This window comes from Parasteatoda tepidariorum, chromosome 10 (genome assembly GCF_043381705.1).
Source record: "Parasteatoda tepidariorum isolate YZ-2023 chromosome 10, CAS_Ptep_4.0, whole genome shotgun sequence".
Taxonomy (NCBI): domain Eukaryota; kingdom Metazoa; phylum Arthropoda; class Arachnida; order Araneae; family Theridiidae; genus Parasteatoda; species Parasteatoda tepidariorum.
Genome location: NC_092213.1, coordinates 12,068,453 through 12,203,412, shown reverse-complemented (window position 1 = coordinate 12,203,412; position 134,960 = coordinate 12,068,453). Strand labels below are relative to the sequence as shown.

General features: G+C 29.5%; 2 protein-coding genes across 5 annotated transcripts; both read left to right on the top strand.

Annotated features, from left to right (window-relative positions):
* The first annotated feature begins 14,541 nt into the window (after positions 1 to 14,541).
* On the top strand, positions 14,542 to 98,192 carry LOC107453600 (transient receptor potential cation channel subfamily M member-like 2). Of its 4 annotated transcripts, XM_043044088.2 has the most exons (31): positions 46,257 to 46,483; positions 48,293 to 48,499; positions 51,166 to 51,345; positions 53,357 to 53,572; positions 53,755 to 53,947; positions 55,967 to 56,162; positions 58,036 to 58,192; positions 58,610 to 58,703; positions 61,441 to 61,568; positions 63,438 to 63,629; positions 64,967 to 65,292; positions 68,231 to 68,483; positions 70,975 to 71,068; positions 76,714 to 76,801; positions 76,901 to 77,090; positions 78,730 to 78,873; positions 79,732 to 79,962; positions 81,320 to 81,494; positions 81,579 to 81,638; positions 83,711 to 83,819; positions 83,902 to 84,091; positions 84,596 to 84,738; positions 85,951 to 86,093; positions 87,759 to 87,963; positions 89,494 to 89,655; positions 90,323 to 90,409; positions 92,638 to 92,716; positions 92,992 to 93,093; positions 94,988 to 95,167; positions 95,865 to 97,092; positions 97,358 to 98,192. In XM_043044088.2, exons 1-30 carry the CDS (start codon positions 46,394 to 46,396, stop codon positions 95,973 to 95,975), a joined length of 4,725 nt encoding a protein of 1,574 aa, XP_042900022.1. In that variant the 5' UTR covers positions 46,257 to 46,393; the 3' UTR covers positions 95,976 to 97,092; positions 97,358 to 98,192. The 4 variants fall into 4 exon arrangements, with proteins under 4 accessions (XP_042900024.1, XP_042900025.1, XP_042900022.1 ...); XM_043044090.2 differs by lacking the exons at positions 46,257 to 46,483; positions 97,358 to 98,192 and adding an exon at positions 14,542 to 14,702 and having other exon boundaries at positions 95,865 to 96,744; XM_043044091.2 differs by lacking the exons at positions 46,257 to 46,483; positions 97,358 to 98,192 and adding an exon at positions 18,239 to 18,385 and having other exon boundaries at positions 95,865 to 96,744.
* A 4,335-nt stretch (positions 98,193 to 102,527) lies between these two features.
* Positions 102,528 to 134,098, top strand: LOC107453598 (high affinity copper uptake protein 1). The gene is made up of 5 exons (XM_016070475.3): positions 102,528 to 102,724; positions 123,884 to 124,193; positions 125,909 to 125,975; positions 129,137 to 129,305; positions 132,686 to 134,098. Exons 2-5 carry the CDS (start codon positions 123,906 to 123,908, stop codon positions 132,885 to 132,887), a joined length of 726 nt encoding a protein of 241 aa, XP_015925961.2. The 5' UTR covers positions 102,528 to 102,724; positions 123,884 to 123,905; the 3' UTR covers positions 132,888 to 134,098.
* The last annotated feature ends 862 nt before the right edge of the window (positions 134,099 to 134,960 follow it).

The following is a 134,960-nucleotide window of genomic DNA, read 5'->3' as shown; positions in this document are numbered from 1 at the left end:
CACGGGTCCCTAACGTAAGTTATGTTTTCACCATATACTTAAATAGTATGCTAATATTTTTTGTGTAACAGGTATTTTGGATCTAGTGCTTAATAGTGTTAATTTTGAAAGTAACGTAATATTTTCAAAGATTTGGTACAAAATACTTGTTGCGATTTGATTGTATTGTCAAAAACTTGCCATCCTCCTTTTTTGTATAATAATATCTAGACAAGTGCGTTATTTTTCATCAGAAAATAGATATTTAGAGCCTAGATATTGCTTACTGGTTAAAGGCGCTGAGCTGTCATTTTATTTTATTTTATATAATCGCCTTTGAACAGCCGACCAATTTTTTTTCGATTTTTGACTATTAATGTTTAACTCCATATCCTTGTAATTTTAAACACAATCCAGAAGACAAGGGAACTCCTGGATCAAATACTGGGAGAAATTTGCCTCCGTGAAAGACTTTTTGATGGAACTAACCTGCATTTGCGTTACATGTAGAGGAAAACCACAAAACCCCCCACGATTCGCATAACTATATATCCCATAATCCGTTCTACCACTGAGGATAATTTACGTCAGTGCTGTGGTCTGTGCGAGCCGGAGGCGGAATTCGTATCGATCAGCCATCGCTGGGATTCGAACCCAGTTCACCTCATTGAAAGGCGAATGCTCTCTCCCCTGAGCCACCATGGCTCGCTGAGTTGTCATTGTGAAGAACTGGGGTTCGATCCTCAGTGTCGGTTGAACCCTACCTGATTTCAAATGGATGGATACTTTCCTGGAAGTAGAGGTGCGTGACATTAACCATAGTACAACAAATGTCATTTATTTCAAAACAGCCACCTCCTTGACCCCTTTACCGTTGATTTTTACCTTTTCGCCTACCTTGGATCACAGCGGGATGTTACAAAAATACTTTTTTTTAAAAATAAATACTCGAAATCTTCTTTAACACAGTTGTTGCCTGTAAAATTTTCAAATACTTTACTGTTGATGTACAAGTTTGTGCATCAACAACCACCTTGCTAGTGAGTCAAATCACCCAAAAGAGAGTTAAAAAATAATTAGTAAAAAATGAAGTTTATAATTTTAGTTCGAACAATAAAGTAAACAAATGGTAAATTATGTTTGAGAAATTCGAAAATTATTCATGTAAAAAGTGGATCAAATATCGCATGTTTCTCTTACATCCACTAATGAACTTGAACTAATTAAACTTTGAAGATTAATTATGAGAAAATACTATCAAGTGATGAAATGTTTTTATTTTATTCCAAAATTAGGTAGTACACTTGGTAACAAACATGATCGAAATTAGAAACAAGCTCAAGGACTTATTCCTTTATTACTTTTTTTTTTCTTCCCAATGGCAGGCTCTGAATTTGAATCTTTGCCTATACTATGTCAGAATTGTTGCTCATTTCGCGTTACCCAGTGGGCACCTGTGAACCAAAGTCACGGAGGCGAGCAACATTGCCCACGCCACACTGCCACAAACCCGTTTTATAGGGTGGGCCACATTCACACATCATACACACAACAGAGGACAGCACAAAGAGAGAGAGAGAAACATCCATGCACAGAGCAGGATTCGAACCCGCAGCCTATGGCTTCGCAGTCAGGCACGTTAACCGCTCGGCCACCTAGCCGGCTATTCATTTATTACTTATTCCTTTCTTTCAGCACTCACTGATAATTTTCAGGAAGAAAAAATTTTAATAGTAAGAGTATTTCTCTTTTGCTTTTTCTTTTTGGAAGGGAAAAAAATATCACTGTTAAATATTTATTTTTTTTAGCAAATTTTCATAAGTAAATGTATAAGTTTGAAACTGCTTACTCATCATAAATAATGCTAATCACTCTTAGTTTATTATTTACGCAATAAACAGGAGTAAATAAGAATAAGACACAAATGAGATTATTTTACTATTAGTACTTCTTATTTTTCAAGAATGAACTATCCTGTTAAATATGGAATTCTCAGAAATCGAAAGCAGCGGTTCCGAAATGGTGTCCCGCGGAACTCTAGGGTTCCGCGGTAGATTTAAAGGGGCTCAGAGAGTTAAGACTTATTTTTAATAAAAATTTCAAAACCTGTTACTAATTTAGATCCAATCAATAATCCATTATTTTCTTATTATTTCGATTTCCATGATGAAATTATATTTAAAGTAAAATCCCAAATCGATAGAAGAGAATTTTTTATAAAAAAATTTATTTAATTTTTCTAACAATTAGGAAAAATTTTGAAATGGACATGCATTCATAAAAAATTGCAACAGTAATTCACATTACGCTTTCATAATCAAAATAAAATAACGGAATTCTTTAATAAAGAAATATATTTCCTTTATAACCATTTTCAACAGTTCTTTTTTAACAGCAATATACGTGAAAGCAAATTTTTAGCTAGATTAGATACATGTCCAAGACTGTTGCCGGACTATCTATCTCTCATACAACCTTTTCTTTGCCGTTGACAATTTTTTTTCTCAATTTTGTACAGCAGCATATATTTCTCTATTATTTTCCTTTTTATTACATGAGTAATTGTTAATAATATTCTGACACCTGCAAATATTATTATATTCTAATCTCAGTTATGTTTAATTTCCTATCGATTTTATCATATGTTCAACCGAATGGTATCCCACTCATCACTTTATTATTTGATGCTTAGTAACCCCTCTCATCCCAATTCTACCCCGACTTCACACATTCCCCCATTATAAGTCTCAAAAATCCGTCGAATCAGTTAATGCTGCTTTTTGAGCTATGTTCTAATGTTCTAACATTGTTGCAGATATGTGATTAGATAAACATTGATTGAAGTTAAAGCAAAATAAGTATGTCAAATTAACCCTGCCGACATTTAAGCTATCGATTTTTATTTTATTTATTTATTTACTTTTCCCCATTGACAAAATGGGTGTTGTTTTGGGTTTGATGGCGTGCGCACCTTATTTGGACATCGTCACACTTTTGAACTGTGTTCAAGAGTAATAGTAAACAGTGCGCACGCGTCCTCATTGCATGCGTTGCTATGGCGACCGATGCTGTTTGATAATTTTTTTAAAATTCTTTTTTTTCACTTTTGATTCTGTTATGTTTATTATTTTTATATTCTTCTTCTTATTAGCTTATAATTACTGTTTTTACTGTGATTTTAACAGTTGTAGGCGTCAAAAAGTCAGGTTAACATAAGTAATAATAAAAAAGCAGCGCAAGATCAAATAAAATAAAACAGACGATAATTTTGGAACTTCTTTGGTTGATTTTTTTCCAGACTAAGTTTTTTCTTTTTATTTTCAACAGTAGGCATCTTTAATGCATTAATAATAATGCATACTAATAATTTAAAGTAATTCAATATTCTTTTATTATTAACTTAAAATTACTGTCTTGACTGTGTTTTTAATATAAATATGAATACTGACGAAGAAAAAGTATTTAGGCAGGATTTGAAAAGCAATCCGACGACAACAGACAAACATCCATTGAGACAGTTTTTGCAACCCCTAATTTGAAATATTGCGGCATTTATCCGGAAAAAAAGCATTTGACCAATGAGTGAGTAACCAGTGATCGTAATAAAGGAATCACAATTTTTTATTTATTATTTCATCCTGGTTTTGATTCCGTATGAATGCTTTTATGACTCGCTCGTTCCGAAGAGGTTAACTAGCAATGAATAAATCACCATTCCTTACTTATTTCAATCAAAGTTAAGGTGCGAAAATGAATAAACATGAAATTAATCCTTACCACAATTTCCCTTTTTCTTGATACATATGTCTCCTTGGTATAATCGTTTTTTTTTTTAAATGGTGAAATTTTATTTCATTTATGTTCAATTTCTCATCTTAATTATTTCATTCGTAGTTATTAATATTGTCAAGGATATATGTTTAAATCGAAAATCTTTTAAGCATTTTTAAATAATAAACTGAAAGAATTAAATAAAATAAACTTTGCCCTTTTTTTGGGTCTACGACTGCTAGCCCATATTTGGGCTAATGATGACTATCAATGCTCAACTCTATAGCCTTGTAGTTTTGAGCCCAAACGAGAAGACAAAGGAACTACTGGATCCAAGGGAACTCTTCCCCTGAAGACAAGGAAAGAACTAGCCGTCGTGGAGGACTGTTTGATAAACTTACCCGCATTCGTGTTACATGAAGAGGAAAACCACAAAAGCTTCCCACGGTCAAACCATGACAAAAAGATTACAACTCATGATTTATTCACCACTGAGGATATTTTTAAGTCAGTACTGTGATCGGTGTGAGGCAGGTGGGGAACTCACATCGACCATCCATCGTAAGGATTCGAACCTGGATCGCCTCATTCGAAGCCGAGTGCTCTATCTTCGAACCCAGTACTGTCATTGTTCCATCACAGTTGTTGTTATTTGAAATTATAAGACGGGGGAAACTAAATTTTCAAAGTTGGCAACAATATGAGTTACATTTGTGTTCTAAGTGTTTAGTTTTATGAATTATTTCAAGGCCTGGTTTCTTAGAACAGGACGCCGTCAGCTGGAAATCAGNATTCGTCTCCATTATTTACATATTCTAGTTCTAGTATTAGAGTAGAAACAATGCATGTGATTAAAATTATATGGAAATATACTATCTCTATTGTTTAGGAACAGTTTCCTTAAAGTAAAAACTTTAGTGCAATTCAGTCAAGACTTATATATTTGTCTCAGGTACATTCTGAGTCAAAAGTCGGTAAATTATGACATCTATTGAGAAAAAGTCAGTGGGAAAAAAAGTCATTCCTTTCATTGTTTCCATTTCTATCGCATCATCAGTCACGGGTAGTTTTTGAGGTGATAGGTTCCTGACACACCTGGAAGAAAATGTTGTCAAAGCATCTGGCCGTGAAAACGGTATAAATTATTATCGAATTTTTTAGTCACGCGAATGCTTTTGAAGTGGCGACTTTAGGATCAACCTTGGCGCGTTTACCGCGAAATGTTAGATTTTTTGAATCATTTATGAAGGAAAAAAATGTTTAATAACATGCGAAAACGTAGCATTCTCTCTTACAGTCCGGTCCCTAACGTAAGTTATGTTTTCACCATATACTTAAATAGTATGCTAATATTTTTTGTGTAACAGGTATTTTGGATCTAGTGCTTAATCGTGTTAATTTTGAAAGTAACGTAATATTTTCAAAGATTTGGTACAAAATACTTGTTGCGATTTACTTGTATTGTAAAAACTTGTTTTCCTCCTTTTTAGCATAATAATATCAGTTTAGGTGTATTATTTTTCATCAGAAAATAAATATTTAGTGTCTAGATTGTTTAATGGTTAAAGGCCCTGAGCTGTCATTTTATTTTATTTTATAAATTCGCCTTTGAACAGCCGACCAATTTTTTTTGGATTTTTGACTATCAATGTTTAACTCCCTATCCTTGCAATTTTAAACCCAATCCAGAAGACAAGGGAACTCCCGGATCAAGTATTGGGAGAAATTTGCCTCCGTGATGGAACTAACCCACATTTGCGTTACATGTAGAGGAAAACCACAAAACCCCCACGGTGAGCCTGACTATATCCCATGATCCGTTCTACCACTGAGGATAATTTACGTCAGTGTTGTGGTCTGTGCGAGCCGGAGACGGAATTCGTATCGACCAGCCATCGCTGGGGTTCGAACCCAGTTCACCTCATTGAAAGGCGAATGCTCTCTCCCCTGGGCCACCATGGCTCGCTGAGCTGTCATTGTGAAGAACTGGGGTTTGATCCTCAGTGTCGGTTGAATCCTACCTGATTTCAAATGGATGGATACTTGCCTGGAAGTAGAGGTGCGTGACACTAACCATAGTATAACAAATGTTATTTATTTCAAAACAGTCACCTCCTTGACCCCTTTACCGTTGATTTTAACCTTTTTGTCCACCCTGGATCACAGCGGGATGTTAAAAAAATACTTTTTTTAAAAATAAATACTCGAAATTTTCTTTAACACAGTTGTTGTCTGTAAAATTTTCAAATATTTTACTGTTGATGTATGTACAAGTTTGTACATCAACAATCACCTTGCTAGTGAGTCAAATCACCCAAAAGTGAGTGAAAAAATAATTTGTAAAAAATGAAGTTTATAATTTTAGTTGGAACAACAAAGTAAACAAATGGTAAACATTTAGATAATCAAATATTTTTAACTTAGAAATTTTATTATGTTTGAGAAATTCGAAAATTATTCATGTAAAAAAGTGGATCAAATATCGCATGTTTCTCTTACATCCACTAATGAACTTGAGCTAATTAAACTTTGAAGATTAATTATGAGAAAATACTATCAAGTGATGAAATGTTTTTATTTTATTCCAAAATTAGGTAGTACACTTGGTAACAAACATGATCGAAATTAGAAACAAGCTCAAGGACTTATTCCTTTATTACTTATTCCTTTCTTTCAGCACTGTTAATTTTCAGAAAGAAAAAATGTTGATAGTAAGAGTATTTCTTTTTTGCTTTTGGAAGGGAAAAAAATATCACTGTTAAATATTTATTTTTTTTAGCGAATTTTCATAAGTAAGTAAGTTTGAACCTGCTTGCATATAAATAATGGTAATCAGTTTCTTAATTTATTATTTACGCATTAAACAGGAGTAAATAAGAATATGACGGAAATGAGATTATTTTACTATTAGTACTTCTTATTTTCCAAGGATGAATAATCCTGTTAAATATGGAATCTTCACAGTGGCTGATCAAGCGGGGGGGGGGGGGNCCCCCCCCCCCCAAATTGAAAATAATAATACTAATTTTTTTAATAGTTTACAAAAGAAATAAAATATTTTAAAAATTTTAAGGGGGAATATACATCTAGGCAGGTCGGAAAAATCGATTTTTTTTTCCCATCTAATTATGTTCTTCACTGATACAAGAATCATAATCCAAAAGATTAAAACGAAATTCGTCATAGTTTCATTGTAAACATTAATAATGTTAAAGCGCACCGAGAGTTTCAACAGGTTGACAGATTTGCCAAAGTTTCTAAAAAACGCATTACATTTATTATTTAAAGATTTTGAACACTTGAATTATTTATGTATTGTTCAATTGTTCATTATGAAAAAAATAAATGAGAAGACTAGCATTAAAAACCCCAGTTTTCTTTTTTTTCCAAATAAAATATTAAATAAAAAAAATTTATAAAAAAATTAATATGCNCCCCCCGCCCAGGAATCTTCAGGAATCGCCATTTCTGGATCCGCCCCTGAATCTTCAGATATCGAAAGCAACAGTTCCGAAATGGTGTCCCGCGGAACTCTAGGGTTCCGTGGAAGATTTAAAGGGGCTCAGAGAGTTATGACTTTTTCGTAAAAAAAAATTTCGAAACCTGTAACTAATTTAAATCCAATCAATAATCCATTATTTACTTATTATTTCGATTTCCATGATGAAATTATATTTAAAGTAAAATCCCAAATCGGTAGAAATAATTTTTTTTTTAAAAATATATTTAATTTTTTTAACAATTAGGAAAAATTTTGAAATGGACATGCATTCATAAAAAATTGCAACAGTATTTCACATTACACTTTTATAATCAAAATAAATGAACGGAATTCTTTAATAAAGAAATATATTTCCTTTATAACCATTTTCAACAGTTCTTTTTTTACAGCAATATAAAAGCAAATGTTTAGCTAGATTAGATACATGTCCAAGACTGTTGCCGGACTATCTATCTCTTATACAACCTTTTCTTTGCCGTTGACAATTTTTTTCTCAATTTTGTACAGCTGCATATATTTCTCTATTATTTTCCTTTTTATTACATGAGTAATTGCTAATAATATTCTGACATCTGTAAATATTATTATATTCTAATCCAGTTTAATCTCAGTTATGTTTAATTTCCTATCGATTTTATCATATGTTCAACCGAATCCCACTCATCACTTTGTTATTTGATGCTTAGTAACCCCTCTCATCCCAATTCTACCCGGAAATCACCCATTCAAAACTGAATCACCACTCAAAAATCTGACGAATCAGTTAATGCCGCTTCGCGGCAGCGCAATGAGATTTGAGCTATGTTCTAATGTTCTAACATTGTTTAGATATGTGATTAGATAAACATTGATTAAAGTTAAAGCAAAATAAGCAGCTGCTGGATCCAAGGGAACTCTTCCCCTGAAGACAAGGAAAGAACTAGCCGTCGTGGAGGACTGTTTGATAAACTTACCCGCATTCGTGTTACATGAAGAGGAAAACCACAAAAGCTTCCCACGATTAAACCATGAGAAGAAGATTACAACTCATGATTTATTCACCACTAAGGATATTTTTAAGTGAGCACTGTGGTCTGTGTGAGGCAGGTGGGGAACTCACATCGATCATCCATCGTACGGATTCGAACCTGGATCACCTCATTCAAAGCCGAGTGCTCTATCTTCGAATTCCAACCCAGTACGGCCTTTGCTCCATCAAAGTTGTCGTTATTTGAAATTATAAGACGGAGGAAACTAAATTTTCAAGGTTGGCAACAATATGAGTTATATTTGTGTTCTAAATGTTTAGTTTTATGAATTATTTCAAGAAGCACAAATTTTCAATGGGATACCTGCGAGTGACGTAGTGTGGGTACCTCTATCCTGATTGGTTGTTAAAACGTGGCATTAGTTTACGCTCACAACTGTTCTTTCTATTCTATTTCGAGTAAGCTGAGCCAGATAAGTATCAATTCTAATAAGAGACCCATTATTTATTTTTTCTCAAAGATTCTTTTGCGAGGATTCAAACTTCACTATGTATTTCTTACTTAACACAAAGACAGGCACGAAACCATGGAAAAAATAAACAAACTAAATATGCATCGAAGTTGCCAGGTACACCAAACAAAAATATATCACACTTACAGTAAAATAAATAAATATAAGTAAAAAACATAGACGTGAAAGAATCATATTTCAACGAATTCGATGTGCGATATGGCACTGTATTTAATTCATTTCACGTTAATTAACAATCTAACTTATGTGGAGAAACTTAGCTCAACTTTAACACGCCATTTTGCTTACAAACGAATAGCTGGAGCTGACTTCACATGTCCCATGTGCAGGTATCCGTGATCTTATTCTTGAAGTGCAAATACTCAATTGAAAAAGTAAAAACCTTTTAGAATATTCTAGTATATTTCTCTCAGTTCATTATTAAAAGCAAATGTGAAAAAATTTTTTATTTTAAATATATATATCTGTAGTAATGTAATGCATGAAGCTAATGAATTTAGAAAATAGAATAATAAGAAATAAGTAAAGCTGCTCCCACTTTTTTACACTTTTTGATGCCCTGTAATCAATAATTGCAAGAATGAATCAACTTCAGCAAAAGATAAAAAATTTTAAGTCTGCTGGAAAATTCGGCGTTGATGCAAAAGGTGCCTTTATTAAAAAAAAAGTGGTAAAGGATGTCACAGGTGACAAAAAATGTAAGAAGTGGTTAAAACTCAATTCAGTATTTATTTATTTAATTTGGTACTTGCACTTCAAGAAGTCAGCTGATAATTTATAAGCAAAATGGCATGTTAATGTTGAGCTCGGTTTCTTCACATAAGTTACCATGTTAATTAACGTGAAGTTAATTAAATACAATGCCGTATTACACATCGAATCTATGTTCCGTACTGCACCTAGAAAATTCGATGCATAATTAGTTTGCTTATGTTCTACATGGTTTCATGCCGGTCATTGTATTAAGTAAGAAATATATAGTAAAAGAATTTAAATCTTTGAGAAAGAATATAGAATGTACCATTTAAGAGAATCGATACTCGACAGGCTTAGCTTACTCGAAATTGAATGCAATTCAAATTCCACGTTTCAACAACCAATCAGGATCGAGATACCGCCTACGTCATTTGCAGGCATCCCATTATTGGGTAGTAACTACTACCATGAAATGCATTGTAGATTTTTCAGCAAAAGAATTACTTGCAATCACCTTCAATAGTAAACTAAAAGAAATTTGTTAGGAAAAAATTGGTAATTTTTATCTCCTTCAATATATTTTTGCTTTTGATTGATTACCACTTTCAACATTTTTAGTTTCCAGTGGCATTCCTGATATTATATGTATCGCTTATTTCTGTCGGATACTTTCGTTACAATGGCCGGAATAGCCTAGCTTGGCAGGACACTGGACTCACGTTGGTCAGAATTCGAGTTCGAATCCGGCCGGCCGAAGACTCCCCGTGTAGTAAATGGTGACTGGTGCACGTTAAATCTTTCTGGTCACAAAGTCTTCCATGCTCCCATAACAAGTAATAACTCTGGGGATACTAAATTTGAGAATGATCGTTCTCTGGTTCAGATCAAAGTTACGATCTGTAGATGAATGAATGGATGTACGAATGAGTTCGTCCTATAATGGGTGTGGCAGAATTCTTGGCCATAGATGGCGCCACTGGGAAACAAGAACAATCGCACTCCTTGCTTTAATGGCTTACGAAGACAACAATTGAATATGTATGCGCATGATATTTTACGTCATGTATAGTGTCTCTCTTTAAGCTAGAACATTACCACTGACTTAAGGGATAAATACCTTATCGCTTTCTTTCATAAAAGAACCTTTTGCCTTACTATAAAATGAAGCGTGTGTTTACGCGAGCATATCTTTCCGGTAGTCCTAATTATTGTCAAAATTGTAATTTCCTGCAAAAATAAAAAATAAATGCAAAATAATTACAAACCCAACAAAAACCTTTTCATGTTTATTCAGAGAAAACACATTTATGTGTTTAATTTCGTAACTTAAATAATCGCCTGCACTAATTAATTAGCATATTTGAGATCACCCCTTCGAAAAATTAAGATAGAGTTATAAAACGTAAAAATTCCTTCATTAGATCAAAATCTACTCAGGGTGGTCTGTCTTTTATTTTGCACACTATACATCGAGTTCTGTGAACAAAATGTTCTTAAATTCACTCCAAAGATATGATGAAAAAAACTGTGGGTCTAGGTTTTGAATCTACCCAGCCTTAGAGCGGTCAGGGGAATAAAGACGATAGGTGCACAATGCTGATTTTATTTTCACCATCACTCCTCGTTAGTCATAAATCGTGGAGTCTTAATATCGATGACCCTCTAGCTCACAATAGACTGTTGGGCGAAATTTTTCTGTATATAAATATTTTAAATAAAATTCTCTACGCGCGGATATTTTATTGCTATAGCATAATTAGGTTTGCNAAATATTAAGTGTTAATTCTGCAAAAAATAGCCAATAGAAAATTACTTAATCGTAAATTTTCATGGCTAGCTCTGTTTCTAATAAAATTTTATGAAATTTTCGTTTGTTACAAGATATTTCGCATAAGAACGCGTACCCCCTCTAAACTGTTCCCGTACCCCTGGGGGGTACAAGTACCACACTTTGGGAAACACTGGCCTACGGCGACAACAATTGAATATGTATGCACATGCTCTTTTACACCATGTATAGTGTGTCTCTTTAAGCTAGAACATTACCACCGAGTTAAGGGATAAATACCTTATCACTTTCTTTCATAAAAGAAGCTTTTGCCTTACTGTAAAATGAGGCGTGTGCTTTCGCGAGCATATCTCTCCGGTAGTTTGAATAATTGACAAAATTGTAATTTCCTGTAAAAATATTTAAAAAAAAGGAAAATATTAATGATAATAATAATAATGATAAAAGAATCGCAAAAACGAATAAATAATTGCAAGAATTAATTGTGAAAGCTAATGGAAAAAGCTTTATAAAAATACCCACAAAAGTTTTTTAAAAATGTTTAATCAAAAATTTACAAAATTTTTACAACATCAAATGACACGTGCATAATACGGCACGAATGCTTGTGGTTTTCTGAATATTATTTAGACAGCTTTTTCGTGATCTTCAGATTTAAACTGTTTCTCTTTAATTACTTTAAAGTACCGTTAAATGCAGTGTTCACCATCTTTCACGAAGCTTTTGTCGAGAAGGTTTCTAACATCATTTCATTTTGAGTTATTTGCTCGATAGGTTACTTATTTATTATGAATCGTAGATTCAGTGCGAATAGCAAGAAATTGAACAATTGCGAAAGATTTTCTTCGAGTTGTGAAAAGAGAGTACATTTGAAGAAAAGCAAAAAATCTCGACAAGTTTCTTTTTTCGATGATAAAGAAGCGAAAAAGGTTTGAGTTTTATTATTTCATTTATCAAGCAATAAAATGTTAATGCCTGATATAAGTTGTAAAACTAAATTATGATAAAAGCTGAATTACTTTTGATAAATAATTTGATAATTCTATTTTTAAAATAATTTGAAGATAAATAGTTTTTGATGTTGTTCTCGTGTAAGTGAGCCAGTGCGGGGGGGGGGGGGGGNGGGGGGGGGGGGGGGGGGGGATGATAAGTAACTTTTGGGTAACTTTTGGATGATGATGGATAATGATCGGACTTTTTGGACTCAATCTTAATGACTCGAGGGGGTAAACTCAAATATGCTAATTCATTAATTAGTGCAGACGAAATTTTTTGACTTACGAAATCAGACACAAAAACGTACTTACTTTGAATAAAGATACCTTTTTTTTAACGGACTCGAATTTCTGATTTTATTTCCCAAAATATAAGGGGTAGTCGCAATCTGGGAAATTTGGTCTCCATAGTTCGGTAGGGTGAGAGCTCCAAAGTTTGAACCCCTTAATGTTAGTTATATTTTTTGTGTATTTCGCCATATCTCGAGAACTTTTTAAGCGAATCGAAATTTTTTTAATATATATCATTAAAATACCCAAAGAGAATTCCTCGCAAAATATAAGTTTTAGTAAATATTTATTATTTTTATTACATTATTTAATAAGAGTAAAAAAAAGTTTTTTTAAGTATGCATTTTCAAATATCATTTGAAGGAACATAATTTTACAAGGCAAAATATAAAATTTCATCTAAATCTGTTGAAGAGTATCTGAGAAATCAAATTTTAAAAAAGTCGTATTTCTCAAATACGATATATTTCCCAGATTGCAGCTATTCCGAGCATTTCGGAGGACAAAAATCTGAATGAGTCGAAATAAGAAGACATGTTTTTGTACAGCCGACGCAATTTTTGGGTTTACGACTACTTATGCTCAAGTCCGTAGCCTTGTAATGTTGAACCCAATCCAGAAGACAAGAGAGCTCCTGGATCAAGTGTTGGAAGAAATTTGATGGAACTAACCCGCATTTACGCTACATGGAGAGGAAAACTATAATTTTACCTCCCACGGTTAGCCTAACGGCAAGGGGACTCTAACCCATGATATTACCCATATCCTCCGTGGTAGCACTGAGGATATTTTACATCAGCACTGAGGTCCGTCCGAACCGGGGGCGGCATTTGTATCTACCAGACATCGCTGGGATTCGAACCCGGTTCATTTTTTTGGAAGGCGAACGCTCTATCCCCTGAGCCATCACGGCCTATTATGTTACTATTAGTTATTGTCTAGAGTTCCATTAAATTAGGCTTAAAATAAATTGTTTTATCGTAATTTAATAATAAGGTGAGCTTGTCCAGTATTTCGTCAAATCGTTAAATTACGATAAAATAGCTAATACTGTGCCTATTTGAAAGCAGTTTTTAACAATAATTAATAAAAAAATTAAGATAATTTAGATAAATAAAAGTATCTGATGTTCAAAGGCATGATAAGTAGCAGTTCATAATAAGATGGCGCCCCTAGCGGCATACGATAACATTTCCGGTCATGGTTTCCTAGGTAATTCTTTATCCTTATGATGTGCCGTACTTCCCCTACAAGTTTGTCGCAACATTTACGGGACACCCTGTATTTATTAGAAGGCAGAGCTAATACTTCTTTGCCGTATTTTATTTACCATAACCAAATATCATGCAAGTATTCTCAAAATCATTGTAGATTAGTTATGTCAAAATTAAAGGGAAAGTAAAAACAATTCTGTTTCATTAAACAAATCCTTATTATTTCTCCTTATTAATAAATATCCCTGAAAATGTCACTTACCTGCCTCAGCCACTAACCTCTTCAATTATGAATAATTCATGCAAAGAATATATTTTCTAATTACAATGAAATTTGTCAATTTTGTCAAGATTGAAGAAAAAGTTGAAACGAACTTATTCGTCCATTTATTTGTTAACTTACTTATATATATATATATTTTTTTTTTCAATTTCTTTTGTTTAGTTTTTATTGTTTCATTACAAAAACTTTATTTTGTTATTAAGCATTTCATTATATCCCAAAAATCTAAAGAATTTCAAACATTTAAATTTTTCTTTCTTTTTAAATAAATGACTATAAATAAAAATTTATAGCTTTCAATCGTTATTAGCATAACATAAACGACGTTGCAAAGAAAATAAATGTAGTTTTCGTTCGAAAAATGTACCCGGAAATTCATTTTATGGATGCTCACACGGAATTACAAAGAAATATTCAAATAAGGCATAAAAGATGTGTGAAACTCTGTCATGGTAACACGCCCACGAGATCATTGTGAAGTTCTAATTGCGCATTACTCCAGTGCGCAACTACGTCACTGTCAAGCATTGCGGTGAAAACAGTGAATCAGGTCTTTGCACTTCATGATTTAGATTCCGAATAGAAAACCCCATTTAAAAGAACAAGTCTATTCATGTTTTGTAATAAAATAACTCCATGCGGGGGTGATAATCTTAGCAACCAATTGTCTGACACGGAAGAGGTAATTTTTATTGCTTTTTTTAACTAGTCAATTCCTGAGTTTATTGCTGTGGTTTTGTAAACATTAAGTGCGATTATTGATTTGGAGACAACGTGGTCGGTAAGGCGCCGTTTCAAACATTTTATGCAAAATGTTTTTGGGGCAGTTTGCAGAGGAGTAGGCAAGAATCAGGGGGATAAGAAAAACTGAATATCTGAACAGTCGGGCTCCGCTAAAATGAACCATCTTCGGACCCAGAAATAAGTTCACTGTTAGCGGTTATTTACTGTAGCCAAAATCTTGGAAAAAATATGTTTGAGCATATTGCACCAAATAGTGACTGCGATATCACATAATTTGCTTTGTAACTAAACTAATATTATTAACTACATAAATATTCAAAGTCTTTCTATAATGGTTTCTTTACAGCGAATTCGTTTCTTATAACGAAATTTTTAATAGGAACGTTAAATAGCATTCAAAATATTCTCCATACAACGAAGTAGTTTTCTATTGGTCGAATTTTTATAGACGTTTATCTTTACGATTTTTTTCAATTTCTAGTTCCTCCCCCCCCCCTCTCCCGTCATTTTCGGAGAGACGAAATACTAATTTCTTATCAGTACACTATAAGTGTATGAAATGAAAATAGCTAAATTATAGTTCGGACGGGATCACTACAAAAGTTCACTAAACCGAATATTCGCTGTATCCGGCATTCGTAATAGGGGGGGTCAGTATATGTTTCGCAACCAATTTATTTGTCGAAGGAATAACACTGCTCTGATATGATCACCACTGCCTATAAGTTATAAAAATTGTGCTACTTTACAGAGTATTTGGCCAGTTTTGGGGATTTTCCATTACATGTAACGCGTATGCGGGTTCTATGGAAAACTTTCTCCACGACGGCTAGTTAGTTCCAATGCTTCATTCAGGAGCTGTGGTGGCTCAGGGGATAGAGCTTTCACCTTCGAATGAGGTAAATCTGGTTCGAATTTCAGCGATGCCTGGTCGATACGAATTCCACACTCGGTTCATACCTACCACAGTGCAGACGAAAAATATCCTCAGTGGTAGACGGATCATGAGTTAGAGTCCCTTTACCGTCAGCCTAACCTTGGGAGGTTTTCGTGGTTTTCATCTCCATGTAACGCAAATGCGAGTTAGTTCCATCAAAAAGTCCTCCACGAAGGCAAATTTCTCCCAATACTTGAACGAGGAGTTCTCGCATCTGAGTACTACTGGGAGGAAAACAATGAAAACCCTCCGACGGTTAGCCCGACGGCAAGGGGACTCTAACTCATAATCCGTCTTCCGCTAAGGGTATTTTTCGTCAGCACTATGGTCGGTGCGAGCCGGGTGTGGAATTCGTATAAACCAGCCATCGCTGGGATTTAAACCACGGTCGCCTCATTGGGAGGCGAGCGCTCTATCACCTAAGCCGCCACGGCTCCTGAATTGGAACAAACTAGCCTTACAATGTTTTGATGGAACTAACTCGCATTTGCGTTACATATAAAGAAAAACCTCAAAAAACTCGCCAAACACTTTCGCTAATCACGATTTAATACACGGGAATTCTTTGGCAGACTGGATTGAATTTCAGTTCTTCCGAACACGAGTCCAACCTCCTACCAACCAGGCTATCCCAGTCAATTCGTTTCCTTGTATTCTTAAAAATTTAGAATCGCTTTTTGGTCTCAGGTGCATTTACAGGGCTTCCACAATCTGTAAAATTTAAAAAAATTGATAGAGAGAGAGAGATATTGGAGAAACAAGTCATTTTTCCTAATTGCTATGCACAAATTTCTACTTGTAAACTTAAGTAACGATAAATAGATATTAAAACTGCCCATCTTTATTCCTATAATTAAAACCTTTATAATTTCATTTAGCCTTTCGTAACCTTTTTAGCTTTTGTCACCATTTTTCAAATTTTTCCCACTTGTAGACAGTTTAATGTAAAAGCATTTGGACGAATTATGACTTTATAAACAAGAATTTTAAACCATTCAAGCTCTAGAAAAAAAAGAAGAAAAAACTGATCTATATATATGGCCGTCCGAAAATAATGTAGTATACATATTTGTTAATAACAAATAGATATTCCCTTCCATTTTTTTTTTTTTTTTTGCTTTCACTTTCAACAGCAAACTGGGAAAAAAATGCTATTGAAAGTTTAAAATTTTTATTTATTTTAATAAAATTTTGAATTTCTTCAAGGGGATAGAATGTTCGCCTTCCAATGGGGTGAACCGGGTTCGAATCCCAGTGATGTTGGTCGATATGAATTCCGCAACCAGCTCACACCAACCACAGTTCTGATTTAAAATATCCTCCGTGGTAGACGGATCATGGGTTAGAATCTCCTTGTCGTCAGGCTAACCGTGGGAGGTTTTCATTGTTTTCCTCTCCATGTTGCGCAAATGCGAGTTAGTTCCATCAAAAAGTCCCCTACGAAGGCAAATTTCTCCCACTACTTGATTCAGAAGTTCCCTTGTCTTCTGGATTGGGTTTAAAATTACAAGACTACGGAGTTAAACATAAGTTGATGTAAACCCAAAAAATTGGGTCGACTGTTCTCCGACGGTTCTACAATCACCACTTTCTCCAATTTTAGTCGCCCGGGTCGACCCTGTGTATGGTGATAGCTGCGAATAAAAAATGAAAGAATAAAACTAAAAGAAGAAATTCGATTTCTACTACTTTTAACATTTATGGGCTCGCGTATGTCCAGGGTAGTACGAAAATTTCCATTATAAAAATAGTGGCTTTGATTATTTCATTTTTAGCCCTTACTATAATGCTAGCATAACTGTCAATTCTTCCGGTTTTCGCGGAAAATTTTATATTTCATATTTAAAGTGCTGGCAAAATTCATATATTAAACTTTTTGAATTTAAATAGTAATTATAAATGACTTTGACCACCATTATTTATAAATAATTAAAACTAATAAATGAAAGAATAATAATATTTACGATAGCGAATTTCAACTTGGTCAAAATATAAATGTATTTTTAAGTATGATTGTTTTTCGCTAATTGTTTTATTAACTTTCATAAGAGAGTTTTGAATAAGATTGTTTTTCGCTAGTTGATTTATTAACTTTTTAAGAGAGTTTTGAGTAAGATTGTTTTTCGCTAATTGTTTTATTAACTTTTTGAGAGAGTTTTAAGTAAGATTGTTTTTCTCTAATTATTTTATTAACTTTTTAAGAGAGTTTTAAAAAAGATTGTTTTTTGCTAATTGTTTTATTAACTTTTTAAGAGAGTGAAAGTTGGCAGGTACGCACTAGCTTTAAAAATTTTGAAATACAAGTGCTAAAATTCAGGAGAAAAAAAAAGTTATTTTTAGAAAACACTTTCTTTTATCTCTTTTTATTATTCCGCAAGGAATTGAGGCAGATAAGGCAGGTTAATTCACGGATGAGATGATGTGATGTTTAGCAGGAACAAACTTTCAGAAACTGATGTTCACCATTCATATATGACTCAAAATACTCTTACGCATTTACCGTTTCTTCGCATCCTTGATTTTTAGAGCAAATTTGACTCATTCATTTTTTTTTTACTCGAACTGCCGGACACTTAACTTTAGACTTTTAACTTGAGGAGTTCTTGTCTTGTTTAGTCTGTTTCATTTTACGAGCTTTTATCGTGTGAATGGTTATTGTCAAGAATAAATCCTTACGCAGATCTGTAAGTACAGCTTTAAATTTTTTAGAGGGAATGTGTGTGTCATTCAGCTCTATATTACTTTATTTTTCATTTTTTACGAAACCAAAATTTCGAAGGCTAAGCCCTATGATGCAGAAATTTTACGAAACACATTTTTCATTATTTTGCTTAGGACTCAACATCTTGCTTAGGACTGGTACAACATGTGAACCACATGTGATGGTACAACGTAGAAACCGTACGCAAAGGGTTAATGTAGGTCAAAATTAGATAAAAATATTATATTTAGAATTTAAATAATTTATGGTTATGAAATACAACATGAAATACGGTGTCTTTTTCTGACTGAAAAATTTAGAATCTTTCAAACACTCCTCACTACCAAGCAATAATTTTTCAAATAAATAATCTAAATAAACTATTGGCAGTTATTTAGAGAAATAGTTATTCATCATTGAAATTTCTTTATTGCGAAAAATAAATTATTGATACATTTTTGAATAAGAATGAGATTTTTTTGTTCAAACTACTTTTTTCGAATTTATATTTTAGAACAAATATAATTCCCATAATCTAACACATTTCTCTTAGCGACGACTATTAAGATGTTTTTTAAAATTAAAAAATGCCGAAATATATTTTTGCTTGTAATTAGAGCTTCAGAAAATAAGTAAAAGGGACACTGGAGCTAAATTTAAGCATTTTTTCAGCAGTTTTGAAAAACTCTACTTACCCCTTATTTATTTTTCTCAGGTCATGGAAGCACTGTGCTAAATTTTTTTCGGAAAATAATAGTCCAATTTGTATCTATAACTGCTAAAAAATATTTGTAGCCATGGATATTTTATTGTTCTCCAAAACATGCTTAAAATGAAATTATTTTCTTACCAGTTTCAGCACTTTTCTCTTTCCATTTTGACATTTCTATGAATTTTCAACTCTGCGCAGGTTGGCTATGGGTGACTAAAAATTCAAAAAGTAGTGACTAAATACAGTATAAGTTTTTATGAAAATAGGTTAAAACTCGCAACTTTGTAAAGCATATTTTTTTCAGTTTGCTATTGAATGTAATATTTTTGTTTTAAGTATGTATAGTTTCAAACGTAATTTCCAGTAGTTACATTGACTAAAATAAAAATAAATTGAGTGTCTACTACTTTTTACAGTTTCAGTCGCCTGTTTTCTTGATTTATTTGAATAAACTGGGCATCTGGGTCACGAAGCGGCCCCTATCCCATTCATCATGAAATTACATACAGTAAGGTAAAATACATTGATTTGGCAAACATTGTGGTAGCCATAAAAAAATTAAGCCTTTTGCTTGTGAAATAATAAAACAATGAAAAAATTCAATATGACAAATTGACGTTTTTACATAACATTAGAAATATGAAGTTTTAAAATATTTTTGGACAATTTCTAAATATTATTTCTCACACAGAATATGTATTTTTCACCCTTGTTGGCTGCCGCTCAAAACCAAGGGGAGAGAAAAATAGTAATATTCCATGTACAAAAAATATTGTGGATTGCAATAATTTCTGTTTCTTAATGCAAACAGAAAGGTTGGAGTCTTTCCAAAGTTGGAAAATATGAAAAAATTATAAGAAGTTGGAAAAAGTTGAAATTACTCATAATATACGTAGAATATATTATACCATACGTAGAATATATCTTTTAAAAAGAATTTATCCTGCTTATGTTTAAGCAAAGCACGTCCAAATATTTCTCTTATGACTATATTAAGATCTATTTGCAAACATAAATAATTTTTCTTAGTAATTGCTTCATTAAAATAAAAGAAAATAAAAATAAAGTTTTAGCGTCATAACAAACTTGCCCTATTTTATCATTGAAATTTCATCTATAATTTTGTTTTTAAGACTTTTATTTATTTTTAGGACACCTTAAAAAATTCGTCAAAGATGTTAATTGGTAATAATGTGAAAAGTTATCTCCTAATAACGTTCCACAATTTCGCATATTGTTTATTGCACATTATGTAGATTGCAAATAGATGTTGCGCAAATGTTATAATAAAAGTAGCTATATGCTTACTGTTTAATGATTGTTCTTGTTCTTTCTAATTCCATTTGCCAATCTGAATTTTAAGGTAGAGGGTGCGTTTCTTGTTTTTCAGTAGCGCCATCTATGGCCAAGAATACGACTTACGCGTCAAAACACCGTTTATATGACGGACCCATTCACGCATCCACAGATCGTAATTTTAACCTGAACCAGAGAATGATCAATCTCCAATTCAGTACCCCTAGAAGTATGAACTAAAAAAAAAATAAAGAAGGAACATGGAGGACTTTGTGACCCAACAGATTTAGCGTGCAACAGTCACCATTTACTACGCGGGGAGTCTTCGGCCTTTGGGGATCGAACTTCTCAAATAATTAACAAGTTTTGACACTTATTTAAATGTGTTTAACATAGATTTATTAAATGTGTTTAACATAGAATGCTGCGTAATAAGTAGGTAATATACTAGAATTGTTACATAATAATCAAAATAACACGACTTCAACCCTATAATTTCGGATGATAACACTACGGAACAATTTTTTTTCTGCTACATGAAAATTTTTTCAAACAGATTTCAGTTACTTTTGCTGCGCTGATTTTAAATCTGCAAAATCGGTTTCTCTCTACAGACTACAGTTTTTAAGCAATTTAATAAAAAATTTTTAAAATTCCCTCGAGCGATTAAGTGTCTAGACTTTTCTGGTATGCAGGGAGTAGTAGGAAGAAAGCGATAATAAATTTCAATTTACGATGAAATAATTTAAAGTTTTATTGTTTTTAGTGCTATTCTCAAAGCAGCAGACAAATGTAGTATATATATAAACCTATATTTTTTCTGTAAATTCAGACAAAAAATAAACATAACTAATAATACCATTTTGAAAAAACACCTGTAGCTTTCGGAACGAAACGGATTTCAGATTTAAAATAACCACACCCGAATTAGGGAAGATCAAGTGCTTGTCTATTACAAAAGCAGTAAACACATTATACAAAAAATGTGTTTACTGCTTTTATCAATTTTGTGATAAACGCAACCCAAGAGACTTGTCCTTACATTTGTTGGAAATGATCGATGGTGGTTACTGTTACTCATTTTCACTAATAGTAAGTAAATCACGTGATAGGATGTCATTTATTGACAGTGCGTGATGACGTCATTAGATTTTTTTATTGAGTATTAAGAAACAAGATAAGTAAGATACAGCAAAATTCGAGCCCTCTATGCTATCAAGTGTCAGGGTAGAATGCTACGCTATCGAGACTGCTTGAGGCCCCTTATTTGTTCCAAGCAAGAGTGCCAGTGGCCTCAGAAGATAGAGCGCTCGCTTTAAAATGAGGTAACGTGGGTTTGAATCCCAGCGATGGCTGGTCGATACGAATTCTGCAACAAACTCGCACCGACCACACTGCTGACGTAGAATATCTCCAGTGGTTGACAGATCATGCGTATGAGTCTCCTCGACGTCAGTCGAAGGTTTTCGAGGTTTTCCTCTCCATGTAACGCAAATCATGATTCAGTAGTTAATCATTCATATAATTTCATCAAAAAAGTCCTCACGAAGGCAAATTTCTCTCACTACTTGATCCAGGAGTTCCCTTGTATTCTGGATCGTGTTCAAAATTACATGGCTATGGAGACAAACATTGGCAGTCGTAAAATCAAAAATTGAGTCGACTGTTTAACCACAGTGATAAACAAGTATGTCAGGAACTATTAAAAATGTAAAAAATGGTAGAAACTCAATTCATTTTATTTATTTACAATCTCTTTCACTGTCACTATGATTTGCATTTCAAATGATTCATATTTAAAACAAAAACAATAATAAACTGAAAGAAATATGCTTGTATAAGTAGCCAAATTCAGCTTCTTTTAATAAAGTTTTGTTGTGGTTGTTGTAGTTTATTACCGTCGCACTAGAGCTGCACAATAAGCTATTGGCGACGGTCTGGGAAACATCCCTGAGGATGATCCGAAGACATGCCATCACAATTTTGATCCTCTGCGGAGGGGATGGCTCCACCGCTGCGGTAGTCCGACACCTGCCGGGAAATTGAGCACTTTACGGTGGAACGAGAGCCAGAACCACGCACCCTCTGTCCCTTCGCAGGTGGATCAAGGTAGACCCCCACCGACACATTGACCACAGCTGGTGATGCTTATTGACTTCGGTAACATGTGGGGAACCGTGTCTTAACCATCAGTCCACTGCAAGACGATAAAGTTTTGTACTCTAAATTTTATTAGTCACCACATTTTGCATTTTCGCTCGCCCATGGTAATCCTGTCCCAAATTTTTTTTTTTTAAATTATGCATGTTATAACCGAGAAATAAAATAGATAATAAATAAGATAGTAAAAGAAGAGAAAAAATAAAATATTCCTTCCACTTTTTTTATATTGCTTTTTCATAATTTTTACTATATCGGTGACAGTGCCTCTTGGCAGTTTTACTGCCTATTGAAACAATAAGGGCAGGGGGGGGGGGCAATTGTTCTTTTATTCTGCGAAAGATTTTTTGAAGTTATCGAGATTTAAAGACAAACTTTCAGAGGTTAGGTGAATTTCACTATAACTTTAAAAGGCTTATCGCTAGATAACTGATACAAAGTAGGGTTTAATGTAATTTTTTGTATTATTTATATTTAGTGGCTGGCAAATAAATTTGAATCAAATTTACGAAACGTAAGAATCATACATTAACAGGAGAGCTGCCACAGCCGATTAAAAACGCATAAAGTAATGATTAACGAAATTAAAAATTTTATTAAAAAAATTTAAATTAGTGCATTTTGATAGCATATTTTTTCACTTTACTTTTTTAAATAAATAAAAAGAATGATTTCGATTTCATTATGAATAATTTAAAATGTAAATCCTAGTGGTAGCTATAATTGACTAATTAAAGAAATAAATAAAAGTATAGATTTGAGTTTCTACCACTTTTTACATTTATAGTCACCTGTGGCATCCCAGTAACAGGGATGCCAACTGCTTCGCTTTCTGCAAAACTTTTAACAAATTGGTAGCGAATTAAATAGCGAAAATTGTAGAATAAGGATAATAACGCCCACCCTTTTTAACCAAATAAAGTTGCATTTCATGCGATTCTTCACATTTTTGATTTGTAGTGGCGGAAAAATTACTTAAACTGAAAAATGCTAAACAAAATATAATTTAAATTTCGTTACCACTAGAAAATATTTCTTACATAGCGGAGCAAGTAGGCATCTCTGCATTAACCCTTTTGCGCCGACCGTCACAAATACGTGCCAGCATAAAATCGTATCAATCAGGGTAAAAAGATAAAACTGGTAAAGAAAGTAGTTCTTTAGCAGTTTATTTTTGGCTGGGTTGTAATTGTTTGATTTATTTAATTCAACATTACTTTGGTTCAAAATAAAATTATTTAGTTATACTTTGAACTAACATTGATTATATATATGATTAAACTAGCAATAATTAAAGTAAAAGCAAAGTAAGTCTGTCAAATTAGCAACCATTACATTTAAGCTACCGTTTTTTATTTATTTACATCCTGTATCTGATTTTGCACGAATGCTTTTATGAATCACCCGTCCCCAAGGGGTTAATTAAGGCAGCCAACTGCTCCACTTTCTGAAAATATTTTATTAAAATGGTAGCGAATTAAATAGTAAAAGCTGTAGAATAAAGATAATTACGTTCACTTTTTAAAAGTACCTTCGTGTGGTGATAACTACACTGACTGATGCAGTGCTAACAGAGTGCCTAACCCAGAGGGAAGTCAAATTATATTAAAAGTTGGAAGAGAGGGGATAATTGATAGCGAAGTCAAAATCTAAATTGGGTGAAAATTTGCTTTGCAAAAAACGAAGTCTAGTATATGAATGAGATATCAAGTGATAATGAGCAATAAAAGATATAAATTATGTACAAGAGCCGCGATGGCTCAGGGAATAGAGCGTTCGCCTCCCAATGTGGCGTACCGGGTTCGAATCCCAGTCGATACGAATTCCACATCCGGCTTGCATCGACCACAGTGCTGACGTGAGATATCCTCAGTGGTAGACGGATCATGGGTTAGAGTCCCCTTGCCGCAGGCTAGCCGTGGAAGGTTTTCGTGGTCTTCCTCTCCATGTAACGCAAATGCGGGTTAGCTCCAGCAAAAAGTCCTCCACGACGTCAAATTTCTCCCAATACTCGACCCAGGAGTTCTCTTGTCTTCTGGATTGGGTTCAATATTACAAGGCTGCGGAGTTGAACATTAGTAGTCGTAAACCCATAAAATTGGGCCGGCCGTTCAACGACGGTTATTAAATAAAAAAATAAAATAAAAAACAAATGAAAAACTATATACAAAATTTACAAATTAAGGGTATGACGTCCAGTACGCTCCCCCGACTTCCCCCGGCATGCCGGGCTTCACAGGTGCAGAGTTTACAGTTAATCTGAAATTTGAAGGACATGTTGGGGTTAAAGTGCTTAGAAAGCACTGCAGCTGATAGTACCGTCTATACGCATGGGTACACCCGGGGGATCAAATCACTCGGGGGGNNNGGGCCCCAGGCACTCAGGGGGTGCTTGAGAATCTTACTTTTTATAAATTGTATTAAAAAAAATTAAGAATAAACAACATATATATGTATTTTTTAAAATAAATATGTTCTCGTGTAAAAAGTGTGCATTTTCAAGAGTTTAGAATTACACAGCACTACGGGACAGCAACTTTTTAACTGGTTACGATGTCTGATGTGCATTAAACGCTGTTTTAATAAATGCCTTTAATAGTTTGACGAAATAATTCATACCTTTTCAATTTTTTTCATTTGTTACACCCTTTTTTTGAAATTTAATTATTTTAATTAGCTTCTTGGTTTTGAAAATTATTTTATCATTTGAGGATTGCAACAAGTTAGCATCTCAATTTTTTTTAAATTATGCATGGTTTAAAATTGCTTTATTTTCTGTGTGTTGAGTTTTTGGGGTAATAAAAATGTGTTTAAGTTTGCAAAAATTATTGCATACTTTAAAAGTGCCTTATTTCGTGTATGTGAAGTTTTTTAATTCGATTTTAAACAGTATGACATGCAATAGGGGGTTTACAGGGGTTGGAATATAATTAACATTTACTCTGGTGTAATAAAATAGAAAATATATACAACTATTTACCTATTTACAAGAGATTGAAAAAAAAACTGTTGATTACAAAGAAGAGTTTACATAAGTGATAGATAGTCCCGCAACTACCTTATCTGTAACTCTGTTCTACTGATGGCCTGCGTTCTGGTAATACCACTCGTTTCTGCGTTGCTCTCCACACCAAAGATACCAATCTTATCGTCCTCAGAGCCGCTACCCATTTGGGTTGCTCGGATACTGAAAACTACAATAAAGTTGCATTTTATACGATACTTTGAATTTTTTATATATAGTTGTGAATAAATTATGCAATATAAAAAATACTGAACTAAAAGCAACCTAAAAATCATTACCACTAGAAAATATTTTTTTTTACTAAGTGGCGCAAACTGACATCTATGCATTAACAGTTTCCGGAACAGCAAATTTCGATCGAAAATTTAGTCAGGCAGGGCATGTTGAGTTCAGCCAGGGGCGGACTAAGGCTTAGGCAACCTAGGCACGTGCCGAGGGCCCGTAATTTTTGGGGTCCAAAAATTAGGTTCTTAATTTTTGTAATTAATTTTTATTTTTATTTAACAGAGAAACGTGATATTCATAATTATAGCTGAAACGTATTCAAATTATGCCGAATCTTTGATAGATAAAGACGACAAGGGTGGGCGAAAGATTTACTACTCACTATAGTGAACGAAATAAAGGAAGCCAAATTTTACTCTCTAATTATTGATTCAACACCTGATGTATCTCACGTAGATCAGCTGACCGTTATTATTCGCTATGTTCTTCCAAGTGATATAAAACAAAGATTTTTGGGATTTCTACCTATATTTTCCCATACTGGTAAAAACTTGGAGAAAGTCATTTAAGAATTTTTAAATAATGTAGATTTAGACATCACTAACTGTCTGGGACAGAGTTATGATAATGCGTTTAATATGTCAGGTAAATATAAGAGACTCCAATCTAGAATAAAAGAACATATTTTTTGCCTATTTTATACCATGCGCAAATCATTCATTAAATTTAATTGGAAACGCTGCTGCCGAAAGTTGGAAGAATGGAAATCGCATTCGCATCGTTGCATTGCTTTTTTCAATATCGTGCAGGAATTGTACGTATTTTTTTCAAGTTCTACACATAGGGGGAACGCATTCCACAAATTTCGTAAGAGCAAACACTTGAGTATTAAACATATTTGTGACACCAAGTGGTCTGCTCTTTCAAATGTTGTGAAATCCTTAAATGAAAATTATGAAGAAATTAAACATTATTTGAGGCATTTTTCCTCAAACAAAGATGAAAAACCATTAACTAGGTTCGAAGCTGCCGATTTGCATAAAAAACTTGATACATTTGAGTATGTACCGTTACTTTCTATATGGGAAATGATTTTAGAGAGAATCGATGCTTCAAACAAGACTCTTCAACAAAAAGACAAATCCTTAAATACAGCAGTTTTAATACATGATTCATTGATAGATTTCATACAAACTGCTAGAGATGATTTTGACAATTTCGAAAAAGAAGCAAAAAAAGTTAAAGATATTGCATATACTAATGATAAAAAACGGCAGAAAATGCGAAAACTGTTTCATGAGGAAATTCCAGAACATTAAATATGATTCAGTGGCAAAGAACATTTCAAAGTTAATATTTTTTTGTTCTATGCGATTCTTTAATTAGCAACATTAAAAAAAGATCCGAGGGATATCGAACTATTAACAATAAATTCAAAACAATTTTTCATGATAGTGATGTTTGTGACTCTTCAATAGAGGAATTAAAATTTTATGAACAAGATTTAAACCTAGCAAAACTGAAAAATGAAGTATTTAAGACTTTTATAAGTAAATAAAATATTATTTCGCCTGTATCCACGTGGTCATTTATTCAGGAAAATAATTCCCTAATTTAAACATAATTCTGAGAATTTATTTAACCCTTCCAATGGAAGCGATGAAAGATCATTCTCAGTAATGGTCAGAATAAAAAAAAATTTAAGATCCACATTAGGCCAACGAAAATTAAATAGTTTATCATTACTTTATATAAAAAAGAGTTATTAAATAACTGCATTAATTATGACAAACTAATTGACGAGTTTTCAGAATTAAAAGTGAGAAAAAAGGCAATATAACTAATCATTCTGGGTATATTTGTTTAAGTATTATTGTTTGTTTTAATAAATTATGTTTATGTTTGTTTTAATAAATCATGTTTATTTATTTAATTTTCGTACATGTATATTATTTTTACCCTTTTTTTTCTTGGAATCTGATAATGAAATAGAACTACACACTATATGCTTTAAAACCAAGCTACCAAAAACAAAGTATGCGTCATGACTGAAAAATCGGCCCGGAATTATAATCTTGCCTAGTCCGCCACTGAGTTCAGCAACATATTTTAACTTTTTGTTGTGGTTGCTAAACATTTAAAAGTAATTAGTTGAACATTTCTAATGGTTTGCAATATTTGTTGAATTAGTGTTGCCAGACTGGTTACTTTGCAAAAAAGTGTTGGAACACGAATTTTTCTACTAATAGAAAAATATTTCCCATAAAGCTGAGCAAGTCGGCATCTCTGAGTAAGGGTAAATAATAATAATAAATTGTATTTTAGTATAGAAAAATGTTGAAGNAAAAACCGACGTATAACCGATTCTGTGCGTCGTATAAACGATATATTTTTACATTAAAATGAATAGGAATGATTTGGGACCACACTAAAACGTCGTATAAATGTAAACGTCGTATAAGTGATCGTCGTATAAACGATGCTCCACTGTAGTTATAATCTTGTAAAACAAACTAGAAAAATCAAATTCCAAAACAATACTAATCTCTAAAAAAAAAACAACAACTCTGTTGTTCTAAAAATTGTTTCGTGCTTCTAATTTAAAAGCCTGCTTTTATTTTTGTTGATTTGTTAAATGAGTGCGACAAGTTCTTTGCTTTCGCTTACACCTCTGTATTTCCATTTATGTGGTCGATACTTGATTGATAGCTGAAGGTGGTAGATGAGTTAGAATCGGTTTGTGGCTTGGAAAAATTTGCAGAGGGATTTTAGTTTGGTCCGAGGATTAAAAGTCATCTTCACGATATTGGGATATGCTGGATTTGTAAGACATAGGACCTGATAAAGTTCTTTTCGAGCTTTCAGGAACGAGGGACATTCCAGGAGGAAATGATCATTTATGTCGTTAGTTCCGCAATACGTGCAGTTTGGATTTTGTATCAATTCACACTTGTGTAAAATCGCATTTGTCGGAAGAGATTTAGTTCTGAGCCTGGCAATTAGTACATCGAGTTTACGGCAGCTGATTAATGGGCGGTGATCTTGAGATCCATCAAGATGATGGAAAGAAAGGAAGTATTTACAAACCTTCCATACACAGAGTTCCTTATTTAGCTGTTCGTTAAGGAAGGCTAGGCCAAAGGCTGAGGTCTTTAGGAGATGAAAGATGAGAAATGAGATTTTGGTTTAGCAGTTGTTTTCGTTTATTCCTGCTTTTATTTATCTCTTTTTGTGTTTATTTTATTTTATTCATGCTTTTGCTAGCCTATTATTTTTTTAAAAAAATTTTAGACTTTATAGTGTACAGTTAGTCTGAAATTTGAGATACATGTTGGTGTTAAAGTGCTTGGAAAGCACTCAGTCACTGAGAAAGAAAACTGTAGCTGGTAGAACCGTCTTCACGCGTGAGCTCACCTGGAGGATCCAAGCACTCAGGGGACCCTTGAGAATCGTACTTTTTATAAATTGTATTTAAAAAAAAAATTACGAATAAACAGCATTGCGTTATATATATTTTTTTAAAATAAATATATTCTCATGTAAAAAGTGTGCATTTTCAAGAGTTTAGAATAACACAGCACTACGGGACAATAACTGACTTTAACAGTCTGACGAAGAAATTCATACGTTTTTAATTTTTTTTCATTTGTTATACCCTTTTGTTTTTTTAATTTTATTTTAATTAGCTCCTTGGTTTTGAAAATTACTTTATCATTTGAGGATTGCAACTACTTAGCATCTCAATTTTTTTTAAAGAAAATTATGCATAGTTTAAAATTGTTGTATTTTATATGCATTGAGTTTTTGAGGTAATAAAAGTGTGTTTAAGTTTGCAAAAATATTTGCATACTTTAAAAATGCTTTATTTCTTGTATGAGAAGTTTTTTAAATTCGATTTTAAACAGTATGGCATGCAATGGGGGGTTTACAGGGATTGGAATATAATTAACATTTACTCTGGTGTTATAAAATAGAAAATAATATAGAAAATATATACAACTATTTACATATTTACAAGAGATTGAAGAAAAAAACTGTTGATTACAAAGAAAAGTTTACATAAGCGATAAATAGTCCCGCAACCACCTTATCTGTAACTCTGTTCTACTGATGGCCTGCGTTCTGGTAATACCACTCGTTTCTGCGTTGCTCTCCACACCAAAGATACCAATCTTATCATCCTCAGAGCCGCTACCCATTTGGGTTGCTCGCATACTAAAAACTACAATAAAGTTGCATTTTATACGATACTTTGAATTTTTTATATATAGTTGTGAATTAATTTTTGTAAAATGAAAAATACTGAACAAAAAACAACCTAAAAATCGTTACCACTAGAAAATATTTTTTTTTACTAAGTGGCGCAAACTGACATCTATGCATTAACATTTTCCGGAACAGCGAATTTCGATCGAAAATTTAGTCCGGCAGGGCATGTTGAGTTCAGCTCAGTAACACATTTTAACTTTTTGTTGTGGTTGCTAAACGCTTAAAAGTAATTAGTTGAACATTTCTAGTGGTTTGCAATAATTGTTGAATTAGTGTTGCCAGACTGGTTACTTCGCAAAATGTGTTGGAACACGAATTTTTCTACTAATAGAAAAATATTTCCCATAAAGCTGAGTAAGTCGGCATCTCTGAGTAAGGGTAAATAATAATAATAAATTGTCTTTTAGTATAGAAAAATGTTAAAGCTGCAGATAATTATAGTCTAATACCAAACAAAGAAAGTCTTAAGATTTAAAATACGCAAATACATTGTGAGAAATTGTTGCGCTAACAATCGGTAATGTTGAGAAATAATGCTATTTTAAAATATAAAAACCTCGTTTTCTAAATCATCAACATTCTGAAATGGGCAAATAGTTTTGTTGATTTCATGAAGTCACGATTTTCAATGGCAAAAATGCATGAATAGAAGGGACACCTTTTAGATTGAAAGACAATCAGAAAATATAGGGGACATTTTTTTTTTCTTCATGTGAACTTTTATCACGAAATCTCGGCAAAATATCATAACCTTCAAAATGACCGCATAAATCGACTCTAAACACGTAAAGCTCTTCTTTTGTTTTTAAGTTTCTTTTGTTCAAGAATTTATCAGTGAAAGTTGTAACCGACTTTGTCAGACACATGAAAAACTGTCTCGTGTTTTACTCAAAATGTTTGTCTGTGAGTATCATAATATAATTCTAACTTACTTGCTATTAGAAACATAGTATGCAATTAGTAACGTTGTATGCTGTTAAGAGAAACACTATGTTGTTTCGAAGTTTTGAAATGAAAGCCAATTTATGTGCTAAAGTAACAAAAATATAAGTTTTAGAAAACAACTCACTTCTCAGTTTTAGAACTAAATATAATTGTTACATTATAAACGTTTTACGGCAGTCAAAATATCTCTTTTTCATTAAAAATTTACTGAAATAAAATCATGATTTTCCGTATCATGCATGTATTTTACTCTTACTGAAATTCAGCTATAGCAGGATTCATACGTAACTGAAAAAATTAAAAAAGTAGTATAGTAATATTAATATTTTTTTATATATATATAATTATGTTTGTAACTACCAGAATATTTATATTTCTCTAAGCGGCTATATATAAATCCGAAGGTGGCTATTAGATTATTTTTAGTCGATAGTGGAAGCCCCCGTGGCAGAAGAGTGGCGACATTGTCGCAAAATTTTTTTTTTCCCCAAAAATTTTCGAAGGTCTTATCTTTTCTTCAGAATTCTATTCTAAAGATGTCTTTCTCGCTCATCGGAGTGGAAAAATGCTTGTGATTTCTCTATTCTCACTTGAGAATAATGAAGTAAAATTTGGTTTTCTTTCCTGCAGAAATTTTCGCTCTAATTTTTTTATTATTATTGATTTCCACACAGTTTTTAAAATCCGACATTTTTAATACGATATAATTTATTACAGCAACTGAATCTCGAAATGAAAACACGCATTTAGTGACCCCTTTTCGAAGAGTCCGATTCGCGTGATTTCGCCGTCCGTCTTTTTTTTCGATAGTTACAGCTACGGATGTCGCAGAATGCTTGAAAAAATTCTGACACTGAGATGGAAGTTAATAATAAAAAATCAGTTTCTTTAGAACAAAATTGATCCCAGTTATTAGTTTTTTTCCTGATGCATACGAAACCAGTATATATAATAAAAATGGTTTTACTGCCAGTTTTTTTCGCTTTTCCTTCTCACTATCAGGCCTGCCTGAGTTCACGTTATTTTGTTCAAGCAAACTCATGATAAATATAGCGAAAAAAATTTATCTTTTCTTTCACCCTTTTTTTTTTTACATCATAGAACAAAGATTTTTCTTCTTTTCAAATAAACTTCAGTTATTGAAATAATAGTGTCTCAGATAATAAAAAAACGAGATTGAGTTATTCCATTCATAATCTAATGGGAAAAAAAGCACGATTCATTTAAACAAAGCAGGTAAAAATATACTCTTCCGTTATCGATTTATCAAATAAAGTAATCTTAACAAACCGTTTTCTTTGAAGTATAATGCGGTTTGTTCTCGGTACATTATGATATGTTGGCACCGTTCAAATATTTAGTATGTTGAAAATATGACACATTATAGGAGGCAATGAATTTAAAGTATAAGTTAAAGATTTGAAAAATAAATAATGGAGCTATGAATAAAAAATAATAATAAAATAACAATTTATTAAGAATAATAAATGATAAAATTATCAGAGCCATTTAAAACATCCTAAATACCAAGAAATAACAAAAAAATTTCGAGATAGCGAGTTTTCGAGAAAACAAGTTCATAACAAAATATGTTCTAAAAAGTAGAAAAAATATATTCTAAAATATTACTCTGAAAAGTAGAGTCATCAAACTTAAGAATAACTACTATTAAATATGTATAATGATAGTTGACTATAAATCTAAATACAACAATGATAATTTTTTTTTAAAGGAAGACAAAATTAATCATGCCTTAAACAGAAAAGAATTTGTTTAAAGTAAACTTATTTAAATTTTGCAGGAGTCGGAATTGGTGTCAGAAAAATCTGTTCGACTCAGACTCCGCTTGGTTAAAAGTTGTTAAAAGGCCCTAAAGTTAAAAGAAGAAATGAAATTTTCTATTTTTTGAAAATGATTTAAGAAATATTGCTCAAATATATTGTGGCAATTATTTGAATTAATAACTTATCGCAAATTTAATTCATTCCATTTGAACGTTTATGAGCCTATGTTTAATTGAACTATTGAAAAAGTATGTACATTGCATAATAACAGTTATTTTCATCATTTTAAAAGTTAATTACAAATATTTGTATGTGAATTCTATGTATCATATTTGTCAGTGGTCGGAAAAACTAGATTATTTTTGTAGCTAACTACAACTAATTTTTTAAATTTAATGACTACAAACTGGTTTAGGAAGACGAACTGAGCACAACTTAATTTAAACCTACAGTGGTGCTCACGTACTTAAGAACTGTGTTTTCAAAATAAATGCGTCATTATATTGGATGAATATTATGTTTTGATCAAGATATCTATAATGACGAATTCTACCTTAGTTGAACTTCAATCCTTAAATAATTCATTCGTGTTCACAAGTGCTTCATAGAAGTTTATTTAAAAAATATAGTATTTTGTCAAGCTTCCTATACTTAAGGACAGTTTGTCTAATCATGAGTTATTGAATGATTACAATCAATTTATCGATCAATGTAAGTGTAATTTACTGCATTATCTTTGCTTGATGCTTTAAAACATTAAATTAATATTTTTTTAATTTTTTTTAGTACAAATTTCAACATTATTATGAGTAAAGGAAAAAATGTTAGCAATGAACAGAGATGTCGAATAGATATTCTGAGAAAAGAAGGTTTAAGCATTAGAGAAATTGGTAGGCGGTTAAAATTATCAAAAACAGCAGTTTTCCAAGCATTGAAATCTATTCAAGTGACCAAAAGTATTGAAAAATCATCCCGAAAACCACGTCCTCGCAAAACTACCGAACGAGAAGATCGAATTATTCATCGAATTTCTGAAGCTGATCGTCACAAAACCGCCCCGGACATCAGAAAAGAATTCGCTGAATTAACAGGCAAGCACGTAAGCAATAATACCATCAAACGGCGTTTAAATGAGTTTCGGCTTATGGGTCGCGTATGTAGGAAAAAACCGTTGATGTCAAAGAAGAATATAGCANAAACATAGCTATCTTATTCAATATAGCACTCTTCATTTAGCTCAGCTATAATGTGTTTTTTCTTGGACAAAGTCATTATTTGTTCTCTAAAACACTGGTCGACAATAACAAAATCAATACAAATTCAAAATAAATATTTGTTTACGTTATTAACGCATGCGCAATGAGAGATAATGTCTGCGTTGGACCGACTGCTCACGCTGAGCTAACAAAAAAGTATTTTTTTGGCGTCAGATCTACGTCAACTTTCCGCTGACGCCCAGATAAGGCGCTAGTTCTAAGAAACCAGGCCTTGAGCTAACAAACCAGTATTTTGTTGGCGTCAGCGTGACGTTGACGTCCCGCTGACGCCCAGATAAGGCGCTTGTCCTAAGAAACCAGACCTTTAGAAAGATTCCGAAAATGGTTATTTTTGTACTTTAGTATGCAGTGTTTCAAATGAAATTCTTAGTTATGCCATATCTCGAAAACTTAACATGCGAATCGAAGAATTTTGGCACACAAATATATTATTCGTTTATCCGAAGATAATTAATCCAAAAAATATTTTTTAGTGAATATTTATTCTTTTTTTATTATTTTCTTTAATAATAGTCAAAATTTTTTTTAAATTGTAAGCTATGGAATCTTTTACATCTTTTTCGGAAATGTACAAAAATGTGAAATTTGAGCATAATCGGTTGATTGGTTCCTGAGAAATCGAATTTTAAAGTATTTTTACTTCTTTCAGTCAAGATTAACGGAGAAAGTTTCGATTCGATTCTTAAAGATGCTTCGACAAATCTTCTAGCGTCACAGGGTTTTTCTGTCCCTTTTTAAACGTAATAATTAGAATATTAAAAAGGGGCAGGAAAACTGAAAACAATATTTCACATGATGGCACTTATTAAACCACATGAAAAGTAAATAGTAACTTTTAAGTACTTAGCGAGATTCGTTTTAAACTTTTTCGATTAAGTTCGGAGCATGATGGAAATTTTTTTATTATTGACTATGCACAGTCTTGTTGTTGTTATGTGATCCATTTTTGGGAGTCAATATTAAATTCAAATTTTACTTAAAAAATCAAAACTACCATTTAGAAAGCCATCGAAAGCTTCGATATTGCCACACTTCAGCGAGCTGCGCAGATATTCGCCAAATTATAAACACTGATTGCAAGGATTTTCAAACACGTTATAAAAAATATTTTTTTCAAAAAAAATTATTTTATTAAATATAGAATGGACAGAAATTCGCAGTAAGTTTTTTTCTCGGAGCTAAAGCGGCATCGCAAAGCGAGTGAAAAATAGCTCATGTGTTTAGCTCTAGGGTAACGACACAGCGAACAGAATCAAGTAGATTCACCAAACTTCGAACCAGAGCCGGATTATACCTTTCGTAGGCCCTAGGCATAGCCGTTTTTGGGCCCTCCCCTCCTTCCCCCACTTCTCCCCTCTTTTCAAAATATATGCTAAAATTTTCGACATTTTGCGTAGTTTGGAATTCGACAGCATAATACAAGATTTCGTTGAATCCAAAAATCGCAAAAAAGTAATATATTAGATCATAAGATTCTGCAAAATAATTTATTACCGAAAAATATTATATTTTTATTTGTATCTTCATAATTTTGTGCAAAATACACTTGTTGTTTTTAAAGCTAAATTATTTTTGGCTACAAATTTTATTCTCCCAAGTTTTTCGTAGGCCCCTGAATTTTGTAGGCCCTAGGCACGTGCCTAGTGTGCCTATAGGTTAATCGGGCCCTGCTTCGAACAGGTAATTTTGACCTTATAAATGAGCCGTTTGTTCAGCAGAATCAAAGATCAATGATGATGAATTAAGGATCATCGTTGAGACTGACCGTCTTATATCACCGGAACAAAATGAACTGCTATCTACAGGAAAACGCTAGACAAAAAGCCAAAGAAAAAATGCTTAAACGGATTAAGCAATCGACTTAAAGTTATCAACTTAGAGATTAGAAGCCCAAGATCCGAAAAGATCTTAGAAATCAGAAGAAGCTCTGGGTCACAACATTTAATCAAACATGACTCTGACAGAAGTACAAGAATTCGAATTATAACTTCTTCATCCATCTGCATATCCACCAGATTTTGACTACCTTAACTACCACTCTTTCTTTTATTGCGATAAATTTTTTAAATTAGAAAACAATTAAATTCCGATAATGTCGAACTGATCTTGCCGTTACTCCAAACGCTGTATATAGTGCTAAGGTAACAGGTTTGAATCCCACTGCAATCCTGAATGTATCTTTGTGGCATCGTTCTCAAATTTCTGCTATTTGTTCAAGTTGATATGGGCTTATAAGCCGTACTTTTTAATGAAAATACTACTAGCAACTACCAAACACGGCTCCCTTTCAAACAATAATTTTTCGAATACGCACTCCTTTATAGATGTAAGAGAAACAATTGTTCACCATTAAAATTTCTTTAATTTACAAAATTAATTATTTATAAATTTTTAAATATCAATGAAGAAAAAATCCACATTACTTTCTTAGTGCAAATATAATTCCGATAATCGAACAGATTTTTTTTAGTAACTGTATAATTGGTTTTTTATTTTTATAATTATTTTTTTTTTAATAATAATAATATATAATACCAAAATATATTTTTGCTTGTAATTAGAGCGTCAAAAAGACATGTAATATATATAGAAAGGATATCGATGTCCTTTATAAGTCAAAGGGTGAAATGATTTAGTGTTTACATTAGTTCAAACAACATAATTAAGTACGCTGAATAATAAAGGTTAAAGTTATCTAAGAGAAAAATTGTGTATTTATTTGTTTTTACAAGTTCTTAACTTTATGAGTGGGATGAGCAGCTTGAGTAAAAATTACTGTGATATAATTTATTCAATGATTAGCTTGATTTTAGCTAGAAATAAAGTATTTTATTCATAATATCGGTTGGTAGGTACCTTATTTACGTCGCACTAAAGCTGCGCGATGGGCTATTGACGACGGTGATGGTCTGAAATATAATTTTCGTTTTTGAATAATATTAAGCATTCTTAATATATTTTAGCTGAGCTTTAATTAAAAACCTGCTAGTGACGTCATCTTGTGTAAATCGTGGCATTTGCCGATTTAGAAGCCAATCAGGTTCGACACACACACGTGATGTCGCTTACCGGTAGCCAATTAAATCTGATTTAAATCACATTGTTAGACGTAATCACTTCACTTCTTTTAGAGTCGCAAGTACCCAAAGGGTAAATGAGAAAAGGAAAAAAAAAACTGATTTCCGTAAGAATAGATCATGACTTTACCAACTTTACGGAGTTGTCAAATTAATTGTAAATCTTATTCATTAAACTAAGAATCAAATATTAAAGCATAAGTTTTATTGCTTTTTTAAGCGCAAGAATAAAATCTTGTTACTACATTCAAAATTAAAGAAAAAAGTGAAGGAAGAAAAAAAAGGGTTTGCGAAGGAAATTCTACATAATCAAAGCTTCTAAATCACTTGGAGAGAAAAAAATTGTCTCGATTCTTTGATTGCTTAACGAAACTTCCGCATTGGATCTTCGGTAATTAAGAAGCCGGGCTATCATCGACTTTGTATCAATCATTCCACACAATCGTTTAGGAATGATAATGGATACAAGACCAACACGAAGGAGAACGTTCGGCCAGCTGCACATTCGCGACAATCTCGGACCTAAAAAAACAAAACGAAACAGCATAATTATTGGCGAAATCAAAAAATTTAATTCAAAAAAATCGTTTCTAGTAAGTAAAATTTTGAAAATTTTCCATTTGCAAATAATTTTAAGTCTCAAGTAAATGTTCCTTTGCTTCTTTGTGGTATTTCTGTGTATGATGATGTTCCTTTCTGTAATGATAATGAAGAGTTTTGGAAATAACTTTTTACTCACGCAGCCGTTTTACTTAAATATATAATTGGACAGATGTTTTCGATCATTGTCATTTTTATGCATCTGCTCCTCTAAAAGGTTGCTGTCGTAAATAAAAAATTAAAACATAGTTTATGTATATTCGAAATGAAAAAATGTGTGAAAACATGAAACTCTAACTTTGTTGGTTAATATATCGCTTTGCGAAGAAATATACCAAAAATATGCATAGTTTTCCAATATGCAATATGCACATTAGCTATTGAAAATTATTTAAACCTTTTATGCAGAATTTGTATTAATTATATTTTTCATGTGTTTTTCTTTATTTTGAATAAATTTAGGTCAAAATAATTGATAAATATTATACTTAGCAATTTAATAATTATAAATTAATTATAATTATGAATTAAATATAATTATGAATTAATTATAATTATGAATTAATTATAATTATGAATTAATTATAATTATGAATTAATTATAATTATGGTTTCATTATAATTATGAAATTATAATTATGAATTAATTATAATTATGAAATTATAATTATGAATAATTATGAAACTATAATTATGAAATTATAATTATGAAATTATAATTATGAAGTTATAATTATGAAATTTATAATTATGAAAGACAGCTTGAAAAACTGTTGTCTTTTTCTTCCAAACATGTCTCACTTTCAAACAATAATTTTACAGATTTGCAGTTATTTAGGTCGAAAAATAACAGCTATTCACCATTAAAATTTCAATAATTTACAAAAATCAATGATTGATAAATTTTTGAATATGAATAAAAAAGAAATTTCAAACCATTACTATTATTATTATTTACTTATTTTGGATTTTATATTTCAGTATAAATATAATTTCTATAATCTAACGTATATATTTTAGTAATTATTAGATTGTGTTTTATAATTAAAAAAATAATAAATTACATTTTTGCTTGTAATTGAAGCGTCAAGGAAAAAGGTATATAAAAAGGACACCGGCGTTAAAGGGCTAAGCAAGAAAATGCAGCAATATCGAAATCTTTCAAATCGCTAGTAAGGAAAAAAAAGATTTAAAAAAAAATTATTACCGTATGAAAATTATATGGTATAATAATCATGGTAAAATATAATAGTTATAATGAATATGAGACAAACCTCGATCCTTTAATATATTTGTGATCACCAGTAAAAGTTCTTTTCTAAAGAAAATGTATTTGCATCACCAAAGTATGCCTTGACGATTCTCTAAACGTTTAAATGATGGTAACTTTAAAAAAATAAATTCTCACAAGCATTAGCGTGATTTCATAGTCATTATTAAATATTTGTAAGACACGTATAAAACCTGTTAAATTTTGAGTTGTCCACAGTAGCACCGCGACGTCATTTGATCCATAATCAGATAATTAAAAAAGCGAATCAAAAGTGTTTATTAAAATATGTAATCAGATTTGCTCATCTCATGTCTCTTATTCTCTGTCCTTAAAAGCAACAAATAAAAACAGTATTAAGTCACAATTAAAAAGCAACTGAAAAATTTACTCTCGATCAGCACTGAAAAATTCCGTTTCTTTAATTTTCTGTAAAATCAAATGTGTTAATTTTCTGTAAAATCAAACTACATATTGTGTAACACTGCTCTGCCAATTAGGTATTTGCAACTCAAGAAGAATGCGTGATTAGGCCAAACCATATGATTTAAATTACATGGTTGTGCCTAATCACGTGGTTGCTCTTCGCGGGTTAATTAACATTACTACAATTAGGCTTGGTTTATTATCACGCTTATTTTTAAATTGGATTTTATTGGATAGCTGTAAGCCACGTCACGCGTGATTGTTGAGCCTAATTGGCTTCTGAATCGCGGCATAAACGAATGCCACAATGACGTCGCTTGTAGGTATCCAATATGATACCTGCAGGTGACGTAGTGTGAGTATCTCGATCCTGATTGGTTGTTGAAACGTTACATTTGTTTACGTTAGCAACTGTTCTTTCTATTTCGAGTAAGTTAAGCTCGCCAAGTATCAATTCTCTAGTGACACATTCTAAATTCCTTCACAAAGATTCTTTCTCAGAGATTTCAACTCTTTCACTATATATTTACACCTAGACTTAACACAAAGACAGGCACGAAGCCATGTGGAACATAAACAAACTAATTATGCATCGAAGTTGCCAAGTACACAAAACAAAAATATATCACGGTTACAATGAAATACATAAACAAATAATAAGTCTAAGTTAAGTAAAAGAAATAAACCAGAAAAAGTCATATCTCAACTAATTCGATGTGCTATATTACTCTATATATAATTAACTTACCATTCTTATCATTTATTAATATTATAACTTATATAGAGAAACTTAACTCAACTTTATTACGCCATTTCTCTGATAAAGATTAACTGACCCTGACATCATAGGTCACATGTGTGGGTTTGGACGATCTTCTTCTTGAAATGCTTCCCAATTGCAACAATGTTGCATCCACAATTTCCTAAGTTTTTTTTAAAGAAATTTTCAGTGACTAGCAAAAAAATATTCCATTTGTCCATATTAGTCCCATGTCCATACTATCCCAGCCTGAAGAGGTACTAGCAAATATATTCACCTAGCATCAGAACCTGCCTGCTCCAGACACTTAATTACTTATCTTGTCCACTTAGGTTTTACCAATTTCTCATTTTATTCGGGTGTCTCACTGTTTACATCACGTTTTATCACCCTTTAGCCTGCTGAATTTTTATTGTCTACTCGGTTTTTGTTTTGATGTTGTGATTGTTTTAAGTCGAGTTTTGTACTTCTTAGGCTGTTTTAACTTTGAATTTTAACCAATTTTCTTGTTCTTAGCATTAATTTATTGTTTGATTTTAATTGTTTTTATTTTGGACTTTTGTCTTCTCTTATTCTTAAATAATTCTCTAATTGGCTTTAACTATTTTAGATTTTACAAGCCCTTTTGATTTTAACTTCTTCTGATTTTACAAGCTCTTCTGGCTTTTAATTTTACAATTTACTTGATTTTAATGTTCGCTTAGATTTATTTATCTCAACTCTTTTTTTTCTCATTTTTAAAATCATCTTTTGTTGCCTTATACTGGTGCTTTATCCCCTTGCATGATTTTACTTTTCTATGGTTTATTTACAATGGTTTTAATTTTGTAGTTGCCGCCAACCCAGTTTTAGTGGTTGTTTATTGTGATTTGTTAGTGAATCACTGTGTAACTTATTTGCTTTTATCATTGCCTATTGTTGTAGTTCGTTGGTATCAATGCCTATTATGTTGTGAAACTTAATCTTTCTTAAACTGTGAATTTAAAAAATTACGCCGTTTGCCCTATTAAGGGCAGGTAGGTTACTTATTTATTCTTATACAGTCCCTCCCTCCTTTGCTGGTTTGATTTCATTTTTGAGAAGAAATCTGAAAATAAATGTTAAACTAGATCACTTGCGCAGCACTCTGTATTTTCCCTCATTAAATTCTTAATTCCCATTGACATTTTTTTCATTTATAAAAAAAAAAAGAAAATTCTCGTATATTTTACAAACATTATATTTGTTTTGAATTTAGAAAAAAATAAAAAATAAAAAAACGACATCCTGTTTGTCACTCCCACGTTGTATGTCATTGCATTTTTGTAGATTCAGTTTTATGTTATTGAAATTTCTTTATGTAAATTTAATATAAATAGCTTTTATGGTTACCATAAGGAAACAGGTAATCCCAGGTTACCAAAATATTTCTTGCATGTTTTCAGCTTTTCTTGTAAGTAAAAATGGATAAATGAATAAATAGATAAATAAATTAATTAATAAAATAAAAAGTATGCTTTCCAGACAGGGTTATCATAGCAACAGATATTTGACACTTGCTAGTGTTGGGTATTTATTTTAATAGGCAAATGAATCAATTGTTTGATTTCATAAACACGTCCGACAATAAAGCAAACATGGCTACATGCCAAAAGAATTAAGTTCCATCATTAATTAACAAAATGATCTTATTGTGATATTTTGTTTTCTTTACTGTCTTTTGTCTGTATATAAATTTTGAAGTAATATCAAAAGAAGAAATGTTTTTAAAACAGTTATTAAAAGATGGCAAAGACTGGAAAATTCAAGCTGCTTCTTAAAGCTTTTTCGCAATGTTTCCCCCCCCCTTTAATTTTCGAGTTACAATAAATAAATCAAGCAGACCGGCCTGTGTAGGGGGCAGGGAACTGTCCTTGCATCAGAAAGATTCTGTGTTCGAATCCCGGACAAGGCATGGATGTTCTTTCCTTCTCTGTACTATCTGTTCTCACTGTGAGAGCGAGGTTGGCCCACCTAATATGGTGCCCCTGAAGGAGAGGCCAACATAATCGTCCTGTATATGCCTGAATTGACGAATGTTTACACAGGTGGGCATTGGGGAAAAAAAATCAGGGCTTGTACACATCAGGAACACATTACGAAGTGGTACAAATATTAAGTACAGCCGCGATGGCTCAGGGGATGGATAGAGCATTCGTCTTCCAAAGTGGCGAACCGGGTTCAAATCCCAGTCGATGCGAATTCCGCATCCGTTTTGCATCGACCACAAGGTTGACGTGAAATATCCTTAGTGATAGGCGGATCATGAGTTATAGTCCCCTTGCCGTTAGGCTAACCGTGGGAGGTTCTCGTGGTTTTTCTCTCCATGTAATGCAAATGCGGGTTAGCTCCATCAAAAAGTCCTCCACGACGGCAAATTTTTCCCAATACTCGATCCAGGAGTTCCCTTGTCTTCTGGATTGAGTTCAAAATTACTAGGCTACGGAGTTGAACAACCTTTAGACCTTTTGATTTAATTATTTAAAAATGCTTCTTTGAAAATTCTAATAAGTTCATTCGTAGTAGCTATATGATTCCATCAAAAATAGTTGAATCTACCCTCATAACTACCAAGATTTGTTCTTTCCTAGATTGATTTTCAAAAATGGCGGAAAAAATGAGAATTGAATAAGTAGTTTCAGGCAAAAATAATTTATATAATAACAGAGCCGTACCACTGTAGGATTAGTACGCACTTATCTATGTAAGTTTAACTTATTCACAAATAGTGGTTTTTAAAATCAATCAAAATTGCATTTATAAATTCAAGAATAGAAAAAAATAATTTAATAGAATTGAATAGAAAAAAATAGGTTATGTAACCACTTTGAATATAAAATCTTGAGAAAAATGCTGAAGAATTTGATGTCTGCTTAGTAGGTAAATAGTGACATTTGTCGATTCAGAAGCCAATCAGGCTCAACACACACGCGCGACGTCACTTACTGGTATCCAATTAAATGTGATTTAAATCAGATGGTTGGCACTCTAGGTATAATCATTCACTTCTTTTAAAATTGGAATTACCCAAATGAATTTCTTAAAAGGTTTAAGTTTTCTTTTTAAAAAATCCGGAAATGTAATCTCAGTAACTCTCTAATGTCTAAAAATATGAAGTATATTTTGTGCTATGTGGATTAAAGAATAAAAAAAACTACTAAAGCATAAAATGAAACTACAGAAATGGACATACTTTAATTTCGGTTCTATTTACACTAACCTTTCGTAGTGTTCAAAACAAAAATGTCTGTTACTTATTTTGGTGTTCAGATACTAAGGAAGGTTCTTGTTTATAGTAGAACAGAAATATTCCATTTTCCATCCATTTCTGTACTTTTATTTGTTCTTTATTCACGTTTTTTTTCCAGCTTTGTAATAATTAGTATTTACTTGGTTATTTTTTTTTTATCAATATTACATTTTTTTAAAAAAAGGTGTTTTTTTAAAAAAATTATTATTGCACTATATATAAGATATTAAAGGAAGTTCTATTCAATTAATAAAACAGAACACATCAATTTGATGGTTGAAATCTGTTTATTACCGGGATTTTCTAGAGGATTTGAATGTTTGTATCTACCTTGTTATCAGTCGATACATGTAGTAACTGTACTTAGTCATTGTAGTAGCGGATTATCAATATTTCAATTTTGGGAGAATATTCTTTTTTTAAAAATAATTTAACATATATTATGTGGTAATTTAGCAATTCATTCGTAGTTTTTATGCAAAATTAAGAACCATAATATGTTAAGTATACAAGTATCTTTAAATCGATCTGAAATAATTTGATTAAATTTTTTCAAAATCTAAAGTTGTTGACTTTTTCTTCTTGGGCACTACAGCCTAAGACAGGCCAAGGCCGCCCCAATAAGTTTTCTAGTTAGTTATTCCTATTATCTTTAGATCCTTCTCAACTGCGTCCTGCCACCTAGTCGGATGGACAACCCATTTTTCTTGTACCTTCTGGTTTAAAAAAGTTGGTGACTAATAACTGAAAATATCCACTTTAAGCACAATTGTTCCATCACTATTTTTATAAAGTCAGTTTTCTCATTACTACAAAATGTTGCATATTACCCCCCACCGCAGAGAATGGGTAAAATAAAATTTGCGTATAATACTTTCCTTGTTTTAACAATTAAAAAACAGAACAGCAGATAGTCGAAGTTAAGGAAGAACATTGCATACAAAGATAAATCCTACTTTTACGCTTTATAGAGAGCGTTTGGAATGTCGATGAGAAAGATCGATCGAGGGAGGCCCCTTATTAAAAAATTGATTAATCATTTTAAATGTAAATTTAAACTATTTTGAAAAAATTATTAGCGCTTTTCCGCTTGAGGGCATAAGTAAACCTTTTTTGTTATAATAATAATATTATTATTATTACTTAAACACAATAAAAGTAATTTAAAAAATAAAATAAACAGAGAAGAAAATAGTTGAATTTTCTAATCCTCGGCTAACGAAAAAGTTCCAAAATACTTAATTGAAGATAGAATCTTTTCTAAAAATTATCGTTTGATTTTAAATATTTCAATTTAAAATATTTATTAGTTTTTATCTTAGTTAAAACAAATTTTTCACATTGCGTTTAAAAAAAATATTGGAAAGAAGACATAAATCATCTGCCAATTGTATAAAAAATTAACAGCAAAGCATTTTCTTGAATATCATTTCTTCTACTTTCTACTTCTTAACTCTTTACCATAAAGATTTTTTTTTTTAATTATTCTAAAATTGTTAAAGTTAAACTATTTAGAAGAAAACAGTGGGATATGTTGGCGGTAAGGATTAAACATTCCTTTCGTTGATGAGATATCTAATTAAAGATTGAAGGTCAACTCGCCCACTAAGAATAAGCCGGATATTTCAACCGGATGTGATGCATGCAAGTTTTTTCCGTTTTCTCTTCTTCTGGAGAAGTTTTTTATTGTCTTGTAACAAAAGAATGGATTTTTGGATGTCTTTGTGTAATGAGTCTTGTTCATCTTGTTTTAATTGGAGAAATTAATTTCTACGTATCTAAATCAAACATAAATATGCAGATTGTGATACTAATTATTTCAGAATATTAAATAAAACACTGTCAAAAGTTAAGAAACTTTATCCCATGACTCGACATATTTAGTAAAAACAAGTTTCTATTCATTTTCATGAAATAATTTTTTCTCACTATTCTTCTTTTTGATAAGGTAGCTTTAAGTTTTCTTGCATTGCTGAAAAAAATTAAGGTTCTTTTATAATTTATATATTTGATTTCTTTCCTTCTTTTTTTTTTTTTTTTTTTACAAAAATAGGTAAATAAAATAATTCTACTGTTTTGTTTTCGTTACATATGAGTAATTTTTTCCCGTACATAATTAGAATAAGAAAAAGTTTATAAAAAATTAAACCATCTGTGGTTAATTTCAATCTTTATTTAAATTTTATTATTTTTTTAAAATTTTTAAATTAAAGAGAAAAATTCTTTACTCATTAAATACGTACAATTTTCGTAAGTTCTTCTCAAATTTAAAACTATATTTTCAAATTAAAAAAAAAAAAAAAAGANTTTTGGTTGCAAACTGTCTTTAAAAAAATTAATGCAAAGACTAAACAAAATCAAATCGAAATTTTTAAATGTAAGTTCAGCTATTCTTTTTTTTTCTTCCATTCCATTATAATAATATTTGGTTTAATTTTTTTATACATAATTTTTTTCTGTTTAAAAAGTTTTGTTTTGATAAAACGATTTCTCAAAGCGAATGCGGATAACAGATAGAAAAGTATCTTATGCATGTAGTATCAGTAGATAAACGTCATAATTAAAACTTGTGCAACGTATAAAAATTCTGAACTATTCCCCTGCATAAATTAGTCCTTTTTTCTTAAAGAAAAAATTAATTTTACTATTTTCTGTTTTTGTCTCTAATATGTATTTTAGTTTCTTTTCCTGCGGAGAGTGAAAACGAACTTTTTCATTGGCTATTATCTGATGCCTATCGACCAATGAAATCGTATTTATGATTCCTTACTTTAGTTTAGTTTAGAACTCGTGTTTACCTTTGTCAGCGATAGTTTGTAATTATGTTTGCGTTTGTTTAAATTTTAGTTTTGGAGTGATGAACTATAAGATTCCTTCATTTAATTAAGTTGGTAATCATGAAAAGATATCGGTACATGCAACCTGGAGCTAAGAAAAGTAATTTTTTTCGTCGTTTACGTTTCTTTGATTCTGGGGATGAAACTGATGTAAGTAGAAATTGTTGTTTTTTGGCGCGATGTTTGATATATTGTATGCTTTTAAAAGTTGTAATACTTTATCATTTTTTTTTAGGGGAGCAAACTTGTAGAATATATCCCTTATTTTTTCGCATTTAAAAATTTCATTTTCGATCAAATATAAAGGCGCATAACAGAATAACTTAAACACTATTAATCTTTTTTTTTCTTTCGAAATTTCAATTTTTTAATCTTATCTTCCTATTTATATTAATCTATCCGCCCAAATCTAATCATAACAATTGAATAGTTTCTTTCAATTAAAATATCATTGCAGTTTATTTTTTATTTCTCTTAAGTTCTTTAAAGAGTTACCTTCCTTGTATGAATAGCTTCGTAACATCTTGTTTCTGTTATAGATAAAATAAAGTTTGCCACAAAATCCTTTTATTTATATAATAGAACTTGCTTTCTTGTACCAAAAACTAGAAGATAATTCAGAAAAAAAATCTACCTGTATTCTTTTATTTCTCAAAATTATAAAATATATTACTACTATTGTTTGGATATGTAATATTCTCTAATAAAATTTACTACAATATCATTACAATTTATTAAAAATAGAAGAGTTCATCTTTTAGTTTTTAACTCAAAAAAGCACAGGGTGGCCACAGAGTAGGGAAAAGACAAAAAAATTTTATCAATCTGGAAATGTGAATAAACTTAATTAAAAAACACCCAAAAAGTGAGGGAAAATAAGCAATTTGAGTGTGAGGGAAAGTCTGATATTTTTAACAAAATATTTGATGTAATTATTTTTGTAAATAAAAAATTTTATAATTTCATTTCTAAAAGCAAGTAGGTATAATTAGTGTTCAGTATATATTTCGTGTGCAAGAATGAGGCACTCGGAAATTAATGGAGGAACTGGGAAATTAATGAGGAACTCTGGAAGATTTCCATATCTCGATCAGTGGCGGAATAGTCACCAAGTATTAGAACTTCTGGGCAAAGGCCAGCGAGAAACTAAAAAAAAAATTTATAATAGCAGAAAGGGACTACCTTGAACTTGTAACCACCCTCAGGCAAAACTCTACAGGTTTTTTTGAAATTTTTCCTGTTTAAAATCAATTAGCTCCTTGGCGATTGTAGTTGGCATGGCATATCACAATACGTTTATATTCCACATAACTGAAAAATTATTAATATATTTCATGCCACCAGGCATGAAATTTATCAGAGAGATTTGGTAAAATCATCATACGAAAGAAAGAATTTTTTTTTTATGTGTGTTAATAGACTTATGATTAGTGCTAAGAGTGTTAGATTCTTAGTAAGTTTACACATTTAAAAAGTGTTTGTGACCAACACCATTCGTTTGAAATGTTTGATGAATTGACACTTAAAAAAGAAGGAAAATTAATGTTGACTTCTAAAGTTCAATAAATTGAGAATTCATTTTAAATGTGGTATACTCATCCTGAAGTAAGTTCTTTAAAACACATTTAAAAAGTGTTTGTGACCAACACCATTCTTTTGAAATGTTAAATGAATTGACACTTTAAAAGAGAGAAATTAATATTGACTTGAAAAGTTCAATAAGTTGAAAATTCATTTTAAGTGTGTTAAGTGTTTTAGCCTTCTTGCAGTAAGTTTTATAAAACACATTTAAAAAGTGTTATATCTCTGTAATACCACCAAAAGGAAAAATACTAGCCCCTGTCTTACCACTAGCTGACCAAAAGGAATTTATCAGCAAGTGGAATGTCATTAGTTTTCAAATTATATTTATTTGTCTATTTAGTTCATATTAAAATTTCCTAAAATTATTTATTTTAGAAAGCTGAAGATGACACTCCCCTTGATGACATACCACCAACTGACCAAAATGAAGGAACTAAAAGCTCTGAAGATGATAAAACAGGTGTTAAACGCCAGCTCAGCTTTGCTGTTTCCGAAACCTTGGGGGATGATGTCGTTTTACGAAGGTTCATGGCTACAGAAGGAATATTAAGTTTCTGGAAAAATTTCGCTTATGAGGAGTGTGTACGTTTTGTCTAAATCATTTTTAACAAATTTATAACTTTGAACATATTTAGAAAAAGAAATTAATTCATTAGTTTTATAATTGTTTCATTATTTTTTCTAAATTTCTTTCACCTTTAGTAGAATATGATGGTAGTTAGTAACATTAAAATACTAATTTTATTTAATTTTTGCATGTCTTATTTTAAAGGTGCAGAGTTCAACAAAATGTATTTGTAATTTTAGCTAATGGTTAACGTAATTATGCTTTAAACTGTGATTGTCAATTATGATAACTTATAACCATGATTACAATAATCATGAATTATGATTTATTTGCTTATGATCATATGCTAAAAGATTACGAGAAATAACTCCATCCTAAGCAGGGGTCTGTTTAGAAGAAATTTGGGTATTTTAACGGACCCTTCACAAAATATCTTTTCATAAAAACGAACCCTTCACAAAATATTTTAACTTAAAAACGGACCCTTCACAAAATGATTTTTCTTTTAATCGAACCCTTCACAAATTTGTTTATCTTCATTATTATTTTGTTAATCGAATAAACCCTTTCCAGGGCAGAAAACAAGAAAGATGGATGTAAACGAATTAAGTTTTGTCTTCGGCAGACGATTCTTCCATTATTCGTCCGAAATTAATATTCTGCGTTCAGCAGTATAGGCTAAATACCAAATATTTGTATGTTGCATCTCTAATTTAGAAGGAGCAATTGTTGTTTATTTTTTCAAATTTAATTTTTTAATTACAATTTTGCAGTGTTGAGCATAATCTTGTATGTCTATACAATTTAAAAACTCCTTTAAAAAAATTTTTTTTTGTTGCAATAACGGACCTTATTTGCACATATTCATAAAAGCGGACCCTGGTTGAAAGAATGTGAGTAATTTTTTCACAATTTCACGAAAAACGGACCTTTCACAAACTGTCTGGACAGACCCCTGCTAAGTCTGAAAGGAAGGTGTATTTTAAACGAAGTGCTATTTAAGCATTTTAAAAATGCATTTTTTAATCTGAAAAAGAATTCTTATTATTCCAAAAAATATTTTCTCAAAAATTTAATGCAGTTTTTTTTATTATAGTTTTGACGGTTTCAATTCTTTACTATTAAAGTTTAATAATACTATTTATCCAAAAATTTTATTTATTTATTTACTTTTATCTTTACTATAATAGTGGTAAAAGTAGTGATAAAACAGGGTGTGTAGCGTTTTTAAAAAGTGCTTAAAGGTGCTTATTTTCGATTTTCATTTTTTAAAAGCCCTTAAAGATGCTTTTTTCATTGGGAAGTTTTAAAATGTGCTTAATTTTCCTTTTCCAAAATTAGATTTTTCCTTTATCATGTTGATTTTTGCTAAGAATTATGCAGAAAGACGCTGTTCACTTTGTTCTATTCATTGTTTTCACAATTAATTCAACCCCAATCTATTTTGGCGTCGTCAGTCCGTAGCATATGAAAACGCCATTCGATTTACAGGATTAGAAAATTTTGACAATTGTAAAAAAGAATGACGAAAGTTTTTATTTTTTGACATGACAATTAAAACCAGATAAAACTGCCAATTGTCAAAAACTTTCCAATCCTACCTAATTGTGTTTTTTTAAGTGCTTAAAAGTATTGTTTGAGTGCTTAAAAGGTGCTTATTTTTTGTTGAATAATTTGACCTATAGTTATGGAAAATAGAAAATGTTTCTGATTGTATTTTTAATATTTGAAAAGCTACTTCATACTGCTTTGTTAGTCTTATAAAAATATTCAAACAAACCTGCCAACTCTAAGTCATTTTCTCAGACTTTTTTTTTTATTACTAAGTGTAATCACTGTCCATAATAATGACTGTGATCTGTATGTTGACCAAGTTAAAGCTGGCAATATAAACCACTTTCACGGTCATGTAATCTGTAAAGGAATGTTCAACTACTTAACAAAAATCCAGATTTAATTCTATTTTTCTTTTCCAAAACTTATTTTAAAGCAGTGGTTCCCAAAAAATGTTTTGCAGAACCTTAGGGTTCCGTGGAAGGGTCACAGGGGCTTCGAGGATTAGGACTTTTAGAGTTTTGCAACTGGTAGTTAAGTTTATAAGCAATCAATAAATCATTTATTTAATGCTTTGGTTATTTTTATAAAATGAAAGTAAACTAAAAAAAAATAATAATAATTTTAAAAAAATTTAATATATTGCTTAATTAATGAAAAATATATTCCTATATAGAAACCTGCATTAGTATTCCACATCAAACTTTTGAATTCAAAATAAAACTTAAGTCAACAATAAAAATAAAAAAATGATTCGCTATTGACCAATATCCTATGCTTATAATAGTTCATTTTTATTTTAAAAACTTAATTTTAAAATTAAATGACAGAAAATTTAAAGGTGCTAACATGATGAAAAATTTAAATATTTTCAAATAATTTGTTTTTATTTAATTTGTTCCATATTGGTAATGATCACCAGGGTTCTGCCAGGAGAAGGTCCACTATTTAGGGTTCCATTTGTCTAAAAAAATTTGGAACCACTGCTTAAGAGGATTTGTTGACTGGGCAGGTAGTTAATTATCATAGTATTTATGTTAACAGTAATTTTTTTTTTTATGAAGTAGCTAATCAATTATATAGTGCCCACCTTTTATCACAGTTATAATTATTTTTTAAATTTTAGGGTCGTCCATTTCTTAGAGCATCTCATGATGCTAATATGGAATATGTTGCCAATATATTGCACAGAGAATGGAAAATTAAGAGTCCCAGGATTGTGCTTGTTGTAGTTTCTAATGTTGCCCCTTTACATACATGGACGAATAAAAGACAACTAGAACATTTTCAAGCTGGTCTTATAAAGGTATTATCTTCTCTCTAAATTAATCCTCAAGTGAAAATTAGTTTGAAATTATAGCTCCTAATAACAAAATCTATTTCAAATCTGGAAAGCGCTTAACTTTCCAGCACCCTCGCTCAGTAATTTTGCACGAGCGTCATGGGTGAAAGCCCTTATATACCAAGACGGAAAAGAGAAAAACCNCAGCACCCTCGCTCAGTAATTTTGCACGAGCGTGCACATATTTTTTACGGCAGCTGTTACTTTATTTTTGGCATGAAAAATTACAAAAATGAAGGAATATTAATAATTTTGCCAAGAAATAATCAGATCATTCCCACTAATGGGGCAGCAGTACAGTCTGTATCTCTTAAGTATTCTTTTTAGAAAACTTATATAATTATTTGTGCACTCAAAAATTTCATCAATCTTATTTATGTCTATTATTTTTAAAAAATGATGCTATTTCATCTTTTATATCCTTGGCATGGTGCTTTAGGCCAGAAGACACTTTTGCAATATTCCTCTTTTTCGTTTATAAGCAGTTTGCATACTTTACTTTTCACCACTTAACATAAAACATATCATCACCTTTTCCTTCCCCTGAATTGTTATCATAATTACGCAAAATATATTTTTCAGGTTCAATATTTATATTATTTTTTTTCTATATCTTCTCCACTCCAATTGCTGACAATCTCAAATCCAAATATTTTCTTCCCTTTTTCTTCGTAAGACAATTCTCAAAGCTGGTAAAAATTACTGATTGTATACATTATAATTTTTTTTTGTCATGAAAACCGATATAAGAATTATTGGTTTAATTTTATACAAATTGACACAATACACGTCAGTCTTTAACGAAATTATAAAACACTTGAAGAAAAAGCAATATTTTTCGTATTTTCATCCACGACCACGTAAATTTTGAGAGCAAACACGTTGCACGAAACCTCGATTTAAAATAAGAGTTGGAAAGAGTTGAAAGGAGGAATAGAAATGACTTTGAGACATCTCAGCTGCGATATGCCAAAAAAGTCCATTAAAAACCAACTTTGCGCAGATGCTTGTGCTTGAAGGTTAACAGCTTAAGCTCAAAATTTGTCTTTAAAAATTTTATTATACCTTTAAAGTAATAAATGACAAAAAGTAATTTTATACCTTTTTTTTTAATCTAACTTCAATAAAATTTGGAAATATATTGAAATTATGAAATTAAAGTTTCAAAATGTAGAATTTACTATTCAGGTTCAGGTCAAAAAATTTATACCTTTTTTAAGGAAATTTTTTTTTTTGCCTAAACATGTACAAGTATTCAAAGATTTAGGTTGCAACTAAGTATTCAATATAAAATTTAAACAAATGATTTCTTCAATGCAAGCTAAACCTATTATTCTATTTCTATCTTTAATTTGAAAGTGTTACTTATAAGGGGCCGTTCAAAAAGTACGTACATCCCGAAGGGGGGGGGAGGGGATTTGCTATTATGTACGGTTTTGTACGATGGGGAGGGGGGGGAGGTATTATACAAAGTACGTACTTTATAAACATACACCAAATTTAAATTTGACTTTATCCTACACCCTCCTTAAGTAAATATTTAATTTTATTTAAAACATAATTATTTTTATGAAAAAGGGGGGTAGACTAATAAAATGTACGTACTCTAAGGGGGGAGTAAGACCTTATGTACGGTAATGTACAAAGGGGGGAGGGGTTTAAAATTTCTCCATTTTTGTGTACGTACTTTTTGAACGGCCCCTAACTGTACACAATTTACAGCTCTGCTGTTTAATTAATAGAAATGGGCACTGTTCGTATTACGCTAAGAAATATTTAAATTATTATAAATTGGTATAAAAATTAAATTTAGAGCAGCTTTCAAAAGCTAACTTCTTTTCTGCAGTTCACTTCCTTAAAACGTTATGTTATAGGTTTCATTTATTAAACCAGTTATGTTACTTTTGTTTTAAAACTATGAAGTGCAACATTATTGTAGATATAAATTCTTAAAGTTATTACTTTTCTTGTGAAGGCTGCTAACACCACTGAGATGTGGATTTTTACACAAGGGGTCAACATTGGAATTACTAAAGTGATTGGAGATGCGGTACACAATGAGCTTTTAAGGCGGCAGGCACTTCGCTGCCATAAACATCCAAATATGTCTGGCCCATCCTTACCACCTTTGACGCTAGTGGGTGTCACTAGAGAGGATCTCCTCACCTATGGAGATATGTTGGATGGTCGAGTAAGTATTAACAGCTTTTTTTTAAATTCAATTTTCTCCTTTGTGATTGTCGTTCAACAGACCAGTGTGGGCCAAAGTCTTCTTTACGAGAACTCTCGAGGCATCACTTCTTGATATTTTTTATTGCTCTTTATATTAAATGAGTATTTGTATAGATGCTAATACATTCTTTTTATTGATAGGTGTCAAGAGTGGAAATTGAAAATGAAGGAAACAAGCTGGAAGAAAACAAGTTTGAATTAAATCCTGACCACTCCCATTTTATTGTCGTTAGGGACAGCACAATAAATAAAACAGGAATAAATCATTTCTTAATGAAATTAGAACATTACTTAGCTTCGTCTGAATCTCTTCACTGTGATATTAATGCTTCAAGTAAAAATGATACTTGCTTCATCTTATTAATACATTTTGTTGCCTCTCATCTGAATGTGACCTTTTGTTTGATATTTTTATAATACAGTTGAACCTCGACTGATCATTTCTCATGGTACCAGTCATTGTAAATATTGAATATAAGAAAAGTTGAAACTGCATCGGAATCTACTGATATCGCTATTCATATTCACAAGATTGTAATATCAGACGTCGATTTTCATATTTACTTGATTTAAACATTTGTGACAGATTGCTGCTCATTTTCTGTAGTCTTGCATAAATGCAGAATGTTGCTCTTTGTTCTAAAGGCTTCTGTATTTGGTTACTTTCACTATCTTCATCAGTATACTTTCGAACTTTTTCGGCGTTTGCAACTGTTTCTTGAACCTATACCACTACATGATCAATTTGTGCGTAAGCATCAAACATGCGGCTTGAAGCGTTTTTCCCAAACTGTAACAAATCCTTATTTTCATCATTACCATCGGGAGTTGTTTTTCTTCTTGTCATAACAAAATAACTTCCATATTAACCATTGATCGAACTTTTGAACATTAGAGGGGGACTCTCGCTAGTTTCAAAATGATCTAAACAGTATTATTCACATTATAAAAACAGCTTTTATGGTTGGGTCATTAAAACAAAGGAAAACATACTGTAAAAAGAAAGATGCAGGAATGATGGATCTAGGTTCGACTGTATAATAAATATTGTTGATAAGAGCCTGATTTAATCTTAATTTATCTTTAATCCTTTTTTATATATCTAAACATCTATGCAAATATTAACATCTTCCTTGGCAAATATATTCAATATAAATAAACAAGTGCATCAATATTTGACTGATTATATATTTCTTTTAGTAATGAGTAATTAAATTTTTATGCAGATCTTACTGTTTTTAATTGGCTTTCAAATTTTTGTTAATATTTAACATATTCAGTGTTTTACCCTTTTTTAGAAAATGAACTTTTTAAGTTACTGAATTAAGTTCATAACCTCTTCCAAAGAGGAAGCTAAAAAGTTTAACTTCGCCTATCCTTCTTTGTCTCGACACAGTTGGGATTGTACTTAAAAATTTTGGTCTGTTTTATGCATAAGTGTGTGTAATATTTTATTTTCTACAGATTTTTCCTTTTTTTAATTTTTTAAAATAATTGCTTATTAAAATATAAAATTATTGTGATTTTATATTGTAATAAGTTTTTTTAAAATTTTTTTTATTTTTAAATGAAAGAAAAAATATTTGAATGAAAGTTTTGACGGTGTTAAAAAGTATAAAGTGTGATCAAATATGACACAAAAGAAAAGAAATTAGCACCTTCTTTAAAATTGAACTGCCTTATGGAAAGAAGGTTGAATGCTTAAAAGCATTGTCTAATGCATTCATGATTTCTACCACTTGTAGTCTCCTTAACTCTTTGAGCTTTAGTACTGCCTTTTTCTGAACTTAGCTGCTTCTAAACTTGTCCCTGTGTTATGTAATGGGAAAGTAGAGCGTAGGAAAAAAGTTTCAAAACAATTTTGCCTAGAAGTGGCTCAGGGGATAGAGCATTCACCTCCCAATGAGGTGACCCGGGTTCAATCCCAGTAATAGCTGTGTGATTCAAATTCTCACCCGGCTCGCACCATAATCCCACCACAGTGCTGACGTAAAATATCCTCAGTGGATCATGGGTTCCAGTTCCCTTGCTGTCAGGCTAACTGTGGGAGGTTCTCATGGTCTTCCTCTCCATATAAAGCAAATGTGGGCTCCATCAATAAGTACTGCACGAAGGCAAAGTTCTCCCAATATTTGATCCAGGAGTCTTTGGTTTGAGTTCAAAATTACAAGGCTGCGGAGTTGAACATTAGAAGTCGTAAAACAAAAAAATTGGGTCAGTTGTTCACCAACGGTTATAAAAAAAAAAGTCCTGTTTTGAAATTCATTGTTTTTATATGGTTACATTTTAAATTTTTTTTATTCGAAATTCTTCAATGTCAATTTAAAACAGTTTGATTTCTTTTGTTCTCTAGCACCAAGAAAACACCCTGATGTTTGCTCCTTATCCACAAATGAGATTCCTGTTGTTGCACTTTTAGTTCAGGGCGGTTTTGATTGTGCTCGATTAATTTTGGAACATTTAAAAAAGCATCTTCCTGTTGTATGTGTGCGTGGTAGTGGTGGACTTGCAGATCTCTTAGCTTACGCATACTATGAAGTCTCAGAAAGGTAAGTTGCAGAAAAATATTTCGATTGAGTTCATTTATATTATTTGTCCTATGGATGGTGTTTTCAATATAAATGTAAACAACAACAATCTTGAGCTCTTGACCTGCTCTGCTTCCAGTTAAGAAGTATATAACTGCTTACTACAGCTTATTCTGTGAGGGGATATTTTCAGATAATTTCATTTTTATTAAAATAAATAAATTATATAATTTCTGAGCTCAAATATGTTGTATTTCATAAGATATTAAGTAATTCTGGTGGGTATTAACTTAAAATTTGTTTTAGTTATTTATAGATGAATTGTTTAGAAAAAGGTGACATGGTTGCTAGATTTAGAAAGAACTCGCTTTTTTGGCAATTCTGATTTGTCCTCTTTTACTTGTTTATTACTGTTTGCTCTTGTTGCAAGTCGTGCACCATCTTACGTTAGTGTTAGCATATTGTTCAAGCAGCAAGGTTAAGTCCATTTTACAAATTACCATTTAGGTTTAAATTTTGAAGTTAGTAAATTGTTAACAAGAAAAGAAATGTTTTATAACAGTTATTTTTTTAAATGGCAATTCTTTCGTCATGAAATTACAGGTCTTATAATGACGATTCTTTTAACAATTCTTCTTTTAAACACGAATAATAAATCAGGTAATAAATACACGTATACGAGAAATTCTACTCAAGAGAGTGTCAAAACACACTGTGAGCCAAATGACTTTAAAGCACACCAAAAAAAGTAAACTGGTAGTATAGGCAGTCAAGAGCTTACAGTACTCCTTAGTGTAAAAAACACCAACCATTTCCTTAAATGATCAAATAAAACCCTCATTTTTTTGTTTCATGAATTATGCTCAACAATTTTGTTATATGAGATATATTTTAACTTTTTATCAACAGCAGTGATTTAGGAATACTTGTGCTAGTTGATTAGAAAAAATAATGATAATTTTATTTTTGTCAGATTATAATTAATTTTCTTAGAAAAATCATAATAGCTATAATAATTTATCCCAAAAATCAATTTTCATCTTCAGCATTTATAAATGAAAAGAAATATTAAGACATATATAAATATTTAATTAATTAATTATTTAATCAATTATTATTATTCAATCAATTATTATTATTTAATCAATTATTATTAATTAAATTAACATATATAAATATTTAAAAAGTATTTTTCTTATTGTTTCTTATGAAGCTAATATGAATCTGATTTAATACAAACGATGATAATATTTCATTCTGAACTAATTTGTAACTAAATCAGAATTCTCCATTATACTCATCTCTTTTAGTAAAAAAATTTTTTTGTATTTTAAAAATCAAATCTTTTAATGAAAACTCTTTTTAAAAATTAATATGCAATTACAAAGAAATTGAGTTAATCATTCTAAGTTTTCTTTATTTCAATTTGGAAACTTCAATTAAAGTTTAAAATGAGCCTAAATTTTCCTACTGTTATGAATGTTTATCATAGATTATAATTTTTTTTTATGACAGTGTGAAAGAAATGTTTTGAAAAAAAAAAAATAGGTAAAGCAGTTGTTTGTTATTGCTTTTTGTAACTGGCTTCAATTTTGTTAGAAAAATTATAAATATATTTAACCTTTTTCACGATGCTTGTTTATGAAATGACTGGATTTTATAACAACCATTATATTTAACCCTAAATTCGTAAACAATTGTCTCAAATTGTGTGAAAAATTTAGAAATACTTGTAACTTTCAAAGTGAAAGAAATCTTGAACTACCTTCCTAGATGATTAGGTGAATGTTTATGAATAATGTATCTTCCATGAATATTTATGAATCTACAAATAAATAGGAATTGTTTTATTGTCTTAATGTTTTTTATATTCAAAACTTAAATTTTATTTTAGGCCAAGAGGGATTCATGATGCTGAATACATTGAAAATTCTTTGAAACCTGCTCTATCTAGCAAAATAGCTCATCATTTCGTGCAGTTCAGAGAGAATAGCCTTGCAAGAAATATGTTTCGTGACAGAATTATGGAGTGTGTTCGATATGTTCATCAGGTACAATATACGTTCATCCACAAACTAGAATGCACTTTTTCAATGAGTAACATTGTTCATTTGCTTTCAATTGGAATGTTTCAATAATTTTTCAAACTTACTCAATCAAAAATGAATATAAAGTGAATGTAAAGTTTTTAAATTGAAGAATTTATAAACAGGTTTTGAAACAAAACAAAAAAGCAATTACATGATATAAAAACATTCTTATAACAAGAGCAGTAGTTTTATTTTTATATACACTTGTATTGCGATAGAAAAGTTATAAAACAAATTTAAAAACTTATTTTGAGTTGTGTAGGATTGTGGTAGAAACCATTTTTTTATAATTCAAATTTAGTTTTTTTTTTTTAGCAAATTGTGATTAAATAGTTAGAGTAATAATTCTCTTATATATTATATTCTCTTTTTTTCCAGAATGGGCAAGCTAACTTAACAATTATAAACCTGTACAGTCATACTTGCAATCTTGAAGATTTAGATGAACATTTATTATGTGCACTTTTTAAATGTAAGTTGTATTTATTATCCTTCTATTTGAACTGTTTATATATACACATATACAGGGTGTCCCAGACCGCCATATACAAACTTGGAACGAAAGTAAAGAACTTCCTTAGGAGCCATAATTACTTAGGAAATCGGGGGTGGAAAAGTCACCCCCACATAATAAAGAGATGCAAAGAGAGTAAGATTACAACCCAGAATGTAGTGTAAGACAGTTTATTATGCAACAAAAGAGTACAATGTATGATTTACAAGTATCAAAGGTGTTCAGAATTGGGCCCATTGACTAGTATACACGCAGGACACCTACGTTACATGGATTGGCGAATATTTCGAAGATACCTGCTGTTTCACTGATTGTAGCGGCAGCAATGGAGATTCGTATCACCAGGTGTATTTCAGAATTTATATTTATGTCATATACAATGATCTTCATGGCACCCTAAAGGCAGGGATGTAATTCTTCCGCGGATCCGCTGATTTCCGCTTTTTTCAGATTTTTCCATATCTTCCGCTCTTTTTTCATAAATTTCCGAGCGGAAAAAATTTTTATGCAGTAAATGATATTTTGTTGAAAATTTTTTTCTTCCGCGGAGCAAAAGTATTGAATCCCCCAATAAACCTTTCTTCCTTTCTTCACATGTCAATCTGCTGGCTGGGGTAAAAGTGGTTAACCTTGGTAAAACAATGCCGTCTCCTACTCCACTACTCTTATGTTTTCAGGCATGAAAGACATTTTAAAATTTCCGACCATGTTCCAAAAGCTTTTGGGGAGTCGAACGAGCGATATAGTCGGACTTGCGACTTGTTGCTTTGACAACCGCGACTTCCACTATAGATTGGAAAAAAGAAAAAAAAGTCATAAGCAGTTTCGTTTCGGCCGCTGATATTTGATTTCTTTTGATTGGCTGATTTACAGAATTTTAAATATTAGGAACTGGGCCAGAATCTGCTAAAATTGCGATTCTTATTTAGATGATTTTTATGTAAATCATCGATTTTCGTATTTAACTGATTTAAAAGTTACTTGTTGAGATTCGTTTTTACACGATTTAAAAATCATTACTCGCAATTCCCATTCACGCAATTTAAAAATTCAGTATCGCGATTTGTATTTAAGCATTTTTAAAACCCAATATTGCGATTTGTATTTAAACATTTTTAAAACCCAATATCGCGATTCATATTCCCGCTAGTTTAAAATCCAATGTCGCGATTCGTATTCATATATATTTTTAAATTTCAATATTGCTATTCGTTATCACGCGGTTGTAATATCAAACATCGATTTTCGTATTTATACGCGGTTTAAACATTACTCGTTGCGATAAGTATTCACGGACTCTAAAAATTATGCATCGTGATTCTTATTTACGCGATTCAAAAATTCAATACCGCGATTTTTATTTTCGTGCTTTTAAAATCAAATATCGTGATTCTTATTCACGTGATTTTATAATTGAATATCGTGATTCTTATTCACGCTATTTTTAAATTGAACATCGCGATTCTTATTCACGCGATTTTAAAATCAAACATTGTGGTTCTTATTCACGCGATTTTAAAATCCAACATCGTTATTCTTATTCAAGCGATTTTAAAATCCAACATCGCGATTCTTATTCATCCTATTTTAAAATCGAACATCGCGATTCTTATTCACGCAGTCTTAAAATCCAACATCGCGATTCTTAGTCACGCAACTTAAAATCCAACATCGCGATTCTTAGTCACGCAATTTTAAAATCCAACATCGCGATTTTAAAATCCGATATCGCTTTATTCACGCGATTTTAAAATTCGGCATCGCGATTCTTTTTCACGCGATTTTAAAATCAAGCATTTCGTTTCTTATTCGCGCGATTTTGAAATCCAACATCGCGATTCTTAATCTAGGGCCTCTAAAAATTGTGTGAGAAATGAGCTTTCTTGTCCTATCAACACTGATGATCAAAAGTCTGCAAAACGCAGTCCACAGATCAGTCATGTTAATAAAAGACCATGGAAAAAACAATGAACCGATGAGAAAGACCATAAAGGTCCTTTGTCCATTAAAGAAATGTTTTTTAAAATGATGCATGATAAAATGATGACATAACATCGTGCTTATGCATAATTACTCAAAGTTATCTAAATTATTAAAAAAAAATTATTTTAATCAAGATTTTATTTAAGAACATAATTACCATTTATTTATATTTATTTGAATAGATAATAATGTAATCATNCTGCTGTTTCACTGATTGTAGCGGCAGCAATGGAGATTCGTATCACCAGGTGTATTTCAGAATTTATATTTATATCATATGCAATGATCTTCATGGCACCCTAAAGGAAAATATCAAGAGGAGATAAATCAGATGATCTGGGAGGTCAAGAAACGGATCAACCGCGCCACTGAACATTTCTTGATTTGGTTGTCGCCTCGTAGGATATCTCTCATAATACAACCTAACAGCAGTGCATCCATTTACAATTGCTAGGCCATAGATGAAGTGGATGTCACCAGCTCAGTGTTTGTAAAGAGATTCATGTCTGCAATAATGAAGTCGCACATGTTGACCTTGAGAGATCGCATTCTACCCGACCTATTGATTTCCGCCCAGACTTTCCTATGTAATTATGAAGGTTCTCTAACTCCCTTTCAAGTTTGTCCTTTGGCATTCTGAGACAGCCTGTATACATATGAAGTTTTGATATTATAGACTTTTTTTTAAATTTCTTATAATGTTTTTTTACAGCTCAAAGACCTGACCAAACAAATTGGCATGCTCAGATGCAAAAAGATTTACTTTTGACTTTGGATTGGAACAGTCCACATGTAGCCATGTCAGAAGTATTCTTAAAAGACCCCTCTAGCAAATTTAAAGTAATTATGTATATATATTCATATTTGTTAAATTTGATCCTTTTTTTATACATATTATTTCTATGTTTGATTGATGAGGAAGACAAATTTTTCTTAATGTAACATTTATTGAAAGAAACAGAAATAAGGCCGCTGTGCAGAATTTGAATCGTGGAGGCAAGCAGCATTACCCACGTCACGCTACCACAGATACCCTTCATAGGGTGGCCCACATTCACACATCAAAGAACAACACACAGTAAGAAAAAAGAATGCAATGAGCGAGATTCGAACCCGCAACCATCGACTTCCCAGTCAAGGCACACTAACCGCTCGGCCACCTGGTCAGCAATGACGCAGGTGCCAATAGGTTCAGTTATGCCCACTGGGTAACCTTAAATAAGCAACACTTCCAGAGTCTTCCGAGGCAAAGAACAAGAGTTTAGTGCCTGCCGTTAAAACAAAAAGAATTTTAATCTATATAACTATCAAAATAATTCAAATATTTTAATCCTGTGTTAATTTGTAATTCAAATCATTCAAATTTTTGAGCAGTAATAAACTACAGATTTATTTATGCAAAGCTATTGCCAAAGTTATTTGTAATTGTTTGTATGTTTTATATAATAGCTTATACTATAACTTTTTTTAAAAATTTCTTTTGTTTGTCTATGTCTGTCATAGTTTGTTTTAATAATTTATGATAATATTTTCAAGAGATTTTTAAATATTTTTTAAAAAATTTTTTAAGCATTATTTTTAATAGTTCCAGAACGATTATAAGTAGTGTAGTACTAAAAATATTAATAGCATACCTGCCAACTTTTACGCATTTGGCGTAAAATTTTATTTCTATATTTAAAGTGGTAGCAGAATTTATGCTTTCTATATATTCCTTGCATTTATAAACTTAATTTATAATCTTTTTGACCACCACTATTTTTAAAAAAAAACTAAGCTTATATAGTAATATGTAATATTGTTACGGTATTCTGCATAAACCTTCCCTAAATTCAGCGTATATTTCTGCTTAATATGGTAATTTGAATTTAACTTTTCTACCACTGGGGAAAATTGTCCTCAAAAGGATTAGGTAAAAGTTGGCAGGTATGTAATAGTAATACTGTAAAAATAGTTCAAAACTATTACATACAATTGATAAAAAAAATTTAGATTTTTATGTTTAAAAGTAAATTCCTTTGTGGTATAATAGAAATTATTTTTTTTAATCAAACAATTATCTCTGCATTCTTTTTAAATCCAATTCTCTCTCTCTCTCTTTTGAAGTTCAATGAATTTATAACTTTTTGTGAGTAATTACAACATTATTTTTTGCTGGATGTTTAGCAATCTAACTAACCTAAAAAATGTAGAGAACTCTATAATTACTTAGTCAAACAAATTTTAAATACCTAAAGAAAATATAGAATTTTCTTTACTATTTTTGTTCATTCTAAATCCTTTTTTATAACCGAAGAAATTTTTCTAATTTTGTTTTTTGGCAAGAGTAACATAATTGTTTAATATTACTTTATAATTTGTATTATAATTGTAATATTACTTTATAATTGCTGATGGGGAAAAATTATTTCTATATTATAGATAAGTAGAAGTTCTTAATTACAATAATTGTTAATGGGAAAACACTATGCATATTAACTTAAATAGCTCATTATATTCTTTCCTTAATTTATGTTTTATATTTTAGTTTAGTCTCTGATTTAATATTGTTTAATATTTCACCTATTAGTAAAGTTAAGAAAATATTGTTAAAACAATGTTTCTGAAAATTTCAGCATAAAAATCTAGAAAAGTCAGAAAATCATTTACTAAATTTTGCTGTTTTGTATAGCTGATATATCCTTTAATAAAGATATTATTTTTTGGTAGGTGGATAAAATGATTTTTCAGCAAGCTTTGACTAGATCTAATCGGGAAGACTTTGTTGATTTGTTTTTGAAACAGGGCTTCCAGATACATAAGTACTTAACTCCAAAAAGATTGAGATTTCTTTTTTTAAAATCTCATAGGCAAGAGTTTTTTCGTTCTGTCTGCTGGGAAGGAGTTCTTGGACATGGATTGGTGCGTATAATTGGTGAGGGGTAAAATATTGCATTTCATTTTAACTCATTCTTTTTTAGTTTTTTACCATATACAATTAACCTGATTCACTTTAAAAATTTATATGTGGTAATAAAAAGTTTAAAATGTGTAAATCTAAAATGTTTTATTTATTTATTTTTTGTAGATATACGCACAGACACACACACATATATATATAAAGGTGTATATATATGTATGTATGTATGTAAATTTTAATTGTCTTCAACAATTAAAATTAATTCTTTCTTTTCTACTTCAAAAAAAATTATTATTGTTAATATTGAATAATTTTATTTTATATTACTTTAAAATCCATTAAAACATTATTTATATCAAGTAACATTATTCAATTAAACTTTGTATCTTTTAATATATTTAATTTAAAAACTAAAAATAAAATAATTTTTGAATGTATTTTTGAAAATAATTTCTTAAAAAAAAAAAAGGTTTTTGGATTCTATTTTCCATTTTTATTTTGAAATTTTATAACTTATAATTATTTTCAATTGTTTTAAAATAGTGAAATTCTTTAAATCGATTAACATATTATTTAACTTTATTTAGCAAAAAGTTAGTTTTTTTAAAAATGTTTTTATTAAAAATCTGAGACCAGAACTTTAAAAAAAAAAATTTGTATTTTAAATGCTAATATATACTTTTTAATCTTTAAAGTTAGTTTTATTTTAATTGTTATTTTAAAAAAAAAACTATTTATTAAAGAGACAATGAGATTCTTTCGAATTGCGATAGAATTACTGACTTTCTAAGCTTCTGTATCGGCTCTTTCAACACATTCCATGCAAGAAACTGTTGCAATAATATTTTTAAAAAAAGAAAGAAAGGAAGAAAATAATAAAGAAACATATTTTGTTCTGTTGTGTTGTAGATTAAAATTTTATTGAAGCTAACACAAAATTATCACTATAGCTAAAACATAAATTTAGTTTTTTTTAAATTATTGTAATTTGTTATAACACTGCATATCTTGATAATTATTTATATCAGTTGTAAAAAGGACGTATTTTTTTTCAAAAACTAACTGAAAATAAATTAGTTTTAATACCGCTGTTAAAATTTTAATGTTAATTATAGAAAGCTAGTAAAAATTTTTACTTGTTCCAAAATCTATAATTCTTTTTCCCGTCACAGATGTGTTAAGTTTCAGGACTCCAAATTAAATTACGGGAATGAATTTGATACTAAACCAGTATAAACTGGTTGAAGTGAATTAATAACTAACATTTATTTTTTAATGCAAACAAGTGATTATCACCCTTTGCTGCTTTGATTTCATAAATATTTTTAATGTTTTTCAGACAACCAGGATAGGAAAAAATTTCATTGAGACAGATCTGAATTTACTGATTGAGTTACTAACTGGTATTCGAAGTTTCATTCTAACTCAGGATATGTCTGTGAATGCCATGGGACTGTATGTCAGCGATCCAACGTCGGCTGAACGCAAATCGCTGAGTATTTTGATGTTGTGGGCTGTCTTTACGAATCGTTCTAAACTTGCTAAAGTCTTGTGGCGACATTCTGACCAGCCAATACACATAGCACTAATCATTTCAATGATTTATGAAAATTTAGAAGCTTATGTAGATTCTAATCTTAGGCAAGAGATTCATTCTCTTAGCAGGTATGTGTAAATAAATTGAATCATTTTCATAATATTTACATAGACACACACAGTATACTCTCAATATCTCAAAGTTGAAGGGAAGCTAAAAAAATTATATAGCAAGTTAAGAATTAAAATGTTCTAAAAAGTAGAAAAATATATTCGAAGATAATACTCTGAAATGTAGAGTAATGAAACATAAAAATAATTACTAATAAATATATATGCAATGATAATTGACAATAAGTCTAAATACAGTAGTGATAATTTTATTTTTAAAAGTAAGTTTCTATTTAACGTGTAAATAATCACATTAAATAGAAAATAATTGGTGTACAATAAACTTACATAGTGATTTTTCTGAAAAAATTGATTTTCTATTTCAAAGAATATTCAATATAACAAGGTATTCGAGATATAGAAGTTCGAGATATCCTGAGTATACTGTACATATATATACACATTTCCAATTATATTTAAATGTGTTTTTTTTTTTTTTTTAAATCCTGTTTTGTTTCTTAGTTTTGAATCTCTTATAAAAATAAAATTAATAATCACTTAACCATTTTTCTTTCCTTTTTTTCTTTTTAAATTTTTTGATTCTACCAATATAGTGTCTATTTATGGTAAATAAGTAGATTAATTAAAATTAATCTTTCTTTCTTTCTTTTTAATCTTTTCTTTTTAAACCTGGTTTGTTTGGAAGGATATATCTTCAAGATTATCAAATTGATTAATTAAAGTTCACCACTGTTTAGTTTTATTTTTGCTGCTATTTTATTGAACAAAAAAAAAAAAAATTGTTCTTGTACTATCTGATACATTTCTTTAATATTAAATTAATCGATCAACTATTATAATTATTACATAGAGTGAGATACTTTTTAAAAAGTGGAAGGGCAGTATTTAATTAGTGTTCAGAATATGAAGTTCCTTTCCAATACTGTCACGTTTGTTATAATTTTAAATAAAATTAATGCAGTAGAGCGCCGATTATCCGAACGACCAATTATCCGAACTATGTCTGAATTCGTTTTTTTTTTAAAGTTTAGAATACTTTTCAACTTATCAACAATTTTTCTAAATTTCTAAACCAGTAGATCTTCCGGCTGAAAAGAGTCAGGTTATGCAGCAGAAGAAATAGAAAAATAGAATACTGGTGTCGAAACACTGAAAACGTCCTAGGATTTCAAGTTTTAAATGATGATGAAATTGTTGCTGAAATTTTGAAAGAAAATTGGAACTCCTCAGACGAAGAGGAAGAAGTAGGTGATCAAGTTCAAGATAGTGGACCTTCTCATATAGAAGCATGCAATTCTTTCGATATTGCAATAAATTGGTTAGAACGTCAAAATGATGTTGATCCAGTTCAGTTGATTTATTTAAAAAGAATAAGGGATATGGCTGCTCAAAAAAAAGAGCATCTTCTTTGAAACAAAAGTCTTGGCTGGATTTCTTTTGCAATGGAAAACAAAGAAAAATGTGTTAAAATCAGTAATTGACAAAAAAAAAAGTTAGCTGAAATATGATTAAAAAAAAGTTCAAAATGAAAAAAAAGTAAAAAAACTAATTAAAAATATTTAAAAATTAAAAAAAAAAAACTTTTAAGCAAAGCTATTTTAGATAGTACTGCCAGTCCTAAACCTGGAAAAAGTGTGAAGGGAAGTTAGGGCATAAATAATAATCATTTAAACTAGATTTCACACAAGTTTCCAACTATCCGAACTTTTCATTAACCGAACCACGTTCGGTCCCGAGCAGTTCGGATAATCGGCGCTCTACTGTATTCTAAAACGTGTTCAAATTTTCCACAGAGAAAAAATTCTTTATTGTTCAGAAGTTAATACTAGAAATATATTTGATATTCTAGTAATAGTTTGTAATTATCTGCTTTTATTATAATTATTCTCACAGCAAACCTAGCTTTTAAGCATATTATATGAAGCACAATATGAAATGTTCAATCTCTATATAATAGTTAACATTGATATTGTTTTAAGTCTTGTTTATAGAGGAGACAACAAACTATTGTAGATTTTATTCATGAGAATAAAAGTAATTTTGAAAAATGTGCTTTTATTCTTAATTTTCTTCTTTATTCTATACTTTTATCTGTAAGAATATAAAATTTTTTTGAATTTATTTTATGAAAAAAAACTATTAAAACGCTTGCCACGGTTTGTCGTGATAGTATTTATCGCCAATGTCAACCTTCATCTATGAAAAGGTACCCCAACATAGAATTGAGTTAACATTCCTTATATACTAGTGAATTGGAATAGCATTTTTGTAGTGGTAGATACACTACACGGTTAATAAAAAGAAACCAAGCTTGACTCACATCGAGAGAAGTATTAGTACCAGACATTTTGTTGTAGCCCTACTTCATATCGCAGCTCCTTTTATTCGAAAATTATTATTTTATGATAAAATTTAACAAACCATGCTTTTATTCATCTCTCTTCATCAGTTAAGCAAGAAGTTAAAAAAAAATTAAATAAAGTTAAAAAAGCAGCAATGTCAACTTCTTTGCTTTCTAAAGAATATTTTATAAAATTGGTAGAAAATTCAAAAGATGGTGAATTTTCTGAATTAAGCAATTATTTTAGAAGGTTCAATGCTATGTAATTGGTACAAAGAAGGGTTTTATGTGAAATTGTGACTATATCATATGTAGTAGTCTATAATCATAAGTAGTGGTGAACAACATTTTAACTTTAAATAAACTTTAATATATCAACTATAAACTACTATATAACTTTTATAAAATAACTTTAAATAAAAAATTTTAAACAATAGAGTCGTACATCAAAACGTAGATAGAAACTGGCTCAAAGGGAAGTTACTTATGCTTATACCTTTTACACTTTATTTAAAAATCCTGTTTTCGTATATATTTGGTTGATTTTATTATTTCTTTGTTTCCAAAGTGAAAAAGAATTCCTTGTGTTTTCAGGGAATTTTCTGAAATGGCAACAGGTATACTAGATGCTAGCTACAAAGATTCCTCTTGTAGGGCATATGATGTCTTGAGTGAAGAAAACAAAGACTGGTCCTACAAAACTGCCGTTGATATAGCAGCAAATGCAAAGAATCGCACATTTTTGTCTCATCCATGCTGTCAGAAATGGCTTTCTACACTGTTTCTGGGAAATATTAGAGTTCGAGATGTTACATGGGGAGTCGTAACATTTCCTCAATGGTTTAAAGTGAGTTTCTCATGTTTCAATTTATTAGTCTTTATGCTTAAAGGGTGAGACCCAGAGTTTTTTTTCCCTATTTGGCATGATTTCTTACTATTTAACCTAATTGTTAAAGATAAAAATTTCAATTTTCGTTAAGAACATTTTAACATTTTATGGAATTGTTTATCTGAAGATATGAAGAAAAATTAAAAATTATTCTGTTCGATTTTAGAACAGAACATTTTAATATTTAAGAACATTTTATGGAACTGTTTATCTGAAGATATAAAGAAAATTTAAAAATTATTCTGTTCGATTTTAAAACAGAACATTTTAACATTTAAGAACATTTTAACATTTTATGGAATTGTTTATCTGTAGATATAAAGAAAAATTAAAAATTATTCTGTTCGATTTTAGAACAGAACATTTTAACATTTAAGAACATTTTAACATTTTATGGAATTGTTTATCTGAAGATATAAAGAAAAATTAAAAATTATTCTGTTCGATTTTAGAAAATAAATTTCCAAATTTTTCCTATTCCAAAGAAGAGGCTAAAACTTTTATCACCCCTTATTCTTCTTTGCTGTCTTGTACTGAACCTGGTCAGGTCTGTTCCTAATAATTTTGGTCTGGTTTATGCATAAGTATGCTCAGATATTTTTGTAAGGGGGGGCACTAGAGTTAATTATTCTGTTCTAATATTAAAAATCATGATTAAAATAAATTTTTTAATTTAGCATCAAAAATATGTGTATTAATGTTACTCTTAATGTTCAGTATTAGGTATTATGCAGTGTGCAAAATAAAAAGCAAACCAACCTGAATAACTTTTGATCTAATGTTCGGATCTTCATGTTTTCGAACTCATTCATAGTGGTTCGAGGAGGAGATCTCAAATATACTAATTAATTATTGCTGGCAATATTTTAAGTTACAAAAGTGGACACAAAAATTTGCTCTCTCAGAATAAACATACCGTTTTTTATTTTATTTTTTATGTCTGATCCAAATTTTTGAACCCCAAAATACACAAATCTAGAAAGTCAGTAGTAGAGAGAGCCATTCGAAGTTTGGATCCCTTGTAATTTTTACATCATTTTAAAGCAAGTAATTTTACCTGGCAAAAAGACAAAATTTGAGTGAAATTTGAAGTATGAAAAATTCTAATTACAGGAAATTGTTTACTTACTGCAAAAATACAATAAATTTTGGACTTTTGTAACAGTCTGTTAAAAATGTCCAAAAGTTAGAAAGTTAGTCCGGTAGTTAATATTTTCTGTGACTTTGAATGAATGCAGAAAGTTTCTCTTTGTTTCAAAGATCTCAGGGCTTTTGCAGATGTTGGGACTGGTTGTGATTTTGTTTTGCCATCTTCATTGCTATCTCTTTGCTCTTTAGCTTCTGCAACCAAATCTTGGATCGATCTAAGTTTTAACATTTTCATTAACTGATGCATAAACATCAAATGTGAAGTTTATGTACGAAGCTGTAATTAGTTTCCATTCTTTTGTTTCTTCATTATCAGGAGTTATTGTTTTTCTGCTTAAAACGAAATAATTTTTTTTTAATGTTAGTTTCAATAGATGCAGGAATCTGTTAATTTTAAAAAGAACTAAATCGGTTTTATTAACGTTATTAGAATACCATTTGTGATGGATCAATTAAAATATGATGATGCTTACAAGGAAATAAAAGATGTGGGAGTGATGGATTGATGTTTGAGTGTAGCTGATTAGGAAAAACATTGGTGTGGAGAAATGGTCCACAAATACTTGCCTAGTTATCACGTTAATTGTGATTATTAATATTATTACATAATGAGTACTAATATTGTTTGTGTTTCTTACTTAAAAAATAGAATAAATCAAATTTGAGAATACTTGATACACCAAGAAATTATTTTATAATGTATATGTGTAAGTATGAAATAATCATATTTCATACTTAGCTGGTTCGTCATGTAGCTCACAATGCTAGATTTCCCACTTTGAGGTTAAGATTATTCATAATCTTTATCTTAAGCCTTGAGGGATTCTCTAAAAAAATTTCTCTGTGGAGTTTTTTTTTTTGTGGCAAGATCTTGCCAGTTTAATACCCTAATGGTTTTAAAATCTGCATTAATGGAGTCTAGCACTTTGATTCCGCCAGATAATTTGTTCATGAGTTTTCAAAAAAAGGAGAGTTTTTATCAGATAGAGTGTTGTTAGCCATACCCTCAATCCCCAACCTGGAGAGCCAGGATGTTCCTCCTCACCTGGTGTCTGGCATCCGAACTCATCAGTATAGCCCGGTCAGTAGCTTAACTACCATCGAAAATACTTTTGAGATCGAAAATGTACAAAACTACAGCACTGCAATAAGGTGTGATTATCTTAGCTGTCACATACATTATATCTTGAGTGATAATTTGTTTTATTGTTTCTTTTCTTTATTAATTCTTTGTTTATCTTTAATTACAGTTTCAATACTGATTCAAAATATTATACAGAAGTTGTTTTTTTCTCTTTAGGTAGTTCTGTGTGCCTTTTTTGTATTTCCCATGTACATCTGGATACGGTTTAACATTGAGCCATTGCATTCCTGGGATTTACATGTAGCATCAGGTAAGAGTAGCAGTCATAAAGAGTTGTCATGAGCTCTAATTCTTTCATCATTTGTCAGTTCCTTTAGGAGTTTGGGGTTTTATTGTCAAAAACTGGATAAAACTTTCAAAAAACTAGTTTCATTATCATTTAAAACATTAATAAAAACCTTAAGTTAGTATGTAAATGCATAAAAATACATGAATGTATGCTAATATATGGTTAATGATAATTATATTAAAGTAGAAATTATAGTTTTGAGCGAAAGATTTTTTTTAGAGATTTTATCTGCTGAAAGAATTTTAGAATGCACCGAATGAAATCAAATTATAGTACAATTATTATTTTAATTTATTATAACTTTAGTTTTAGTATTATAATTTTAATTTTAGTATTATTATTTTAATTTTAGTATTTGTATTAAAAGGAAAATGCTTTGTTGTAAAATGTACTAAATCTCTCTCTGTTTTTTTCTTCCCCCCCCCCNTTCCCCCCCCCCCCCTAGAATTGAGTTACTATTGCAACTGTGAAACTGTGCAAAAAATTTTTTTTTTGAAAAAATAATTCAAAAAGCAAAAGGTTCATAATAAAAATAAAAAAGGTTCCTCTAGTAATTAAACATTTGAACTGAAAGTTTCTTATTAATTTGTTTTATGTATGAGAATGATGACATTAATAATAAGTAGAATGATTGAAGTTCTTTTTCAATTATTAGAATGCGTTCTTTAATACTAGCTTTAAAGAACATAAGTTATGTAGAACTAATAGATCTTTTTCTGACATATAGGGGTCTAAATTTAAATATGTATTTATGGAATAACAGTAGTTTTATTTCAAGTAGTTTCAATATTTACTTATTTTTGTATTTAATAAATTGAAATATTGGTCTGAAATTTTTATCAATGCAGCATTATTAATATTACAGGTATGTATCTATGTTTTTTATTTTCAAAAAGTATTACTATGTTGATTTAGTTATCTTTTCTTTTTTAATAAAATTTTATACAGTTTGTATTTTCTTATTTTACAAAAGTATATGTATATTTACTAAACATAAACTTGGGAAAATTGACTTTGGAATTCTTTGAAACAAATCAATTGAATTTTATTAAAAAAAAGAACATTAATATTTTTCTAAAAATATACTGATTTATAGCTCCTTGTCAAAAGTTTACTATAATGTTTAATATTTCTACTATTTTAATTGTTTGAAACATGCCTATTGAATTTTATATTAAAAAAAAACGATTAATATTTTTCAAATAATTTACTGATTTATAACCTTGTCAAAAATTTATAGTAAAGTTTAATATTTATACTATTTTTTTCTATTTTACATTGTAAAAATTGTATCTCAGAATTTATTTAAATAATCCCGATATAAAACTATATTCTTTGAAAAATCTGAACTTTTTATCTTTTTTCGGAGGCAAATGACAATTTCATTTGCATAATATTTTGTTATAGTAATATGTATAAACACTTTGATAATTGCTATTGCTATTACATTTTAATTTAGACTTTATTATAACAGATGGGTAAACTCCAATCTCAAGTGGTTTTTTCATAATTTCTGCTCATTTTAGTTTTAGACACACTTTTTTTCAATTTGTGCATGATTCTTTGTTTATACTGATGCTTTTACAATGAAGTTATGAATTTATATTATTTATTTGCATTGGTCTAAATGAATGTTTAATACTTAGGTAAATTTAAAAATATTTAATTGTTTAACTTTATGCAACAAAGTATTTGCTAATATTTTATTGCTTAGGAATAACATTACAGCTCCAAATGCTCCGTGTTATGTAACTGACCCATTGTTTTTTTGTGTGTGTTCTTTATATGGAACCAAATCAGACACAATTGGGTAAAGAGGTTAGAACAAAAGTGTAAATAAATACATGGCATAAATAGTGCATTTTATTCATAAAAACCTGAGTTATTGATGAACTATTAGTCTGATAGACCCATGTTTTGTCTCATTCCATTCAACTTGAAAATGTATAGGAAACAATACTTCCCTTCTGCATATAGCAGTTTCCGTTTCGTAAGTGAATGCAAGAGAAATATTGTGCTTTTTTAACACAAAACCATTTTAAATTAGTCCTCATAGCTCTGTTTCCTCACAGAAGCTGTATGTTTGTACTAATAGTCCTTTTATCTCGTATATGGTCTCATTGGATTCAGAGTGAAATGCATATCTGTGGCCTAACTACCACTATGATTATTAAACATCAATTCACTAGTATATAAGACATGCTCACTCGATTCAATCTTGAGGTATCTTTTGATAGATGAAAGTTGGCATTGTCTAACGGTCTCTCCCCACATTGGTGACCTGCAGACGCGATATGATCGCGACTACTTTGATGTATGGTCCACATTGAATAGTTTACTTGCTATTTATGACTGTGATTGTCTTCCTCACGCTGTTGCTTCTCAATCTCATTTACACTCAACGAGAACCTGTACACTCTCGACTGCTAATAGCAACGCAGGAGAGTCCTCAAGCACAACCATGAACTTAATACAGCTCTCATGACTAAAGCTCCAGCTCTCCCGGTTTTTCGCAAATACAGCAACTAGTGGTATCCGTTCATCGAATTCTAACCATGATAAAATTCTGTTGAGGGAGTATTGTGGTGTAACATGGTGCGTAGCGTTTTTAAAAAGTGCTTATTTTCGAGTTTCGTTTTTTAAAAGCCATTGACGGTGCTTTTTTCATGGGGTGTTTTTCAAAAGTGCTTAATTTTCCCTATTCGAAAATAATATATTTTTCTTTACTTTGTCTATTTTCGCCACGTATTATGCAGAAGCATGCTTTTTAATTGTTGTATTCAACATTTTCACAATTCATTCAATCGTAATCTATTTCGGCGTCCCGTCGGTCCATAGCGTAGGAAAGCGCCAATCATTTTACATGTTTGATGTAATACTTTCAGGTCCGCGTGTGCGTCTGCCGAGCTGGGTTCGATGAGATTCTTGCCCTCTCCTGTGTAACTCTGCTGCATTTTGCAAGATATTCTTAATTTCAGGCTTCATTTTCCCCTGTCTGATATTGAACCTAAAAACCTCTTCATCTTTTTATAATAGCAAATATAATCAAGAAAAGAGTTCTTTATCAGAAACTGGCTATTTTATCATGATCATGTAAAGTCTTTGAAAATTATTTTGCATTTTGTTAATGTATATAGTGCTTTAAAATATTTTTGAGTGATTAAAATGTACTTAAAAGATGCTTATTTTTTGTTGAAAGATTTGGCTGCACGCCCTGTGTAACTACCACTACAATTATTAAACATCAATTCACTAGTATATAAGACGTGCTACCTCGATTCAATCTTGAGCTACCTTTTGATATATGAATGTTGGCGTAACATCTTCCCCCATATATCTATATATCGTAGACAATACTTTGCATGCCAGTATAAAGGCTGTTTAATCTTTCCTCCCACAGGGTTGCCACTCCACATCGAGATCAGGGAAAATCTGTAAAATACAGGAAATTTAAAAATAATCTAAAGTAATGGGGAAAATGCAGGGAATTTTGAATTTTTTTTTTCAAACTGTGAAAATACAGGGAATTTTATTTCTTATTTTTGTCTTTTCAAAAATGCCAACCTCTCAAAACTCAATCTATGCGATATATTTAAAAATGATAGTTCAGCTGTACTACATTGTTTCATTTACTATAGCATTACTTGTGTTAAGTATGTTGAGCTATTTTTTATTTTTTTAAAGTTTTTTTCGACAGTTAAAACTAGTATTGTTGTCCTGGAGCAGGGGTGGTGAACCTTTTTGCACCAACGTGCCATTTTTTCTAATAAATTTTTTAATGAGGTCATAGACGTGCCATCAAATAATTTTGACTTCGTGATTTTTGGGAAAGTAATAATACTGAATACTATCAACTCAAAACTCTTTCTATACTATGGAGACAAAAATCATTTTGCAATGTCTCAGTTATACACATAATTCAACTTAAAGTAACATCAGTGTGACTTCTGTTGTTGCAAATCAGATGTCAAATAACTTATATTAGATTGCATGTTAGTTTAAGCAGGACTGTTAATTTTTTTTGCTAGTTATTTATTGTTAGCTTGTTTTTATGGTTATAAATAGTTTTTTTTTTTTGGCATTAATTGTTAATTTTTTTGTCAAATGTTTTTTCTTTTTTTTGAATTTTAATTTAAGTGCTTCATAGTGAACTTTGCGATGGGTGGCGTGCCCAAAATATTGTATTGCGTGTCATAAATGGCACGCGTGTCATTGGTTCCCCATCCCTGTCCTAGGGTTTTCACAACTGTGCAGTGAATTGTTTTTCCAGATGTGAGTGACAACCATCTTCCGAATCAACTCCATCATCCTCAAATAATTTTAGAATGTACTGAATGAAATCAAATTATAGTGCCATTATTATTTTAATTTTAGTATTATTATTGAAATGTAAATGCTTTGTTATAAGTAATTCCAGATCTTTTTTCCTCTTGGAATTGTTTTTAAAAATTTTTAGAGTTTATCCTACAACTGCAGAAAATCCAAATTATAACATTGGAATAATATCAAGACAAAATTGTTTAAGAAAAAAAATTAATTTGAAAAAAAAAAAATTCAAAAAGCAAAAGGTTACAAGCAATAAAAATAAAACAACCCTCTTCGAATCATCCCTCCCCCAAAGAAAAAGAAAGTGTACAGTGAGTATCAAAGAAGGAGTTTTTAGATATATCAGGACATAAAAAAACCTTCTATTAAAAAAAGAAAACCTTGTATTATTTTTTCTGAAGAAAACATTTGAAGAATTGAAATTTATTAGACTGTTTAATTATTTTACTTAAAAAATAATTAGCTCTCGGGCTACAAGAAGCAGCTTTATAATTTTATAATTATAAAACAAAAATTTTTTATTACATTTAAACACTGCCGTGATTTAATAGTATTTTCTTTTCCCATATTGAAGTGAAGGCGAAAAACAATATATAGTGAATAATAAACCTGTACAAACAAATTATTTCAACAGTCAAATTTAATTTTTAGAAAAAAATTTCCCACTTTCATTATATGAGGTTTTTAGATAATTCTATATTGATGTTATTGAGAAAAATTCTTTTGTTAATTAATCAAAGTCTCATACATTTTTTAATTTGCAATATAAAATTAGTCATATTCCAAAAAATTGCACTTTGCTTTAGCAACTGGACTTTAGTATTAGATGTCTGGTACTTAGCTACTTAATATTTTGTGTAAAAATTAATTAAAAGCAGTTGGTTACGAGATAAATTGTGGTATTCCTGATAAAAAATGCAGAAAAAATTTACAAAATAAATTTTTTGAATGTTCTTTATTTTGTGAAGCAATCTTGGGACCAGGTTTCTAAAATTACACTTGAGATCTTCCTTCTGAAAACAAGTTTTTCAAGCACACAAGTGAAACTAACTAGTGCATTTGCGATTTTTTGTATTTTGAGCTGCTGAGTTAACAGTAAAGGATTTCTAAGTATAAAATATTTATTAAAGCTATTTCATAAGATGAGGGCAATTTTTTTTTACTCCAAAATTACAAAATTTACAAATAAAATCTTTGGGCTAAAGGAATTTGTTAAATAAAGGTTTGGCTGTAAATATCTTTTCACAATTTATTGAACATATTTTTTTTATTATTTTTAGAAGGTGACTCTGATGAAGATCATGATGAAAGAGATGGAGAGGAAGAAGTATTGATCGATTCTAATCAAGGAAAAGATGATTTTCTTCGGTAACTTTTATTTGAATCCATCCAAATTTTTAAAAAAAGTAAATGAAGTATTTAATTTTAGATATTAGTCATATATAGAAATTTCCTGTATTTATCTAGACCTCGGCCAAGTGTTGTTGTTCTGAAAAATCCAGAAAAAGGTCCCTTTGATTTCACCGGTGGTCTTCATCATGAACAAGTGGCCACATTGCTTCGAGAAAAAGAAGTCTTCATTCGTTCTCCACTTAGTATTTGGAAAATGATATTCCTCATGTGGAGTGCACCTATCACTAAGTTTTGGACATTTCAGGTAATTTTTAGACAGTTCTCATTATTTGAAATATTATGGTGAGTTATTTTTAAATACCTGTACACAAGAATACATACCATTAGAAACTTGACATTATATGTATTTCAACATTTTAAAATTTATTTTGTCAGATAAAATTGCAAATCGATTTGTTACAAAAATCCTTTATAGTTTTCTCATTAAGTCAGCTCACAAAGTTATAAGTCATTTTTTAAAGTTATTTTATAAATTCAGCAAACTATAATGCATAGCATTAGAATAACATTCAATAACACTTTTAGGCTATTAAAAAATTTTTATGAAATCAAAAATTTTTTTTTTTTTTAAGGAAAATTTAAATAAATTTTTTCATTTAAAGCAGGCTTCTTTTTTTTACATTTACTAAATAAAGCTGTAATGAAATAGATTAATAATGCTAATATTGTTAGTTAAAAATTATTATATAACTTTTATAAACTAATCCCTAATAAATAAAATCATAGTACTTTTTATTCAAGTTTATGATCCTCTCAAATAAGTTAAACAAAGGCTCAATTGGTTATTATATTTAAATATCAAATGAAAAATAAATTAATTTAGATCAGAAAACATAGCAAGAAAATTAATCTAATTTATTGTTTTTGAAACAAGTTCTCCCTCATTATTTGTATACACTACATGTTTAAAGTACTTGTATTGTAGCAAATATAAAGCTAAATGGATATAATTCCAATGTTTTTATAAAAAGCTAATTATTTTATATTCAGCTAATAAAAAATTTAAAAATTTCACACTCTTTTTTATTCAGTTTTAAGTTTTTTATTCTGAATTATGTTTTGAACGTGTAAAAATAATTCATTTGCAATATTCCATCTCATTATTTCCCAGGAAAAAATCTTCAATATAAATAAAATCGGACTTAAAAAAAGTTTTAGCATTAAAAAATGTATACAAAATATTTTTGACTTAAATCAATTATTTTTTTTAAAGGGGATTTTATCCGTGGATTTAAATCAAATTAACAATAGTAGTAAACTTGACAGATTTAACTGGAATAGAAATTTATTCATTACAGTTGTATCTGAATTTTAAATATGCATATTGTTGAGATGCTCTTCTAAACATCCTTGCTGTATAACTTCAATTTTTTTTTATACAATGTTATGCTTTTATTATAATACGATTTTAAAAAAAAATTTCCAGATATTTTACATGATATATTTGGGATTTTTTTAGCATGACTGTTTTGTGGCCATCTTGTGGAAATAAAGATCTAGACATTATTGTGTCTTCATGGACAACTCTGATATTAATAGAATACATAAGACATACTTAAAGAGATGCTTTACTAATAATTCTTGCCGTTTAACTTCAATTTATTTATGATATTTTATGCTTTGATTATATTATGAGTTAAAATTTTTTGTTTCCAGATATTTTACATGATATATCTGGGGTTTTTCAGTATGGCTGTTTTGTGGCCATCTTGTGGAAATAAAGATCTAGATTATTGTGTCTTCATGGACAACTCTGATATTAATAGAATACATAAGACATACTTAAAGAGATGCTTTACTAATAATTCTTGCCGTTTAACTTCAATTTATTTATGATATTTTATGCTTTGATTATATTATGAGTTAAAATTTTTTCTTTCCAGATATTTTACATGATATATCTGGGGTTTTTCAGTATGGCTGTTTTGTGGCCATCTTGTGGAAATAAAGAGCTAGACATTATTGTGTGTTCATGGACAACTCTCATACTAATAGAATACATTAGACGTACTTATATTTTATACAAAGTAAGTGATACTTTATTCTGATTTGTTCAATTCCATTAAAAGAATGAAATGTTTCAATTCTTATTGTATATCCCATTAAAAAAGTTATTTTAAAGTATGTTTTTATATTTCAATTTTGTTACCTCTGGCTAGGTGATGAAAGTTACTCACACTAGGGTATAAGAACTTAATAAAAAAGAAAGAAAAATCTTGTAATATTTATACAGTAGGGAACCGATTATCCGGAACGATCGGGACCATCGCTATTCCGGATAACTGATTTTTCCGGTTTTCAGAAGCGCTACAAAAAGCCGTTTTTTTATTGTTAAACCCAACTAAAAAAGAAAAATATTTGGAAATAATCTTAAAAAGAGGAAAAAACGATGAAGTAATACACTAATGATTGTTTCCAAAATGATGGTGAGGTAAACATCTTTTAAAAAAGAAAGAAGAATCCTAAAATCTTATGAGGAAGATAAAAAAAAATTTTAAAAAAATGGCGGGAAAATTTATCGAATTTCGTTCCGGTTTTTTGGTTTTCCGGTTTTCTGATTACCGGATAACTGATTCTGTACTGTATTATCATATTTTAGGAGTATAATTGACCTTTAAGAGGGCTTCACCTGTCGAAGGGGTGGAGATGGATAGATTAGATGAGGGAGATTAGCATAATACTGCTAAAATAAATGATCCTTTTAAAAATTATGTAGTTGAGTGACATTAGCAGTGTTTACATCGTTTTGCTCACTACCTTTGTCCTATTTTTTTCTGTCCATTGGGTGCTGTTTTTTTTGTTATGCTTATATATATATTTTTTTTTTTGCGTTATTGAACTGAGTGTTTTAAGTGGATAGTAATTTATTATTTCTTCTTTTTCAGAAATATACAAGCGTGCCTTTGTTTTACAAGTGTATAGAAATACTTCTAATAATCGTGTTCATCATTTTATATGTGCTTGGGAGAATTTTAAATGTAGGTGATATTTTTACGCCCTATACAGGAAAGGTGATTTTGTGCATTGGATTGCTGTATTTTTTCTACAGGCTTATAGCCATATATCTTCCTATATCTCCTACACTTGGACCTCTCCTATATCGAGTTCGTTTAATGGTAAGAGTTTTATTTTAAGCTTAATTTCACTATATTTCTTAACTTAATGCTACTTTTTTTATGTTAGTACCACATCTTGGTATGTTTATAAATGGGTATAATAAATATAAATACTTAACATTTTGTTTTAGCATTTATAGTATTAGTTAAGTTTATGAAAAAAAAATTTTTAATCCATTTTATCAATATAAATTTTTAGGCATTATATTTTACATATTTTATATTAATATAAAATATGTAAAATATAATACATGCTGGGTTGCATATGAAATAGTAAAACTAAGTTTTAGTACTAATGGTTTAATTATAAATAAAGCATTAACCACTTTTTTTCTTTTCTTTTAATGTAATAGAGCTTTAAGTTTGGTAATATCAGATATATTGTAGTTATCCTGAAATTTCTGATTTTTCAGTTGAAAAATATTTTTTCATTATTTGTCTTTTATTTCTAGCTTTTTGACCTGATGTTTCTGATTTATGTGTTTTCAGAACATCCCATTCTCTACTAATACTAATGCAGTTCTTAAAATAATCTGTTTTAATTATCAAAATATTTGGATTTTGATGTTTATTTTAAACGATAGCTCATCTAGAAAAATATTTTGAATACAAATGTTAAGACGTGTATTTACTGTGTTTTCATTTCAAAATTATGTTATGAGTTGTTCAGTGCTCTATATAAAATTCTATTGGAAAAAATTAAAAAAAAATTTTTTCAGAACTCTGGAGTTAAAAATAGTATATGTATGCTGTACCAATAAATGTTCCTTTTTTAAAAAACTAAATAAATAAAATAAAAGAAGTATATGCAATATTAAACAAAATGAAAAAATTGAATTCTGAACATTTTCTGTTAGAATTGTTTTTTTTTTCCAATACGAAAAATGCTTTTTGAATATTACAAAACATATTGAATATTTTGAATATTGAAAAACAACATAATACATTACAAATTTGTTTACCTTCACTGTTTTTCATGTGATTACTTAGTCTCATTTCCTGGAAAATTTGATTAGTTCTCTTTTTTTTCAATTTGAGCTAAATTACTAAACATGTACACCTGATACATATTTCAAATTTGTTAATTAGAGATGTATCAGATGCTTAATTTATACTAAATAAACCATGTAAATAACTTTACATAGTTTCCAGCTTACAATTTTATTTTCCCACAATAACAAGCATAATAAATTTTTTTAAGAGTAAAAGAATCGCATCTAGATATTGGGCCGCACATTGAAAGATAACTAGTTTTTATTTGTGAAGGGATTTATTACTTTTTCTTCTTTTGCTTGATTAATTTTCTTTTCCTAGTTGGTTCCAAAAAGAAATGTTTAAAATCGTTTTTCCATTTTAGGTGTTTGTTGACTTTGTTAATTTTATGAGAATGACCTTATTAGTGATTATCAGTGGTGGCATCGTCATTCAAGCAGTTTTGTATCCTGATTACCCCCTTTCGATTGAGCTGTTCAGGAAAGCTTTTCACAGGGCATGGTTTTCACTTTTCTTGACTCCCATTGGAGAGTTGGAAGGTATATTTTTAAAAACAAATTATCAATTATTTTATGATTTATTTAAGAGTCACATAAACTTAACCCTTTTCATATTTGTTTCAGGTGAAGATAGGTGTAATGCCACTAAAATGCATTCCGAAGAGTATTGCATTATCGGAAAGTGTGAGTGTTTAATACATTAGTGTGGTAAATTAAGATAAGGATAATTAAATATCAGACTCAATTTAACCTTTCCCTTATGGCTGCTATAACTTATGGACCAGAATAGCAAGCTTCATCATACTAAGTGCTGTAAGCAAAGGGTTAACTGAGATACAATTATTAAACAATTTGTGTAAAATATATACATTTTTTGTTATTGTCGTAGGCCTTTAAGGTAAGGTGCGCAATTGTTCTGGTTTTCCTTAAGCGCCATCTATGGCCAAGAATTCGACTTCTGCTACCCCAGACATCATACCCGTTTATAGCATGAACCCATTTCTTTATTCGCAGATCATAATTTTGACCTAAACCAGAGAACAATCAATCTCCGATTCAGTACCCCCAGAGGTATAATTTGTTGTGGCAACATGAGTACTTTGTGACCCGATAGATTTAATGTACATCAGTCTCCATTTACTACATGAGTCTTCGGCAGGCTGGATTTGAATTCCTATTCTCGCGAATGTGAGTCTAGCGCATTGCCAACCAGGCTATCCCAACATATACATTTAAAAAATGCATTTAGATTTAAATAACATCTCTTATCCAGACGTCTGTTTGTCAGAATAGTCTCTTTTTCGAACACTTTTTAGCAAACAAAAAAGACTCTTTTCTTTTAATTTTTTATATTTGCATTCTGTTAAAAAATGTGTAAGGGTGTTAATCCTCCACTTTTACACTTCTTTATAATTTTTACTCGACTTTCAATTTTAATCTAATTTCCGCTCTATTATGAAAAGAGGAAAATTCCGTATTTGTCGTAGAACTGGATGCCATTTTCAACAAAAAATTTAACACTTTGAACATAAACCTTTATCCTTTGAAACCTTCAGTAAAGTGCTGCCATCCATTGTACTAAATTGCATCTTAATTAACTTTTTTACCCAGATAGATTTGGGTTTGATAAAGAGATGAAGCCGAAATAAAGTTCTCCCAATATATATTCGGGTACAACAATGGGATTTATACTTAAAAAAAAATTACGCTGAGTAATACTCGTGTCAGAGATTTTGAAACACCAATACTGTGCTCGAGATTATTTGGACATGACAGTTAAAAGGTTAGACTTTTTATCCAGAAAAATATATTTCCTGAACTTGCTGAAATCCTGACAATTTGGGATACAGGGCTTTCCACTGTAGTGTAACTTTTAATAGTAATAAAAGATTAAAAATGTTTGGTAAACATTTTTCCATTCCTCTGTTTCAAAGTTGAAAATAGATGATAGATTTTATGCTTTGCAATATTTATTGAAAGAAAAGCAATTTATTTTGGTTAAGTGTATTTATTTTTCTTTTGGTTAAGTGTATTACATATATTTTATGGTAAATTTATTTATAAAATTTTTTTATTAAAATTCTTTTCCAACTGCAAATGAATATTAAATACTTGTCCTCCTCTTGTATATTATTACATATAACACTAATCAATTATAACTTTTAATACTTTGAATCCAAAATATTCTACAATTAACTGATTAGATGTTTTACATTTATAAATGGAAATATTTGGCAGTTCTGAGTAAAGAAGAATTCAAACTTTTTGCCGTTGTAAATTATTTAAATGTTGATAAGATTTTTTAAAAATTATAAGATTTTTCACACTTATAAAATTTAATGCATGATTTATTATTTTCGTGTTTAGTAAATGTTGAAGCAAGTTGAATAAGAGAAAATTTACAAACACAAAAAGTTTTCCAAACATTTTTTTAAACTGTTATAAATTTATTTAATTAATATAAAACATTACTTGATTGACAATATTTTGATTACGAACATTAACATTTACAAAATTTAATATATAATTTAATTTTTATTATTTTAAATAATTAGTTTCGAAAAATAAAATTTTAAGCAGTAAAATTACAGTCAGAAAAAGTTATAAGAAATACTTTCTAATGATAAAAATTTATGAAAACTGTTTGATAATATTAATTCTGTTATAACTATTAATATTATCAAAACATTATTATAAAGCATGTTTCTATTTTTGATATTCATTTATTTAACTAAAGAGAACATTTTCTTTTTTAGTCTCCGATTATACTTGTCCTAACACTGGACTATGGCCTTATCTCTTCTCCATTCAATACTTTGTGTTTCTCAAACTTATCCTGCTAACCTTGCTTTATGCTTTATTCAGGTAATACATTATGAGAATAACTTTATGCGCTTTGTTGCAAACAGTAATTATCATCTCCATAACTTTTGTTATATTTGTCTAGTGCTACTGCCTCTAAATTACAATCTGAAACTGATGCCATATGGAAATTCCAGCGTTACCAGCTAGTTGTTGATTTTGCCAATCGCCTTCGTCTGCCGCCACCACTTAGCATTTTCAGCTACGTAATTACTGTTTTCACGTGGTTATACAAGTGTTTTTTATGCAGATTCTGCAGAAGTCGAGATGAAATTGTGAGTTAAAACCATGAAACAATTATATACTGTGGTTTATTATTAAAAATAATACATTTTTTAAAAAAAAAACTTTATTGTAATTAAAGTAAATATTTAGTATAAAGGAATTATTATCCATGTGTTAGTTTGTTTAGTTCCCTTCACCAAGTGACTATGACCAAGTACAGTGACTTCACCAAGTCAACTATGTCATTTTAATTGAAAGAATTATTACTAATTTTAAACAAAAATAATACATTAGTTTTGGGATAACCAATTTCTATCAAAACAAAAGATCTTATCCAATGGATTAGCTGCCATATCTTCCGAAAGGATCGAGAGATTCTTTAATTTTAGGAAAATCTCCAGGACTCCCGAAAAATATTCGTATTTTTAGAAACTTCAAAATATCAAGCATTTTTAAATTTTGGATACTGTGGTTAATTATTAGAAATATATTGTGATATCTGCAAAATATACTGCGATGTATTTCTTCTAATAAATTGTTGTAATTAATTTTAGGATAAAAATGCATTTTTTGATTCATCAAAAGGCCGTTTATCAGAAAGAGATTATAATTATTGGCGTCAGTTGGCTCAGGAATATTCAAAGCAAAAAAGTGAAGAAGAAATTGAAAAGCAAATAACAAAGAAGCAAATGGATATGTATGTAAAATATGTTCAGTATTTTACTACCATTCTCTCAGTATTTATTACAGGCTTCATAGTTGTCCTGATTTTTAGTCCCTGATATGCCTAGTTTTTGTGTGTGTCCCTAATTTTTGTAAATACTAATGTGGACTTCTAAGAAATCTATTTAGGGGAGTTAAAATTTTTGTTCTTACATTTTTCATTTTAAATTAATTATGCTTTTACAAATGGCAGAATTTGATGGTTCAAACTTAACGACCATCCACTAATTATATACATGATTCAGACATTTACAGCAGGATTCATTGATTCATCCTTCTTTGGAATTCAGTCATTTTATAAAAATAAATAAATAAAACTTAATCAAGAATTTTTATGGGGATAAATTTAAGGGGCCATATGCTTTTTTTTGTGTTTTTTTTTCCATCAACTGCGGTAACAGGTCTTGTAAGGTGAAATTATTTAGTTTCACAATTATTGATTCATCTCTTTCATCTGATTTTTAAGGGTGATCTTTTCCTATCAGCAGTACAGCAATCTTTCAGAGATTGAATTTGAATTAAAAGATTATCCACTGAATCACTTTTGTAATAAGTTTTCTATTTATAGATCTTAAATTATTACAAATCACTGTATTTGGTTAGTAAAATTATGCTGAAAACTATTAAAATGTTCTGTTCTAAACAAAGTAGTAATTCTAAAATTAAAAGTAATTTATTTTGTGCCCTCCCCCCCACAAAACAAATTACTTTTAATTTTAGAATTGCTACTTTGCTTAAAACAGAGCATTTTAATAGTTTTCAGCATAATTTTACTAACCAAATACAGTGATTTGGAATTTAAGTTTTACAGTTTAAAAATTAAGTTTTGAATTATGCACAAAAAAAAAACAATTCACATTGTTCTATTCAGCGTTTTCACAATTAATTCAACCCCAATCTATTTTGGCATATTGTCAGTCCATAGCGTATGAAAACACCATTCATTTTACATGATTCGAAATTTCATAATTTTTGACAATTGTCAAAAACAATGCCAAAATTTCTTTTTTTGACATGACGGTTAAAACAAGATAAAACCGTCAATTGTAAAAAACTTTCCAATCCTGCCTAATTCTGGTATTTTGTTAAAGTGCTTGAAAATATTTTTTGAGTGCTTGAAAGGTGCTTATTTTTTGTTGAATAATTTGGCTACATCTTTAAGTTTTATTAAGTGAAATGTTTTCAGAATGATGACTATAACTGAGGATGTTGACTATCAGAAAAAAATAATGCACCAACTGAAAAGTCGCTTGAAAGAGTTGGACAGGATGATGACACATTCTCATGTATATTTAGAGAATATAAAACATCTTACTGAGAAAATTCAGGGTAACTTTTTTATTTATTTGTAATCATTTTGCTTTCAATGATATTTTTATGTCAGCTTTAACTATTTGCTGCACATCGAAGGAAATGTTATTGTTTCATCTGGAATTCGTTTAGATAATTACGAACTACCAATAACTTGTATAAAGTAAATTTAATTAATTAAAATTATTAATTTAATTAATTAAAATTATTAATATAATTAATTAAAATTANAGCTTTTTATCCTGCATACCTAGTTTAGATAATTACGAACTACCAATAACTTGTATAAAGTTAAATTAAATTAATTAAAATTATTAATTTAATTAATTAAAATTATTAATTTAATTAATTAAAATTATTAATATAATTAATTAAATTAAATTAATTTAAACATAAAGATTTCACCTCAGTAAATCACCTCACCTAAATTAAAAATAACTTGTTTGTGATGTTTGACTTTGAATGGTGAATGTAAAGTTATGTAGAGTGGCAGTTTTGGAATAAGTAGTTATGGTAAACAAGGGTTATAATTCAAACAAAGCATTTTTCCCGGTCTTAAAACAATTGATTTTAGTTGTTGATTTTAGTAAATGATGTATAATAGTTGTATTATTTTTTTATTTTGAAATGGCGCTTTTAGATATCAAAGTATTGCTGCTCTAAAATTGAATTTAAAAAGTTGAATGACTATTATTAATAAGTATTTTATTGTTTTCTGTATTTTATTTAAAATATGTTTTGAGTATATGTCTTGTGATTATTATCTTTATATTTGGATTATGATTCAAACTATCAAAAATTAATTATTGTGTGTCTTATCACTTTAGCAAAATCAAACTTACTGCCCTAGTAGAAAAAGTTTTCTTTTTTCATAGAAAACCTGTCTTAAAATATCATATGGTATTTAATTAACTCCAGACAGTATCATTTAAGCACATTCTTTTAAGACTTTTAAGGTAAAATATAATTAATACAACTACTTTAGATTTTCTTAGTGTTAATAAAAAAAAAATAAACATGAAATATTAATGAGATAATATTTTTATTCTGTTATTGCTTTTTTAAAATTCTTAAACAAATTGTGTCTTTTATCTTTTCGAAAAAAATTGACGAAAAAGTTAATAGCATCAATGAAAATATTGGACTAAAAAATTTTTATGTTGTTATACTTTAACTGTCTAACTACAAGAGTTGGAAAGAATCCTTATTACTTTTTAGATTAAATCAGCTTTTTTTTATTATGGTATTTATCAGTTAAATCTCTGACTAAATATTGAAGAAGTTTTAATCAATCTTCAATCCTTTATATTCTATTTTTAAATATAGTACTTGTTAACATTATTTGTCGTAATACAATAGCTATCGAACAAGCCCACTTTTTCAGTTAAACATTTTCAAGATTAAAGTAGTTAGTTTTTCATTAAAACAACAAAAACATTACACCTGTTAGTTGAACATTATTTAAATACTGTGACCAATAGTGTTTATTTGGATTAAAAAATTATTAAAATTCCCTTTTTACCATTAAAGTTAATTTCTTTCAGCATGTGAAAGGTTATAAATCAAATGATCGAAATCAGTGATTTAGATCAGAATTTTAATAACTTTTTTTTTTCAAGTGAAACAAAAATGTGATAAATAAATACTGTTAATTCAAATACTTTCTTTTAAACTTATATGCAGAGCGTGGACTACAAAGTCAAGTATCACTTCACATCTTATCCCGACACACTCCCTATCCTGGTACAAGTGTGCAACGTTATCCTGTTCCTGACAAGTATGTACCATGGGAAGTCATGTGGACTGAGTATGATCCGGTTGCCTATACAAAACCAAGATCTGATTTTGATGTTCTTCTTCAATCATTTGTTGATGAGGATGTCCTTTTGTAAGTAATATATATATGCTATGACTCCTTAATCTCAATACAGTGAAACCTCCGTTAAGCGAACATTCATGGAACCAAAAACTTTGTCCGTTTACGGGAAGGGTACCCTAATAACGAAATTTAACACTGTAAATTGTTTTTATAAAGGAATTATTATCCTTGTGTTAGTTTGTTTAGTTCCCTTTTACAGTGACTTCACCAAGTCAACTGTGTCATTTTAATTGAAAGAATTATTACTAATTTTAAACAAAAATAATACATTAGTTTTGGGATAACCAATTTCTATCAAAACAAAAGATCTTATCCAATGGATTAGCTGCCATATCTTCCGAAAGGATCGAGAGATTCTTTAATTTTAGGAAAATCTCCAGGACTCCCGAAAAATATTCGTATTTTTAGAAACTTCAAAATATCAAGCATTTTTAAATTTTGGATACTGTGGTTAATTATTAGAAATATATTGTGATATCTGCAAAATATACTGCGATGTATTTCTTCTAATAAATTGTTGTAATTAATTTTAGGATAAAAATGCATTTTTTGATTCATCAAAAGGCCGTTTATCAGAAAGAGATTATAATTATTGGCGTCAGTTGGCTCAGGAATATTCAAAGCAAAAAAGTGAAGAAGNCATTTCAACTTGAGGGGTCTCATAACCTGTGTGGTCCAGATGAAAAGATCAAAAGATGCCGATGTCAGAATTATTTCAGGAGTGCAGTACCATTTTCTCTCCTTCCTTTACAAAGATAAAGCAAGGTGACAGGAGAAAGATTGATTTTTCGGTGGTGAAATAGCTTAACAATATTTTTAGTTATGGATAAGGCAAAAAGTTTTATTTACATGCTTTAAAAATGGTGAAAAGTTGAATTTTTTTAGCTTGCAATTTATTTAGAAAAAGTAGTGTCCGGTTTGTAGAGATAAAAAACAAGGTTTCAGGTTCAAAATGACTGTCCGCGTCCAGTTACGGGAGTGTCCACTTTGAGGAGAATGTACGTAATGGTTTATTCATAGAAGATTCCCGGGGAATTAAAAATATGTCCGTAATGAGAGGCGTCCGTTTTGCAGGAGTGTCCATAACAGGAGGTTTCACTGTACACCTATTGTATTTTCATTACTTTTCCAAAGAAATTGACAAAGTTCTCACATAAATACAGTAGCTTTACATCTTTATAAGTAGTGCATCTTTATAATGCTTGAGTTCTTGTAAGTCCTTGTTGTTTCATCCTAGTACTAATTATAATTAGTAATAGGATGTGAAGTGCTAATTATGTGAACAAGTTTCTTACTGAATAATGAATTAAGAAGAAAATGTAAACAAGCAAAATTTATTAAAAGATATGTCCAAGCTTTTTATCCTGCATACCTAAATATGTTAATAAAAAAAATTCTTTTCTATCTTAGTTATATATTTCAATGTATGACTCTCTGTGATTTAAAATGTACCCTTTTCTGCAATGACTTACTAAGCATCATTTATTAATGTCCTCAGAATAATAAGATTGATAACCAGATTAAATCTTTTTCTTGCAGACTTCGAGCCACTCAGGATATAGACGATGAACGACTTCCTGTGTTTCAGTGGAACTGTTTGTCATCAAATCCTGCTGGAATAAGTATTGATCGAACATCTTGGATCTTGGGAGAGAGTGGAACAAACATCGTTTACAAGTTAGATAGTGAGTGTGTACCAAGGTAAGATATTTGCTTCAATTAATAAAATGCATGGTAGGTTAAAAGTATAAAGCTAATCACTAGTAAAAATAAACTAAGGATGTTTCTGACTTAGCATTTCCAATTTATTTTCTTGCCATGGCCTAGAATTTATTCCAATTTTCTCGAATTACATTTATTTATTAATTTGCAAGGCAACTATGGCTTATGTGTAAATTATGACTTTTCTGTCTTTCTCATTATTAAAAATGATATCAAGCTGAAAACAAAATAATCTTATAAAGAGAGCATTTGATATTTAAACAAATAAATAGCAGAAATTGAAGATAACAAGAAAAAAATCTGCATTTAATTTATTTTATTTTTGATTCTTTTAATATTTCTAGTTCAATTACGAACTTTGAATCTTACTCAAAGTAAAAGTGGGTGAAAACTTAAATCCTAAAATCCATAATAAAAATTCTTAGGGTAAAAGCTAATTAAAATATTTCATTAAGTTTACTAAATTAATTCATAAATTTATTATCCTTAAAAAATAGCTATGATTAAAAAATAAATTCTTCAATCAAATATTTGAAAAAAATATTAAATTATTTTTAATTCTGAAATTAATTTGTTGTAAGTAATATCTATTTTTTGAATGAACTACTCCTGAATATGTTTTTGTTATATGTTTCATTTATTTTAGAAATATTTATGGAAGGACTGGCTTAAGAGGCAGAGGAGCGCTGTGTCGTTGGGGACCCAATCATTTTGTTTTAGCTATCATTACTAGGTATGTAGTTTTATAATTTGTTTGCTTTTCCTATTGAATTTTGTAAAATTGTTAAACATTGAATGTTTCTGCTAAATGCAAGTTTATGAAATTTGTCTTCATCATTTATGTTGAAGTTTTAAACTTTGCATAATCATTTTTGTGCATTAAAAAAATTTAACTTTTAATATCTTGTAGAAATTTTTTGAACTGAAACAAAATAAGTAAAATAAAATTAGATTAACATTGTTACTTCCATCATGATTATTATCATGTAATCATTTATTTCAATAAAAATAAAAACTTCGATTATTTATTTATTTTTAAATATTAGTTACTTATAATTGCCAATTTGTAAAGGGTTTTATTTTATATTTTATGTCTAATATCTATTCTTTTAGATTTAAAATGTAATACTTATTAGAATTATCTAAAAGTTGATTGCTTTAAGGATATCTTGTAAAAGCATTTTAATGATTAAAAAATAAAAAATGATATTTATCTTCTGTTTAGTATGAGTTTCTGTTGGTTTCAAACTTTGTATTTTGAAAGTATCAATGTTATAAAAACTATTTTAAATGTTAAAAAAAAATTTCCCACTCAATAGTTGAAAACAAAGTAATTTAAAATTTCATTGCTTGGCTAACAAAATATGATGATCATGTTTGTCATTGTTAGAAGTATATTTTCAATAAAATTGTTTTTTGTTTAATATATTATACCTTAAGAGTAGAAAATATTCAATAAGTGTAAGTACTGCTGATTTTAATTCATATATCTGAAAGTATTTTTTCATATGAATGTTTTCATTTCTCTAAACTATAATTGGAGTCAGTTGATTCGCATTTGTTTCCTTTGGTATTGCATAGATATTTAATTCATTTGAAATAGTTAGAAAAGTTTTTTTTTGTGTGTGCAGTTGTCTTATTTGCTAATTGTTTATGCATATTGTGATTGCTTACTATAGTATTTTTAATAATGCAGAACCAAGTTTAATTTTTTTATTATGTAGTCTGATATCAGTGACAAATTTTGTGTTCTGGTAATGTATTGTAGATAAACTATATTGAGCTGCCAGTTTTCTGTACGTTATTTAAAATCATATAAAACTAAACATTTCGTATTATCTATTCAACGTATTATTATTATATCATTATGCATTAAGTTCTTAATAATTATACGAAAAATACAACAACTTGAGGATACCTATATAAAAAACCTAGTGTAGCTTTTTGAAGAAAAAAAAAACTACATTAACTTTGAATAAATATATCAAAGCATCTAATTATGAACATGTGAGTGAAATATATATTAATTTACTTTTGAAATCAGATTGATGTCAGTTAATTTAGAGACTAAAAATAGAGTTAATGCAATATGTAAAAAGATTCTAATACAACATGTAAACTTTCATTTAAATATACCAACTAACAACCCCTAAAATTTTTAGACAAATTTCCAAGGTACCACATATAACAAAAAATACTACTATAGTTAGAGTTGCTAATGTTAGTATTATAAAATATGAGTATTTAAATTTATATGAAAATAAACTAATGCTAATAAAAAAATATAGTATATGTAATATATTATTTTTTTCCTTCTGAAGAAATCTGTAATTGACGATTGTTTTGACACACGTTTAACAGAAAATTACCCTATTTCATAACTTGCCACATTCTAAATGTTGTGTGAGTGAAATGTGTCAAAAAGGAGTAAAAACACCTTTGCTACTACATAAATGCTAACACGATGTATTTTATTTTAAAACCCTTTGTTCTATCTAGTCTTATTTTTGTTTGACTTTTTCTTGTTAATAAAACTTAAAGCATCTTTGTTAATAATACTTAAAACTTATATTTATACTTTAAATGAAATATAATGTACTTGATTTTTTTTAGACTAATTAATTGTATGTTTATTTTTTTTCTCACCAAAATAAAAAAAACTTTGATATATAAAATTTAATTTGAGCATGTCTTTTTTTATAGACTGTTTAGCTGGGCATGCAAAAAATGTTAGATTTTTTTTTCAACTCTTATACAAATTATAAGTAAAAGATACTTGTTATTATATGAAATATATATTTGTTATATTTTATTTGCACAAGATAAATTCAACTATTATTTATTTCATTTAAGTATTTATCTCAATTCTTTATTTTATTTCCTTTATGGATCTCAACTAAACTTCCCTATATTGATTTCTTTATATTGTGTAGAATATATTAAGTTAAAATTTTTGTTTAGGTGGCAAAAAAGTGGAGGAAGAGGATTAGAATTTGTTGTCATGAGGGGAGAGAAAAGAGGACAGATTTCACTTCCTGGAGTAAGTAGAATTATTTTAACTGAATTACTGACTTAAAATTTCTTAGCTTTATGGTATAACTTTGATTCAGCTACTTTCAATTTTATATGTTCCTTATTTTCTTGTAATAAAAAAATAAGAGGTTTACTTAAACACTAATATACGGTATTAGTATAATTGGTTACAACATGCCAATTAATATAAAGTTGCTTTGACAGTGACAGCTGCTTTTGATTTGTGATATTTATAAAATTTGATTTTTGATTAAATATTTATCAATATTTCCTCTGTTTTAGGGATTTGTACCAGGTGAACAACGATACGTTATACTGCAATCTCTTTTCAAACAAAAAGAAACCAACGCCCCGATATGGAAATCCCATGAAGATATGCTGGAGGTATTTTTCATTTCTATTATTATAAACATTTCATTTTCCTTTTTCACTATATTTTTGTATGTTTTGTTTGAAAGGATATACACAAAAAATATTTCAAGAACCTGGGATGGTATTTGGAGCCCTGATACAACTAAAATGATAAATGACAAATTATAATAAATAAAAAAATACATGAAACAAGTCTTCATAATTTTTTTAGAAGAGAAATTATTTATTATTATTATTTGGCGGGGGGAGGGATTAGAAAATTGGAAATTTGATTAATAATAGATAAAAACTAATATTTTAAACAGTTCTTATCTGCAAATAAAAAATAGTTTTCTTTACTCTTATGGCACTCCTATATTTTTATTACATATTTTTTCAAAATCATGTTTAATTTGATAGTCTTTTTTCAGCAGCAGGAATAAGATTCTTTCAACTCTTGGTAGTGTTTTGAACTTCATTTTATGCTTTTTTCAAATTTATTACTAAAGTAAAGCAGATCTAAAGTAAAGTTTATTACTTTTTTTTTGTAATCATATCATATCATAGAATTTCTATCATATCATATCATAGTAAAGCAGTTCTAAAGTAAAGTTTATTCCTCTTTTTTTTGTAATCATATCATATCATAGAATTTCTAAATGCTGAATTGAGCGATCACTCACTAAATTACTTATGTACAAAGGAGCATATTCACCAAGTTTTTGTTTTGAGATTATTAAAACTTTATTACAAATTTTAATTGAATATTTTCGTTTTATAAAATTTTCTGCTCTTAAATCTCAAAATATTTTGTTAAGTCCTCCATTAATAAAATTATATTGTTAAAACTTTTTAGTAAAAGTAATTCTGAAAATAAAAATAATGTATATTATTCTTTTGCAGTAAAATTTGTCTTTATTGTACTTTAAGTAGAACAAATTATACATTTATAATTTTGATTTTTGCAATTTTTTTAGTTGAGATATTTATACTGTTCAAAAAAATATCTTTATTTTTTTGAAAAATGTTGCCCTCATTTTTTCTTGAGCCCTCTATAAGACTTGACAGTGGGACTATGTTTTCCTCAATATAAAGTAGATAAAACATTCTTATTTGGAATTATTTAGTTAATTGACATTCTAAGCTATAGCTTCATTTCAAATTTGCTTTGATAACCATTTTTATTACATTGCATTTAGATGAAAAAAGTAGATAAAAAATAAAATATACTAACATGGGAAATAATTTTGTTTCATTTCAAATTTGTTTAGATAACTATTTTTATTATACTGCATTTAAATGAAAAAAAAAATAGATAAAAGTAGAATATGTGTGAATTGGGAAAAACATTAATACAAGGAAATAATTTTGCTTCACTTCAAATTTGTTTTGATAACCATTTTTATTGCACTGCATTTAGATGAAAAAAATAAATAAAAGTAAAATATTTGTGAAAAAGGAAATAATGAATATATTTTAACTAGTTACATTAAAAATTATCTTCCACAGGTTAGGGAAAACAGGAAAAACCTGGAATTGTCAGGGAACAATAATCATTTATTGAGATTTTAGTTAAAAAAAATAACATCTATTACAATTATTCGTCCCAAAAATTCCACATTTCAATAAAACCTTTTATGATATGGATCCCCATTTGATGGTATTTTGTTGCTCACAAAATTTTATCTTTGACATTAAAATTTTAAAAAGTAGTGTTTTTTTCCAATAAAAAATTGCATTATATAAATAAAATATGATCTGGAATGTGTTGAAATTTTCCTAAAATGTCTGGAATCAAGGAATTTTGTTTCTGCAATTAAGGTGATACCCTGTAAAATATTTAACAAAACTTAGTTTGCCTTAATTAATTTTAAATAATTAATATTTTTAATATGTTTAAGAAGAAAAAGTGAAATTTTTATTGCAGTTCTTCAGGAATTGCTGTGAGACACTTCAAGAAGATGAGGAAGTCCCCACTGAAGTCAAATGTGAAATGGTCAAAAGAGGTTACATGGATGATCCATGGAATACTGACCAGGCATGGCGTGAAGTGGAATTATGGCACATTCATTATGGAGGAAATGAAACCTTATCTCAATATTTCCAAGTAACTAAATCTATCTAAATTATTGCTTGAACGTTTATGTCCTAATATAGTTTTCTAACATTTTATAAACAAATTATTGGGTTCACAGAGTTGCAAACTATTACAATTCATTTGCAGTTATCATGACTTTATAAGCAGGATTAGTCTTATGATTGAGTAATTAAAATTACAATCTTTCCAAAATAATCTACTTGAAATAATTTTTTTTCTGACTGTCAAGAGCTATAATATTTATTGAGATTAAATGTTAAATACTACTTTTTTCTAGTTTAACATTTGTTGATGAGAAAATGTCTTGGAAAAAAAACTTTTATTACATAAATATATTTTAAATATAGACTATTATGTATTAATAAAAGATCTGATAGAAACTCTATAGTTGTAAAGCTACTCTTAAAAAGTTATTCTAGCAACAGACAAATAGTTTTGAAGCACTCTAAAAAATTATTGGATTTTAGAAGTTTGTCATACAATAATTGCTGATTCCAAACACAGTTTTGTGTACAATATGATTACTTTCTTGCACAGTTTATTGCTTTACAAGTTTTTTTCAATGACGGAACTGCACTCTGGGGTTTCATAGAAATTTTACTTTGAAAAAAAAACAAAAAAAAAACGATAATTTGAGGATTATTTGATGTTGTATTTATTGTTATTAAAGATTCTGATTTTATTTATTTTGCCATTCTTCTTACAGCAATCTCTATCTTGGAGACTCATAACTGAAGATGTTTTCATCAAGCTGCCCTCAGGTCAAGCTGTGCTTCTTCAAGATATTACCCAAAGACTGCAACCCATCATTTTTTAACAAATTGCAAAATCTAAAATTGTAATTGTGTGCTACTAGACTTTTAAGCTGACATTTTTTGGAGTCATAATTCACAAAAGCTATTGAGCCAAGCTCAAATAATTTTAGGGGTTTTAAAAAATTAATAAATGTAAAAATATTTATTGTAGATATTTTAGTTTATATATCTTTTACACTGATTGAAATATCCATCTTTTTTTCGAATGTCATCGACATTTTGCCATCTCCCAGGCATATTGGAAAGTCTTCAGTTTTTTTTTTTTTTTTTTTTAATCAGCTTATATGCCTTTAAACTAATAAAGAAATAATCAGGCTGAATTTGCTCAGGCTTATTGCAATAAGGCTATTTACTATATGCCTGCACTACTTTGGACTTAATTGCAAATTATCTAAAATAAATCCAGCTAATCTAGCATTAAATGATATTTTTTTTTATGATTTATGTAAAGATATGTAGGCTTCCAAGAAAAAGCCTAAAATTGATCAGACTGATAAAAAAAAATGCTGGAAACTTTTTCCTACTAACATGCCAAATTATAAAACTATGTAGGCTATATAAAAAGAGCTTGACCATCCAATAAGATTATGATATAGTATATATCATTATATCGCCAAATAGATAATCCGGTTTTTTGCAAATTGCCACCACTATTTCTTAGGCCTTGTATTTTGCATTGCAATTTGCAAAGAGCTAAATTTTCCAATTAGCATATGATAATATGACTCATATAACTGCTGTTCTGAAATTACTTTTTTTTTTCATATAAAATCTTTGCTAAAAATCTAATTTGAAAGTATTGACATCAAAGATTTAAAATTAGTATTGCTGTGAGAAAAAAAAACATTATGTAACTCTAAAGAATCAATCAAAATCTAGTTTACTTGTCAAGTGAGACATGAATGAAAGGTAAACCTTCTGTTAGAAATTGTTTTTCAGCTTCTACTACCTTATATACTACTTTTTGAAACACTCCTTTGCTGTGATCTGTCTCAATGTTGATTGGTCAGATGTCTCAATGTTGATTTTCCTCAGATTACTGATGAGTATTTTTTTTAAATATATTTTTATAAGGATTTCTAATATACAGTGAAAGGAGTACAGCATATTGCGAGAAGTGTGCACTATCATGTTAAGATTTCAAGTTGCTTTTAAAATGCTAAAATCATTTGTTCTTAACGAGCTGAAAATTACTAGCCTCTCGTTATTGAATCAGTTTCTTTTAGAGTGAAATGCATTTTTCTATTCTATAAGGAAGAAATTAAATGAAAAAGCGCAAAATATATGACATTTTTATTCTTTTACTGTATCGGTACAGATAAATGAAAAATGAGCATTTCATCTTAATGTTTAGAAAGTTACGTTTGGCTGACCAACATCTAAGTTATCTCTTTTCTGTCAAAATGAAAATTCTTCTATGTTAAAAAATCCTACTACATGCTTAAAAAATATGACTTTTGTTGATCACTTATTTACCATGCTGCCCTATTTCCCTTCTTCAGAGCTCTTTATTGAAATCAATATTCAGTGTCATCTATGAGATCAAGAACAAAAAAAAAAAATTTTTTTTTTTGATAATTTTTCATGTTTCTTTAATTGATCTTCGCCAGAATTGGTGCAGAGGTTTGCTCGATCACAGGGAGAGGTTTTGATGGTCTCTCTTAAAGGTTTTTTTCAGCATAATGTCTATGGAAAAAAATTCTGTGTTTCCCGAAAATGGTCGTAAATAGAGGTGGACTTTTCTGGAGATTTCACTGTATTATATTTTTTAAGATATGAAGCATATTATCTTACCAATTTCTTCATATGTAATCTGAATATTTTTCAATGTTTTAAATCCAAACCTTAAAAAATAATCTGCAAAAGATCATTGATAACTGCTTTTCACTGGTATCAAATTTAAACTCCTGTTTTAGATATAGATAATTGTTAACTGTCCTGAATCGTTGGCATAGAAGTTTACTTTTGTAAAGCTGCGATTTTTAATTAATTTTATATCTGAACATTTGCCTTTTCAGTATTATTTTTCTTCTTGATTTATTTCCATTGATTTGGTTTGTAAATATTTTCCGTTAGTGCCTGTCATTCAAAATCTTCATGTTCATTATTTTCTAGCATATGTATTTATATCATTGTATTTTATCATCACATAAATAAATTATACTATGTACTTTTATATTATTATAATAATAAATTGCCTTATTTTTTTTCTCTGCTAATTTTGTGTGACTTTGTTTTATTCACAAAACGCTCTAATCAACACTTTTAAAACCACTCAAATAACCTCATTTTAAAATTTATTTTGGTTTGTTAATTCTGCAAATCCAAAAGAGCAATTTCCAATCGAAAATATATTTTACAACATCTTTCTTGTATTATACAGTTTAAAAGCTGATTTTTTTCACATTCACTAAAATAATTTATGTTTTTTCCACTAAGGTGCCCCTGTTTCATTTGCACAATGCATAAAATTAGCTTCAAATTTAATGACTGAAGTTTTCAACTAGGAACTATCCTTATCTGTGTTCATTGATTTGTTCAGAGACTATTTACAAAATTGAATAAAACAGGCATTTATATTTTTTGTAGTTGATTGATTTGGAGTTTTGGCTATAGGGTAGTGACTGAAATATTGTCCTAATAGTTTAGTCAGGAGTAAGGTCAAAGATATAGCAAAATCGACCGCTTTTCTGGCTAAACTGTCGGGATTATATTTTCCAGAATTAACTTGCAACCATATTTTTAGTGCCAATTGATTATAAAAGGTATACTAATTCTGAAAAAGTAAATTTTTTCTTTACGATTATGTTCCTTAATCTTTTGTCTGTATATCATCTTCACGAATGATTGGGAGTGCAATTTAGTACAATAAATGTAAGGAAAAATATTTTTTAGGAGTTTTAGTAATCAAAATTATTTTGAAAATTTTTTTTTTATTACGACAGCAAATCCATTAAAAATTCTGATAGTTTCAAATAAGTCTTTAAAAATTTGTTGTGGTAAATAATGATAGTCCAAAACAAGACCATCCATGCATTTTTAACATTAACACACACTGTAAGAATCTTTATGCTTTACCAAGTTTTGTTCCAAATAGGAATTAATAGAACTGTCTTAATTATTTTTGGAAGTAAATTAATAAAATTATATTCGTTTCGAATCTGTATTTGCTAACCTAAAAATGCAGTAGATTTTATAAAATTATCATACTTAGATTTTCAAACATTCAGAAATGTTTAGAATCAATTAAGAAAAAACAAATTCAATAACTGTGTTACTAAAAATTAAAATTGACCACAGTATTCTGTTTGCAATGAGTTTGTGTAATGTAAATGTAATATTAAAAACTAGTATTAATACTATATTCTTAAATACAAATTTTCTCCTTTAATCCACGTTTTAGGATTTTTTTTAGACTTATTCAGCTTTTTTGTTTTTTAAACTGACACGTCTGCTAGGGGAGATTTGTGCATCGGTATCCACAACAAGTAATCAATTTTTGACGACTTCTGATAATTAATTAGAAAGAACTTATACCTCAAACATCTAAAAATAATATATGTTATTGTAAAAAATTATCAGCTAAAAAACAAAATGTATGGAAAACAGAAAAAGTGTACGTTTCACTATTTTTAAAAATTGTATATTCTTGTACAATATATAAAAATTACTATTTTGAAATTAAATGACATTCTTGTACCATATAAAGAGTCAATTTTGATATCTTGTACCATATATCAGGGGTCTGTCCAGACATTTTGTGAAAGGTCCGTTTTTTGTGAAATTGTGAAAAAATTACTCACATTCTTTCAACCAGAGTCCGCTTTTATGAATTTGTGCATTGTTGTTATTGCAAAAAAAAACTTTTTCGAGGAGTTTTTAAATTGTTAAGACATACAAGATTATGCTCAACACTGCAAAATTATAATTAAAAAAATTAAATTTTAAAAAATAAACAATAATTGCTTCTAAATTAGGGATGCAACATACAAATATTTGGTATTTAGCCTATACTGCTGAACGCAGAACATTAATTTCGGACGAATAATGGAAGAATCGTCTGCCGAAGACAAAACTTAATTCGTTTGCATCTATCTTTCTTGTTTTCTGCCCTGGAAGGGGTTTATTCGATTAACAAAATAATAATGAAGATAAACAAATTTGTGAAGGGTCCGATTAAAAGAAAAATCATTTTGTGAAGGGTCCGTTTTTAAGTTAAAATATTTTGTGAAGAGTCCGTTTTTTTGAAAAGATATTTTGTGAAGGGTCCGTTAACGGACCCAAATTTCTTCTAAACAGACCCTTGGATATTCAATGACTTCTATATCTTTGAATTGTGACCCTTCAATAGTATTCATAATTTGACACTTTCGAATCGATTTACTTAAATTTTAAAAAAAAGTATTTTAATTTAAACATTCTCTGAGTAGTATAAGTGTGTATGAGTTTATATACAGAACAACAGCTTTTGACAAACACTTAAAAGAAATAAGTGAGTAAGAAATAAATCTTGTTACCAATATTAATATTACACAAGGGAAAAAAAATCATTAACACAATAAAAAAACAGAACTGCCATGAAAGTAATCAAATGAGGTGAAAATTATCAAGAAATTGAGCCTTATTACTTTATATCACAGCAACAGTGGTTTATAGAAGTGTAATGACTAAGAGAGGCAAGTAATAATACAATTTTATTTTTAAATTTTAGATTTACATTAATAAAATCAGAATTTTAAACTTAGTTTTAAGTAAATTTATGGTGAAATTCTCTTGGAGTAAAAAAATTTATAAGTTGTTAATAATATAAACAAAGAAGAATTCTTTAACCAATATATTTAAATGTTAATGACCTAAAACTTCATTATTAAGTTTCTTTGTAGGTAGGTCTTTTAATGTTGCTCATTAGACCTGCACAATGGGCTGTTAGCGCCGGTCTGAGAAACATCCCCGAGGGTGAAACGCCATCACAATTTTGATCCTCTGAAGAGGGGATAGCTCCTCCGCTTTGGTAGCCCGGCGACCTGCGTGCAAAATCGATCACTTTACGGTAGAACAGTTTAACGAGGACAGATACTGTGCACCCTCCGTCCCTATGGAGGCTAATCAAAATGGGCACCCGCCCGCTTACTGACTGCAGCCAGTTATCTGAGAACCGTGTCTTTACGATGAGTCCACTGCGGGACTAGTTTCATAATCAATCAATCATAGTTTCAATTTAAAATCATAGTTTATTCTTCATAAAATATTTTGCTTGAGCAAAATATTTATCTGCTAAAAAATTTAATTATCCGATAATAAAAATAGATTTAAGTTTTATTGGTTCAGTGTACGTCTCTTTGGAGGATACCTGGTGGTAAAACTAACAATATATTATATGAATTGTCAGTGGCGTAGTTTTCATATATGTTTGAAAGGGCTTTATCTCCTTGTGAAATTATATATATATCTACTCACTTTTTTCTACTAAATGTTTAAATTGCAATAAATCAATAATAATTTTTTATGGAATAGTTATGTATAATTTCCAAGTAATGTATAATTTTGGAGGGGGTTTTGTCCCCAAAACTAAGCTATGGTATATTGTTATATATATTATATTGCAATAGATATTATAGGAAAAGCACCACTATGAAAATATTCAAAGAAAGTAAGGAAGTTAAAAATGCATGAAAACTGGGTTTAAAATTAACTATGGTTTGTCGAAAGATCATCACAAAATAATTATTAATGATTTTCTCGGCCAGCAATTAATGTAAAGAAATAGTGTGCAGCTTTTGTTTTTTGTTTGGTCAGTGTTTTTTTCTCCACAAAATAGCATATTCTAACACTATTGTTACTAAACATATTCTCTGCACTGTAAATTTTTATTTAAATTATTACTTTGACTTTCTTTTAAAAATAAAAGTCTAATAGAGAGGAGTAAACAGACTAGTGAAAATGTGTTCTGACTATTTATATCTTCAAGTTATTGGTCTTTGGAACAGTGGCTAAATTATTCTTAATTTCTACCATTGCATGAAGGTTAATTAAAAAAATAAAGCATCACATGAAAATTAATTTAAATAAAATTCCAATCAATACAATTTTCTTTCCTTTAAGAAAATATTTCTTTGCTTCATTTTATTGCCGCTTTACAAGAATAAGCTGGAAGCTTTATTCTATTCTACCTTTTAAAAGCATAATTTAGTTTCAAATATTTCTTTAACTTAATAAGATGAAAAATATTTCATAATATCACATAAAATAAGATTTATTATTTTCTGAAGTCATTCAGCCAATGACGGTAAGCAAACAGTAACCCTGGTAACAAAATCTGAAACGGTCATGGTTAAGATTAAGATAAGAAAATATTTGCAAAAAATATTTTTTTTATTTTATTAAGTAACTTTGAAATTTGAAGTATAGAAAAGTAAAGTATCTTATTTTTAATATTTTAGAATCATTCAGGAATATTCCAATCAAATTTTTTCGAAACTTCGCATTTTACATTTAAAATTTTGCGGTTGAGCTTAAATTATTTATTTTTAGTTTAAGACATTAAGACTGGCAATACCTTTGCAGGGTCGTCTAGAAGAAATTTGTTTTCTTTTTCATTTCCCTCACTCACCACTCGTCCGTAAATATTTGCAGTTGGTGGTTGTATTTAAAATTGCTTCTTTTAGCTATCGCGATATGTAATAAAGTTTTAAATTCTCTTTAAACTTATTGTTAAACTGAAAATCTTCGCATCGTTTCTTCTTCTTTAAGAGTATGTATAAAATTAAAGTTTCCTGTTTAAATAATATTCGATTAAAAAGATTGTTTCTTATAAAAGATACTGACTAAATTTCAATATCTATTAGATTATATGTTTTTAAAATTATAATCGAATTTATCTTCAACTTGTACTATTTCTTGCATTATTCACATGGAGCAAAAATTACCTCTGTTTAACTTTTTGCTTTGGTAAAAAAAATTCTGAAAAATTTAAAATAAAAATTTTTAAGCTTATTTTATTTTCCCTATCTAATATTTACTTAACATTATAGTTTGTTTATTTGAAACTTTCTTCACATTTCTAGCTAAACTATGAATAGTTTTTACTTCAGAACTAGATCTAAGTTTTGGGAATAATAATAAATAAATTCATGCATCTAAAAGGAATCTTCCAAATCGTCTGTTTGCCTTTGCTGCAATCGCAATGTCTCCTAAGAGTTTTTAAACTTGAAAGTAAATTTTTAAGAAAAATATTTAATGTTTTTTTCCCTGGGAGGGGGATCAGCTTATACTCTTTGAGGGAAGTTTTTTTGTATCATGCTTTGCAGCAGACTAATCGCCAAGTCTTGTCGTGTTCCAGGCAGCAGCCCGTTAGGAAACAACAAACAAACAAACAAAAAATCACCGAAGCAGTCTAACTCATAGCCACATCTGCGCAAATCTCTCCATTTTTTAAAAAAAAAATGAATTGCAAATATGAAATCTATTTTTTCTTTTGGCAATAGTAGTTGCTAGTAGTAGATGATATGGAAATGTCCCTTTCGTTGAGATTGCACTTTATGGGATGTTTTTTCTTGGTTTTTTGCATGTCACAGTCGGGAATTTTGCAAATTTTGGCATTTGTTTTGGCTTCAGATTTTAACATAGAAGTTGTCCTTTAATTGTACATGAAAATTTACAAGTTACGAATATTTCTGTATTTATAGTTGATCATGCAAACTACCGTGGTCCAAAGGCATGTTTCTTTCAAAAAATTAGGAAAAAAAGTATGTAGTATTTGCCTTGTGTGGTTACAATTTATACTACCCTTTGAATCTGACCCTATCTGTAGTGGTTTTTTATTTATTTATTTTTTTTAAAATTTTTTTTGCATTATTATCAGTTTTTTTTTTTTGACGAGATTTTTTAAAAAGTTTTTAATACAGCATAATTGTAACTATAATTATTTTTATTTTCCATTTTAAAAATGTGAAATTTAATACCTGTTGAAGGAATTTTATGTAGTTTTGCATCTAGATCCTCAGGTCTTAGTATTAATCTGGCCATGCAAAGTTTACGTTGGGCTGTTTCGTATCAAAAACTATTTATTTTAATTTTAAAATCAGTGTTATGGCAATACTAAAATTTAATGTGAGTGTTACTATGATTGCCACTTTTTCTTTTATTTGTGTTTCAATATCATTTCAGAATGACATTTATAGAATTTTCCTGTTTTTCAGAAAAATATTAGTTATATCTTACTTCATAAAAAATTTTTAAGCGTTTTTTTTTTTTTTCTGCTCAAGCTTATAGAAATCTTTGCATATTCAGATTCTTTTTGTTTAAATATTATTCATATAATATTCAAATTATAAAGTTTTTTTTTTAATTATTTGGAAATTGTTTGTGAAGATTTTTGAAAAGATTGAGTGAATATTATATAACAACTAGAGTATATATATAAAAAAATTGAGCGTGTTAGTGTGTAACTACTACATTAATAAAGCAATCAACAAATGATATCTGGAATCAAACATTAAAAAGACAAAACGTATAGTGTTAAACTTTTATTGAACCTCTCAGAAAGTTTGTGGGTTTCTTATAGAAAATTTCCGCTCTTTTGATCTTGAATGCATTTCTTGACGTAATAAAAAATTTGTATACAGTGGAACCTCCAGGAAAGACTATCTGTGTTGTGACCACCTCTATTTACGACCACTTTTGGGAAGCACAGAATTTTTTCCATTGACTTTGTATTGAAGAAAACTTTTAAAAAAGACAATCGAGACATCTTCTACCGACCGGACAAACCTCTGCGGACAAGGTCAATAAGGAAACACGTAAAATATTGAAATAAAAATTTTAACTAAAGATGTATAAGTGGATTTAAAATATTTGTGAGTGGTTCTTATTTAGAGAGCTCTTTTTGATGATCTCTGAAAGAGATTGACAACCTCATATTACAGTCAGAGTACACTAAAGACAATGCTATCAATCAGGGTTGGCAAGTTTTTGACACATGACGGTTTTTACCGGTTTATACCATGGTTTTTATCGTCATGTCAAAAACCCATAGTTTTGGTAAAACTGTATTTTTATTTGAGTTTAACTGCTTATAATTAATTTAAAACTAATTCATTTTTGGGCAATGAAATTAGAAAAAAAGTTGTTAAAAGATATTTAGGGACAGATTCTTGCATTTTCCCAACATGATTATATCAAAACATACTATTTGAAGTAAAATATTAGGATACTAAACAAAATTTTCAACATTTCCAAGCATCATTTTGTTTCGCATATCACATTACTGAAGAATGTCAAGTCACTCTTGACTTAGAATTTGTTAGTAATTACAAGTTTTGAAAGTTTTGTTTAGCTTATTTCTAATATTTAAGAAATGCCAAATTTTAAATTCTTCTTTTTAGTTCTTGAATTTATTAATAGTTCCAAGCTTTTTTGTTTGTTTGTTTATTTCTAACAATTAAGAAGTGCAAAATTTTGAATCCTTTGCATATCAAGCTATAATGATAAAAGTAAGCATCACTATTTTCAATAAGTATATTACAATATTTCGATAAGAATACATGTATATAGTTGCAAAATCAATAGCAATCATTTAAAACATTCATTTATAAAGGCAATTATGTGAAAATAATATATTGTCCGCTATATGCCATAAATTAAAGAAAACAGACGGTTTTTACCACTGTCAAGTCAAAAACCAGTTTTTGACGGCAAAATCTCAACCCTACTATCAATGATTTTGTTTTAAGAGTTGAAAGTTAAATTCAAAGAAGAAAAAAAAGGTATTTTAGAAAAACTAAGCAACTTAAGCAGACCTTTTATTTTTTAAAGTAAACTAATTTTTATGATATAAAAAATTAAATGCAAACTTGTACAAAAACCATAATTGTTAATTTATTTTAAATAGTTCTATCATTCATAACTGATAAATTTGTTTTTAAATTTAATTATATCAGTAGGGGTCATTATTATTGGGGGTAGATTTTATTCATTGATTCGGTTTTCATGACACCAACCGAGTGGCATTTCCAATCCCAGAAAATGACACTGAGTAAAATTAAAATCACTTGCAAAAAATCACGTAACTTTGATAACATTTTGAAGTCAATGATGGTAAGAATGACCATCCTGCATTAACGGCCATTTTATTGTGGAACAGAGAGTGATCGCTCTGAAGAGGTTTCACAGTGTTTGCATTAATTCCATTATGAATCTATGTGGTTGTTTTTGGATCATTTGTTTTCAGAAGCTGTTTGGTGTTTTTTTTTTTTTTTTTTTTTTTTTTTTTTTTTTTTTTTTTTTTTTTTTAAATTCTAATATTTTAAGATAATTTTATTATGTAAATATCGAATGTAAATATCTTCATGTAAATGTCGATTTGAGTAATTACTTTTTGACACATGCGATGATCAAAAAATATGATTGATGATTATGGCAAATCAGCCATATCTATACTTGCTGTTTGTTAAGTCACGGGATGACATCGTAAAAGTTTGATGTCAGGTGTTCATCCGGATATGGTAACAAACCACGCTCGTGAGTCAATGTTTCCCTTATGGGAATAGCCTGTTACTATTCAACTCTTCACCTATTTGTACAATAATTTACGAAAGATGCTCAGTAGCTTGATATTGGTCGATAACGCCGAATCTGGATGATTAAAAGGCCGAAACTTCAGAACATTCTCTCTCCCTTTGTTTGTTAAAACTACTATTATGTAAGATTCTTTAGGAGGGCGAGTCTGTGCTTGGTTAGTAATTATTAGTATATTAACTTCTTCATCTAATCATTTGTAGTTTAATTCATGTTTCTTAGTCATTGTGAAACAATATTTATTTCTGTAAGAGCTTTGTTTCTTGAATTCAGCCACTTCATAAATCACTATTTATTGATTGATTATTGTCAGGGTAAGAAGACTCATACCCATCCAACAGGGCTCATCTCTAACCAGTACCTAGCCATGTCATAATTTTCGGAGCTCTTGTATACCATTTTTTGTTTTCTGTTTTGTCTATAATTTTAAATAAAAATTTTCAAACACAAAATCATGCATTGAAGCTCAAATTTTGCTAACATGTTCATTAACAAATGTTTTTTTTTTGTTTTTGTTTTTTTTATTCAGCTCCCTGGAATAGCACTCACTTATTCTTTAAATTTTTATAGCTATTTGACTATATCTTTTTCATAAATTGGTCCTCATAATCTACAAAATAAGGTAAAGGAGCCGAAATAGCTCAGGGGGTAGAGCGTTCACTTTCCAATGAGGGGAACCGGGTTCGAATCCCGGCGATGGTTGGTCGCTACGAATTCCGCATCCAGCTTGCACCGATCACAGTGCTGACATGAAATATACTCGGTGGTAGGCGGGTCATGGGTTTAGAGTCCCCCGACCCATAAGAGTTTTCGAGAGACAGTGTTTTGTAAAGGGTCCATTTTAATAATGAAAGTTTTTGTTTTAGCGAAATAAATTTCTTATAAAATGACTCCTGGTTTCAAGATATATATTGCTACCTGAGTAATTGTGTTAAAGTAATACTAATGCATGTAGAATAAAAGTGTATATCCACCAACAACAACAATTAAAAACAGTTCAAAATAAACAAATCACATATGTATTATCACACTTTTACTTTCAAAAAGACAAAATAAGTTATGTTGGCATTAAGCAGGCGTTTACTATTAACTTGCAATTTGAAAAACATTTTTCTGTAAAATAATTTAAGTTGCCCATTTAATAATAATAAAGCAAATATATAACAAAAGCAATCTGAATTTATTTTCAGCTTTTTTTTTTTTTTTTTTTTTTTTTTTTATTTTTTATATGTTCTTTATGGGGAATTTCCTTTTATAATTGGATAAATTAAAAGGTTCAGAAATATGTTCGCTATGTTATTTTTTATGATATGTATTTGAAAAAATTGTTCGAAATTTAATAGCTGGCAGGATTTTCCAATTTTTTTTTTATATGGATTTTTTAATTTGATATGGTTTTTATGTCATGAAGTAATAATTTAGTCATTATTAATTTTTATTTAAAAACTGAATTTATTGTGGCCTCTGAAAGCTAGAGTAAAAAAAAAATGTGCGGCCCCTAAAAGCTAGGGGGAAAATTATTTGCTGCCCGGGAAAAGGTGTGGACTCCTAGTTAGAATACTTCTGTTTCAAAAAGAAAAAAATTTTGATACATTTTGGAAAATAAGTCTTTTAAAGGTCATTTTATCGACCATGACGAAAAATACTCAGTCGTGACTAAACTTGCAAATTATTACCTGTTTCTCATTTTTTTCTCCAACGAAATTTATTACAAATCAATCCCTCTTACAATTCCTCCCCCCCCCCCTTTTAAGAAGAAACTCGAATCCTTTATTTTCAGTCAATTCACTTTTTAAGTGATTTTTAATTATCAAAACAACTCGTGGAACTATGCTATAGGATACCATTTGCATTTTTTTTTCCGGAAAAATTGTAACTCCACTTTTCTGAGCAAGAATTCTTTCCTTCATTCATTAAAAAAAAATAGCAAAGAAAAATTTGATTTACCCATTCTAGTTTATTGATTTTCATTCTGATTAACCCTATAATATCGTAAAGAATACTTCAACATAATTTTACATTTTTACTCTTACAGTAATTGTTCGCTAGATAAATAATATTTTGACGATTCTGTCCTGTTAATGTACTATTTTCTGATTTATTCGAGATGACTTACTATTTCACATTTAAGGTTATTTTCTATTCCCAAATCTGATGTTTTAAGTTCAATGCTATTTAGAAAAAATAAACTTATGTGAAATTAATCTCGTTTAAATGTCTTAAAACAAATGAAAGAAAAAATCTATTTAGCTTCATTTAAAAAAAAAAAAAAAAAAAAAAAAACTTCCAACGAAGGTAATTAAAGAGAATACCCAATTTCAAAGAAGACCGATGAATAAAATGTATTTAAAAAAAATATGGTATAATATTTTCGATTACGTGAAGCTAAGTAAAAATTTATAGCTATATTATTGATATATTGTTTTCAAGCCAATTCTTCTTTCAAGGCACTACAACCTGTTATAGGCCAAGTTCGCCCCCAGTAGTCTTAGCCATCTGGATCAATCTGCGGCAAGGCTCTTCCAATTTTATATTCTAACTAAATATAATTAAAAAGGATTTCATAAGAAAGGTAGTCCCTTTTAGTACCCTATAAATCAAGGTTGTATCGGTTTTAAGGATGAGAGTTTGGACCGATTTTATCTGATCTGGTCTATTTTAATTTTGACCGCTTATTCACTATTCAATTTATGTGATATATATATAATACTAATTAAATATATTTCACTAGCGTATGATGAAGCTAAGCTAATGTTTGTTAAAAATGCAATACCAAATAAATAAAAAATTTCACTACGACATCAGAGTTCTACAAAAATGTTTAAATTGTTCTTTTTTTTTTTCTACACAAAGCTCTTAAATTTATTTTGTATTAATTTTTTAAAACGATAATGAGAATCATGTTTTTCTGTTGCCTTTAAACTTGATGGTCTAGTAATTTATTTTAAATAATTAAATTTAGAAAATAATCTTACTGCCGATGAAGAACTGGAAGGACAGTTCATTCGGTGTAATGTGAGTTTATTTAATGAATTATGATTTTAACTGCAACTTGCTTATATTTCCAGTCGTATGGTCGTTTTTTTTTCTCCAAATTTTTATTTGCGTAAGCTTATTTTATAAACTTGTCAGTATATTATCTCTTTTTTTTAAATTTCATTTATTTAATTTTAATTGATTGGAAAAATTAGAAAAATTAAATTTAAGTCTTAACAGTTCGATCTAACCCTTTTTAAACAATTTTGGGGATTAAATACACTTTTATCCAGTATCTTGAACAAAATCAGTTTTTTTACGAATTAAAATTACAATCCTGTAATTAATGTTCAAAAACTATTATCAACTCGAAAGTTTTGTATTTTTAGAAAATAATATAGCTATAAAATAATAAATAAAAGGTCACGTTTTTATTCGAACTTAGATTATAGGCACGTTGAGTGTATCATTATTTTTGTCGTATATTTAAAGGGGTTCTATAATATTTACGTCTTAGGGGACCCGAATCTATATCCAACCATGGACGTAACTATTTAAATGTACATAGTTGTCTTCGCAACTTATTTAAACTTAAGGAAATGGTATCTTATCAATTCTATTTATGGTAATAAGGTTTGGGTGTAGCTTATATTTTCCTTCTACTTCAAAGGAAATAATCGTTCTTATCAATTCGATCTACAGCGTAGCGAAAAATCGATTTATTTCGAAAAATGGCCTTTAAGCGGATTACGCTTATTTCGTTTCTTAGAAATTGACCAAAACTAGGCTATTTTTTTCGATTCCAGGATAACATCCGTTACGTTAAGTCGTTCATTAGGCTAATGCTGCTTCAGAAATTGAAATGTTATTCTTCTTAAAAATCATTTTCATTGTTTTTGAATCTTATAGTTTACGATCAGGTGGAAGAATTAAGAATTCTTACATTAAAAAAAGTTGTTCAATTGTTTGATAACAACTTTTTTTTTCATATTTTCTGTAATTATTGTTTTTATTTATTTAAAAGGAAAAAACGTATGATGTTTTTTTTTTTTTTTTTTTTTTTTTTTTTTTTTTTTTTTTTTAAGCAAACGATTTTGTAAATGTCGATATTTCGCAATCATCATCATTATTAAATTTTAGGTTTTTTGAATGAACATCAAGATTTCTTTATGAATGGACATCAGCATTTCCAATTTTTTTCCAACTATGGAACCCTAATCGATCGAGTTCCTTTTGGCGGAACCCCTGGCGTTATAGAAAAAAAAGTTCATTAACAGCTATGGAATATTTAAAAAATGACATTTATCTTGTCTTAGGCATATGCTGAAAATGAATTAAATAAGCTGAATTTTGGTTTTTAAAAAAGAACTGTTTTTAACGATAGGAATAGTTAGCAGAAAAGCGTAATTCTTTATTCTTGAATTTAGTTATTTTATTTTGAATGGAGGAACTCGGTGATAAATACTTACGAAATTTATATATAAATGCATATTATTTTCGTAATTTATTCAATATATTGTAATTGAAAAAAAAAAAATATTTACTGTAATTATTTTTTTCTTTCGCAATTTACATAAAGAAGTTCATATAAACAAGCGAAATATAAAATAAATTATGGATTGGATATAAATATTATTATTACTGGTTAAAAACATCCTAACAGTCATCCTTCCACGGAACCCCAGGGTTCAGAGGAAGAATTCTAGAGAATCGCTGTACTACACTACATGCTTTGTTATTTTATCGTCATAAATTATTTTAACTATTCATTTTTTATAAATTTTAGAAAAAGTCAGCATTAGTCAAGAGTTTGGTTGATAATAGTACCCTTTTATATTTTCTAACTTGACTCAAAAATAAGTTTTGTTTTAATTTTAATTATTTTTTCGATTTCAAGAAAATAAAGGTTAGTTTCTTAAACTATGTATATTAATTTGTATTCTCATTTATGAAATAGTTCGGTAAATAGCAATTAAAGAGCTGAGTTGATAAAAAGTTTTATGCGAAATTTTTTAAATTTAAGGAACTTTAATTAATTTGCTTTGAATATTGTTCTGTGACATTAGGGAATCAATATTATGTCTCGCCATTATTTCTTGTCTGAAAGCTTCCAATTGGCGAAATCTATAAATCTCAAACACTCATTGAAATTGTTCGCATATCACACACTTGGAGTTTTAGCTAGAAATGATTTGAAATTAATGTTTAAATATACATTTTATTATTGTGTTTTTAAGTATCTTAAAAGGGGACAAAAAAGTTTCATATATATTGTTTCTTTTGCCTAAAAGACTGCTTCAAAAAAGTGAATGAAAAATGCAACCTGATTTCCTGTTGAAACTTCGGGTACCTCCTTTGTTAGTTAATCTTTCCTAAATATTCTTATGAATTCGAGAAGTTCGCAAAATTTATTTCTTTACAATGTTTAACTAACAACCCTGTCTGATCGAGTTGAGATGTTTAGAGTTGTCACAGTGTGCGTTACTTCCTAAATTAAAAATTGACCAGACGATTTCCTCATATCACTTTAAATAAATGACTAGAGGTAATTAAGGCTGAGGTCTACATGACCAATGAAGCAATAAAAAACCAAACAATATTTTCAAAGTTGAATGACTCTTTTTGAATGTTTTTTTTTTCTTTCTTTTTTCTTAAAGCACAGTAAAAATAAGTGGTCATTTGGATTGCCCGAAGAAAATAAAAGTAGATTAGTAACTACACACCAGAAACAAGTCGAACGACTTTCTGTAATGCGTTTACTCGAACAGTTACATAATCTCAAACGATTTCGGAAGTAATGAAAAGAAACTCGTTGATAGAAAAGAACATATTTTAATTCCTATGCGTGTGTGTGACTGGTGTCTCAAATTTATTTGTTCAGCTTTTGATCTCTAAAATGCAGTGATTTCTAATTTCAACCGGCTATTCAGAACTGAAGTTATTTCAGTTAATAGTTTAGCTTATTTTCACTCATATTTTGTTTAAATTATTAAGGGCTTATGATTGTATTTTAAATTAAAAAAACCTACTTTGAAACCGTAACAGGGGGGGGGGAGGGAAAAGTTAGGAAATTTCATCCACCTGTAAAAATCAAGATCGTATGCGAAAAATTTTCTATATAATACAATCTTAAACTTTGGATCTCTGCTAAAACTCCGACAATTTTACTATATATTTTTAGTTTAAGTTTCAGATGTTATTTTAAACTGTTTATTATTTGAAAAATAACAATAATACTAATAATATGATTATCAACGCTCAACGAAAGTACTTTTTTAATTTACAGTTGAATTATTTGTTTATTTTTAAGAAAAGAATTAAATCTACTAAGTCTTTCTTTATAATTGATGGTAATTCATTATAAATGTATTTTAATGCCTGGAATAGTCTTTCTATAGCAACTTGGTAAACGGCCAGTGACGTTACAATAATGCAGCAGGCTTCTTCAATGTCTGTAGGATACAATGACATTGCAAGAGAGCCATGTTGAATGAGGATAGAGTGCTTGCCTCCCAATGAGGTGAACCGGTTTCGAATCTCGGCGATGTCTGGTTGCTTCGAATTCCTCACTCGGCTCCCACCAATCACAGTACTGACATAAAATATCCTCAGTGGTAGACGGATCATGGGTTAGAGTCCCCTTGCCATTAGGCTAACCGTGAGAGGTTCTCGTGGTCTTCCTTTCTGTGTAAGGCAAATGCGGGTTACTTCCATCAAAAAGTCTTCCACTAAGGCAAAATTTCTCCTACTACTTGATCCAGGANCGGATCATGGGTTAGAGTCCCCTTGCCATTAGGCTAACCGTGAGAGGTTCTCGTGGTCTTCCTTTCTGTGTAAGGCAAATGCGGGTTACTTCCATCAAAAAGTCTTCCACTATGGCACAATTTCTCCTAATACTTGATCCAGGAATTCCCTTGTTTTCTGGATTGGGTTCAAAATGACGAGGCTACGAAGTTGAACATTAGTAGCCGTGAACTGAAAATTTAGTCGGCTGCTCAACGACGATTATGAAATAAGAATAAAATGAGATTGCTTGAGCATGGGGAAATTTAGAGCTCCAGCTTCGGATACATGGTTTGAATTTACCTATAAGGTCAATAATTAAAGAAAAAAAATTCTTGTATAAATTCTAAACGATCTTTTCTGATAATCGATTTTAGTTCAATTTATGAAAATAATCTAAAACTTTTGTCTCAATCTAAGCGAACACTATTTCATTATACAGACATTTATGCTAATTATCTCTTTCCTGCTATATGCCTGAATCTTTCCATGTCCTTGCTAAGTTTTATTCTTGTAATATTTTTTTTTTTCTGCTTCGCTAGCTACTAAAAGTGTGGAACAATTTGAACTGATATAACAATTTGAAATCATAAATATAACACTTTCGTAAAAATTGATATTTCGAGAACCAAAATTTAAATTATCGTTTCAAAAACGATTTATCCAAAATTTAAATTATCGTTTGAAAAGCGATTTTTTTCAAACAATAATTTAAATTTTGGTTCGAACTGGTTTAATTTTTGTGAATTGGTTTGGTTCGAACTCGTTAAATCTTGGTTTGGTTCGAAAAACGATTTTTTTTTTTCAAATCGCTGATGAAATATGAAAATTATATTTTTTTGTGTTTTAATATGATTTTTTTCTCAAGATTGTTTAAATCATGAATTTGAAGTGCAGTAAGAAAACAGAATTGGAAGGAAACTCAAAGCTAATTGTCATCGTTTTTCGCAATATTTATTGGGCCACTTGTGAAGCTTCTTGTTTTTAACTGTCCTCTAAACTTTAGATATAGATACTTGTATTCGACACAATTGACCTTACTTGAAATAATTTTCTTCTGGTGATACTTAATAATTTTTATTAACGCATTTTCATTAGATATACTCAGTTTCTTTTTCTAATAAGAGTTTTGAGTCACATATCCAATTTGATATGTGATGGAAAATAATATTATGAGTATTTGTAACTGGTAGAAGATAATATTAAAAATATCCCTTTGTGTTGACTGTCCACGCTGTTGATATTAATAAGATAATGTTAAGTTTTAAATAATATTACTCAGAAAAAAAAGTGCTGAGAGATATCCTGTGGGCAAAGCGGGGAGACTTTATAAACATTTAAGGCTCTGATGGTTATCTGAAATTGAAGGTTTCAAATGTAATGTTGATAAACAAGAATGAATATCATGAGTATGATTGCGCATTCAGTAGTTTCTTGTTTACAAAATTTTAGTTTTATTATCGGAAAAAACAGTTTTAGTACCCCGCATTTTGAAATGGACACGTTTTCTTTTTGTCTTAACTTAAATTTTGTTAGTTATTGCCGATGTCATAGTCAAAAGTTCCAGCTGATGTGACATTGGAAAAGGGTTGAATTTGTTACACCATCTAAAATACAGACAATTGAAGTATACTTAATTTAAAGAAAAATTATCTTAAAACGGTTCTTATCACTTGCAATCGCCAGTTTATATATATCATTAAATATTTTTGTTAAAAGTAAAATTATTGCTATTACTAGTTTGAAATATGAAAATTCGAAGGTTAACGTGCTAGAGGTGAGCTCGGTGCGGGCTCGTTTACTGAAAAAAAAAAAAGTTTCTGGCTCTGTTGGACTCATGATAAAGCCCCACATTCAATTCGAAATTTTTCTCTTCGCTTCTTGTTTTACAGGTCAGTAATTAAAAAAAAAAATATTTTAATGACTAATTTTCTTGTTTAGACATCAATGGTCGAGTGGCGAAACCACAAAATTTGGTCTTTATCCGATGTATTATCTCGGACTCTTAGTAATTCTATGTATCTCTGGCTAGAGTGAGCTCGGATTACAAAAAAAATGAATTAATAAACACGTGCCCGATAAGAACAATTTAACATTGTCGAATTGTAAACTTCCTATTAATCTAATTGAAACGAAAATAGATTGGGTTATACGTCATTCTTTTTATTTGATAAGTTCAATGTATTTTTGTATAAAATTAAAATATCAAACAAGATGCTAAACTTCTATGTCATAGTATCATCTAGTGAACTATTGGATGTGTTATGCATTAACAAATAAGTTTGCTATACGAGTAATTTCTAAATGTCAGGCAATTCTCTGGTCAATGTACGAGCATATTTCTTTAACAGGAATACTAGACTTGTATTTCATAGTATCATCTAGTGAACGAGCTCTTGTAGCGAAGTTGTCTTGTTTCGAAATTGTGCTAAACCATGCAAGAAAGTAGTTACAGGTAAATATCTGACTCGCACACTTCTAAACATCTTGTGACAAAAATAGTGCGTGGAGTCCCTCCGCGCGGAAAAAGTGAAACTTTGTAATGTGGAAATGAAAATAGGAAGGGGTAGAAATTGATTTTTAGTGAAATCATATCGTTTCTTTAAGACAAACTTTATTAACATTGCTTACAATTGATGGCATCTTTTAATTATCATTTTCGAGTGGAGAAATATCCAAATCTATAACATTTACAATAGGATTATGATAACTAAAGTAAGATACGAAATGGTTGAATTCTATTTTTTCAATATTTCTTGCAAAAACTGCATCAATGGTAGTTCCCCCTTTGGTTGTTGGATCATTCCTACCGTTTATCAATCCCATTCCAAATTTGTCTCTAAGGAAGGTTAATAATGTTTCAGGTAGCGAGAAATTCACATTAAAATCTCCTGCAAGGATCACAGGCCGCTCGTTGCCATGGTAGCGTTGAACGTTTAACGCAACCTTGTTGGGAGTCGCATTAGAAATTTCACTTCAAAATATTCTGTAGTGAATATTGATGAATTAAGGAACTGTTACAAATGATGCATTGAATCATTTTCATAGCATTTTAATTAATTTTGAAACTTAAGTAAATAAATTTAGTTTTAGAATTTATGAACCAAAAGAAAACTTATTAGCAATTCCATTATTAATTACGATATTTAGAAAGTTTCAATACTTTTCTGTGTCTTTTTTTCTATATTTTAATTAAGCATAGACGCTTACACATGCGAAATATTTAAACACAACTTCTGCTATCACTATAAATATGAAAATAAAATCTTCCAGAAAATCCAGAAGAATTGACAGCTGTGTAATTTGGTATTCCAAAACCGATTGTTTTGAGAAAGAATTATTGACCTTAATCTTGAAGAATGACAAAGACCTTCTGCATGGAATTATCATATAATTAGCAAACTTTGCCAAATACTTTCTTGTCTCTTAGTGTTCGTAAATGATGCGTTTTCTACGCAAGTCACTGTTGTTTTATTTGGAAGTTAGACTTTCAAATTTTTTATCATTACTGATTCTAGCTCACCTCTTTTAAAAAATTTCGAAAACTTTTTGCATCCGTTCTCTCGTTCTGTTTGTAAAAGAACAATACCGAATCAAAAGCTATTTTACATAATTTTTTCTTCGACCTTTTCTTGGGTTCTAAATTCGGGTTAGGGTTAAGCGTAGCTGGATGCTGGTAAGGCTGCAGGTTCGTTGACCGTGGTTCCAGAAACTTATGAAGTCGATCATGGTCGACTGCTTCCAGGGCGTGTTTATAATTTACTTATTTTTTGTTAATTCGTTGAATTTGTCATAAAAATTTAACTGTGCATTCAAATTGTTATTGTTCTAAAGTTCATTTTTTTTAAAAATAATGATAAGTAATAAAAAAATGTTTTTAACATTTTATCTATATTAGAATTTTTTTTAAGTGTTTAAAATTTTAATTTTACTTTAATATGAAAGTAGACGAGTTACTTTTTGTTGAAATATTTCAAGTTTAAAAAGAAAAACGTAATTTTTCTTTGTTCAAAAAAATTTTTTTTTACAAAATTAAAAAAAAGGAAGAAAAGAAAAAAAAATATTGGAGCGTGAATTGGTTTAACATAATACGTTTTATTAGACCCCCACAACCTTAAAATCGGTAATAAAATAACAAGTAAATTTTTTTTTTCTATTAAAATTTTCTTGAACACTTACATAAAAATAGTTAAAAAGACGTACAAATTCCAATGTTTTATTGATGCGTCACTTTCAGTGTACAATATTTTTTTCTTTGTTGTACGTTGCACTGAAGATGATCCTTCAGTGTAGTATCGTAACTAGTATGCCGTTTTAACGATTTTTCCTTTTATAAATTTTTTCTGTTGTGTATTTTGCACTGAAGATGATCCTACTGTGTAGCATCGGAACTCGTATGCCATTTTAACTATTTTACCCATTATACCTTTTTCCTGTGTTGTATTTTGCACTTAAGACGATCCTAAAGTATGGTATCGTAACTTGTATGCCATCAAAATTTATATTTTTAATACCTTTGAATTATTTTGAACTTATGTTTTGTGGAGGAAATCAAATTTATTAAATCAGTAGACCAATGTGTAAGTAATATTTAAATTTTCTAATTATTATCGTTTGTAAATTTTGTTATCACTTAAAATATATTGAGAAAATCACATATCTTATCACTTAAAATACATTGAGTAAGAAAAGTTAGCTGTTCTGAAAGTATGTTGAAATAAAAATTAACACACGTGTCTTAGTTTGCTTCAATTTATTATCTAAATATAATTCTGACAATTAACCAATGCATTATTACTTTGAAGAAAATAATTTNAATCTTTTTAAATTACTTTTAAAAAATCTTTGAACTATGTTTGGTGAATTAAATGCCTATTAATGTTCAAAATTATGAGTAAACGTAATACATAACATTTCAAGTATGTTTAATGCCAATCATAACTATAGAATATTGCAGTTTTTCTACTTTGATGACTAAGAAAATCCCTAGAATTTCCTACTTCTAAAATATTTAGTACATTATGCAACAATTATCGTGAAATTTATATTATTTCGTGAAATCTACTGGATTTTTTTCTCTCTATGTTGGCAGCTATGTGAATTATTTTGAACTTATGTTTTGTGGAGGAAATCAAATTTATTAATTCAGTAGACAAATGTGTAAGTAATATTTAAATTTTCTAATTATAATCATTTGTAAGTTTTGTTATCATTAAAATATATTGAGAAAATCACATATCTTATCACTTAAAATACATGGAGTAAGAAAAATGAGCTGTTCTGTAAGTATGTTGTAATAAAAATTAACACACTTATCTTAGTTTGCTTCAATTTATTATCTAAATATAATTCTGACAATTAACCAATGCATTATTATTATGAAGAAAATAATTTAATGCTTATAATATTTTCTATTTCTGAAATAAATTACGTTTAATAGTTCTACATATTTGCACATGCTTTTATTTTTAAGTGTAATTAACACTAGAAAGACTGAAATACGTATATTGCCCAAAAGCAGTCAGAATGACTGCATTGTGAAAGAATAAATAATGTGTAAAGAAATTTGTTTAAAATTAATTTTTAATATTTTTGATATTTTCAGTTATATAACAAGTTATTAGTAAATATCAACAATAAAAATAATTATAAAAGTCACAACATTCTGAGAAATTGTATCATTATATACATCATTGTTTTTCTAATTGAAATTAAAATGCAGTCAAAATGATTTCCTTGGGCAATCTAGTGTTAAGAACAAAAAATAACTTTCATATTCAATAAATTAAAAAAAAGAACGCATTAAAATACAGTAACTTAAATACTTGTAGCAATTTATTGATTAGTTTTGTTTACAAAAATTCATAATTAAAGTAACAGTTTTCTTAAGCAGTTGTATTGTTTTTTTTTCAGTTTCCATCAATTGCACAATTCAATATAAATCATAATTTCCTTAAATGTGAACTTCAAAATTTAAATTCAAATAAACTCTTCAGGCAGAATAAAATGATTTATCCCGTTGGCGAAATCAAGATATCAGAAACCAGGCCAAGAAATGAATACCTCGTTTCTCATGACTTGATACTTAAAACGTTGAATGTCTTTACTTTCACCATGCAGAACGCAATATATACCTGCCTCACTTTGTTCAAACGTCAGACTTAAAAAGTAATAAAACTGTAGACAAGGGAACGGACATTTTTAGGTCATGGTTGGCCAGTTTTGTTTAATGTTTTTCTCAGTCTTTCAAATGGTTGTTTTTATGAAATGGTTCAACTGTCCGAACATTTGCTATATTTTATATCAAAATGAATCTGATTTCATGTCACATTAACCCTTTTTTGTCTGTGTTTGGACAATGTTGACAGTTTTTATTCATCGATGTCTAGATATTAAGTGAAGGACATTTAAGGGTTTCAGCATATGGTACTATAAATTACGAATATTATGTTTTATAATCTCAAAAATTAATCACTTCTGAAATTTATGTCTTAGTGATTCTGTTAGATCATGTAAAACTACGGGACCCAGGACTTCCGAATTCAACAAAGAATTAAAACCAAAATTTCTCTATAAATTTAATACAAAATGATTTTATTTTTCTTCTGTTTGTTCCACAACTCAAAAACGCTCCTTAATCCTTTTTTTTTCTTTGCGACCTGCTTACGATTTTCGGTGTATTTAACGCTGGTAAGTGGAATAGCTGTGTCCAATGCGAAATTTGTTTCAAATATTCAGAACAGCAACTATCCAAATTGCTACTCCCGAGGGTCCGTGGTTCGAATCTCAGAAATGACTTAGATGAATTTCGCACCCGGCTTGTACTACTCATAGTGCCTAACGTAAAATATCCTAAATGCTAGACGGATTATGGATTAGGGTCCCTTTGTAGTCAGGCTAACCTTGGGAGATTTTTGTGGTTTTCCTCTCTATTTAACGTGGGTTAGATCTATCAAACCTCGAAGGCAATTTCTCCCAATACTTGATTCAGAAGTTCCCTTTTCTTCTGGAGTTAATTACAAGGCTACGGAGATGAATATTAGTTGTAAATCTTCAGGGTTCGTTTTGTCCAATAAATTAATTTTTTTCTTCTTTAAATTAAAATTTTTTTTCTTCTTTTCTTTAGCACTCTATATCTCTAAAACTACCGGTTATTTTAAGTCGCGTACATTGAAATTCCTGTTTAGGGTGTTGCGATCAACAATATGGCTTATTTTCCTCAAAATTTATTTAGTCCCTTCCTTGGATTTTATTCTTCATTCAATGAAAAATTTAAATTCTGAGTTTATAGAGCTCTATATTCTATATCCCCAAAACTACCTGTTATTTAAAGTCCCGTACATTGAAATTCATGTTTTTGACGTTGCGATCAACAATATGGCTTGTTTGCATCTAAATTCTTCATAATTTATTTTGTCCGGTTCCTTGGGCTATTCATCCACTTTTCCTTCGAGGTTAATATCTTCCTTACCTGTACTATGCATGTTTCTTTATCGCCTTACGAGATCATCGCCAACAAAACCAATTGCTTTTATTTTTTTAAATGCCGGATACTATTTCGGCAAAGTATGAAACAATCGTCCTGATGAGGTTATTATGTAAATGATGTGCATGTTACTGTGAATGACCGAAATCGGTGGTTGTTGACTTTCACCAGTGAATGTTGACAATCAAATTAGTCGCTTTGGTGAATGTCCGAAATATTTATAACATCCGATTTGATATTAATTTATTTGTGAATATAATTATATTTATTCGATCTTTTAATACTTACTGACGATAGATTAGAACAAACATCAGTGTTTGGAGTATCGGGTAAATGTATACCGGGCAGTGGCACTTGACCTTAAAAAAAACATCAGTGAAGGGTATACCGGGCAAATGTATACCGGGCAACGGCACTTGACCTTAAAAAACATCAGTGTAGGGTATACCGGGCAAATGTATACCGGGCAGTGGCACTGAACCTTAAAAAAACATCAGTGTAGGGTAAACCGGGCAATGGCACTTAACCAGACCTAGTATGACTAGACCTTTGGTAAATGTCCTAAATGTATACTAGGTCTAGTGCCACTTTTGCTATAGCTTAAATATTTAAAAAAAATTAAACAAAGCGTTTGAATCAATTTTAAACTGATAACGAAATTATTGCTTTAAAATTTAAAAAATAATAATAAAAACTGCGCCAGATAAGAGTAATTGAAGTAGTTGCTTTATACAGCGCATGTGCGGAAAAAATTTTTTAAAAAAATTATCTAGGTGCATTTAAAAGTGGATGAATATCCCAAGACACCATTTTGTCCATTGCTCGGATTTTTCCTTTTAATTAAAAAGTTCTTTGTTTTTAGTGCTCTATGTCTCTAAAACTTACGGTTATTTAAAGCTGTGCGCGTTTAAAAATCTGTTTAAGGTGTTAATAATAACTTGTTTTATTTTTAGCGAAATTCGCGAAGGCTTATTTTCCATATAGATTTTTTTTCTACTAAATAAAATAAATCAAAATAAAATTTTGCATTTTGTGTTTTTACCTCAAAAATCTATTTAAGTCGTGCAGATAAAAATTTCTGTTAACGTTGAGAAGACAATGTTTTAATTTCAACAATATATGTTGAAAAAACAATTGTCACGTGATTTGCGCGGACTACTTTTGTAAAATTAGCATCATTTCATTTCTTTAAAGGGTTTGCGTGACTTTAAATTAGCTTTATTCCATTTCGGGAAACACGCGAGTAATCAAATGACGCAATGAGTAAAAATCCCGATTTCCCACTTGTTGCAATTACCATTAGAAATATTTTTATTTTTGTTGAATTCTGGTTTCAAGATATATTTCGCAATGAGGATTTCCGTGAGATTATGAATACTGGAGTTGCTATTTGGTCTTTGGAAAGGAAATAATGAAGGGGGGGGGGGTGGCAAGATGACTCCAAAAGATATGCGCGTGTGAATGGTGCCGAAATACTCGTTTAATGGGCTTAGACAATTTTTTAATCCGTGTTTGTCACCGGTGACTTTTTCTGCGTTAAAGGTAAAATCTTCCAAACACCGCTCACTTATTTTTCAAACAATTATTTCTCAAATTTGCAGTTAAGAAAAAAAGTTACTCATCCTTGAAATTTCTTTAATTTACAAAATCAGTTATTGATTTTTAATTATAAGTGAAAAAAAAATTTCTAGCTACATTTTTTTATTATTTTTTTATTTTATTTTATTTATTTTAGTACAAATATTATTCCAATAATCTAACAGATTTTTTTTAGCAATTAGTTGACTGTTTTTTTATAATTAAAAGATACGAAAATATATTTTTACTTGTAATTAGAGCGTTAGAAAAATTTGTATATCAAAGGTACACCAGTGTCAGGTGCAAAGAAAATATGCAATGCATAAAAAATTTGCTTCGAAATTTTTAATTTAGTTACTAGTTATAAATCGATGTTTCATATTCGCTTTATATTTCATTATTGAATATATAGCATGCAATTTATTTTTTAGTTTTTCATTGCCAACATTTTCTTTGTCTTCTTTCAGTTTATGCATTCTTGTAATTTCATTGATTTCTTTACTAAGCAGCATTGTAAGTTTATGCCGATTAAAAAATTTTTACATTTTTTCCTAACAATCATATTGTTGTGGTTTCTTGAATAAGCAATAATTTTCAACGGTTGTTTAACGATTCGTAGTCAATCCCTTTGTTCAGCATTTGATATGTACTCTCCTTCTTCTATTGGCATAACAGCCCTTTGTGAGCCAGAGCTTTCTCTAGAACATTTCCTCCATTCTGCGATTGTTCTGCAGTTAGTAATAGTTAGGTGATATGTATTAAAAGATCCTTTATTTGATTTATACTTTTCATAATTCGTCCAATTAGCATTTGCTGAAACAAGTTTCTGAATGTCTATTTTGTGGAATTAGTTGCAAGTTTATTTTATTATTTTTGTATAATTTGTAGTGATGCTTCAGCTTTTTCTATTAAATTAATTTCTTACAACTAATTAAGTAGGTTTTAATTTGTTTTATTCCATATTTCCATATTGATTCCTGTTTACTACAACTGAAATCGCCAAGTGCCTTTACTCGGCTCTTGTACTTATATGATGAAATAAATTTATATATATATACATGTGTGGCTTGCATGTGTTAAATGGCTACAAGTTTTATTATATTTGTTTTCCCATAGATAACTGCTCGATTGTTGATGAGGCTTGGAGATCATTTTGGAACGTCACTATTACCAAAAATCCCACCTTTATATATTTATTTAGTTAATTATTAATTTTAAAAGAAGAATATTAAACCAGATTTATTCTTTGAAATATATTTTAAAGTTATTGCCTGCAAAAATCTACTGTTCTTTGTTGCTTAAAATTGTATTTTTAAGTATATTTAATAGATTTAACATTGAATGTGTATTTTACATTGAATGTGTATTTTACATAGTTGATGTTGTTTCCATTATTTTTATGATAATGAATCTTGATATTAAATTTAATAAATTTTTATATTTTATTTAGGAATAAAAAATATCTTTTTTTAATATCAAATGACATTAAATTACGGAACATTTTTTCCACAGCTGTTTGACTCATCATTTATCTATGGCAGACCATAGTCATCATCATCACCATGGAATGCATGACTCTCATCCCATGGAAGATGAAAGTACCACCATGTTCAGTTCTTTGCCAACAACAGCTGCCACCATCCTTCAAGCAGTTATGAGCACTGTAATGACAGGTGATACACATGGTCACCATCACCATACGAGTACAGACAACCAGCACATAGGTCATCATATGAGCTCAGACCAGGCTGCGACTGCCATAACTCCATCCTCTGATGTTCACGCCAGCCATGTCGCTGCTGGAGGAGATCATGGGATGCAGGTATATTTCACAATTTGTTCTTACTGTGATATTTCCATATTGATACCTGTTCACACCAAGTCACCAAAAATGTTTTTATCTTGCAAAAATTTTAAAAATTTATGTGTTAATGATTATCTGGGGGTTGTTACAAGTTATATCCTGTTATATAAGTGTATATATGTGTGTGTACGTGTACATATATATGTACTTATACATATTTGACGAATTACTATTTTTTTTTGGTCGGTATACCAACACGAAAAACTTCCTGTTCTTGCTAAAAAATTTATTAAGATTAAAATAAATTATCATTAAATAATACATAATATTCCTAATTAATTAATATTGTAATTAGGAATAATCCTTAATAACTAAGAGCATTCTTCTTAATACTCTCATAATAGAAATTATTCTTTATTCTTATTATGACTTTTAACTATTTATAAACATATTGATATGTATATAGAGCTGCGATTGCTCAGTGGTCAAGGCACTGAACTGTCATTGTGAAGAACTGGGGTTCGATCTCCAGTGACTGCCTGAAGCACACCCGGCTTTAGTTCGATGTGTACCAGCTTGTTTGGAAAGTAAAATCAGTCTGTGCGCAGTGCCACAATCATGTTGTTGGTAACGGATTTGTTAAGCCTTAACCTCCATGACCCCCCTGGCCTACAACTGGCTGTAGTGGGAATGCTTTACTTATTTTTTATTCGTATATAAGTAATCTCTTAAAAAATTGCCTTTAGCTTTGATTTTTGTACAGTGCTCCCTCTTTAAAATGAATTACTTTAGATCGCTATGAATGAATTACTTTTGATCACTGTGAATGAATTACTTTAGATCACTATGAATGAATTGCTTTAGATCACTGTGAATGAAATACTTTAGATCACTGTGGATGAATTACTTTAGATCTAATTCTTGGAGTTTCTTAATAAGGTTTCTTATAAGATGCAATTTTTATTGTTTAGTTGGAGAAAAGTAAAAAAGTTGGTCATCTTCATGTTATGTTACTTTTTCTAATCATATCTTTATCTTAATGACATAAATTGTAAAATTTTGGCTTCCATTTAAAAAACTTATTTACCTAATTATAATTACATTCAAATATTAACTTCCAACTCATTTTCCTTCTTTTTTATGATTTAATTTTCTAATGACCAACCAAAAACATTTTGAATTTTAAAATATACGACATGACACATTTTCATAAGAAATTAAATTCTTTGACAAGTACCAAAATTTAACAAAACCTGTTTTATTTCGTGTACAGTTAATCGATTTTTTATTTTTAAATCTATGTTGTTTAAAAAAATAAACTAGTTTTACTCAATTCATTTGAGCCTTGGCGGTTGTATTTGGCATGAGCAAGTACCGATATGGAAATATTACTTTATTTCACATTACAAAGAAATGCCTAACTTTTTTTATTTTAGAGTGTTTTGATATGTGGGAGATAAAAGGATTAAATTTAATAATTTTTATTTTAACTTATTGAACTGATGCATAGTCAAGATAAACGTTAGTCAAAGCATAGTTTTTTTTTTATTCCCAATAGCAAATTTCCTATTAAAACTATCCATGAGTAAATGTAGTTACTATAAACAAAAAAAGTTAGTATATCATTAAAGTTATTATTGAATACAGTTGAATGCTTTTTATTTTTGTTATTTCATCAAATCAATTAAAGCTTTTCCTTGATTTAATTATATTTTAATTCGTTTCTTTTTTAGATGTTCTTTTATTTTGGAGTTGACGCAACTATTCTTTTTAAAGAATGGACTACATCGACCACAGCAGGTTTGATCACTTGTTCATTAACTATGTATTGTTTTGAGAAATACTAAGTACTTTTTTAAAGAAAATATAACAGATATTTAATGATAAAAATTTTAAAAAATACTGCAATGAGAAAGTTTTAAGATTAAATTAAAATGTTCACCATATCGAGATTGCGTTAAAACAGTGATTAATGAGAAATTCATTAGGGAAATTTATAATTAACAAATAAAAGTTATAGGGCTCTTAAGTATAAAAGCTATTGAAGACTTTTCATTTCTGAATGTTTGTTTTTGAAGAATAACATTACTTTTGATATTCTTGGTACAGAAAAAATGCAATTTCTATCTGTGGTATTTAAAGTTATGCCTTTTTTTTTCATGTTATATAATTTTTATTTTGTATTGCTATAATAGCTGATTATGAAAGGGAATTTTTTTAAGAAATGAAGGCTAACAAGGTGTGAAAAATATTTTGTAACTTTTTTTTTCATTACTAAATACTTTAATTTAGTAACTTAAAATATTTAAATGAAAATTTTCTTTTTGTATATTTTACTTATAACATTTAACATGTTTTACATTTTCTTGAAAAAGTTTAATTTTTAATTTCCTTAAATGATTCTCAAAATATAATTTTTAGTTCATTTATTTTTTAAAAAAAAGTAAACTGCTTGTAATTGTTGATTTTAAAAAAAAATGGCAACTTATGGCAAAATACATGAGCGCAGTAAAAGTCTGTTATGAAGACAACTCACAATATCACATATAATTGTTGTTACAGCTAGCTTGTTATAAGCTAATACAGTGAAACCTCTCTGGAGCGACCACTCTCCGTTCCACAGTAAAATAGTTGTTGATGGAGGTTAGTCGTTCTTAGAGATGACCTCCAGTGACTTCGAAATTGCTATCGAAGGTACATGATTTTTCCCAAACGATTTTAATTTTATTCAGTGTCCATTTCTTGGTGCAGAAAGGCCACCTCTGTTGACGTCATGAAAAGACAGATCGGCAACATTAGTTTCTCACCACCTCTCCATAGTGCAGGGAAATGCGTTTTACCCTGATTTGCCCCTCAGGCCAGTGTGATTTTTTTTTTCCCCTCGGGACTATTTCGTTTGTTTTTTTTAGTTTCGTTTCTAACTTTTATTTTTCCATTCTTTGTAGGCAACTTTACGCTTTATATTTCAAATCACCTTTGTTTATTTTAATTCATGTATGGCAAGTCTGGAAAGTTGGTGCCATTTTTGAGCTCTTGAAACAAGTCGAATGTTATTTCCTAATTGTATATTTTAGGAGCGGATGAAGTTTTTAATCAAGCCTTACTGCTTCATTTCTTGAGATTATTTATTCAATACAAGTGTAATATCTTTATTATTAGCTTTTTGACAACGACTTGGAAACTTGTCTCATAATATGCTGGGGGTTTGTGCATTGGACTATGTCAACCTTCATTTATCAAAAGGTACCTCAGGATTGAATCGAGTTAGCATGTCTTATATACTAGTGAATTGATATTTAATAATTGTAGTGGTAGTCATGCCACAATACTGTCCGACCAAAATTTTATCACAGATAGAATTCAATGAACTAATACTACTAGTTGCCATATTTGTGAAAGACCGGGAGAGCTGTGAAAAGTTCACCGTATTTTGAACATTTGTCGTGAGAGCTGTATTAAGCTTACGGCTGTGTCTGTTGTCTCTCCTGTATTGCTATTAGTTGTCAAGTGTGTGTAATATACAATTGTGTGTAAATGAGACTGAGAAGCAACAGTGCGAGGAGGACGCAGTCACAAATAACAAGTCAATTGATAAATTTGGATCATGTATCGAAGTAGGCGCAGGTTATCAATGTGGGGTAAGAGCTTTCGACAATGTCAACCTTCATCTGTCAAAAGGTACCTCAAGATTCAATTCAGTTGGCATGTTTTATATACTAGTGAATATTTAATAGTTGTAGTAGTGGTAGTTAAGCCACAATACCAAATTTGTTACACATATCAAGGTTTTTTTTCTTTTAAAAATACATATAATTTCATAAAAAGTTAACTTTTGATTTTTCCTGTTTAAGTTTGGAAATTTTGACTTTTTTAAATTTTATTTGGTACTTCAAAATATGTTTTCTTTAACTGATTCTGTTTCTTTAAAGGCATTTTCAGGTGTTAAGTTGCATTTAATTTTGATATAAATAACAGTAAAATGGTTTTGGGCAGTGAATGACAGTGAAATGGTAGCACCTTTTTGCTATTATAATTGTAACAAAATGTCGAATTTATTGTTTAATACCTGTTACACTGTTCATAGCAATTGTTACAGACACGGATGTACTGTAATAATGCTACTTTTCTATAATATGTACCATGATTTATTTTTAGTATCAGAGATATTATTTTTCATTCCAAATAATTTATCATTTATTTTAATTTGTGAAAATCGTTAAAAAGAACTATATAGTACCATTAAGATGTGTAAACATATAAATTATGTAATTTATAAATTTGAGAAGGATAAAAAAAAACATATTAGCTTGCTTTTTTTAATCATTTGAATTAAAAAAAATACTGTACTATTTGGAATACTGTACTATTTTTAATTAATTCTATTTAAAAATACTGTACTATTTTTAATTAATTTGAAATCTGGTATTAAATTTTTAACCAATATTGACATTCATTTGTAAAAATGGTTTGTTCATATCATTATAATAATATAATATGTATCATTCTCTGAATTATGGTATTTTTTTGCTAGGAAATTAATTTTTTTAACATAGATATTTATTATGTAAATATTTAAATCTAATTGTATTTTTTTTTAGGTTTATTATTTCCAGGCATAAATTAAGTTTTTTAGAAATGTTTTACTTTTTTAATGACAAGCAAATTATCGTTTCATATCAGTTACAATGTCAATTGCATTGGCTACAGACATAAATATAAAATAATAAGGCTATTATTTATAATGTAATAATTAGAATTCATAATTAATTTTAAATCTTGTATTAAATGCTTAACAGATATTGATTTTTCCTTGTAAAAAAGGTTTGCCCATAGCAGTACGATTATTTAACATAAATCAATCTATGAATTATCATTTTTTTTTATTAGGGAATTTAATTTCTTATTTTTTAACTTAGATATTTATTATGTAAATATTTAAATTTTAATTGTATTTCTTTCAGGTTTATTGTTTTCAGTCATTGGTATAATTATCTTAGCAATGGTTTATGAAGGAATTAAGTTTTTTAGAGAATACTTATTTAAGAAATATTTTACTTCATTGGAATATTCTTCGGTATCAGTACTTGGAGAAGATGGTAAACCAGTGACAGAGGTTCATAAAGTTGCAAGGTAATTTCAAACTACTTTTTTGTATTAAGCTATTTTTAATGTATTTTATGAGAAGTTTCTTCATTCACATTTTGAAATTTTAATATCTATTTGAATGTTTTATGTATAATTTCATAGCGACTGAGTTGGCAGCATGGATGCCACTTTTCAGTCCCGAGGACTGAAATCAGTCTTGAGAAAAGCTCAATGGTCTGAATTACATTCACAAATTAATATTTATTTCCAATCTGTTTTGTAAATTAAATATACCTTTTTTCTTTAAAAGAAATATAATGATTATTTTATGCCAAATAAAATTTTTTTTTTAATTTATTTTTTATTAACAATTATTGCCTAAGGATTATGAATGATGTCACATCACAATTGAAGAATAGCATTGACTGAACTTCAGCATCTGTCGGTATAAACGAAATTTGTTTTGTTAAATTGGACTACCAAAATGGAAGAGCCATCCTCTCTGTAGAGGATCAAAATTATGGATTTCTATGTGACGAAGAAATCAATATCTGAATAATTAAAATATTAGTGAAAAAGGTGCAGGAAAAAAACATGTAAAAAATATTTTGCTCTGTTTCGTACAACCTTTTTCAATATTTCAACCAATAATATATTCCTAATATAATAAAGTTTTCAAATAATATAAATGTTTGAATGTACAATGTTATAGTTGAAGCAACTTTCTTCTACTTCGGCATGCAATCCGAATGTAATGTTGAGTTTGAGCCCAAAAATTCTATCTGTTACTCTGATGTTCTTTAAGCCCTTTTCTATTGTATGTTACAATCCATGCAATCAGGATGTTCTGATCAGAATATAACATTGAGTTTGAGCCCAAGAAGGCTATCTATTACTCTAATGTTTTTTTTAGTCCTTTCCTTGGATATGTTCCAACTGGGTTACTCTCTGTCTGTGTAATGTACTAATAAATATGTAATTCTCCCATCCACTGATCTCTGAATTTCTTTTCAATAAAAATTCTTAAGGTTTTTAATTCTAAATTAACTTATTTAAAAAAAAAAATGTCAAATTTTTGTTTTTTTATTCTGTATTATTTGCCTGTCTTATGGATTTTTGATTTGATAACTGATTGATTCTATTTGATTTTAAGTCATTCACATTGTCTTTTAACAAACATTTCGAAATAAACTTGTTTTGAAAGGTTAACTAATGTAACTGATAGTTTTTGAAGCATAATTATTTTCATTTAAAAATCCCATTTTTATAATAAATCTCATAAACAGGCTTAATGTAGCTCAAGGAAAAATCTGAAGAACGTTTAACACTTGAGAAGTTTCAAATTAGCTTAAAAAAATCAGGGGGAAATTTTTGCTAAAAAATTTCTTTTGATGGCTAATTATAATAGTCTTCTTGAAATTCTTTAAATTGTTGGGAGATTTTAATTGTTTGGGTTTACCTTTTAATCATTTTATAAAGTATTGAAGAACTACAGTTTTTATTTCTTAAGAACTTCGTTAAATTCATTTTCTTTTCAAGCATTGCATTTTAGTGCATATTTTCTACTTGGATTTGAAGAAACCTATTTCTTTCAGGATGGTTTTTTTCATGATTTTTTCCACTGTGGAAGAAAATTGCCACACTTGTCATTCATAAATATTTTTTCTCTGGCAAATGATTATTGCATTGTAATTTCTAAAATATTTAAATTTGCAGTTTTAATTTTTAAGTTTATAAAGATATTTTTTACATCATAAATATTTTTTCTCTGACACTTATTCTAAGTTTTAAGCGTAAAATCTTAATTTTAATTAGAAGTTGCCAATCGGAAAATTTAAATGATATAATTCTTGAGAAAGATCTGCTACAGTACGGAGCAAAAAATTTCAGACTTTCAAAAAATTCCTTATTCAAGTAAATGAAAATAGAAATCAGAAATTAAATTACATTTCCAGATATATTATCTTTATGCAATATGATACAGATAAATCAGTAGTTAATTCTTTCTCCTTTAACATCAATAAGCATTTGAAGCCGTCTTGGCACAGATTCTATGAAAGATACGAGTGTCAAAAGTTGTTTCATCCCATAATTTTTTCAAATCTTTCTGCAGTTTTTTAACTGTCTTTTTTCATGCTTTTATGGGTTTATTTTTTATTATTCCCGGCAAATTCTATATGGAACTTAGATCAGGGGATGAAGCAGATTACTTTAAAATATTTATTTCAATGTCACCCAGCCATTTTGTGGTTAGTCTTAAAGTGTGAGAACTAGCAGTATCATGTTATCACAAGCCTTCAGGGTAGTAGGAATGTGGGAAGGAACTTATCCAATTTTATATGATTATTTTTTCATTCTGAGAATGATATTCTAATTATTTTTTCATTCTAAGCATGATATTCTAATCATTTTCTCAGAAAATGAGGTCTTCTAGATCCCGGTCTTCTTTGAACTCCTTATTTTTTTAACGTTTTTACTAACAAAAATTTTTAGTTCTGCTCTTTTCAGCCATTTCCATTAGTTTTTGGACGTCTTGCTTACCCACGCATACTAAAGTTTCAAATTAATTCCTATCTCTTTCTTGCCTGAACATAATTAGTCAAAACAAATTTTTAAAATGAAAATATATTTTTTATCAAGAAATGTTGATTTATACAATCTATATTATATAAAACGCTAATACGTATGTATCAATAAAACCGATGATATTTCTTTTCTCGCGTTGGCAACAGTTTTACTTTTTAGTTGATTGGCTTCGGCGCGCAAGAGCACATAGTGAGCATCATATGGCTGATCTATATTATATAACACGCTAATATGTTTCAATTGATAGGCTTCGACGCGCAAGAGCACGTAGTGACAATATCATATGTCTAATCGGGTGAATTTTCACCGAATTATCAAAAAAATTCTCACAAAATTATCTTCATCGAAGCCGATGCTTTACATCTGACTTTCAGTACTATTTCATATTGTTTTACAACACATGGTTTTAGCCATCTGGTGGGAAAGACTTTAAAACAAAACTTACAACAGTTACTTTTCTCAATAACTGAAATTTAGAATAGTGTGATTAAGAAAAATATGTGAACTGTTCGCAATTTCAAATTAATATTGAAATGCACAAATTTAGAATTTTCTGCAGTTAAAGTTTCCGGAACTTCAGTGTTCAAAAAAGTATACAGAAGCTAGACGTTAAGAACGTATCCTATGCGCGAGCAAAGCGAGCATCGGATTGCGAAGCAATCCGAAATTAACTAAGAGAGCAGTTCCGGGGGTTGGCGAGCGCCAGCGAGCAGGGGGTGAAGCCTCCTAGTGAATTATTAAACAATGAATGAACTTATTTTCTTCTTGTCATTTATTTAAATTAAACTACTGTAACTTTAATATACAAATAAATATTTATCTGATTTTTTCTATTTCAGGAATCGTATGTTCAGTTGGCCTCATCTGTTGCAAACTTCTTTACACGTCATTCAGATGGTACTTAGTTATTTCCTGATGCTGATATTTATGACATACAACGTATGGTTATGCATAGGTGTAATTGCGGGTGCTGGAATTGGATATTTCTTATTTGGATGGCGAAAAGCAACTGTAGTAGATATAACTGAACATTGTCATTGAAATTAAACTTTTTCTACATGCTTAAAAAATTGAAATTCTGCACACAAAAAAGAAAAAGACATTTTATTGCAGCACATTTATCATTTGCCTAATGCAATATAAAAAGGCAGCATTAAAATTTCATTTATCGCAGTCTTTAGAAAAAAATTTTATGAATGAAATTAGATCTGATATTTCACTGAAAATTAGACCTGATATTTATTTTTAAGGAAAATTTAGATCTAGTATTAATTTTCAATGAAAATGAGGTCTGATAATTGTAAATGATGAAAATTCAATTGAATGTTTTCCTTCCATGCTAATTAGATCTAATATTTTTGTTTAGGAAATTAGATCTGATATTAATGTTAACTGAAAATAAGATCTGATGTATTTGTGTTATATGAAATTGGATATGATATAATTATGTAATATAAAGTTAGATCTGATATTTATGTTACATAAAATTAGGTATAAAATTTTTCTTATTGAAAAATTAGATCTGATATTTTTCTTATTTAAAAATAAAGTCTGATATTTATCTTATCTAAAATTCAGATCTGATGTAACGCATTTTTTATTTTCTGAAAAATTAAGTCTGATTTTTATTTAGATCAGAATTAATCCATTTAGAATATTGAATGTAATGCTTAGTTGGATTTGATTTTAGCCAATATTAGATATGATAATTATTCAAATTTTATTCAATTTCTTTTTTTAAGCTGTTGCACATGGCTACATATCTTTATACTGATTATTTTAAAGTAATTTTGTTTTCAGATCTATTTTATATTCTTTTTATAATAGCTCTTTATGTGTAACGCTTTAATGATGCAAGTGGACCATGTGATAAGAATTAAAATATGTATTAAGTGTTCTCAGTCTTTCATGTTAATAAATGTAAAAGATTGATATTTAAATATTTAAGGGAATTGTTTAAATATTTAGTCTGTAGACTTATATTCATTTACAAATGTTGTTAAATTATAACTAAGATTTTATTTTAAATGTTGGTTATTGTAACTCTCATTGCAATAGCAATATCTTTCGCAATATCATTTTTTTTATCAGTGAATTTGTTTTTCATACTTACATTTCAGAATTAGTTTTGATTGCATGTACTTGTATTTAAACTTATAACTTCAATATGCAACGTTTATGTATATATTTAAGCCTTAAAAATTGTATTTATAATGAAATATTTTTATAAAATGAATGCTGTAAACTCTTGATTTATGTATATTGTTTTGTCCCAAACGAAAACTTCACATTAAATAACCTATTATTAATACAATCCTTATGTATCTTGTAGACAAACTTATACATCATTGAGAATCCAGATATTACAGTTAATAATTATTCTGATGTTAATTTTTTTCCCACAAATTCACGCCCTAAAGAAATTTCCCACCTCTATTTTATGAAATTGGATCTCATTTATAATATTTAATGGTTTTGGTACTTTACAATTTTTGGAAATGCCTGTTTTCCTCTAAATGACAAAATATTAAAAAAAAAAAATTTTTTTTAAGGAAGATTATCATAGAGAAATAAATAGGTTGCTATGCCATAAAATTCTATAGATTATTGAAAATTCTTGTGTTTGTGATCTATAAATAGGGAACAATTGTGTGTAGTTTTTGCCCTATATTCTAAATATAAATAAAATATGCTCTAATATTGTTCTAAATATACCATACTTGAAAATTGGCATGAAATTAGGAACACTTATAAAAGTTTCTGTGCATTCTTTTTCGATTGCTATGTTTAAAATAACAAATTAAGAACACATTGCAGTTTTTTGTTTTTATTATTGTTTGACCACCGTATGGCAAATATTTTCTGTGTTATTTTTAAGTTACATGAAAAATGTTACAGTGCCCGTCGGTTTATGAGATCACTGGTTAGTAGAATCAGTCGCAAATCATCTGATTTTCAAGAACGGTATTTCTTCGGATATCAGACTTATGACTTTTTATAATATAATGTTTGATAATGTAATCAAAGCTACTAAGTTACTCATCAAAATTTACTAATTGCCAGATAGTGCCTTTAATTGAGAAACGCCCATTGGCAATGTCTTATACCCATTTT

Bases quoted from the DNA above. Each gene is read 5' to 3' on its own strand.
- LOC107453598 (XM_016070475.3), top strand. From the start codon at position 123,906: ATGGCAGACCATAGTCATCATCATCACCATGGAATGCATGACTCTCAT. The intron at 124,194-125,908 runs GTATATTTCACA...TTTCTTTTTTAG, and splicing joins GAGGAGATCATGGGATGCAG to ATGTTCTTTTATTTTGGAGT. The intron at 129,306-132,685 runs GTAATTTCAAAC...TTTCTATTTCAG, and splicing joins GAGGTTCATAAAGTTGCAAG to GAATCGTATGTTCAGTTGGC.
- LOC107453600 (XM_043044088.2), top strand. From the start codon at position 46,394: ATGAAAAGATATCGGTACATGCAACCTGGAGCTAAGAAAAGTAATTTT. The intron at 53,948-55,966 runs GTAAAAATGATA...TTTGTTCTCTAG, and splicing joins CTGTGATATTAATGCTTCAA to CACCAAGAAAACACCCTGAT. The intron at 81,495-81,578 runs GTATATTTTTAA...TATTTGTTTCAG, and splicing joins TCCCATTGGAGAGTTGGAAG to GTGAAGATAGGTGTAATGCC.